The sequence below is a fragment of the Podarcis cretensis genome (assembly GCF_951804945.1).
Source record: "Podarcis cretensis genome assembly, chromosome: Z".
Lineage (NCBI taxonomy): Eukaryota > Metazoa > Chordata > Lepidosauria > Squamata > Lacertidae > Podarcis > Podarcis cretensis.
In genome coordinates this window covers 48,515,254-48,637,149 of record NC_137184.1, presented here as the reverse complement: position 1 = coordinate 48,637,149, position 121,896 = coordinate 48,515,254, and the positions used below count along the sequence as shown (strand labels likewise).

Genomic DNA, 121,896 nt, shown 5'->3' with positions numbered 1-121,896 from the left:
ATGTAAAGGAGATATAGAGCTGAGTGTCATCAGCATATTGCTGCCAACGCACTCCGAACCTCCAGATAACCCCATTTCATGTAGTGGTTTCATGTAGATGTTAATAGGAAAGACCAGAAAAAAAGAAAAGCTTATTTGTGTTAGTGTGGAGTTGAGTTTGCCTGTCTCAAACTGGACCTGATACATTACTTTTACAATAAATAGTCGAGCATCGACGTCTTAACGGTGGCGTCGAGATTCGAACTCGGAGTCCGCTGCTCTCCCTCTAAATTCCCCCTCACGCTTCCCTCCCTTCCAGCGTCGCGCAAGCGCAGCGCCGCCATCTTGGTGACGCAGGAGGGCGTGGCTTCAGGCACGGAGGGGGCGTGGCTCCCGATTCCGGACTCGGGAGGACTTTCGAAAAGCTCCCGCAGCCGCCGAGGGGGAAGGAGGAGGCGGATCAGGTGCGGCGGATCGGGCCCCGGTCGCTCTCCTCCACCGCCCCCCCTCGGGACCCCGGGCCCTTTAGTGACTTGGCGGCAGCAGGTGGCGGCAGCCGCGGGTGAGGCGACGGCGCGGGGGGGGGGCGAGCGGGAGGCCGCTCTCTGTGAGGGACGCGGAGGGGGAGGGCCGCGGGGGCGGCGGCGGCGGCGGCGGCGCCGGTTTTGTGTCCCTCTGCGCCATTGGCTGGAGCAGGGAGGCAGCGTGGAAAGGACGGCGACGCTAATTGGCTGAGCGCGCTCCGGGGAGCGGGGAAGGAAGGAGGGCGATACGATTGGCTGGGCGGTCGGTCCACCTCCCTCTCTCCGTCCGGAGGGGAGGGGCGAAGGGAGGAGGGCTGGCCCCTACCCCATACACTAGCTCATGGGGGGGGGAGTCCACTTCCCCTCAAATCCAAATAATAAAAATAATATAGCGAGGGGCTGAATCTTAGAATGCTCACTCCATTTGCAAAGGCTGAATGGGGGGGTTTGGGTTTTTTTGGGGGGAGGAGGAATAGCTTGGAATTGGATCCTTCCCCTTTGATCTTCATCAGAGGCGTACCTAAGATCAAGTGCACTCTTTGCGAGAAGCTGTACAGTATCTCCAACCCCCAGCCATAAAAAGAAAATGTTACCCAAGTACTCTTAAGTGCATCCAGAGTGAATTGTAGTCCAAAACGTCTGGAGGGCATTAGGTTGGCGAGTGCTGTTTTAAGGTACGGAGGTAGGATCATCAGATGCAGAAAGGAGCTTCAGCAGAAATTTGTAATTATTTTCGAAGGACATCAGGTGTTTAGGATGGCTGTTTTGGAGAGACCAGCTGCCCTTCTGGGTTTTGTTGTTGTTGAGTCGTTTAGTCATGTCCGCCTCTTCGTGACCCCCTGGACCAGAGCACGTCAGGCACTCCTGTCTTCCTTCCTCCCGCAGCTTGGTCAGACTCATGTTTGTAGCTTCGAGAACACTGTCCAACCATCTTGTCCTCTGTCGTCCCCTTCTTCTTGTGCCCTCAGTCTTTCCCAACATCAGGGTCTTTTCCAGGGAGTCTGAGCACTTCTTCTCTCCATTATTGTCATCTGCACTTAATCTCAGGGAAATAGGAGCTATGCAGGAGGGAGGAGGTGTCACTTTGCATGCGCTAGGTGTGGGTTACTCTTCTTTTTAAAAGTCAAACTGTGGGACCCTGGTTGAAATTAGCTTTCAGTAACCCAGGACCTCCATACACCCTGCTCAGCCTTGTGCTCCACAGAGGAGGCACTCTCCATTGTCTCTCAATACAGATGGATGCCCTCCACACTATAGTCCCATCGGAGTTAACAGCAGCTTACATCTGAGTATACACGAACAGGATTGCTCTGCATTCATTTCCCAAGCACACCATTGCTCAGGACAGTTTGGCTAAAATACGTATTAAAAATAATAATTGGTGTGCAATAATTGAAAACAACAGCAACCACACTATGCTGTGCTACCCAGAATCTAAAGGCCTAAGGAATACTGTACTTGCATAGGACAGCCTGAGTTTTTCTGATATCCCATGAAGGCTGCCAGCAGCCAGTTAGAGGCCACAGGAAGTTGGAGGATGCAGTGAGGTGGTAATTCATGTTTTTTCTTGTCAACCAGTCTCTAGTTATTGAGCTGTTGTGTGTTTGGTCACAAAGAGAGCCACTTGAGTGTAGCGGTTAGAGAGCTGGTAAAACCTGGGAGACTAGAGTTCAATAAGTAGATCCCAGTAAGTTCATTGTAACTTACTTCCTTACTACAGCAAAATCCATAGCATATCTACTGAGAGGTAAGTCTCATTAAATTTAATGGGATTTATTCCCAGGTTAGGCTGCAATCCTAACTCCGCTTACTTGGGAGTAAGTCCCACTGAATTCAGTGAGATTTACTTTAGAATAGATTTGGTTAGGATTACACTGTTAGTATGGCTAGGATTGTGCTGCAGGTTTATAAGTAACCCCATAAGTGACCCCAATGTGAATTCAATTGGACATGCTAATATATACTTTTAGGTTTGCTGATTTAATCTGGTCTAGAATAGTAACAAGGACGCGGGTGGTGCTGTGGTCTAAACCACAGAGTCTAGGACTTGCCGATCTGCGGTTCGAATCCCCGTGACGGGGTGAGCTCCCGTTCCTCTGTCCCTGATCCTGCCCACCCAGCAGTTCAAAAGCATGTCAAGTGCAAGTAGATAAATAGGTACCGCTCCGGCGGGAAGGTAAACGGCGTTTCTGTGCACTGCTCTGGTTCACCAGAAGCGGCTTAGTCATGCTCGCCACATGACCTGGAAGCTGTCTGCAGACAAACACCAGCTCCCTCAGCCTATAGAGCGAGATGAGCGTGCAACCCTAGAGTCATTCGCGGCTGGACCTAACAGTCAGGGGTACCTTTACCTTTAGAATAGTAAAAAAACTAAATGGAATCTAATTAATTGTTTAGTATTCATACGAAAACCAATAATAATTGTGAAGCAGAGAACCTTCTGAACCTAGACAAGGCACTTAAACATTATAGTTTGGTTAATTCTTAGAATTTAAGTGTACACTGTTTTCTTTACAAAAGTGGAGGGTAGGGAAAGCATCAGAATAACAAGCACAAACTTGATAAATGTCCACTTTATGAAATCATGCTTCTTTTCCCAACTTATGAGAATTGGCAGGAATTGGATTTGTGGCTTCTTTAGCCCATATCCACCTCACAGTCTCTTCTCTTTCTGACTTTTCCTTTAGTGCTGCAAACCAAATTGTGGGAAATCCTGAACCAGAGCCGTTAAGGTCTACTGCACATAGACATGCAGACAATATAGTCTCACACAATTACCCAGAGCTAGACTAAAACACTTTGCTGCCCTAGGTGCATGGTAGCCAAGGCTTGCCACTTTCTTCTAGCACATGAAGCAGAAAATCCAACAAGCTATGGTACTTTCTTGCTCTTTGTCCATAAAAAATACATTAAAACCATTAACAGCTTGCTGCCCTTTTTATGTCACCCAAAATCAGCTGCCTGAGGCAGCTATCCTACTCTGATGGTCATGCACAGATGTTGCTCCTCACCTTCATTTACTTTTCCATGGAAACTAAAACATATCTCCCCTCCTTCAGTTTCTGCTGCACAGCTGTTTAAAGTGCTGCTGTCCCTTTAAAAACATCAACCAGCCTTGCTATTCCTTCTGCAACATCCCACATACCTATCTTCCCCCTTTAAGAGCAGCCTCTCCCCCTGCCCCACCTGCCATGACCCCTCTTGTCTTTATTAGGGCTGAATAATGGGAATTTGACCCTTTCCCTTCCTTTCTTCACAAAGGGTGTTTGGCTCCATGGCTGAAGTGTGGAGGATGTTGTTTTTTGCAAAATTGTCAGTGATGTTTTTGTAGAGTTTCTGCAAATCTTGCTGTGGCAAATTATGGGAGGTTAACAGTACAGTTGTGTCAGTAATTATGTGGTGTTTCATGCAGTTAATGGACACAGAAGACAAGCTTAGGGAGCTTGCAGTTGAAACTTGCAGTTCAGGGAATAGGAGGGAATGAAGAGGCATGGGTAATGAGGGAAAGCTCGATTGGTTTTTTTTGTCCTGACCATTTTGATTTTAAAGTTTAAAGCTATTGCAGTATGAACAAAGCGGTATAAAGTGTGTGTGGTTTAAACAAGCAGGGGAGAAAAGTATAGATGCATTAGGCTATGTTACAGTGTAATATATGTGTGGTCCCTGTTCCACATTGGGCGAGGATATGGCTGAGAGAGAAAGGCCTGTAAAAAACACTTAGCTGAGTATAAAGATCCCACCTCATATTCTCTTCAGGTTGATCTCTGCTGTGCTGGGGGCAGGAGGAGGGGGGAGGACAGGTGGGGGGGGGACAGGAAGTGGGCTGGGGATGATAATATTTTCTACCCCACTCCATTTTCAATTCTCACCAGAAGTTGTGAGTAAAACAAAGTTATATGAATCAATATTATGCTGTATTTCCATTAAAGCAATTAGTCTTAAGTAATGAATAGACTCCAGACCCTTTAAAAATGTTTTCTAACTTCACACAGCAGCATTTTTTTCCAAGAAAAGTGGGTAGGGGTGCAGTGATGATGAATAGGACAGAGAAGTCTTCCTCTATCCCGTCCAGTGTATACTGGGGAATGAAAACGTATGTCATGAACATGGTTCCATTCCAGCACTCTTGGTATCCCTGTTCACCCATCTGCAGAGAAAGTCCTCCTGTGGCAAAATAGATTCCAGAATATTGAAAATGAGAATGCCTTGTGTTCTGGGATTCTGGTGTGAATGCTTCTTAGCTACTCAAGATGTATTTACTTGCACTGTAGGAAAGATGAGGCTTCATTTTACTTGCAGCTGCTTAGCATATGCTTTTGAAGCTGGATTTTAGGTTGCATTCATAGGTTTTATGATGGATTCTCAAGGGGCTCATTTAGAATATGCCTGCTCTGTGTGCTTGGCCCTGTAAGTAGTGTCTGAATTGCTGTAGTCTGTATAGTTCTGGACTTTCGTAGTGTCTCATAACAGAAGCCTGCTTCAGGTATTCTGACTTTCCACCAGAGTTTGCAGAGGAACAAATGTGTTGTTAGTAAGGCTTTCTATACTGTGGTGTGTAAGAATAATCTTTAAATGTAGCTTTTTTTAAATGTTGGTGTCCTTGCAAATGCCAGTGAACTTAGCTGTGTTACATACACGCCTTTGCTTCAGGAATAATAGAATGATAGAGTTAGAAGGGCACCCTGAACGTCAGTATAGGAATCCTGTACACACCCTTCTCTGGGTGGGCCATTTACTGACATCCATATCCCCACTTGTTCTTGGAAGCTCAGGTTTTCTAATATAAAAAGGGTGAAGAATATAGAAAAATGCATACAGTACAGATAGCCATAGATACTCAATCAGAAGCTCCCAAATAGATTAACTCCCAAATTCCAATTGCCAGCCTACATAGAAGTGTGTTGGGTAGTATCTTTAAATTCCACATGCTCCTATTCTTATAGACCTTCTGAAGAAGACAGTGATTGGTTATATAGCAGCAGCTCCAGGAGTGCTCTGATGGTGTTTCCTGCTTGGCAGGGGGTTGGACTCGATGGCCCTTGTGGTCTCTTCCAACTCTATGATTCTGTGATTCTATTCTAAGTAATAGCTGTAACTTAACATTGAATTATCACCCATAATGTGCTAAGCGCTCTACAGAGAAGAACACCTCTCTGTGTGTTCTGAGGAAATTGTGCTGTTAAGAGGTGCATTTGATTGGTGGCTGCTGTACCATGGAAAACTGGGTGCTTCTTAGTGATGTTTGCATGTGAAGCTTCAGTTTAAGAATTATTACTTGTTCCTAGAATTAGCAGTTGGCTCCAGGGGTCGCAGATACTTCTTATTTTCTTGCAGAATGTGAAGAGTGTCTGAGGTTGCAGCATTTCACAGGGTGGCTTCATTTCCGCCCAAAATCTGAGCTGCGTGATCAGCTGTGGCATGTCTTGTGACAATATGAATGTAGCATGAAGTAGAGCACGAATGAGGAACCTGAGGTCTTGTTGCTGCACTACAACTCACATAATCTCTGACTATGGGGCAGGTTGGCTGGGGCTGATGAAAAGGGGAGATCATAGAATCATGGAATTGTAGCGTTGAAAGGGAGGGTCATCTAGTGGGGCTCAAACCCTGAGATTAAGAGTCTCATGCTCTACCAACTGAGCTATCCCAGCAACAACTGAAGGGCCACAGGTTCCCCATCCTTGGAGTTGAGGCTGGAGATGGAAGAGTATTGTGTTGGAGGAACAAGAATGAATGCTGAAGGCTGGAGTGGTGGGGAGGAAGAAGTTTGAGAGAGGCCCTTCATCTTTACGTGACATCTCGTGACATCTCGTTGCCTTGCACGATACATCTGACAAGGCCTGGCATTGTGTTAACTGTTCTGCACAGACAGCCTTTCATAAAGGTGGTGGAGGGGAGTGCTGACATTTCCTCACACAGACTGGCCACCTGCAGAGTCTGCTTCAAACAGGGTTAAAAAAGAGTTCACTGCTTCCTTACGGTTGCTCCAGGCAGTTTCTTGCCAGAGGAAAGGACTTGGCTAATTTTCTGTCCTGTTTGCGTCACTGTTTTGTACTTGCCTTTGCTGCCTGTGTTAAGGGCATTCTTTTGATAGTGAAACCTTCTGTAAGGGGATATCTTTAATTCATAAATCTCTAATACACAGTAGCACCTCCAGAAAGAAACATAACTTGCCTTAAGTGTGTGTCATAGCCAAAGTCTTAATCTCCATCTAGCGCCCACCAGGGTGCCCTAGGTGGTGATCTGCATCTATCCCTGGTTGCCCAAAGTTTGCTTGCAAATGCTGCAGTTCTTGTGTGCTCTTACCTGAGAGATCTCTGTTCTGTTATATTGCCTGACCTTTGCATTACAGGGTAATAGGGTGTGGCGTTGGCATGCCTGAGACAGGTTTTTTGGGCTGGAGGGGGGAGTGGACAGAGCTGCATTGGAAGGATATATACATATACATAGCACAAATATATACATTTTTCACTGCTAATGTGCACCCTTTTTGCAAAACCAGTCATATGGTTTTACGTAGTATTTAATGTGTGGGGCAATATGAATGAGATAAGATAGGGGAGATCTGCAATAATTCCTTAATTGCTCCTGGCCAGGACTAAGTTTTCCTCTATTGCAAGTGGATTTGTTGCTTATATAATGGCAAGGGTCAGTATTCAACTCCACTGACAGTATTGTGCCCTGGAGTTTCTTAAATGGCAGCACAAAGGCCTCTTTGCCAATATATATATATATTTTTCCCTTTCCCAAGTTGTGTTCAGTGTATTGGCAATAAGCTGAGCTTCTGGGAATGGTAAAGTATTGTCTGCTGCAGCAAGCCTATAATAATCCTCTGCTGCCATGACAATAGCTGAGAAGCTGTGGTCTAAACACTCTGACAGTGTTGCATGCAAATGTGAATTACTTGGTTCTTTGCTTGTGAGCGATTATTATGCCTGCTTTCTCCTATGGTTCGCTTTTTAGTAGTGCCTGTATATGGTAGCGATCAGTCTGAAAAATGTTTTTGAGTGCATGGGAATTGAGAGTGACCCAAAGCCCCATGGTAGGAAAGCACTTGCCTCCTGGTTAGATTATTAAATATTTATTCCTTTATGGCTGTGGTTTTCCTACAATGTTCTGGGGCTCTAGTGGTGCCTCAGAAGAAGCATGTTTGAGAGGCTTTCAACAGAAAGAGCAGTGATGGTCAAATAGCTCCCTTGAATAGATGCTTTGCTCACTGTTACCAATCTCCCCCGACACTGCACAGTTTCAGGAGGGTGTTGGGCATGTTTTAGGGGTGACTCTCTTGGTTCAAGTGTGACAACATGCCTGGCTAGTGCTCTATTTGAGCAAAGTGCGCACCTTAGGGCAGAGGTTTTCAATATTTTTGGGTCCACTGCTCCCTTGACCAACTACATTCTTTCTGTGGCTCCCCTGTGGGGCTCAGGAGATCAGTTATGTCCCCTCCTCCCCTTGCATGCAGAGCTGGCAGTCCCTCACCCTTTTTCAAACACCATCCCTGGTGGAGTGCTCCCTCAGCCTCCTCTCCCCTCCCCTTGGGAGTCCTCTGGGCAACTGCTTCCACCCCCACCCCCACAAAGAGAGGTGCCTCCTCACCCCCCCGGGGGGGGGGCTGGGAAGAAGATGTCCCCAGCCTTAGCAGCCTGACAAACACTGGCAAAGGTGAATGTGACGCCAGCACTTTACTCACCTTGGGAGGCAGCAGTGGCAGCTGCAGGCGCCACCAGGTCTGCATGGTGGAAAGTCTCTCCTTTGGCTCCAGGCACCCAGCTCCCAGGCAGGCCTTGCACACAGCAAGTAGAAGAAAGACCAGTGTGTCGCTTACCTGCCAGACCTCTCACTTGTCACTTGTTTGGGAATAGTCCCAAAAGCAGGGGCTGGTGGACTGGCTGTCTGGGCTCCCTCACCCACTTGCTTGCTTGCTTACTCTGAGGCCCCTCAGCTCCTGGCAACCAGCACCCCATGGCCAGTCCCAGAGACACCATTTGCCTGGGGAGCTTGTAACCAGGGCTTCAACAAACAGCAAGTCTTTGGGAATCAGACACGAGATGGCATCAGAGGAGGGAGGGAAGGAAAGAGGGACCGAGGCCAGGGTTGCCTGTGACACCCCTCACCATCATTCAAGGCACCGCAGGGTGCCACGACACAGGTTGAATACCACTGCCTTAGGGCATGTCTAAGAACTTGCTGCAAAATTCTGTGATCCTATGGCAGATGTGCAAGAGACTCTCAGCAAGGGTCAGTAAGTGGAAAGTGTTCCCTGAATATTAAAGAGGCTGAATTAATGGGCTCAAATTAACAGGTAGATCCAGGGAATGCTTTATGCACTGCTGGTCAAGCAGACCTCATTTTGTGAGGTCCACAACCTGGCTACCTCTGACATACAGCCACATTCAAACTTCATGAAATCTAATTTCTGTGCTCCTGTACTGTATGTTTCCCTTATAGTAGTAAGATAAATTAAAGACTGAGTACAAGGGCTGAGACTGGGGGGGCACCTGGGGTGAGTAGAAATCACCAAGAGGCCACCACTGACAGGAAGTGATGCATGTTGCCAACTCTTCCATGGTTCCTGCTTTGTGTTCCTTCCATTTATCAAAATTGCCTGCAGCTAACTTCTTTCAGGAAGAAGTGTTTGTGAAGTAATTAAAGCAGTTGGCTGGAATTTAAGTTAGTAAAATAAAACTGTTCCAACCCGTTTCTCTTTGCCTCCGCTGTTTGCTGTAGCAACATGTTGTGAGCGGAACTATTTGTTTCAGCCTCCTCAAGTCTGAGATGGTTGTGAGACTGGCGTCCTTGCCAGCAGGGCTCAGGTTGTGTGCGCACACGTCTGCTGCTTCACCCAGCCTTGCAATGAAGTTGGCCAAGGTTGCCGCTGCATATGCCCACAAGAGATCAAACTTTGTGAAAGGTCCCCCCCCCCCCCCGGTAACTGTAGGGTTGGGAGGGAATGACTGCTGACCCAGCTGGGGAATAGGCTAGGGATGGATGGAAAATGAGGGTAGGCTTATGCTCTTTACTTACTCTCTTTCCCCATAAAGCAAAGGCTTTTATGATTTCTGCCATGCCAGCCTCTTTCTCAAGCCTAAACTTGATAGCACAGTTTGGAAAGCCGAAAGCAGCAGGAAGCTTCTTTGCTCAACCCAGTACTTCAGTTATGACCATTTACATTCCTCCAGAATAGCAGGCAGGCAAGGAGTTGTTGAGGCTTTGCTAAGAACTGGAGATGGGGCTATATCTGTCCTGCTTGCTGAAGGGGGCGTGTTTTCCAGTGTTTTCCTTTCTATTCTAACACCTGTTGCTTTAGTGTGCATGTTCTTTAACTGATTCTCAAACATTTTTTTCAAACCCAGGTATCTCCCCTGTGCCATAATGGGTCTAGCTTTGTTTCTGGGCAAATATTTTAATTTGCAAACTTGCTGGTTTTTTGTTTTTCTTTAACAGCTGATGGGCCTTCTTAAGACCATAAGAATTAATGAGCTGGTAACTGATCAAAGAGAATCCTTATGTGTGCCTTGAATGCAAATGTGGATAACTGCTTGGAACATATTCTGGGGTGTTGTGTGACATACTGTGTAGATAAGTGGTTCTCAAATGTTTTTCTCTGGGCCACACTTTCAGAACAAAAAATTGCTCACTCCACATCATTTTTTAAAATTATTATTAATAAGTAAAGGTAAAGGTAAAGGTACCCCTGCCCGTACGGGCCAGTCTTGACAGACTCTGGGGTTGTGCGCCCATCTCACTTAAGAGGCCAGGGGCCAGCGCTGTCCGGAGACACTTCCGGGTCACGTGGCCAGCGTGACATCGCTGCTCTGGCAAGCCAGAGCCGCACACGGAAACGCCGTTTACCTTCCCGCTGGTAAGCGGTCCCTATTTATCTACTTGCACCTGGAGGTGCTTTCGAACTGCTAGGTTGGCAGGCGCTGGGACCGAGCAGCGGGAGCGCACCCCGCCGCAGGGATTCGAACCGCCGACCTTTCGATCGGCAAGCCCTAGGCACTGAGGCTTTAACCCACAGCGCCACCTGCGTCCCTTATTAATAAGTAGTACATTGCAAAATGAAAAGCAACAACTCCTAATAATGCTTAGTATATGACATAAAACACATAGGATATCCATAAAGTATAAAACAATGCAGCTACGTATGAACATAAATCATTCACAAGTTATAGTACTGATTGTCCTTGAATCTTCCTGCCACAGTTGCCATCCTCTTCTGCTGCACCAGTGCACTGTGCCACACCGTTTGAGAACCACAGTGCAGATGTTGCTCCAAAATCCTTTAGCCTACCTCCTTTCCCTTGAGAGAGTGATGAAGAACATCTGCACTAGTAGTCTGGAAGGAATGTAGGCTGGTTCTGGTATCGGACTCTTGATGTAGAGCTTGCTGTGCAAGGGTGCCTTCTTCCCCATGTCTGAGAGTTTCCATCTGTTTTTGTTCAACTTGCAGGTTTGCAAGGAGGGAAGAAGGGCATATGTTGGAGAGGATGTGGAGAGAAGTTTTGTGAGTATCTAAATATTTGTGTGTTATGTAAACTGGTAACTGGTGGTCCAACGCGCAGCCTGCAGGTTCTGTGTCAAAGTACTCCTGCCGCCCACTTAGTATGAAAAGTTGGGCCACCCAGACCTATCTCCCCCCCCCCCATGTCCTTCATAACCGTGTGAAAGCTAACTGCACAGCAAACTTTGATTTGGTTACAGAAATTGTGAATATCAGGTGTGGCTGGACCAATATCAAAGTAGCCCATTTTAAGACTGAGATGGCATAGAATCTGGGGATTGTGTGCAAGGGCAAAATTGCACAAACTCAGAGTGCTCCCCCCCCCAACTGCCCCCACTATCAAACATGTTGTGAGATCAGGGCTGTCCAAAATCTCACAGGAGCCTCCCAGAGCAGGAAAACCTCACATGGGAAACACTTTTAAGCCCTCTGCCTTGCTTATCAGGCTCTGGAGGCTCACGAAAGATCTCTTGGGGAGGTCTGAAGATACATTGGATGCCTGCAATTGGATCCATGTGAGGGCCTCCAGAACCTAGTAAGCAAGGGTCTCCTACCCCCTCTCTATTTATTTATGTTTATTTTTTGATGTTATGCCTAAAGCTATGAACACATAAGTATAAGTTGTGGTTCCACTGTAATTTCTGGAGCTTCTTTCTTACCCCAGCAAATTACCCAAAGCAGCTCATAGTATACAAAGATGACAGTACAATTTTACTAAAAAGCAGCACATTAATTCAGCATTTGAGTTCTAAAATATTTCAGTTGTAAGATCAATTTTCTCTATAGAGAGCATTTCATCTCTGAACATTAGCATGAGCTCTTGTATATGAATTTGGCAGGCCCTCCCATAATTTTCATTGTGCTTAAAGGCTGGGGGGGGGGGGGGGAAGGCAGTAGAACAGAACAGTCACAGGTTGATGGTCTTAAAAAGCTGGCTTTTATAGTTGTATCTTACCTTGCAGTCCACAGGATAAAAACCAACACACACTGTGAGGAAAATGAAAGACCTTTTAAATTTCTAACATCTCAAGCTTAAGTGTGTAAGTGAATTATCACCCAGAATGTGGAATTTCAATCTAGGTTAAGAATTTTGCCCTGTCCTTTTTACTTATTATCAGGTGAGTGTGTCTTCATAATCCTGCTTTAGTGTTTGATTATAAAGGCAACCGAAATATTTAGTTGGGTTTTTCCATGATGATTTCACATTGTAAGGTTTGTGATGGAGACATGCTTAAAAGCCTGGATTCTTTAGGGTACAGATGCCTGTGTACTTAGACAATGAAATAATCCAATTTTAGCTTGGTGCTGGAGAAGAGTGTCACGCCAGAGCAAATGCAAATTGCTGTGCAGCAGCTGGTTTTGTCAAGTGCAATTTTGAGCTTAGAGGGTTCCAAGTACAGAGGAAAAAGTGTCCCCCTTTCCCCTCTTTGTGCTTGTTAAAAGCTTCTGAATATTTGCTTTTGCCGGAAGCATAAGTTTGGTTTACGCTATGGCTGTTGGAGTTGCCATGAAATGTATATTTTGGATTATAGAATATAAAACACATTATTTTTCAAGAACTCAGCAGTATAGTAGAAAGTGAGGGACCTCTCTAGAGGGCTGAAGAGCTTTAATGTCTAATTTCAATTTTCTATCTTGGTTATAATACTAAGTACCTTCATTGCTTTTAATGGCAGGGGTTATTGACTGTCTCAAGTCTCTCATATTTTTTGTCTCATGGTATTTATTTTAAAGTTTAAAAAGGTTGTGCAGAGATTTCTCTGTTTCCTCCTAGACTAAAGCAGGTGTTGGAATTCATTTTGCATCAATTTTATATCTATTTTTGGAGAGTATTGCATGTGTGGAGTCAGATCACTTATTACATTGCAAAAGTTTTAACTTCTACCCAGCATATGTATTGTATATGTGGCTTCATTTTTTTTTAATATGTCTAGGCAAATAACATTATAATGTGTGGGGTTCTGGTCACTTGTTAAGGCTATTTTATGAGTTGTGGGCCAGATGGTTCATGGTGAAACAGTGCAGAGGTTTGGCATGTGCAGTTTTGAATGCTGAGCAGTCAGCCATTCTAACATTGCAGAACAGATATGTCAGGCTTGAGTTTATACACATGCAGGGGGGTGGTGTGAAGAGAACTTATTTTGAAGCTTGCATTTCAGTATCCTACTAGTGAACTTTTAAAGATGAAATCCCTTGAGAGTTTGCACATCTCTACATCTCAGTCACACAGCAAATGCAGATAGCCAACCTGATGCCCTCCGAAACATTGGACAGGTACTAGTCTGTTGAAATGGATCTGGTGTAGGGGAATAGAATATTTGACAAGGTATCAAGAGACCTAGAATATTTTAAAACCCCTACTCTGTGGCTTTCATTGTATCATCTTGGGCAGAGATAGCATTAATTGACCCAACCTGTTAATTAATACCAGAGTGGTATTGAGGAGAAAATAGGGGACACCAGGTGCACTGTCCTGAGCTCCATGAAAAAATCTTGAGGGTGAGGAGAGAGATTAAAATCCTGAGAGATATGCAGTATAACTCTATTCCATGCATAACAGGGATGAAACATCTTGTGTTTGGAACACAGGTACAGTAATGAGATTTCATAATGTGATAGGAGATGGTTTTGCCTGACCCTACTGCTTTCTCTCCGCTGCCCTTCACTAGCTTCCCAGCTCATGCAAATTGCACAACATAAAATGAGCTGCGCTTTATAATCATAAGCATGTGTTTACTTGCTTGTTTCCCCCCTTTGCATGGAGATCGAAGTCTTCTCCCTTGCACATGTGAATCAACTCATTGATCCTTGGTAGTGCGCCAGTGAAAGGCAGCTGATTATTGAGACAGCCTTTCTTGCTTGCATAGATCACCACAGAAGTAGCAAAGCAGTTTTGTCTCACATCCAGGGTGAGTTCTAACTTATTGATGGTAGGGAAACAAAAGCTTCCTGCTTGCTAAGATCTATGTCCTTTGATATGACTCTTGTTAGCAGAAATCGTATCCTGACGAGAAATACTAGTTTCTTACAATAGTTTTTGCAAATCATATAGATTGGATTGGGGTGGAGGAGTTTTTGTATGACTGTCTCCTTGTTGTAACTCCTTTTTCAAGCAGATGAGCAGGGAGGGGGAAAGGCGTAGACAGCAATCTCCTATGTTACCTCTGCTTTGAACTTCAGTTCCATCACTAGAGATTTTTATTTCCAGAATATTAGCAGCGGACATGAAAAACAGTTTCAGATGAGCACCAACTTATTCAGGCTTGCTTTGAAATATAACTGGTTTTGGTCTTTCTGGATTCTATATAAAATTCCATTCGCGGCAAAATGGAGAAGGTATGCATTGCTTATGGGAAGGAAGGTCTTAATAAGGACGTAGGTGATATTGTGAGTGTCGCTATAGGTCTGCATTGGCAGTAGAAAGGAAACCCGATCAAAGCTCCTTTAAGCTGCTTTAACATATGGATTTTCAGAAGAGGAAAGTGCAGCCCAGAGAGCTGTCTGACTCTTGAAGGATGACATTCTCTGATCCTGACTGTTGACTCTGCCTGACAGTTATTCTGCTAAATGCCCCCCCCTTTTATTCCACAAGGGGATTTTTGTTATTTGAATAATCTTAATGTGTCTCTTAAAGCAGATAGATGGGATGTTTGCTATTTTGCCAGATCTTCAGTTCTGGGCCCACTTGAGAGCCTTTTCGGCTCTTACAAGTATGTGTTTGAAGAAGAGAAATGGGCTTTACAATGTACTGCAATGAATGTGGTACAGCAAGAACAGTTGGAGCACAGCTCCCGGACTTTTATTTATTACATTTACATACCAGCTTTTTCTTCCAAGGAGCTCAAGTTGGTGTAGAATCATAGAATCATAGAGTTGGAAGAGACCACAAGGGCCATCGAGTCCAACCCCCTGCCAAGCAGGAAACACCATCAGAGCACTCCTGACATATGTACATGGTTCTCTTCTTCTCACCACAACCCTGTGATGTAGGGTAGGCTAAGAGATGGTGATTGGCCAAGGTCACCCAGGAAGCTTAATGGCTGAATGGGGATTCGAACCCTGCTCTTCCACACTGGCTTATTTTCAGACCAGGATTGATGATGCCATCTGAGAGTGCACCGGGGTATTTGACAGACTGTTAGCTGTGACAAGTGAATAAGATGATAACAAATCTTTTAAGTTGTATTACCATTTGACAGGTTAGCGCATAGAGGAAACTGGAGATGGAGGAAAATACTCAAGCAGAGCCTGGATACGGAGCGTTGTATCTAGTGCTTGTTCTACTTGGAGTTAGACCCATTGTCATTAATATGCACGACTAACTTAAGCCCATAAATTTCATTGTGTCTACTCTGAGTAGAACTTGGTTGGATACAGCCCTTATTTCCTTTGATGGGGTTCCTACTTCATGGTAGCCATTGTAATATTTCTATGCAAGTTTGTTTACATTTCTAATTGAATTTTAAAGGTTGTATTTCAGCTGGCTGAAGACCTTTTGCTAAAGCTCAGTGTTGGACCTAAGAAGTTGGAACACTGAGTTTAATAGGGCTATTCCCGAGGTAACTATGTTTCTGCCCCAAAGCTTATCAGAGATGTGAACCCCACCAGCTAAGTTCCAACATGCTAGCCACCCACCACCCTTCACTAGATCCCTACTCATCTCTGGAGGACAGTAAGCAGGTCCTAATACACTGGGCGTTATGCTATGTACTGCTATTAGTTTATTATATGTATAAAATGGATGGACGCAAACTGCCTGTATGTTTTGGATGTTGCTTGGGGGCTGTGGAGGCTGTCATGGAGAGCTCCTGTGCTTCAAAGTTTGCCAGGACACCACTGGTGAATAGCAAACCTATTGTTGAGAAACAAATGCTTCATTTTCACAACTAAACAATGGATGGTCTTGGCATTGTGACTGACTTCACTGGCAAATAATCCCCACTCCAGTGAGCTATGCTCACATGATTTATTAAGATGACATGGCGCATTAGGGTACTATGCTTCCTTTTTAAAAACCAGAGCATTTAAAGTCTTTATCTTGTTTTGTCAACAGGGGAGCTACCAATACTGACGGTATGGATCATTCTGTGCTCCGAAGGGAGGTGCATCATGAGAGGTATGAGTTTTGGTGCAAAATGAATCATGTTTAATACATTAACACTGCTCAGTGCTTGTTTGTTCTCTCAAGACAAATAAGGTTTTTTTCCTGGAGTTTTGGATGTTCTGCCTTTTGTTTATCAACCTCTGGTGGGTGGTGCTATAGTTGTACAGAAGCTCATCACTCATGCACTGACAAACTTGTTTAGCATGTAGCCTATTGTGAGGATTCTGCCAAATCAATTACATTATGTACAATGTTTGTTAAAGCCTGTTTGGTCTTAAAACAGGATGTGAAACTTGATGAGCTGATGAGAGAATCATGGGTTTGGCAAAAGAATTGAGGCACATGCTTGTAATTTATGGATCAGAAGGGGCTGAATGTTACACTCCCATCACTTTTTAGCATATTTCTGTTGCCATATCCAAGTGTTGCCATAGTTTTTAATATCAGTAATTTTGGCAGTATCGTTGGGAAGGATTCCACCTTTCCTCTCAATTGTGTTTTGATTGTCTTTTGTTAGAGAGGCAGCTCTTATTTGCCAATTACTTCTAGTCAGAATGTCAGTGAGATTGCAGCTGTCTGCTGTTTATAAAATGGTTAAAACCCTCCCAATAGCCTTGTTTCTTTTAATCGTACCCTTCGCTGGCACGTAGCCCTTCCCCTTTCTTCTTGCTCTTTACTCAGCCAACACTTAATTCTCATTGTTTTGTATTTTCTGCTTGAAATCAGCTTGCTATGAAGCTGTTTCTGCCTCACAAAGAATATCCATGTGCATTTGGAATTCAGAGGCTTTTGAGGTATATGGAGAGTTATTACTACCATTTTCCTAACAGGGAAGGAAACTGTTTCTTCTGAAAACATGACACAGGAATGAGACAACTAGCTGAGGAGCTCCTTTGAATATTCTTGCTCTATGAAAATGCATTCTGTGCATTATTTGCATAAACAGCAGATGCAGGATCCTAGTTTGAACCCTTGTGGTATTGTTCCTTGGCCACAGGTGCAATTTTGAGGTGGCAGGAGAGCTTCATTTGTTGGTTGCACCTTTTTTGAGACATCACCTACTTAAAAAAACTGCTTTTGTGATGGTGGTTATTACATTTTGTTTAAACACACTGGGCAATTTTTAACAGAAAGGTTGGTTATGAATATTCCTTCATCATATATTTAAAATGCACACATTGAAAACACAGGAACATTTTTTCTCTCTTCATTTTCTGTTGCATGAGATTTTTCAACTGTACTTATGTTCTTTAAATGTTGATTTCAAATCTGAAATCGATTTTCGTGTACGTGCTATAGTTATCTTTCAATTTCCGACTTTTGCCGATATGTCATATTTACACTGGGGATAAGTGGACACTGACACGTTGATCTACCCTAACCACATGGTAATTATTGTTTTGCAAACTTAATTTTTCTTTATTTTTATAGTTTTGTAACCTAAATATTTGTATTTTTGAGATTGGACCATGGCTTCTTCAAGTAGGCAAAAATGTGTAAACAAGCCTGATGCCTTTTGTTATGCTATTTTTGTCTGGTCAATACAAAGAGTATCGGCAAGAAAAACTGACATTCTGTCACCCTATCCCAGTATTCCTTCAGCAATTACACCTATCCTGCACTCTGAGGAATTCCCAATTCCAGTTTTTAAGGGGTTTGTCTCTTCTGAAGATGAAGGAAGTGAACATGGTGAAGAGCACAACTGGATCATCTGTGTGGATCTCAAAATGGTCAACTTCTTGCTTGGGCAACAGAAAGGCTTTACCAAGTACCTGAATAACAACAGCTTGTGGATACCACTAGGAAACAAAAATAGCAGTCATTTGTGTGATCCTTGGGTTCCCGCCAAACCACGGGAACCCCAAAAGGCATACTCTTCTGTTTTCCTTTTGTCCAGTCTCTAAGCATTTCCTCACAATTCTGACAAACAATATGCGGAGCCCATTTCTTACCTTGGTTGCCCAGAGGAATTTCAAAATAGTTTTTATAGGCATGCCTCACAATCGCTGTTATATTGTGTCTTTGATGAGGAAGTGTATAGCAGCCACATACATAACAAAAGGCATCAGGTTTGTTTATACATTTTTGTCTACTTGAAGAAGCTATGGTCCGATCTGAAAAATACAAATATTTAGGTTACAAAACTATAAAAATAAAGAAAAATTAAGTTTGCAAAACAATAATTACCATGTGGTTAGGGTAGATCAACGTGTCAGTGTCCACTTATCCCCAGTGTAAATATGACATATCGGCAAAAGTCGGAAATTGAAAGATAACTATAGCACGTACACGAAAATCGATTTCAGATTTGAAATCAGCATTTAAAGAACATAAGAACAGTTGAAAAATCTCATGCAACAGAAAATGAATTCCCCCCCCCAGTATACTGTGTATCCCAAGGGAATACATTTTTTTGCATACCTCCAGCTACATAGATATACATGTCATTTTCAGTGCTATACATGTCACATTCAATTCTATTTAAGTCACTTACATTTATACTCATATTGTGCTACTTTGGGTATGTGTTTAATAAAATATTGAATTCTTGCATTGTGAAAAACAAAGATTATGGTGAAAAGTGAAAAACATGAATTGCAAAAAAAAAAAACAACAACAACAACCTAGAGCTTACAGAAGAAAACCAACTTCAGATATGAAATCAGCATGTCAAAATTAGGTTAGAACAACTGCAGGTGTCAGTGCAACAAAATTTTTGTTTCCCAGTGAAATTGACGGCAGATGAACATCTTGGAGAACAGAAGCTGAAGTTCACATCATGTCAAAATTGCATATATATTTATCTGTCTGAAAAGTTATTTGTTAGCATGTAAACCTTTCTTAACATTGGAAATCAGTTGATTTGATCTTTGATAGTAAGTTTTTTCAAGTGACATGACAAAGAGCGATAAGATTGTGCAGGATATTCTGATGTCCTATGTAGCTTTGGTATTAAACAGACAAACAGCTCTCTGATCTTAAAATAAATTGTCCCAATATGAGAAGGTTATCAGAGATAGATATACTTGTTTAAATTAGTGGTTCCCCAACTTTCCCCCCTGTGGTCCTCTTGAAAACTGCTAGAGGTCTTGGCGTACCACTACATCATTTTTCAGCCTGTTGTACCAATTGTAATGTGCTGGGCTAAGTACCATATGATTTTAAATTGTCTTTTTATTGCCGCTTTTATTTCTTACAGTTCCTAGAATTCAAATTTTAATATAATGAAAGACAATATAAGAAGTAAAAGAAGCAATAAAAATACAATTAAAAATATAAATATTTAATGTGAACCCACTGCAGACCACTTGAATGAAGCTTGTGGACCACTGGTGATCCTTGGACCACAGTTTGTAACTCTTTGCCTAAACTATATGATCCTAACATTATCTTGTCATGGCTTCTTTAGATTTTAGTCAGCACATGATGATTTGGGAGAGCACTACCAAAAAGTAGCCATCTGTCCTCTGTCAGACCTTCCAGTTGTCAGTATCCTTCTTTCTTAAATTGTGGTGTTCAGAATTGGATAAAGGACTCCAAGGTGATCAAGGCAGAATAGAGCAATACTATGACTTCCCTTGATCTGGATGTTCTACTTTTGTTGATGTAGTCTAGAATAGCAATAACTTTTTTTGCTACAGCATAACACTGTTGGCTTGTGTAAATTAAGCTTGTGGTCTACAAAGACCCCTACATTTTTTTCACATGTATTACTGGCAAGCCAGGTTTCCCCATCTTACATTTGTGCAGTTTGGTCTTTGTGCCTAAGTGTAGATTCTGAAATTTTCCCTATTGAAATTCATTTTGTTAGTTAGCTGCCATGTTCTCCTATCTGTTAAGGTTATCTTGAATTCTGATTCTGTATTCTGTGGCATCAGGTACCCCTTTCAGTTTGGTGTCCTCTGCAAATTTGACGAGCATCCCCTTCATTCTTTCATTCAACTCATTTATAAAGGTGTTGAACAACAAGGGGCCCAGGACAGAACCCTGCAGCTGCCCTCTTGTCCCTTCTCCCCAGGACGACGAGGAACCATTAGTGGGCAGTCTTTGGATTTGGTCAGTGAGATGAAGTTGACTGTACTGGGGATTCACTTGGCTTAGCAAGGATGGCAGTGCTAAAGGTTTCACAGAAATGGTGGGCTGTGAGAAGGGGGGTGGAGAGAAAGGTATAATCTATGCAGCCTTCCTCAAACAGGTTCTCTCCATATGTTTGACAGCAGCTCCCAACAGCTGAGAGAGTGCAACTGGAGAACACCAGGTTGCAATAGTTTGTGAAACTGAGTCTTAAAATCCTGTACTAGAAACCTTTGGTGCACTTTCATTAGCCATTTCATCAGACGTACAGCTTTCTGCAATCCTGGCTTGAAGAAACAAACTTCCAAAACTAGCCCCCCCAAATGACCCCACTGTGGAGCTCTAGTTAACACTCTGCATAGACTTGAATAGTTATGAATGCTGTTTAATTAGCCACCTACTCCTTAATTTTCTTGTCAAATTGATATTCAGCTCTTGAAGGATGCTGCTTCTCTGTCAGCTGGATAAGATCATGTAACCTAAAGCGTTTTCTGTGGGAGTAGCTGCTGTTTAGTTGCTTGTTCATGGCAAATTAATTGTTTTTGGGGAAAGAGAAATGAGGAAGGAGCGGTGGTTGGCTGTTAGATGCATTTCAGTTTTTAATAACTTTTAATTTTAGCTTTCAGCCTGTCATGCTTGCATATTTCTGAAGGGCACCCCCCTCCCCAAGTTAAATTTGTCTGAGGACATTGAGCCCCTTGAAGAAAGAGTGGGATCAAAATATGATCTGTGTAGAACTCTTTTGTTTCTCTTTAGTAACACAGTCCAGAACAGAAGGCCCAAGCTGCATTCAGAGCAGTTAAAATAGATTCTCACTGTTGGGAAAGACCCTTAGGACCTTTGCAGGTCCAGCCCTGCCCTTAAAGGCTTCGGTGGAAAAGATTTCTGTGCCGCTTTCAACAAATATTCAGTTATTGAAATTGTTCCTTCCCCCTTAAAATTTCACTGGAATTAGTTGCCCATGTGTTTGTGAGCTTGGTTCAAAGGGTTAGTGATTATCTTTCAAGTCCAGTGCAGTTTGGTACAATGGGACCATTCCTCCCCGTCAAGCATCTTTATTAAAGTTTCTCAGCAGAGGCCCTCTGCTTTTCACTAACATTTGAAGCACGTTTGATTGGGATTAGGGTGAGAGCTTTTTTCTAGGTGGAAGCTCCTTCCTGCAGAAAGGCTGCCCTGCCCTTTCTTTAATGGCACTTCTGCTGCATGACAGAAACCTTCCTCATTAGGAAGGCTTTGGTGCTATAAACAACATCAGCCACCAGGCCTGCATTGTTCTCCTGTCTTCCCAGTGCCACATGTTGCTACTACTTAACAAGGATCGGGTGGAAGGGCAAGACAGGGGGGGCTCTGTGTAGGTGTAGTGGTAGAGCCAAATCAGTGCTGCTCCCACTTCAGGCAATCAGAGACCTGAGGATGTCTAAGGCTTTGACTACCTGGCCTGAGACGTAGGGAGGGTCTAGGGTGAAGGAATCTGCTTAATGTGTTGTAGTGATCTCCTCTGTTGTTATGTGTGAGGTGTTTGCCAGATCTATCCTCCAAGCTTCCATCAGAAAGTTTGGTGTGTTCTTCCATTGCCTCTCCTTGCTGCCATTCCAGAGGTACAGATAGGTAGCCGTGTTGGTCTGCCATAGTCAAAACAAAATTAAAAAATTCCTTCCAGTAGCACCTTAAAGACCAACTAAGTTAGTTCTTGGTATGAGCTTTCGTGTGCATGCACACGAAAGCTCATACCAAGAACTAACTTAGTTGGTCTTTAAGGTGCTACTGGAAGGAATTTTTTAATTTTATTCCAGAGGTAGATCAGTTCCAAGAGTGTTGGGGAGTTCTGTTGGTTCTAGTCTCTTTGTTGTTGTGATCTGTGTTGATCCTCTTGGGATAAGATCGAAGGGGAAGCCCCAGCAATATTTAATTCCAGCTTTTTGCAGTTTAATTCTGTAAGCACATAAAACCTCCCGGCCCCCAGCCCCGTGTTTCGGAAGCCAGACCTTCATTACCATAACTGGACTGTTTTTATAAGGATATTAGGTTCCACAGCTTGTTCCACATTTCCTCTTTCTTCCTGTAACGGGCAGAGCAGACAATTATATCATGGAGGAAGTACCCTCAGTTTGGGTCTGAGTGCTTTTGTGTGCCTGTTCAAAACCAGCTGCAGAGATTATGAGGTCTGGAAGCATTGATTTAAGCCATGTGACAATAAAATGTGCAAGATCATTTCCTTCCATGCCCTCTTCAAAAGAACGAAAATGTAAAATTATTCTCCTATTTAAATATTCTGCATCTTCAGGCATGTTGCGTATATCTTTTTCTAATTATTTGATATTTTTGTAATGGATTTGGCTTAATTCTTTTGTTGTTTTCTGTTAAAGAGTCAAGCCTTGTGTTAAGTTCTGTCAGTTTTGATTCCATTGGAAGCATTAGTTCTTTTCAAGTGTTTTTAATAAGCTCCTTTATAGCATCATAGTTCTGCAAATTCTTCTCTAAGTTATTGCTTCCATGTTCTTTCTCAAACAAGGAAGAGGCCTCTTTTGCGGGTGGTGCCATCTTGGCTACTGTCTCCCTTATTGTCTTCTTCGCTGCCCTCTCTCAGGCAGAAAGAATTAAGAGACATCATCTTTTACTTTCAGCTTTTCTGGATGCCTTTGCATTCCCCTCTCCTTTCTTCAAGGTTTGGGTTTTTTTAGGCAGCAGGGACTTTTGTTCCAAGCTGTTTTTCTGGGCTTTGGAGGAGAGCTTAGAGCAGAGCTTTCCAAACTGTGTGTCGTGACATGTTAGCGTGTCGGCTGCAGTGTGTAGGTGTGTTGCATGAATGTTCCCCATGCTCCTCCCGGGGCTGGAAGGGGGTTAGTTTAACCTCTGGTTTGCTAGTACAGTAAAAGTGAATTACCATGTCGTGAAATGATGCATGTCTAAAAATGAAAAGTTTGGAAAGCTCTGAGTTTAACTGGCCATCTTATTTCCATTGTGGCCATCCCCCCGACTTGCTGAAGAATTGATGGTTTCTTCTCCCGCTGTCCTTAGTTTGAGGCAGTCCATGCTCTGTTCATCTGTACATTTTTTTCCTCAGGTAAGTGAACTTGTGTACACCAGGTCAGATGATTGAAGGAAAATAACTTGAATCCTGCTTCCACCTTTCCCTTGTACAGCTCAGTTGTCACTCAGCTGCTATGCTTTGTAGCTTGCCCATTAAAAGAATAGTCATGAACATCAGTTTAAATCAGGCATAGGCAAACTCTGGCCCTCCAGATATTTGGGACTATAATTCCCATCATCCCTAGCTAACAGGACCAGTTGTCAGGGATGATGGGAATTGTAGTCCCAAACATCTGGAGGGCCAGAGTTTGCCTATGCCTGGTTTAAATGCATGCTCTTAATCTGTTCACAAAATCACCAGAAGGTGGCATTACTGATTTTGAATAAACATCACCTCACTTTCTGGGTCTTAAACTTCATTGTGTAATAACTTTGCCCCTGGGTGCTGCAGAGTGTGACAGAAATTTGTGCAGCTAAGATTCTTCAATGTAGAGGGAGCTGCCATATTGATCTGTTTTTATCCTAAGCTGCCGTCTAATTCACTCCTGTCATATTGACAAAGCTTCACTCCCCCCTCCCCCAAATGTGAAGTTTATAGCAGGCTTACCTAGAGATTGGACCAAATCATAATTCTTTGGAAAGCAGGAATATACAGTGGTACCTCGGGTTACATACGCTTCGGGTTACATACGCTTCAGGTTGCAGACTCCGCTAACCCAGAAATAGTGCTTCAGGTTAAGAACCTTGCTTCAGTATGAGAACAGAAATCGCGCAGCAGCGGCGCTGCAGCAGTGGGAGGCCCCGTTAGCTAAAGTGGTGCTTCAGGTTAAGAACAGTTTCAGGATAAGAACGGGCCTCCAGAACGAATTAAGTACTTAACCCGAGGTACCACTGTAGCACCAAAATGATAGAGCATCATTGACAGTCTGATAATACATATGTTTACTTGGAAGTAAGCCCCCCCCCCCCCCCCCGATAAGACTTGCATCTTTTGTTTAAACACATAGATTACACAAAGTCAACCTGAGTAGTCACACACATTGTAACTAAGTTTGAACAGGTCTTTAATTTGAATTTTCTGTGACCCTGCAAGTGCTGAATTATATGAATGGGAAACTGATGCTGCCATTTTGTTCAGAATATCACTTTTAATAAGAAGGTACATCAATGCTGGCCTGAAGTACATAAAGGACAAGATGTTAATCATTTGTTCTAATTCACTGTGTTTGTATTCTCCTCTTAGATAAGGCCCCACTAGTGTTCATCCAGATTTCTGGCCAAATCCCCTGTCCTCTTAGTACCAGTGGTATAGAAGCATTAAGTACTCCTAAACCTTCCACTGGGTGCAGTATCCCTTCCAGAAGACCCTGTTGCACATTCTGAATTCCTTTAGCTTCATTTTGGTGCTATAAGCACAATGATGGGGGCACATCCTTCTGGAGCGGAGGAGCAGAGAAACCCTGGTCTACTGATAGTGCCCTGTTTTTGACCTCTTAAGGCTTTATTATTCAGAAACTGAAAACGACACTATACTTTTGGGTAAGTTCCTCTCTTGAGAAATGCCTGTGGACTATCACGTCTTCCGTAAAGTCTGCTTTTGCTAGAAATGTCTTATCTTCCAGAGGTGGATCTAACAGAAACATGGCTTTGGATTGTTTGTTACCAGCATGTCAGCCGAATACCCCCCCCCCACCTCCAGAAAACAATTTAAAAACAAAATTAAAAAGCAGTTTTAAAGAATGTAAACAGTATTCTCTGCTGGGTAGCAGCAGTCTATCAGGCACTGTCCTAGGCCTGGTGGAGAGAGGCAGGAGCAGGACCCTCAGACTCTCAGCAGGTGCTCTGTGTCTTCTGTGTGTGCGCACTTGCATTGCTCTGTCCCCAAACTGTAATGAACTTCTTAATGCTCCTGAGTCTCACACTTGCAGGCAACTTGACTAGGAGGAAATTAGTATGAGGGTATTTTTCCTATGATTTTTGGGCGGTGGGGGGGGGGAACAGGAAGGAGGATACAGTGTGAAGTTGAAGTTTTCCTCTAATCCTTGCTTTCATTACCTAGCTGAATAGAACAGAATTGTGTGTTTGTGTTATATTTAATGGTGTTTGGAAAGGACAAATGTACTGTGGAAAAACCTTTTAAGACCTCAAGCTGTCTAGATCTTACATGATTAAAAGGTCACAATTTGAGGCCAGCTTAACCTATAATTCCAACCCTGAATAGCAGTGACATGTCATCTGAGAAGCAAATAAATATGATCCCTGGTGTATAAGGATGCATTAATTCAACAGTTCTATTAATTAATTAATTAATTAATTAATTAATGTTTTATTGAGTAGATTCCATATTTAGTTATTGCTTAATTGGTAATTGTGTGATTTTCCTTTTCTTTTTTTTTTTTATAATAATTTTTATTAATTTTCCACACAAATAATAAAGAACAATATAAAACAGTATAACTTCAAGCTCATCGGTTCATGCCCTTTTTTCTTTGACTTCCCCGTACCTCCCCAACCCTGCATCCTTATTTAATAATTCTTTAGCAACCCTTAGGTCCATTGTCTTAATTCCCTTTCATCAAAAATTTCTTAAGTTTTTTATTTACTGCTGCAATTCTTTACTTCTTACCCCCTGACATCTTAACATTCCTCAATTTTACAATTATTTTTAAGATATATTTTGAATTTCTTCCAGTCCTCTTCCATTGTCTCTTTCCCCTGGTCCCGGATTCTGCCCGTCATCTCGGCCAGTCCCATAAAGTCGATCACCTTTGTTTGCCATTCTTCCAGAGTAGGTAGTTCTTGCGTCTTCCAATACTTTGCCAGTAGAATTCTTGCTGCTGTAGTGGCATACATAAAGAAAATCCTATCCTTCCTTGGCACCATTTGGCCCACCATGCCCAAGAGGAAAGCCTCTGGTTTCTTAGAAAAAGTCCACTTAAGGACCTTCTTAATTTCATTATAGATCATTTCCCAGAAAGCTTTAACCTTTGGGCAGGTCCACCAAAGGTGGTAGAAAGTGCCTTCAGTCTCATTACATTTCCAACACTTATTATTAGGCAAATGATATATTTTTGCAAGCTTGACTGGGGTCATGTACCATCGGTAGATCATTTTCATAATATTTTCTTTTAAGGCATTACATGCAGTAAATTTAATACCGGTGGTCCATAACTGTTCCCAGTCAGCAAACATAATATCATGACCGATATCTTGTGCCCATTTAATCATAGCTGATTTCACCATTTCATCCTGTGTATTCCATTTTAACAGCAAGTTATACATTTTTGATAAGTTCTTAGTATTGGGTTCCAACAATTCTGTTTCTAGTTTTGACTTCTCTTTCTGAAATCCTATTTTCCTGTCCTGTTTAAACGTCTCATTTATCTGATGGTAATGCAACCAGTCTCGAACCTTAGGCTTTAGTTTCTCATAACTCTGAAGTTTCACCCTTTCGCCATCGTATTCTAAAATCTCATGATATTTTGGCCATTTAGAATCCATATTAAGTTTTTTTACTTCCCTAGCTTCCATTGGTGACACCCACCTAGGGGTTTTACTTTCCAACAAATCTTTGTATCTAATCCAAACGTTATACAATGCTTTCCTTACAATATGGTTTTTAAAGCTTTTGTACACCTTTACCTTGTCGTACCATAAGTATGCATGCCAACCAAAACTATTGTCGTACCCTTCCAGATCCAAAATGTCAGTGTTCTCAAGAAGTAGCCAGTGTTTCAACCAGCAGAAAGCTGCTGATTCATAATAAAGTCTTAAGTCCGGCAGGGCAAACCCCCCTCTATCCTTTGCATCAGTTAAGATCTTAAATTTAATTCTGGGCTTTTTGCCCTGCCAGACAAATTTTGATATGTCTTTCTGCCACTTCTTGAAACAGTCCATCTTGTCCACAATCTGCAACGTCTGGAATAAGAACAGCATTCTAGGCAATACATTCATCTTAATAGTAGCAATTCGGCCTAACAAGGAAAGTTTCAACCTTGACCATATTTCCAGATCCTTTTTAACTTCTGACCAACATTTTTCATAATTATCCTTAAATAAGTTCACATTCTTGGATGTTAAATTTACCCCCAGGTATTTTACCCTTTTTGTTATTTCCAAGCCTGTTTCATTCTGAAAACTCTCTCTTTCTTCCATTGTTAAATTTTTTTCCAACACTTTCGTTTTTTGTCTATTCAATTTAAAACCTGCTACTCGACCAAATATATCAATTAATTCTAATACTCTTTTAGTACTAGTGTCTGGCTGTTGCAAAGTCAATACCAGATCGTCTGCAAATGCTCTTAATTTGTAATGTCTAACTCCGACCTGAACTCCTTTAACCAACTGGTCCTTTCTGATCATGTTTAACAAAACCTCCAGGACTGATATAAAAAGCAAAGGGGATATTGGGCAACCCTGTCGTGTACCTTTTTCTATAGGTATTTCTTCTGTTACCACGTTATTTACAATTAATTTAGCCTTTTGTTGAGAATATATTGCACCTATACCGTTTTCAAAACCTTGGCCTACCCCCATCCCTTGGAGATTCTTTTTCATAAAGGTCCAACAAATGTTGTCAAAGGCTTTCTCCGCGTCCACAAAAATCAAAACTGCTTTCCTGTTAATATCAACGTCCAGCAGCTCCAAAATGTCTATAATGTTTCTCACATTGTCTGACATATGTCTACCTGGGAGAAAGCCTGTTTGGTCCTTATGAATCTCTTCTGCTAACACTCTTTTCAATCTTTTTGCCAAAATGTCTGCAAATGTGTGATTTTCCTTTTCTGGCACGCTTTATATTGTCCTAGAGATGAAGGTGTTTTTGAAAGAGCGTGCAGTGCCTATGCATAGTTGCATTTATTGCCACATGGATATTGCAAGTTCTGGAAAGATGATGGATCTAGCTCTTTGGCTGCTAGTAGCAGTAGCTTAAAATATAGCAACTCCACCCATAAGCCCCCTTATATGAGAACTTTCTTTGATTCTATGAAGAGGTACTCCCTTGTGTTTTAATTTCCGCATGTTGTTGAGTTCCAAATGGAAAACAAAGTTTACATTTTAGTATAGTACTTGTGTTTGACCTAGAAATTGCAGATAGTGCAGAATGCTGCAGCAGGTTGCTGACAGGAGTGAGAGCTCTGATGAGACGTATACACTGGTTCATGTTCACTGTGTTACTATCGGTGTATATAAAGCCATTAGCAGCTTGAGACCAGTTTTCTTGTGCGACTGCCTTTCCCTGTATGTCATAGTTGGAAGGGACCCTAAGGGTCATCTAGCTCAACCCCCTGCAATGCAGGAATCTCAACTTGACCGCTTCATTCTCTGCAGCTAGCACTTTTACAGGTGCCGTGTAACACTCATTTGATAGTTCTAAGAAATGGATCTTTCATTGTAGTGGCACCCACAGTTTTCAACTTGCTGCTTGTTGAAATCAGGCAGGCGTCTTCACAGTACTCTTTTCAGCGCTTGCTTAAAATATTTTTGCTTAGGCACAAGCCTATGCAGGTATGCAGCTGTTGACGTGATGTCATCTCTTTTACTGTTGATTTCAATTATTTTTAAATGTGCTTAACTGTTTTTTATTCATCATTCTAATATTTCTTGTAAATTACTTACAAGCTTTATTACAATCAACTATCATATAAGTTTTGTTAAGTACAGTAAAAATAAAACACCAAGTGCTTACAGAAGGCGCAGCATTGCTGGGAGTTCTTTTAACCTCTCCCTTGACCACTTCTTGGAGGCTATGCCATGTGACCAAGCAAGGAAGACTGTAGACAGAGCATGGATACCCAGTGCACTGACCCTTGATGCTGTTTTCTTGGTTGGGGTCTCTCTTTGCCCCCTTCTATCATGAGCGCTGCTAAACTTACCCTCCTTCCATAGCCTTTGGCCTTTCACCTTTAAGATTTCAGCTACTGGCCACTGAAAAAAAAACGGTGCTTGGCATCCTAGTGACTTGCAATCTGCTATGAACATTTTGTTTCATCAGCAGCTGAAGCATGTCTTGGCCAGAGTTTGGTACTGCTATTTGCACGCCCAGTTTATTGTGCATGTGGTAGAAGAATGTACACCATGTAAAAAAATGCAGCCCACCATCTGCTCAGATTGCTTTCCGGAAGAAAGATGAGCCAGCAGCTGTCTCAGCTAATATATCCAAGGTTTTCATTGTGATTTAGCATTGCTGTGTTGAAAGGGACTGAAAAGTGTATCTAGTCTGTCCTCCTGACAGAAGACAGAGCCCTATTTTGAAATAACTCTTTATAGAGTGAGGATTTCAGATGGGGTTACTAAGTTGTAACTGTTTTGATGATATGATGCATCTGATCAGATATGTTAACTGAGTTGTGCAATACATGTTTTTATCAAGAAATATTGAGTGATATCCAGCTAAATCATGTTCAGAGTAGACCCATTGAAGTCAGTGGGCTTAAGTAACAAGTCCAAATAATTTCAGTGGGTCTTCCTGAAGTATGATGAAAGTATGATGCCCACCTCTAGGTGGCTCCAGCACCTACAGCTCTCCTCAGAAGGATAGATGCTCCTGGTTGTTTGGAGCAAGCTTCTCCAACCTGGTGTCTTCCTGATGTTTTCAACTACAGCTGCTGTCTTCCCTGACCATTGGCCATCCTGGCTGGGGCTGATGAGAGTTGTAGTCCACACAGCCTGGAGGGCCCCAGGTTGAAAAAGGCTTATCTAGAAAACTGAGCAGCTGAGATATGTGAGCTAAATCCCATGCCAAGATGAAGAGTGTTAATAATGGTCTCATCTGGGGGAAACATTGCCGCCCCTTCCCAATATATAGAACAGTTGAAACAACCCAATCACTTAGTCTCCCGAGTGGAGCATTTTCTTGAATTTCTGCAGTGTTGGTGATTATTTGGCTTGATTAACTCTGTTCCCACTGGAAGAAGTACTGGTAATTGTTCCAGAAGATTCCAAACCAATGTGTTGCCTTGAGGAAGGTGTGTTGCCTCTTTTCAGAGATCAGCTCTTTTTTTGGGAGGGGGGTTAGGGGTAGGTTCTGAAATGGTTTGCATTTTATCCTTTGCTTCAGTTGGCTGTACAGCTTTATTGTTCTTACACATTGGTAGTATGGGCTGAAGGCAAAGGTCTGTTTGGAGAGGAGCAGAATTGATGAGTTGCTGGAACTGTTAATACTAATACAGTGGCACCTCAGGTTAAGTACTTAATTCGTTCCGGAGGTCCGTTCTTAACCTGAAACTGTTCTTAACCTGAAGCACCACTTTAGCTAATGGGGCCTTCTGCTGTTGCCGGGCCGCCGGAGCACGATTTCTGTTCTCACCCTGAAGCAAAGTTCTTAACCAGAAGCACTATTTCTGGGTTAGTGGAGTCTGTAACCTGAAGCATATGTAACCTGAAGTGTATGTAACCCGAGGTACCACCGTATTGTATATAACCCAAGGTACCACGTATTGGTGAGCTCTGTGAAATAGCAATTGTTTGATTTACAGCAATGGAGGAGGACTAGGAGCCTCTAAGGGAAAACAAGGTAGACAAGCCATTTCCCTGATCAAATTGCATGGTGGCTTTCTGCCCTGCAGTGCCTCCAAGGGGTCAGTGCTGATGAGCAGTGAGGATCTTGGCCCCTGGTTGGCAATAGTGCCCTTGTAACTGCATAGCTCTTATGGCATCTTCTTGACCAGACTTGACCAGACTCCGGCACTGATGAAGATTGGAAAGCATCAATTTACCACCACCACCACCACCACCCCTTAGTGCACTGGCACATAGGCACATAGCAGAATTACCATATTCTGTTACTCCACAAGCAGCAGGTCTTCTGTCTTGCTTGCCACAACTAGGCAACGCTTGAGGTTGAACAGCAGTGACCTTGCTGCTCTTGTCTTCTGTAGGTGTCAGTAGATGAAAGGCACTCTTTTAGTACTGAACTTGATCATTAATCTTGCTTTTTAAAAAATAAATGTGTGAAACACACCAGTGATCTGGCAGAGAAGCAATGATTATGTAATGTGTACAGTGTTAAGTTTAGCCAATGGTGCTTGGCTGCATGATGCAAAGGATTCATGAGTGACGGCAGGGTCCAGTGTGGAGTGATCTATGCAAATGAGACCAGTTCATACACTGTTGGTAGTACACGCTTTGAAAAGTAGGCATCAGTCAGCATGTAAATGTGTGACTTTATCCAGTTCTGTGAATGCAGCCTTTGGCGTTGGCTGCATGCTTCAGTAAATCTGCTTTTATTGGCAATAAATCTGGCTGATCTTATCAGCAAAACCGATCTTTGGAGTGTCAAGTTTTCTTCCTTAGAATGAAAATCCAGAGCTGAATATGCTCACAGTGTCACATGTGGCATGTGCATCTGCCTTCTACCCCCACATCTTTGAACTCCCTATCTTGCTAATTTTCAGTAGCGTTTGTGATATTAACATGTCCTCCCCCTCCATTGCTTTAAGAAGGCTGCTTAAAAGATTGTTCTCCTTGGGTTAGGGCTATAGGCCCAGCAACATTCAGTTCAGCTCTCTGTGTTGGTATGTCATATGCCTCTGTACCTTAGATACCTGCCCATAGCTACAGTTCTCCTTGCAGCTTGGGACTTGAACACAAAAATCTTAGAGCCCTTTCTGCAAGTGCCTCCTTCCTGCAATGCAAATGAAGCTGAACAGAAATAGCATTATTAAATAAAAAGCATTATTGCTTTCATAGCCTTTTCTATTATACAGTATTTAGACTTTTCGCTGAGGAAACATTCAGGTCATGCATGCTATTGAACATAAATCTGCTCTAGTGGCTCCTCACCACAGAGAGATGAGAGAGAAGGAGACACATCAAGTCCATAAAAATCAATATTGGAGTCCACTTGTGACCCTTCTACAATAGTATGCAAATGGTTAGCACTTGTTCATGGGAATTGCTGTAGACACACCTAACGGGTCAGTCAAGCCACTGCTTGGTTTGGGGTGAAATTCCTTTCTGTTCTCCCCTACCCTTCCCCTAACAAGCTCTCTGTCAGAGATGCCTTCATAAAGCAGATAAATTTATGTGTGTGCTTTAAGTGCGCTTTTAAAAAATGCGCACGCGCTCCCACACATGGTAACTGCTTGCCCCTGGAGGTCACCACCAGACCACAGGGGCTGTGTTTGGGTATGTGTGACGGACACCTGCGTGTCCGGCTGCTTCGTCAGGACTTGAGGCAATTTGTGAGCTCTTGGGGGGGGGCTGCTCTATTTGATTGTTGATCGCGTTCCTGCAAGGACAGTTATTAGCGGCACATTGCTCTCCATTTGCTGCAGACAGAAGACGGAGAGCAATATTCATGTCACCTGAGCATATTGTAAAAATGCATGGGGTTTTTACTCATCTCACCTGGAAGCAGAGAATAGGGAAAATGACAGTGCCTTGAATCCGAAGCTGTGTGGAAGAACATGCAGGAATCTGCAGATATGTATCCTTGTCGTTCGGTCGCCCTGACTATGGATTAGGAAAGACTGGTTTTTTCTCTTCTCCTCCCCATTTATTTTCCTTTTTTTCTTAAACAAAAGCAAAAATATACTATTGTTATTATGCAATAGGCTTTTGCCACAATGGCATCCTTGCATTCTTTGGCTTGCACGGAAGCAAAACAGGCTGCTTTGTTTGGTCACTGATCTCTCTGTCGTTTGGCCCAGGGCTATGCTGAGATTTCTCTCCCACTTGTATTGTTGCAGCTCAAATGAAGAATGTTCAGAGGATGACAAGTGTGTACTGAGTCGGTATGTTGCTTCGTTTTCATTATGGATCCCATCTTTTTTTCCCCCTTCCCCTTTCCCACCCTGCTACTATTGGTCAGAAATCAGGTTAATAGGTACAGAAGGTAGTATGGTGCTGCAGTGTGACTGTGAAGGTAGAACAATAGCACTACAGGCTTGTTCTTGGGGTGGGGTGGGGGGGTGGAGAGGCATTCTTTTTATAGAAAAAAGCTGCATTGTGGTGACTTGTAAAGTGCAGCTCCTTTCTCTCTCTCTCTCTCTCTCTCTCTCTCTCTCTCTCTCTCTCTCCCCCTCTCTTTCTTTCTGTTGAACATATACTGCAGTCAACACTTCTCTAACGAGGTGGCACTATTCGAGTTGGAGTGATAGAATCGCCTTATTGCTTTAGGGGACAGCAGGGTTTAAAATGAGATGCCTCTCAACCCCTTTTTTCAGACTGGAAGCTTTGGTTTAAGCTCACTGGCAAGCTCGCTTGGCTTGTTCCGAGCTTCAGCAGCCACCGTTGTGCCAGTAGCGTGTGTCTGGAATGGAAGTCCAAGTTGGTAGTCTGTTATGGAAACGCTGTTTGCTGTTATTGTAGTATCGTGGTGACCAACATGCCATTGAAATGGAAAACGAGTTCTCCTGCTATGTGGAAATTCCCAGTTCCTGTGCTTAAAACATCCAGGTCGTCGCCACTTTCTCCAGCATACATGTAAGTGAGAGAACTGAGGCTATTTTAAGGTGGGGTTTCTTTTGTGAGATTACATCCCCCCCTCCCCGGGCTTTTGTTTTGTGAGACATAACCCCCTTCCTTTCCCCCCCTTTTCTTACGTGGTGCCCTGATGTGACATTGGTCTCAGAATTTTTATTTCTAACCTTGCATTTCTTTCATTAGAACCTCTAAAATTTAACACTCCTTTTGTTGTCAGTTTCCCATTTTTTCTCCCCTCCCCAAACGATGGATGTTGTGTTGAGTCGTTCCTTTGTTGAAAAAGCAGAGAAATGGTGCAGATTTGGCCACATTCATAATTCCTTTTCGGTGCCTATTGTCAAAGTTTGTGTGGTCATTTGTCCTTAAAGATCTTACGTGAGCAAGTCAGAATCATCAGTACCCAGATCTTCCTTTTTATAGCTAATTTTAAAAATGAATATGTATGTAATGCCTACCATTATGTCATTTCTGTATTGTGTGTGTGTGTGGCACTGTGAAATATTGGAATTGCTTCCTTTGACTGCAGTTTTTTACCCGTTCTTTAGCTGTTCCTTAGAAGTCAAAGCAGAAGTCAAAAATTAAATGTTGCCACTGCCAGATATGCCTTGATTGGGCTTAGGATTCATATTTTTAAAGGGCACTGTGGCATTTTAATAGACTGTGTTTTTCTGACTGACATTGAGCACCACACATGGCCTGCAAAAAATGAATGCAGTAAGGAGAAGTTAACTTGGTTCTGGTAGTGCTCATTAATAAATGAGCCATGGTGGGAACAGCTTCCATGGTTCATACTTACAAAACACAAAATATATGCTCAGTCAGCATTGAGGCAGTTCTCCTTGAGGGTTGCATGAATGAAATGTGGTAACTTAATGCTTTCAGCTTGTATACTTACCAACATCACAAAGGAGCAAATTGCTCATCAGTTTTGTTGGGCAAATATGATTAGCAGCATCATTTTGCTGAAATACCTTTTTTAAAAAAAGCTTTTTACTAACTTGGAGCATCTAAAAATTATAGTATCATAATTCTGAAGCTTGAAAGCAAATTGTTGAGTGTGACGCATCGGAAGGGGGAAATGGCTTTGTGCTAAGGGTTTTCAGGCATTTTCATATTTCAGAGAGAACGGCATTGCCTAGTGATCAGCACTGTTGTGGATTTAAAAAATATTGGAAAGAAAGGGAAACTCTGCTCTAGGCTAATTTCTGGTGTGCCTACCACTTACACAAAGGGAGTTTGCTGCCATTGTTTTCTGTAGAGGCAGCATATAAAAAATACAGTGTTGAACAGAACTGTGCGTGGTTGGTGCATTGTCCAGCTCTTATACAGCAATACATGAGGCATAAATGTTCAGGAGGCAGCTTCAACTGCAGATGAGAAGCCACAATTGTCTCTGTGAAAACTGGGTTTCCTTCATAGGTGTGTAAGCTTCAGCTTGTAGAAGGTTGCTTAAGTATTGTTTTAAAATAATATAAAAATTCTCTAGAGGTCCTTACGAACTGCTCTGTTGTAAATATTCCTGCAATAGGTGTTTATACTTTAGTTATAAGTAACTTTGTCTTCCATTCTGCATTCTATTTAGGGAGGGGGTTGGCATTGCTATACTGGTGACTAAAAACTTCTATTATGCCATGCATATGTTTATTGGCATACCCACGCTCATGCCAAACCACTGCTACCTGCCCTTAGCACTTGGTGTCTGGTGGGCTATAATTCAAAACGTATTAAATCAGGACTAAAAGGACCAACCACTTAATGTCAGAATACAGTGTATGAGGGCTACTGCAGACCTGAAATGTTTTTCAAGTTTTTGTTTGGTAGAATATGTTCTACAATAGGATTTCAGAATGCCCCAAGCTAAAAACCCTTTGAAATCTAAGGGTGACCAGAGTGATGATTACAAATATGGTGCAGTTTGCCATTAGGAATTGGTAGAATCACTTTGCTCATTATCAGTTTTAAACAGTAGTGCGTTATGATTCAGTGCCAAAGCTCTGATTGCCTTGGTTTTCTTAAAACATGTGCTTTAATTAAATGCCATTCCCTGTCATATTCATTGGTCTTTAATGTTGCAATTTTAGAAGTGAGGAAGAAGCCCTGTTTTTGCCACTCTTCTAGCAGCAATATTGTGTTAATGCATAGAATTTGCCTTCCAAATCAAGAACCATATGCCTAATTTATCTTGCTTCTTGTAAGAGCTTTATGCAGATGGGAAAGGGCCGCCCTTGATTAAGACTGACAAAAACTCTGTATGCTGCATGTAACCTGCTTTGCAACCAGGTCAGCTTCTTTCCAAAAAGACTCACTTCATTTTGGCAGACAGAAGGTTACCAAGGCTGAGGTTTTCCCCCTTAACATTATCTAGCTGTTCCTCATAGAGTAAATTGGGTGTGTTGTAGGAGATTGGGGTCTTTCATGTCCTTTAGAAAACTTTATACGCCTTTGGGAATAAAAGATTTACCTGTTCATACCCTCTGTTTGTGGGGTAGTATGAGCAAAGCTGTTTTTAGCTGGAACTCGCCAATTCAGCTTTCAGGTGGGAGCCGTTGCCATTCTAAGAGCACCGGGGAAGTGTTCATGGTGAGTTCTGGCACCTCTTTTTTTAAAAAAAATAGCACTGGGTATGAGGGATGCACTCGCAGAAGGAATACAGCTTGTGTGCAGTTACTCTTTGTGACTGTGGGGTGAATGTTTTCTGCTTGGAAATCCTATTGATAGGAAAGCATTCCTTTTTTCATAGGGCAGAAGGAATAAAAAAATGGGCAGCTCTCCTTATACCTGATCATTGTGATGTAGGTTTGTTCAGTGGATTGTGTGAGTGTCAATTCTCCATGAGTCTGTTCACCAAAGGTGAGAAGAACACACAGCTCTCTAATTCTTGTTTGTGAAACTCCTGTGTCTCAATTTGTCCACATCTCTTCTTTGTGTGCCAGAGGACTTGAGAGTGGAAAGTGGCAACAGCAAACAGTGGAAAGCAAGTAAGTTAAGAGAAAATATGAATTGTGGGTGGTTGTAAGTGCTGCCAACTCAGGTGGTCACAGACTGGGGGCAAATGAACAGGATCTGCAGTGCTAGTTAATCTAAACCTCACTAAAGCTATGAAGTCTTCTCCTTAGCCTCTTCCCTGCCCCAATAGAATGCAGTGTTTTTGTTTCTACATAGCTGCTGCAGCCAGAAATGACTGTCCCACCCCCCCCACCCCGCCCCATGGAAGAATACAGTGGATGAGAATGGATTTTGCACTTGGAGAAACCTTTTGAGATATCTGCCTAGTAGATATCCTGTGGGTTTTTTTTTTTTTTTTGCTATGTCCTCTCTGTGCAATGTAGATCAGTTAAAAACTACCCAATTATCAGAGTTAGAAAAGCTAAATACCATGATTACCAAGAAAACTTTCCCTATCTCTTATCCAACGTGCTAGTGTGGATTCAGTGAGGTCCAGAAATGGGTCTGGTAGAAATCTTTTAAAAAGGGCTATCCCTGCAGATCATGCCTTATCTGTGTCCAATATGGGAAAGGATACTTCTGTGGAATGCTAGTGGAATCACTGTAGTAAAACTCAGAGGTGAAATCCTCCTGCTTAACTATGACAGCCAAAACAGAGGACTGGTGAAATGTCCTTTTGAAGATGCCAGCACTTCCCTTCAGGTCCCTTTGCAGACATCCATTCCCTGCCACAGATGTAAAGGGAATCCAGAAAGCAACTGAGTGAACAAGGTTGACTGCCGCCTTACAACAGGGGAGCTTTCCTGTTGGGAAGTCTCCACATCAAACAGAAATCCAGACACAGCTTCTCAAAAATGGTCCAGGAGCTTTTTTGTCTTCTAGTTGTGGCTATGAGTAAGAGACTGTAGATCAATCATAGTCCTGGAGGCTATGAACATGAGTCCTGGCCTCAAGCTATTGATGGTGGAGTTCTCTGCCACTGTTGCTGCACAAAGTCAGGGGGATTATAGATGATTAAAGGTCGCATGCTTGGAAACCTTGGCAGCTGGATTCCAGTGTCATAGTCCCTGTACTACCGAGGCAGCAGACCAGAAGATGGAGCTGGGAGTACTTTAAGCCAGCCCTGTTGTTCTTGGGCTCTATCAGGCTCTCTAATTAAGTGTCTTTCTCCCGTCCCCCCCTCACACTAGCACATAGTTCGCATCTTGTGTAGTCCCTTGTGGGCAAATATTGTCCCTATCTTCCCAGTGTTACCTACTGCTTTGCACTATGTCAGTTGAAAATCTAATGCTGTCATTCAAGCTAAGATAAAAATTATTTTTCAGTAAATACGTGTTTTGGCATTGAGTGATGTACACTGAGTTTATTTTTATTTCTGGTTTTAGACATTTGTTCAGTCCCGTCCCCAAATACAAAGAGTGCTAGTCAGCTTGTTTACGGCCCCAGCACAATCTCATCTATATGCAGTCACTTCCCTCACCTAAGTTTCAGCAAATATGTTGCACCATGGCAAATCTTTGGAGTTAGAAGAGGATGAGCTGCTTCAGTACTGACTTTATTGCTGTGGTTTGAGATGTGCACGGTATAGTGCCATGAACTTTCTTGCTTCCCCTATTTAAGAGGTGCTGATGAGAAATAAGGCAGATTCTGTGACTTGAATAAAAATTACCGTATTTTTCGCTCTATAACACGCACCCGACCATAACACGCACGTAGTTTTTAGAGGAGGAAAATCCGTAGGCATGCCACCCGTAGGCATTCCCTCCATAACACGCACAGACATTTTCCCTTACTTTCTAGGAGGAAAAAAGTGAGTGTTATGGTGCAAAAAATACGGTAAGTGTCTCAGATGCCCCTGTTGAATAGAACAGCAAAGTATGTTAGGGTGATCAAAGGAAGAGTGGGTGCAAGATGACTAAAGGACTACTCTGTTGTGAACCTTTTTGAAGGCTGCTCTTCATGTCCCATCAGCGCTTGAGGTGTGATTGACAGGAATGCAGTGAGTCTTTTCTGTGACTGCATCTGGGTTATGGCACTTCCTACCCAGGAAAACTTTACTCTTGCCTCATCTCTGGTGGTTCTCCATCTCCTAGTTTAGATCTTCCCTTTTCAGCAAGTTTTTGGCTGGATTTTATACCTGTTCTTATCAGACCTGCACCTCATCTATAATTTTTGAGAGTACTAGATTCCAATCCAGTTATTTTCTTGAGATGGTTGAGTGCTTTTTAAATGGAAAGATTGAAAATTACCCAGTGCTGCTTCAGCAGGTTCACAGCAGAGGTGGTGGATATATACTGTATTGGCCCAAATATAAGCCGCACCCGAATATAAGCCACACCTTTAAAATTAAAAGGGGGGAAAGAAGAAAAGACAATACCTGAATATAAGCTGCTCCCTTAAAATTCAGCAAGCACTCACACCTATTCCATTTTACTGGATGTTTGTTTCAGCAGCGATATCGTAAAAGCCAATTTTTGTAACATTGTGACTTTAAGCTACACTTTAACTTTTCACAGTCAGAATTTGGAAAAAAAAAGTGAGGCTTACCATACTTTTCCGTGTATAAGACTAGGTTTTTGTTTTTTTTACTAAAAGATAATGTTAAAAAGGGGGGTAGTCTTATATAGAGTGGCAATCTCCCCCCATTTTTTTAATTTTGAGTCCCCCAAAATAGGGGGCATCTTATACACAGGGGTGTCTTATACACAGAAACATACGGTATATTCAGGCCAATACGGTAGCTGACGTGTGGATCTGGGTTTTTGAACTTCACATAACAACCAAAGGGAAAACTTGTACATAATCCTGATACAAAATGTGTAGAGCACCAGACACAGTCCTACCTCACCCATTCCTTTCCGAGGAGATGTGTAGATGTGCTGCCAGTTGGAGTATCCACTACTGAGCTAGGTTGCCATATAGTCTGCCTAGTATAAGGCAGTTTCCAATTCTGAAGGAAAATCATTTTTGCTCTGCCTTCCCCATCCCATTGCTTTGCGTATCTCTTCTACCTCAGTATCCATGTATTACTGAGACAAAGAAAAATGGTAGGAGAGTAAAGGGCAACAGGTGGGCATTCCCTGCATGTGGGGTTGAGCTGAAGTCGCATGAGGACTGCAGTATGCTAGGCAGAGCTAGGGTTGCCATAAGTCTAGGATTTCCTGGACATTGCCAGGATTTCAAGGGCAGAAGTGATGTCTGGGGGAATTTCTGGAAGGTGGCAGTTTATCTTGGATCTTCAGCAAGTAAACCAAAACATTGCGTTCAATTCGCGTTTTTGTTCATTTGGCTCAACAACTTTGGGGTTTGTCTAAAAAAAGTTCAATAACTTTCAGGGTGTCCTGGTTTTTACTTTTTGAGATATGACAACTGTATCAGAGCAGAGCACACTTAAATTCTACACCTTCTCTTTCTGTAGCATTCCATCTTGAGTTATGTGTCCACATTTTTCATCTGCGTGTTGAATTTTTCTGTGCCTGCAGTCACCTGATCTAAATTGCATTTTGGGAGCCTAGATTCATGTTTGCCATCCTTAGGAATGAATGGGATATGTTGGAAGTAAAGTTTATGCATAAGCTGAAGGAAGTTGGTTGCTCACAGCAAAAACTTGCTTATGGCTGCTGTGCCGTAAAAGCCTTGAACTTACCTGCACATGTACCGACTCAGTTTACAGCTTGCGTGGTGTTTGTTCTCCATCTTTTTAGGTTGACCTGTTTCTCTTTCATTCCTCCCACTGGAAACTGTTGTTGCTGCTGGTCTCTTCGATTTTAGCACATGAACATGAGCATTCTGGAGGCAGAGAGATTGTGACCCAAGAGGCAATAAGGAGGAGGTGTGCTGGCCAGCCAAATAGCTGTCCCCAGTCTGCCTGTGACAAGGTTAAAAGAACAGAGTTCTGATCAGTTAGCTCTGCAGGCAAGTGCTTTGCTGTAATTGTTCTTGGGTTTAACGCAAGCACTATTTCCTGGCTGGGACTGTGAGTCATCCTCATTTTTCAGGGAGAGAAGTGCAGCAAATGCCCAATTAAGAAAGTGGCTTAGGAAATGCTGATATGAACTTTTCCCCAGTGTAGTCTTGTTGGCCTCTCTCCTATCTTATCAAGGCACTTGAAAGAAGCATTGACTTTTGTCAGTTATTTTAAAAAGAGCCTTTATTTTAATTTGTCATAGTTGAAATGCAATAATCAATCACTAGTAGAATTGCATTCTCTCCTGTTCAGAGTTATTTTTCTATAGTAAACCATTATTATTATTCGGTTTTGGGAAGGATTAACTGTAGCTTGTGTGTGTGTGTGTGTGTGTGTGTGTGTGTGTGTATCTGTCTGTGTCTGCTTGTTCCTTATAGGGTTTCTGCCTACTTTGGTCACACAGTGTGAAGCTAAAAATCACATCAGCCTTTTTGTCTTAATTAAGTTACTTGCAGCCTGACCCTCCAACTTACTTCACCAGCAAACAAATGTTTACGGTGCACCAAATGCTGTATTTTAGATTCAGTGTTTGAGTTGTAGACAGATGTTCTTGTAGGCTTGAGGGAGGCGGAGCTATTTGAAAGCACAGTTCATAGACCGAAGAAGCCGCCTTTCAAAAAAATCCAACTAAGTTACTGCCCAATCTGCCAATGCATCTAGTCATTTATGCCCTAAAATGGGGAGGATTCAACATCTCATTTTGTAAAGATTCTCTACTCTGCTACCTTGAGATAATTCAAACATGCCACATGTAACCTCTCTAGTAGCAGTTTGCAAACAAAACAAAAACAAAAACAAAAACAAAAACAAAAACAAAAACAAAAACAAAAACAAAAACAGTAGCCAATGCGGCACTCTCCAGATCCCATCAACCCCAGGCAGTAGAGGGTGGTGGTCACATGACTACTAACGCAAGAAGGGTATTGTGCCATAGCATACCTGGCAATGTGGAAGAGCTCAGTGTCCATCTACTATCCCAGATGTGTGATAGATGCACCTGTCCTTCCTCCAGCAACCGATCCAATCCAGACAACAGCATGTCACAAGCAAAACAGACATAAAGTTCTGTCTGTCAATTGCCCACACTTTTGAAAAGGATTAACATGCCATCATTCTACCTCCTCTGCCTCATTCAGAAATGTACTTTCCCTTTTGCATCTACAGTATATGAATTTCTTGATTCTAGGTTGGTTTTGAATTTTGCAGCTAGAATTGCTGGTTGTGTGCTTTTACTAAATAGCTGTTGTTGATGGATTTCCTTATAAAACAATTGACTGAAATTCACTGGTCTTTACAGATCAAGTGGGATTTTTTGCTGCCCATGTATAAGGAGCACTGTCAATGAAATTCCTTAAATGAGACTACTTTTATTTTCCTGAGGTGAGGAAGGGGGTCTGTAAGTTCACAGTAGCGATTCTTGCACAATGCCTCCTGGTGCACTTGTGTGCCCACAGTTTACCCTTTTCTCTTTCTACTTGGCCTTTGCCAGCCTGCTACCCTCTAGATCAGAGGTTTCCAAGCTCTGTGTTGCGACACGTTAGTGTGTTGGCGTGTTGTGCGAATGTTGCCATCGCTTTTCCCGGGGCTGGAAAGGGGTTAGTTTAACTTCTGGTTTGCTAGTAAAACTGAATTACTGTGTCACAAAACGATTCATGTCTAAAAAGGGTGTCACCAACATGAATAGTTATGAAAGTTCTGCTCTAGGAGCTTTGGACTACAAAAATCAGCCCCAGCTAGAACAGCTGTGCTAGTCTAGGGCTGATGCTGTTCTACATAGATAGCTATAGACTTGTGATAAGATGAATGTGTTTAGTCTGCTGCACCCATAATTACTGTAAGGCTTGACTACATTGCAGTAGCTTGTGATCATAAAAGTTGTTCTAATAATACTTGAAATTTGATTCTTCAACCTGCTTCCTAATTGGTTTTACAAAAATGAGGGAGCTGTTCGGCATGCTAGTCTCTCTGCCCCCACAGCTTCTGGATCTGCTGTAGAAGAGGCATTCATGGGCAGATAATCTTGTTACGCATCACTGACTCCAGAACAAGTTTTGTACAACAAAGCAAATAAATGTCCAAATGCTTAATTTGTGCATGTTTTCAGAATTCACTAAAAAACAGAAAGTATTAGTGAAGTTTGCCCAGGCATAACAAGAGAATCCATGGCATAGAAACATGTGAGTTAGAACATCTTGGTGGCTTTGCAGCTAGAAATTGTTTATTATTTGTTTCTGGGCCCAGTTCAAGGAACCCACATTAGTGTTTAAAGCACTAAATTACTTGGGCTCCAAATATCTGAAATACCACCTCCTCCTCTACAGGCCCTCTTACGTGATGAAATAAACAGAGGGAACCCTCTTGGAAATTCTACAACCCTCAGAAGTTTGTGTATGTGTGTGATAGCTTGGGAGAGGTCATTCACTATGGCAACCCCTAATTTTGTGGAATTCCCTCTGCACAAAGGTGTGTCTGGCCCCTTCATTACACAGCTTTCATTGTAAGCTGAAGAGATGCCTCGAAGCTCAACATCAAAAAAACGAAGATCATGGCTACTGGTCCCATCACCTCCTGGCAAATAGAAGGGGAAGAAATGGAGGCAGTGAGAGATTTTACTTTCTTGGGCTCCATGATCACTGCAGATGGTGACAGCAGCCACGAAATTAAAAGACGCCTGCTTCTTGGGAGAAGGGCAATGACAGGCCTAGACAGCATCTTGAGAAGTAGAGACATCACCTTGCCAACAAAGGTCCGTATAGTTAAAGCTATGGTTTTCCCAGTAGTGATGTATGGAAGTGAGAGCTGGACCATAAAGAAGGCTGATCGCCGAAGAATTGATGCTTTTGAATTATGGTGCTGGAGGAGACTCTTGAGAGTCCCATGGACTGCAAGAAGATCAAACCTCTCCATTCTGAAGGAAATCAGCCCTGAGTGCTCACTGGAAGGACAGATTGTGAAGCTGAGGCTCCAGTACTTTGGCCACCTCATGAGAAGAGAAGACTCCCTGGAGAAGACCCTGATGTTGGGAAAGATGGAGGGCACAAGGAGAAGGGGGCGACAGAGGACGAGATGGTTGGATAGTGTTTTCGAGGTTACCAGCATGAGTCTGACCAAGCTGCGGGGGGCAGTGGAGGACAGGAGTGCCTGGCATTCTCTGGTCCATGGGGTCACGAAGAGTCGGACACGACTAAACGACTAAACAACAACAACAACGGTGTCAGAGATCTTTATTTTAGGACCTACCCTATTCTCTTAATTGCAATCTGTTTTAATTGTTTTTGGGATTGTATTCTTGTAACCCACCCTGGATCCTCATTGTGAAAGTGGGTAAGAAATGGAAGAATAAAATATGATGATGATAGAACAGAACAAACAAACAAACAAACCTCTAAGATGAGTGGTGATTCAAACTAGAAGGTACAAATCACAGATTTTAAAGATTATTTTGATATGAAATTATTTGGGTCAGACAAGGTTGATGTTCTTTTTTTTTTTTTTTACATTCATACCTCGTGTTACGTTTGCTTCACGTTGCGGCTTTTCAGGTTACGAATGCGGCAAACCTGGAAGTGTTTGCTTCTGGGTTCACTGCACACGCAGAAGTGATCTGCATGCTTCGCGCACACACAGTAGCAGCGCTCCACTTACGGACTTTTCGGGGTGCGAACGGTACCCTGAAATGGATTGTGTTCGTAAGTAGTGGTACCACTGTATTGCCTTGTTGAATTAAAATAGCTCCTCTCCTCTCCTACTTCATCAAGCAGCAGTACAAGCACCATTGGTTTTTAATTTTAAATGGCGATTTGACACTTCTCTCTCCCAAACCATTAGCACGAGTCTTCATGGCATGTGATAGTGGGGGCTGTAGTCCGTGATCGTATGTACCATAATACATTTAATAGATTTTAAGGTGCCCAGTAATTTTGCTTTGCTTCAAAAGGCTTACAGTGTTCCTACTCTGGACATTTAAATTCTGTCACTTTTTTATTTCACCTCACAACTAAGTCAACCATCAACCATTCAGAAGGTACTGAGCTTGAGTGTCTTGGAGGGTGAGGTGTGCATCAACTAGGAGTTTTGCAGGAATCCAGTCTTTGCGAACTCTTACACAAAACAACCTGATCTGAATCAGGCTGATCTAGGCATCAGAAGACAGCTCTGCGCTACTTTCAGTGCTGCAGCATAATTCTCAGCCGTTTAAATATACCAAGCATGCATTAAATACTACCTCTGAAAGAGAATACATCTTTTAAATGTGTATTAAAATATTTATTTGAGGAGGATTTTTCTCTTTAAAATGCACAGATTATTCTGCCATGCGGCCTCTGTACTCCTTGTCCAAAAGTGTAAGTGGCATGTTTCTTTTTCGTCCTTTTTGCATAGCTGAGACATTCATCCTCAAATTTAGGCACCGAACCCGTTTGCCTAATTTGCATTTTAGACTGACCCGCCCAAGTCCTACTTAGCTCTCTGTTCAAGGCTCATGGTTTTACTATCAAAGATTGTGGGGGGGACGGAGGGGGACTTTTAAATAGGTATATAACTTGTATAATTCTATTAAAAGTATTTTCTTTCCTTTTGTCACTCTGTGTTACCACAAACTGAACTCCAGTCTTCTCTGCTTATTGTTTGAGCTTTTCATCTTCATGAAATATGGAAAAGCTAGGGCTGTATAGGAATGGTGTTCAATAGGGAACCACCTCTACTTTAAACCCTAACAGGATAAGAGGTTATCAAATGTTAAAAGCTATGATTGCCCAATGAGATAGAGAGAAAAAAGGTGTGCCTACACTTCCATATGACCAAGGGGGGGCCTTAAACCTTGCCTTCTTGCCAACAGTCTTCCATGCATGTGATGTATCAAAAGTAGCTGGTGATATGGCGTGTTCAGGGTATGAATGTGTGTTGGGGGGGGTATTTTGTTTTTTAAAAAATACAGACCGAGGTGCATGCATTCCCTGCCCAACTAGACTGTTGGGGCCCAGCAGACTTCTTCCCAACTCATTACATATTGTTCATCTGCAGCTGTTGTGAATTGTCCTAGCTACACATCTTTATATTACCTTTGCATTTTGCAGACTTTTATGTTGATTAAAAATCCAACTGGCTGCTCTCCCCACCCCCCCACATTTTAATGTAATGACATCTATTGATCAGAGCAGTAGAATTAATTAGAAAGTGAATGAGCGCCCCTCTTTTTTGGAATTCCTAGTTCTGATATAATATGCACACTAGGAAACACTGATAAATATTTTTACATTCTTCATTTACCTAATGAATTGTAATATTTGTCATGTCAGCATTAATGAGCAGAAATAAAATGCATTTGTTAACAGTACCTAATTTGCACCTCAGAAAACATGCTAATAAACCCACAGAAAGTGCATGCAAAGTTGACCTAATTGGATAGCCTAGGTGGAGGGAAATGGCTTTTTTTAAAAAAAGAATTCTAATTCTTTGATTTGTGGCCATTGAGGTATGAGTTGCTGGTAACTGATCACCTGCTGCTTAGTTTTATTTGTCCTGATAACTTGCAGCTGATGATAAAGTGAAGGATGTGTTTCAGTTTTGGAATGTAAAAAATAAAATCTGAATGCCTAGCTCGCAGTTGGAACCACATTTTACTGATGATGTTAAATTCTTATGAAGAGAGAAAATTCTCTACCACTGGCTTTGGTCTAAGATTTTGGAGGCACTGCTCCAAGGGAAGAAAGCATATGTCTATATCCTAACAGCCAATATTTTTACACACAGAGAAAGGCAATGAGGTTATTTCCATCACATAAGGTTCACAGCCTTATGTAAGGATGTTCCCAGTGCCCTGCAAGAGAGATTTCTTCCTCTGCTCCATGCACTTCTGTTGATGTTCTGATGTTGCTCTCCTCCTACCTCCTTTTCTGTGCCGTGTACGAAGCATGCTTCATCCACAGCTTGATAAATTGGAGGTGGTTCTGATATGCTAAGCTTGATTTGGCACATTGAAGCCTCTTCACCGCTGCAGAGAGAGAAGTTCCACACATGGGTAGACTCAGAATGTGAGGGTTGGCTCCTCTTGGCAAGTAGAATTTGTCTCAGTGGCTTCCTGGCATCTTTATCCATGCCATTAAAATCCCTCTTTCTTTTCCACTGTTCGAAATTGTGTTGTCGGAATGACTGCAATGGGGCAGGGGGGGTTGCTTTACTCTAAAGCTGCCTTTTAAGTCCAAGGTATAATTTTGGATTAGTGGGCCTGCCAACTATCCACAATTTTTCAAGGCTAGTTCAGGTTCTGAGGGCTTCCGTGTTTTAGGTTCCTCCTGGCAGATCTGGCAATTCAGTGTCAGAAAAACTTTATTTTGAAGGTGCTCCCACACATCAGGGATGCCCTGCACACAGGAAGTTAGGATCATGAGGAGAAGGTTAGTACTACAGCTTCCTTTTTCCAGACCATACTAGTCTTGCAGTTGTGTGGGGTGGTAACTTTCCCCCAGTGTTTTTATTTTCCTTTGGGCGGCGGGAGGGGGAGTCCCCATTTAATTAGTAACGTGAATAGATGGCAATTGCAACAACATTAGGCAAACATGGCACAGGTTTCAAAGTTTTTATTTTTGATTACCAAATACATGTAAAATAGACAAATTGCTCTCGAGGGCATCAGAAATATTTCCAGAGCGAACTGGAAAAAAATCCAGTGCATATTACTTTTAATTTGCTGAGGAATTTTCTTGCAGGATTTCTAGAATCAGTGTTCTAGAAATTGAACAACGCTGCTGAAAGGCTGCAGTTCAACCAAAGATGCATCACATGTGACTGCTGGTTGAGTGTTCAGCACCTAATTGAGTCACTGCTGGGGTCTTCTATCAAAGACATGCTTCTGTCTATGAATCATTACCTATGAAGTTATTTTGTTGAGACCGTGTTAAATTTAGCAAGTTAAGCTAGTTGCTCCCATTCTTCCCCCACCTCCAGTCTTAAGTTCTTGTGCAAACAGTTTTTAATATGGATATAACTTTTTCTGTCTGATATTGTCTACTTGCTGCTTCTATGAAAGGCAAAACTGGAGTAGCTTAATAATGTACAGGGAGGTTATGGACTTTGAAGATATTTTTAATAGGAATTGTTCTCCGCCAGTATGTTAATGCCTGCTTTCTTATACTTGTCACACTTATTTCCTGGCATGGAATACAGGGAAGGAGGCAAATCCTTAGATTAGGGTTGTGTAAATGTTTTATGCAATTAATCAAAATGTGACTAGAGATTTTCCACCCAGGTTGCTTCTGAATTGTTAATTGCAATTAACAGAATTGTGTGCTAAAAGAAGCACCACTTTCCACCTGTCCCCATGTACAGATAAATGATGGGCTTGCTAAATACGGTCTGTATTTCTATAGTGTGCGTTCTATGTATTTCACACCCATGTTTCGAACCTGTGTTCACTGTTTGGTCCAAGTTACTTGTTTAGTATTTCTTAAGGTTGATCCCTCTCTGAACTATCCATGGTTTTGACTAACCCCTGAAAAATTCTCATGTTTCAGAAATGGCTTTAAATAGATGTGGTCTCCCTGACTCAAAGCAAGAAATGAATGTTCACAAGAATTCCGTAAAAATGTTAATATACAAATTGATATATGAATTGGAATTATTCAGTGCAGGTACAAAAAGGATTAGTTTAAAATCCACTTGCATCTTTGGGCAGTTAAAGTAATTTCTGAAACTTATTTGGAGGCCAGTGTTTTTATCTGCATATTGACAATCTTCAGATAACTTCTCAGTAAGAATGGCAGTTGTGCTTCAGACATGTTATGAAACTGCCCTATATAAGGGGGTGCCAACTTGCATGGTTTTCCACTTGGGCATTAATGGTTATATAGGTTATGGAGAGCTTTCTTCCTCCTAAAGCTTCATGGTCTACCTTCCAACAGTAAATAAACTTTCTTTAGACACCTCCTAAGTACACAAAGGGGACGCGGGTGGCGCTGTGGGTTAAACCACAGAGCCTAGGACTTGCCGATCAGAAGGTCGGCGGTTCAAATCCCTGTGACGGGGTGAGCTCCTGTTGCTCGGTCCCTGCTCCTGCCAACCTAGCAGTTCAAAAGCACGTCAGTGCAAGTAGATAAATAAGTACCGCTCCAGCGGGAAGGTAAATGGCGTTTCTGGCTCGCTGTTCTGGTTCGCCAGAAGTGGCTTAGTCATGCTGGCCACGTGACCCGTAAGCTGTACGCTGGCTCCCTCAGCCAATAAAGCGAGATGAGCGCCACAATCCCAGAGTTGGACATGACTGGACCTAATGGTCAGGGGTCCCTTTACCTTTACAAGTACACAAAGGGTGTATTTTTGTTAAAGAAAGGTTGCCAGAGCTTGATGCAGTTACAGCTTTTAATGTCTTGGCAGTGATTCAGTAATTTTAGACTCTGGACTTAATGGTTTTACGAGGTTCTTCCCCAGCATTTTAGATGGCAGTATGTAATCTCTTACTTCAGGATTGGTAAGCCAACTGTGCTGCGTTTGAAGGCTCTCCTACTCATTCTGCTGAGCATGGTCCTGGACTTGTACCCCACGAATCCTACTCTGCCAGCACCACCACAGCCGGCAGCAAAACCTAGCGTGAAAATTAAAAAAAAAGTCATGACACATTTGAATACTTAACATTTGTCTAGCAGGAATCTGATCCAGTTCTCATTTTAGATCCTCCCACAAGTCTCTGGCTTGACATGCCATTCATGTGGCAGAATGAAAAGCAGGCTTTGGATTAAGGTTGCTTCCTTCTGCTCTGCATTTTAGATCTCTGGTTGAAGAGGAAGACCCTCACATGAAAGTATCCATTGGGAGCAGCGATATGGGTGTGTCTGCCCATCTACAATCATCAAAGGCAGGAACCACAAGATTTTTCACCAGCAACACTCATAGTTCTGTAGTACTCCAGGTAAGTTGACACCATGATCTGAACAGCCATATCATCCTTTTGAGAGTTCCTTTTATTTCACGGGTGCTTCTCTGACAAGTTCTCATTGAGGTTGAATGCCTTATCTCTCTGTTGGTGTGCTTTGCCAGTGCCATTGCAGCCATTTATAATTAAGTACAGTACAGTCATACCTTGGGTTGAAGTTGCTTCAGGTTGAGCGCTTTCAGGTTGCGCTCTGCGGTGACCCGGAAATAACAGAACACATTACTTCAGGGTTTCGCCGCTCACACATGCACAGACGGTCAAAACGATGTCACGCGCATGCACGGAAGCGGCCAGTCGCGACCCATGCACGTGCAGACGCGGGTTGCGTTCGCTTCAGGATGCGAACGGGGCTCTGGAACGGATCCCGTTCGTATCCAGAAGTACCACTGTACATAGTTGTACATTTGTTGCATTTATGTAACCCTAATAAAAATTATTATTATTATTATACCCAAGGTGATACTTAAAAGTAGTAAAAACAAACAAATGGTATTAAATACGAAAGAAGTGAGTTCCTCACCAACCCATGGTCTGCTTGGGAGCTTGAAGGTATGTGCTCCTAACCAGGGCTTCTCCTCTTCTGCCTTCCTACAGGGCATACAAATCTTAAGTAGCCGCATGGAAGCAGGGAGGTGCCAACTCCTGCCCCAACGGTTCACTCAGACTAGTGGTGGTCTCTACAGTAGCTGATGATATATGCTTCTCCTCTTCTGCCTTCCTTAGGGCACATGGGTACCTGTTACTTGTTAGCTTCTGAAATTTCTTCTCTCCCTCTTCTGCCAATTAAACATTCTGATCAGATTAGCAGAAGCAACAGGAAACCTGACCTTTTGCTAGAATTAAAGGAGACAACAGTGTGTGTTTGACATTGTGCGAGCAGAGAGAGCCATTTCCCCAAGAATCACACATGGATGCCTTCCAGGGAATCTGCCAGGGGAAGCGGTCTCTCAGTGTTAATATTTCGCTCCTACTACCTTTTTGTTCCCTTGGCTCAGAGCATGTTTCGACGGGCAATTCAATTTCATTATCCACCAGTGCACTGTGCTGGAGTCCAGACACATCCTGTGACCATGGTTATAGTAACCATCTGCTGCTGTTACTGTGTGGTCTTTGACTTGCATTTCAAATAACTGTGAAATGAGGCTAAATCCCACACCTTGTATAGGTCGCATTGCTCTCTCATTGATTTAATGGAGGAAGAGAGTTAGTATTGGGATGGAAATATGCCTGTGTTCTGGGAACTTGCTCCAGCTGAATGTTCGCATTGTGCTCTGCTGATTTTGTATTAGAAATGGAATGTTGCAGGTATAGCCAAAAGCTTTTGTGAGGCATGTGTGGTTCTCAGACAGCCTAAAACAGAATGAAAAGAATTTATTTATTTTATTGAATTGGTATACCACTGTTCATCCGAAGATTGTATTTGCTTGTTTTTGTAAAAATACAAATGAGAATGCAGAATACATAATAAAACAAAAAACAAAACAATAACCCCTCCTACCACAAGAATCCCTTAATGTGCATGCATACTAGATTGGGGCTGAATAAGACTCTTCTACCTTTCTCCACTCCCTCACATAGAGGCCCTAGAGGAAATGATGATGGTTTGGGGCAGTTCAAGGAAGTAAGTTGCAGAAGGAGCTCCTAGTGTGTAGGAGAAATTGGCAGGTATGGGGGAGAGAAAGAGAATGGAATAGCAGTGCCAGCATCTATCATTTATATAGCACTTTTGTTGTTGTTTAGTCATTTAGTCGTGTCCGACTCTTCGTGACCCCATGGACCAGAGCACGCCAGGCACTCCTGTCTTTCACTGCCTCCCGCAGTTTTTAGCACCTTAGAGCGCTCAAAATACTTCACGTGCATCTCTCAGTAATTGTTAATGGCAGCCTAGTGGGTGGGTTTGCATTATTATTTCCCTCACATTGAAGATAGGTAAGATGAGGCTAAGAGAGAATGGCCTGCTTAAGTCTTTTCTAGTGAGTTCATGGTGAAAGTGGGTTTTAGACCAGGGGTTTTCTGTTCATAGCTTGGATTTGTAACACACATACCACCAGAGCTAGAAGATGTCTCTCTTGTCCAACCTTGGATTATCATAAGTTGTGGACCTGTAGAGTGGACTTGGAAAGTGCTGTTGGGCTCACATTCTGCTAGGGACCAAAATAAGTCTTCCTAATTATATGAAGAAATTGAGTTTGTGCCCTGTGTAAGCATGTCTGCATTCTGGCAACTTGTTCCAACCTGAATCCTTTTCTTAGCGGGGGAACAATTCTGCAGCATCTTCAATTTTACTTTGCAACTAGCGAAACCATCCCCCACCCTAGTCTCCTTCAAATCAACAGCTTTTGAGTGATTATTTTGGTTATACTGAGTAAAAGCTAATTCTAAGGGACTGAGTACCAGGGACATTCCTTCGGGTTGCAGTGATTATCAAATAGTGTGGGGCAAGTGAGACTTCTGGAGGAAATATAGCTAACTAGTGATTGATTGGCAGAAATAATTATGTGGTGATTGGTGATAGCCAAGACATAAATCTTGGTTGTCATGCCTTCTCTTTCGAGAGAGGAAAATAAGGAATTAAGTGCACATTTACTGAAGAAAGCTGTTCGTCACAGTGGAGACAAGAGGTTTTAGGATATGGGGAATGTCTTAGAGCATGGGTAGACAAACTAAGGTCCGGGGGCCGAATCCGTCCCAATCGCCTTCTAAATCTGGTCCGTGGACGGTCCGGGAATCAGCATGTTTTTACATGAGTAGAATGTGTCCTTTTATTTAAAATGCATCTCTGGGTTATTTGTGGGGCATAGGAATTCGTTCATTTTTTTTCCAAAATATAGTCCAGCCCCCCACAGGGTCTGAGGGACAGTGGACTGGCCCCCTGCTGAAAAAGTTTGCTGGCTCCTGTCTTAGAGTGAGGAACTGCCAGACACCACATAATAGCCCTCAAGTCTAGCCCTCAGGGCATCAAGTCAGCGAAACCTCACTTTCAACTACTTCTGAGATTGGGATGAATTACCCAAATTGTAATCTGTCTGCCTGTTAATTTTCACCTGGAACATGAATTGAATGTTGGCATTAGAAGAGACATTAATTAACATTAACAAACAGACTGAAAAAATAATACAAAAAGTATATCTATTTGAGATTAAGAAAGTTAAACGGATAAGGTTGCTCTGCTGGTTAAGAATTGTTACCTTATATTACTTTTAACTCTGTCATTTCTGTGGGGTGCTGGTGGCAGAAGACAAACTACATTCCTGAGCATGGGAAAGCATTTTTCTCTTAAAGAGAGAAGCTTTTCAAGGCCCAGACTGTTAAGGTGGAAACTAACAGAACCCAATACGGCAAAGATTGTTGGTGTGATTTGGCAATTATTGAATGAGCAACTGAAAGAGCTCAGAGCTGAGATGCATAAAATGGTGAATGGAAATGGATCAGAGAAAGATCAGACCAAAGAAAACACAGGATCTTTGGAAAAAATACTGATTAAGATCTGCTGGGACATGAGAGTGGAATGGTAGTAGATGATGGAATGGAGAAGACCTCCACACAGTTGCTTGGAGGAGTGAAACAGGCAAAAGACAGAGTTGTAATGCTGGGGAGCAGAACGAAACCATGGACAGAAACATTAAGAAACATCCTGATATGGCAGAGATAGAGCTGAGAGAGAAAGGATCCTGTGTGCAAGTTGGAGTGAATTCAGAGGAAAATGGCATCTGGTGATCCTTATGGAAAAAGAGTGGAAGAAGCAGAAATGGAAGGAACTTTATTTCCAAATTAGGGTGGGAAATCATGGCCAGCAGGAAATGGGATTGGAAGATATGGAACTGGGTACTATTTAATGAATATACAACAAGTAAATAACTATGGATTATTATTCTAATAATGGATAATAGAATTTATTGGAGATATAACTGTTATATGGGGCTGGGGGAAGGCTGTTCTTGACATTTAGCGATAGTAACAATTGAAGAGCTCCTTTTGGACGACTTGTGTGGAAAGGAAAATGAATGGACTTGAGATGCCTGGGGTTGAAGATTAGGAAAAGGCCACCTAGCAGATTGAGGAACAGCTGGATATTATCCTGGATATCATCCTATGTGTGCGCGCACGCAGACACACACACACACACATTTGACAGACTGAGAACTGGAAGTTCTATTTATTTCTTTATCTGTTCTCTCTCTCTCTCTCTCTTATGATCTTTATTTCTTGTGCTTTCTTTTTCTCCTATCCACCTTACATTGGCTTATGCTTGGCTTTCCTTTTTGAGGTCCTCTACTCTGGGTATTGCACAGGAAGGTAATGGATAGAAGGTGAAAGACCCTGTGTGAGAGTCAGGGAAGTGAAGGTCTCCCAGGGTGGGAGGCTGGGAGAAGAAAGGAAACCATCTAGGTGAGAACTGGGGAGGGTTCATCCCCTTTTCATGTGAGACAGGGGTAAGGATCTACCCCAATAGAGGACTTTGCATTTTTCTCTCTCTTTTTTGTTGATTTTATAAATATTTAGATTAAAAAAATAAAATAGATTAAACTAAAAAAGAAAATAGTGTGGGACTTATTTGAACCACTGTAGAGAGGTTTTTCTATTTTGCAGCCCAGAGAGCTCGTTCTTGCAGCTGGGTGGAGCTGTTGATGCCATATTTTCTCTTGTAGGGTTTTGACCAGCTGCGAATAGAAGGTTTGCTTTGTGATGTGACACTTGTGCCAGGCGATGGTGACGAAGTGTTTCCTGTTCATAGGGCAATGATGGCATCTGCTAGTGATTACTTCAAGGCCATGTTCACAGGTACAGTGGATAGCAGTGATAAGGTGCATTCTGCATTTTAAAAAAAGTTCTGCCACGTAAGAGTGTGTTTGGCATGAATTATTCTTGTGGTGTGTGTTTATCCTGTCCAGCTAATGGTTATGTGTGAAGTGACTTTGTCTCTGGAACAAGAAATTTTATAGGGGAAGTTCTTTCAAGCTTTAACTATATCTTATCTAAATTTTGTTCTCAGGTGGGATGAAAGAACAAGACTTAATGTGCATTAAGCTCCATGGCGTGAACAAAATAGGTTTAAAGAAGATCATTGATTTTATTTATACTGCAAAACTTTCTCTCAACATGGACAATCTTCAGGATACTCTAGAAGCTGCCAGCTTTTTACAGATATTGCCTGTGTTGGACTTCTGTAAAGTTTTTCTTATATCTGGGGTAAGATATCTTAGGTTATTGCTCGGTTTGCCTCTTTCTTATTTTCTCTGTTAAAATCACAGTAAGTTTGTCAGCCTGAAAGATTGATACAGTTGGGACCAACGCAGGAAATTCAGTAGTTCTGTAGCACTCCTGATATGTGGCCTTGATTTAAAAACTTACAGCAAATGAGAGTTCACCACCTTTCAAGCTCTTGAGGAACAAAAACCTATAACCTGCCCCTTAAAGGTAAAAAGGTAAAGGTACCCCTGCCCGTACGGGCCAGTCTTGACAGACTCTGGGGTTGTGCGCCCATCTCACTTAAGAGGCCAGGGGCCAGCGCTGTCCGGAGATACTTCCGGGTCACGTGGCCAGCGTGACATTGCTGCTCTGGCGAGCCAGAGCCGCACACGGAAACGCCGTTTACCTTCCCGCTGGTAAGCGGTCCCTATTTATCTACTTGCACCCAGAGGTGCTTTCGAACTGCTAGGTTGGCAGGTGCTGGGACCGAGCAGCGGGAGCGCACCCCGCCGCAGGGATTCGAACCGCCGACCTTTCGATCGGCAAGTCCTAGGCGCTGAGGCTTTAACCCACAGCGCCACCTGCGTCCCTAACCTGCCCCTTAAATTAAAGCACAATTCCATCAGGTAATGATTTGCCTTTCATAGAGAGATGGATGAGAGCAGGTTTTCCCCGAGTATCGTGTGAAACGTATTGATGCCCAGTAATTTGCCTCATGCTTTTATCATTCAGGATTCCAACCCTTGGGGCTTTGCTGTATTGTTGGGACGGCTGAATGTTTAAGGCATTTGTCAGGATTTCACCTGAGAGAGATCTGAAAGTCCAGGTTGTGAAATGTCCTCTTGTGCCAAGACAGGCATTTTCTATGTCTGGAACAGATGGGGTTTGTCACATTGAGAGGTGCTATGCAGGTTTTGTGTCTCCTGTTGTTTGGGTGAGAGCATCTTGCACTTACATTAGGTCCTTTATCTCTGATTTAGTTGCACATGGGCCTAGAGTCCTCATTACTATTAAATGAGTTGTGCTTAAAAAGCCAGTGACTTCTGTGCCATTTTGCATATTGCTTGCAAAGTGCCCTGGGTGATGGGGTGTGTGTGGAATGACATTGACTTAATGTGCAACTATTAAAAAATGGCACTCATGGATTTTTAAGACATGCGTCTTAGAATCAATGTGAGAGAAAGCAGGCTGTTTCAAATGGCCCCAAAGCTGTATAAGGAGAAAAAGGATTGTGAAGCACTTTTCGTGCTGAGGGTTATATGGTCTTCTGTTAAGAGTTATGTAATCCTAGATCCTGCATTGTATCCAGTGCTAGTTCTACTCAGAGTAGACTTACTCAATCTAATGGACACAACTAACTTAGGTTACCTATACTAACTGAGTGGAACTTAATGTATTTAAGTCCTCAAATTTCCCATTAGAGGTCAGTCACTTAGGATTCCAATTCTGAAGGCAGTCTGAAATCTCAGATGAAGAAAACGAAATATTAATTCTGGTCGCCTGGACAGTGGGGTCCAGAGGATAGCCAAGAGGTAAAGAACAAACCACACATTTTATCCCTGGGTTTAGCAGTGAGGATACAGGATTATCTGTGTGTTGGTTACGCTTGCAAGCCCATTAACTGGTGGCATCTCTTCCTTTTTCATTTCTGTTACTGCCACTTCAATTTCTTTCTCAAAATTTCCCAACTGCAGCTCTGTTTATATGGGACTGCTGTCATTAGTTATCCTATCTCTCTAGCTTTTCATTTTAGCTGCAGTTGCTGTATCTGACGCTCTTTGCCACCCTTCCCTGTGCGTCTAAGCTCTGCAGCAGAGAGGATTCTGCCACGTTACAGGAAAAACTATATTCAGTTTTCCTTTCCCCCTCTTTGCTAGTTCTCTCAGAATGAAGGCCCTAAATTTGCAAAAGGTTGCAGCCCCCTCCCAAACAGTATTTGGACCCATGGGTGGGGGAGTTCTGTGATCACCCTCTCTCTGGCCTTCTAGGTTTCTTGGCAATAGGGATGGGAGGACGTTGCTTCTTTCCTTGGACTCAAAGCACATGCTGGAGTTTTCACCCATTTTTCACCTTTGCTGGCTAGCCTGCCTGCATCTGTAGAAATCTCCAGGAGAGTGAAAGCTTTGTGTCTTCTGGCTGGCAGACTTGACAGTAGTAGTAGCAGTAGTAGTAGTAGTAAAGCTTTGGGAAGAAGAGTAAGGGGTGCAGAGACATGGGTGGAGGACGTAGGATGCAGCAACCTGTAGCAGAGCAAAGAGTGCAGAGATGCCTATGGGTAGAAGTAGCCTGGGGTGCAGAAAAGAGAGCTCTGTGTTTGAAGAGAAGAGATGCTCAGAAGGAGAGCTAACAAAGATGGAGGCACAGCTGTGCAATAGTGTTCAGTGGGGTGCAGAGAGAGGGGAAAGTTAATGGAGAATAAGTTAAACAGGAGGAGTTAACATGCCACACTTAGTGGCTTACTTGCCCACCTGAGTGACCCAGAATGGCTTTCAGTGATTTGGGTGGTGCCCTCCTGTCCTTTGCTGGGTTTTTGTTTGGGGTGTTGTGATCAGTTCTAGCAGTGCTGAACTGCTCCATCATCCTCTCATGGAATAATTACTTATCCGTTCAGCTCATGTTTTTCCGTATAAAGCAGTGGTGTGAAACATCATTTCACCAACTCTTGGGATGTTAAAATCCCTTTAAAAATGATTGTCCTCCAAACAGTTAATCATGAAAGGTTGCTCATCCTCTTCTTAGTTTTAAAAGCAGGCTGCTGAGGTTGAGTGCCTTCCCCCAGCCCCACATGCAGCCACCTAGTGTGTGTTGTTGAATTCTGCAAATATAATTTTGCCCGAAGTGCTGGACATAAACTGGATTCTGAGATGTTGGTTATATTCATGTCCAGCATTCTAATGCCTTGCTTGGTGTTCTTGTTAAAACTTTAAAGTGTACTCTGATAATTTGATGGTATTTCTCAAGCTGCACTATATTATTGCTGTTTCGCCTTCCGTCCAGTGCATAGTTAGACTATTACAGCTGCATAAGTAATTACTTGTAATAAAGTTGTATGGAAATTGAAGACTTCTTAAGCATGCATGTTTCAGATTTTTGCTCAGTCTCAAGAGCTTCCTAGAAGAAACATGAAGCCATGTAGCAAGCTAATCTAATAAGATAATTCAAATAATTAAGGAGAACCCAATCAGTTATACTCTTCTGTTCTGTGGGCCTCGTGAGCAATGGCCAATAGTAATTTGGTAATTTACTGGGAATCTGTCAGTTGGGAATGAGAAAGCTAATAGCATGCTGCAATGCAGGAATACAGTGGTACCTCGGGTTACATACGCCTCAGGTTACATATGCTTCAGGTTACAGACTCCACTAACCCAGAAATAGTGCTTCAGGTTAAGAACTTTGCTTCAGGATGAGAACAGAAATTGTGCTCCGGCAGCGCGGTGGCAGCAGGAGGCCCCTTTAGCTAAAGTGGTGATTCAGGTTAAGAACAGTTTCAGGTTAGGTACGGACCTCCGGAACGAATTAAGTACTTAACCCGAGGTACCACTGTATAGTTGAATAAAATCCACCATAACATACTTCCTTGGGCTCAGAGAAGTGGTTCCTAAAGCATATTGGATTTTAAGAAAGAACAAAATTAAATCTCTTGCACTCAAGAGAGTTGCAACTCATAAAAGCAGGGGCTGGAGGGAGAAAAAATTGGAGGAGAGCCAGTTCTTCAATGCAAGTAAAAAGTGCCAGTTATAGGTTTTATAGGGGTAGCTGAGCCATCAGTCCCAGAACCAGAAGGACCCCTGATCCCAACAGCTGAAGAGCTGCCAGGTAGGGTGGCGTCCTGCAGCAGGAAGGAGTAAGTGTGAGGTGTGAGCTGTGGAGGATGTTTGGCCTTTAATGACTTGCTTTATTTATAAAACTGTTTATAGCTCACCCTCTCATATAAAACATCAAAGCAGTGTATAGCAAAAGTACAATAGAACTTAAATGCATTAAAAAAAATTACAAAGCAATAAGAAATGACTAGCTCATCTTGAAGGCTCTTAAGACTGTCATGGTCGCAGCCCCAGGAACCAAATGCAGGACTTTGTCCTGGGAGGGCAGAAGAGGAATCACAGAACTGTAGAGTTGGAAGGGACCCTGAGGGTCATCTATTTCTACCCCGTTCAATACAGAAATCCTGCCCACATCTGTCCCTGGCTGGGCTTGAACCACTAACCTTCTCATTCTGCCAGACACGCTGACCCATTGTGCCACAAGGTGCTCCTGACAGAGGAAGATCTTTGGTTCAACCCCTGGCATCTCCAGGTACAGCAAGAAAAGACTTGTTTCTGAAACCCTGGAGAGCTGCTGTTAGTGTCGACAGCAGTGAATTGGATAGGCTAATGGTGTGGCTTGGCATAAGGCAACCTCCCATCTTCCCACAATAATGTCTATTTATACTTTATGTGGACAGTCTCTTTGCACATCTCTCCACAGTCTAGCTGGGTCCACACTTGCACACACCAATCCAAGAAATGTACAGTTTGTGTAAAAGACACTGAGTGTGGTGGTATGTCTACATTAGCAACCCTTGTGTTACTGTAATGTGCAGGTGAACATAAAGCCAGAGCTTAAAATGGAGGAAGTGACTTTTCTCTTCCTATCATAGGTTTCCTTAGAGAACTGTGTCGAAGTGGGGCGGATTGCCAACACGTACAACCTCACAGAAGTGGATAAATATGTGAACAACTTCATCCTCAAGAACTTCCCAGCACTGTTAAGTACTGGTGAGTTTGTGAAACTCCCCTTTGAGCGCCTTGCCTTTGTCCTTTCAAGTAATAGCCTTAAGCATTGCACGGAGCTGGAGCTTTTCAAGGCTGCCTGCCGCTGGCTGCGGTACGAGGAGCCACGGATGGAATGCGCAGCAAAACTCATGAAAAACATCCGGTTCCCTCTGATGACTCCGCAGGATCTTATCAACTACGTCCAAACTGTGGATTTCATGAGGACTGACAACACTTGCGTCAACTTGCTCTTGGAAGCCAGCAATTACCAAATGATGCCCTACATGCAGCCAGTGATGCAGTCGGAAAGGACGGCCATCCGTTCGGACAGCACTCACCTGGTCACACTAGGGGGAGTGCTCCGGCAGCAGCTGGTTGTCAGCAAGGAGCTGCGGATGTACGATGAAAAAGCACACGAGTGGAGGTCTCTGGCACCTATGGACGCTCCCCGCTACCAGCATGGCATCGCTGTTATTGGGAACTTTCTCTATGTTGTTGGCGGACAGAGCAATTATGACACGAAAGGAAAGACAGCGGTTGACACAGTGTTTAGGTTTGACCCTCGGTATAATAAGTGGATGCAGGTGGCTTCTTTGAACGAAAAGAGAACCTTCTTCCACCTAAGTGCCCTCAAAGGACATCTGTATGCTGTTGGTGGTCGAAACGCAGCTGGTGAGTTAGGTAAGTCTTCACCTTGGTCCAAAAAATCCCCCTTTCCTGACTTGTACAGCAATAATTATTTACTGTTGTATGCAAATAAGAACTAATTCGTTACTTACTTACTTACTTACTTATTTTCTGTATTTGTATCCCACTCTTTTTCTCCAAGCAGCTTAAGATGGCAAACATGGTTGTCCCATTCCTTATCCCCCCCCCCAACAATAACCCTGTGAGCTAGGTTAGGTTGAGAAGCAGTGACTGGTACAAGATCGCCCAATGAATTTCATGGCTCAGTGGGAGATTTGAACTCCAGTCTCCCTGGTCCAAGTCTGGCCCTCTACCAGTATAACACACTGGCACCTTGTTTTTATTTTTTAATGTTTTTGGTTGTAATGTGTTAAGAAGTGTGTATCAGGAGATTATTATTGAATTACCAAATCCACCATGCCAAAATATAACCCATGTGTTCACCTCTACATTCGCCATCTGATTTGTAAGGACAATGAGGTGACATTGTGAAATTCTGCTTGTGGAATTGTGTTGGTTTCTGTGAGACAGTGGAAGTAATTGTGCAAATTGCACAATCCTGTGGATGTCTACCCAGAAGTGAGTCCTAGTGAGTTCAGTGGCCCTTACTCCCAGATGTATGAGTAAAAGATTGTAGCCCAATATTCCTGTTTCTGCTCACTTGGCATCTCCTTGATAAGTGCAGAATGCAGACAGCTATGTATATAATGAAATTGTGCAGGTGAAACCACCCACATATTCTATATCACTTGATGATGTTCCTCATTTAATTTATTCTTACTTGATATGTCCTGACACGGAGTTCTTGTCGTAAACAGTTACCTTGGATGTTCTATGGATTGCCAAGTAACCGTACCGATTTTCTGTAAGGAGCCAGATCCATTTGTATGAAAATCAGTGTTTGGCTGACTGTGCTTTTGATTTTGTGGCTGAAATGCTCCCTCTTCTCATTTAATTGCATCACAAGTTATTTTTCACTTTTATTGCTTCTTTCATATATATTTGCTGCAAAAGGGTGAAGAATTGGCATGATCTTTCTCTTGCTGTCATAAAAGAAATAAGCAGAAGGGACAGGGGTACATTTTCATTACATTACATGGCAGGAGAACAATGGATTTGGAGTTCACTTTTTTGGTGCAAAAGCATAGCAAGTAAACACATGTGGGACTGACCTCGACCTACAAGAGTGCAACTTTGAACTAATCCTATTTTATCACTTTTCATCAGTGAAAGATAATATGCTCATTGTCAGTGCTGACCTTCGGGGTTTTCACAGCTTCGAAGTCTTGAGTCCTCTTTCCAACAGAAGCTGTTCAGATGGACCCCACTTTGGATGGGAGGAGCCTTCCCCAGTTGGATACCCTCCAGATATTTTGGACTACAATTAGCATAAGAATATAAGAAGAGCCCTGCTGGATCAGGCCTGTGGTCCATCTAGTCTAGCATCCTGTTCTCACAGTGGCCAACCAGATGCTCATGGGGAACCAGCAAATAGGATTCAAGCAGAAGAAAACTTTCTTTTCTTATGGTTTCCATAAGCTGGTATTCAGAAGTATTAATACCTCCATATACAGAGGCCGAGCCGAGCCACCACGACTAATAGCCAGTTATTGCCATCTGCCCTGGCCATGCTGACTGGTGCTGTTGAGAGTTATAGTCCATAACATCTGGAGGGCACCAAGCTGTAGAAAGCTGGTTTTGAACACATTCTTGGAAAATAAATATATTTGGGTTCAGCCACGAGTATAATCTAGGATGGTTAGATGATTTGAGGGCTATGTTGTCACATGAGGAGTGAGTCCCCTGACTGTGGGCATGCCTTGTCCAGCTAAACTAAGCCGGGGGGTTTCAGGCAAGATGTGTTAAGGGCAGCAGGTGTGTGTACCTGGAATCCCAGGAACACTGCAGAGCATTCGTCTGTGCTGGTCGGTTGCAACATAGCTGGAACCAGTTTATTTATATATCATGTTTTCCAGAGATACCTTTGTGCTCAGAATGGTTTGCAGAAAATAATCAGTCTAGATAAAAAAAGTCATAATAAATAAAAGGTATAATCTCACTATAGTGAATTGCAGCTCTTTATTGCGTAGCCAAAGGCCATCACTAGTCATACATAGAATAACGCCGTGGAAAGTGGAAAACCTTTCAAAATATGATTACAACAAGCTAACTGCATTGTCTGCTGTAATATTCGACACACATCCAATATTTTTAGCTCTGTAACACACAATTCAACCATTAACAAATCATTTTAAATATAGAAAATATCAGTGAACATAAATAGGTTAGTTAACAATATCCAGTCCTCTTGCACCCCAAAGCTGGTAGCCTTAGTGCCTAGTAGCTCCCCTCATAAACTTTTATACCTGGACCCAAACAGCCTGAAAACATTTTTGTTTTTTTTTTATAATAATTTTTATTCGTTTTTCAAACAGATAACAAAAGTACCACAAAACAACATAATTTCCAACTGATCGATTCATACCCTTCTTTCTTTTGACTTCCCCATACCTCCCCATCCCTGCATCCTTGTTTAGTGATTCTGTAGCAACCCTTAGGTCCATTATCTTAATTCCCTTTCATAAAAGTTCCTTTAGTTTTTTTTGATTACTGCTGCAATTCTTTACCTCTTACCCCCTGACATCTTAACATTCGTCAATTTTACAATTGTTCTTGAGATATATTTTAAATTTCTTCCAGTCCTCTTCCACTGTCTCTTTCCCCTGGTCACGGATTCTGCCCGTCATCTCAGCCAGTCCCATAAAGTCAATCACCTTTGTTTGCCATTCTTCCAGAGTAGGTAGTTCTTGCGTCTTCCAATACTTTGCCAGTAGAATTCTTGCTGCTGTAGTGGCGTACATAAAAAAAATCCTATCCTTCCTTAACACCACTTGGCCAACCATGCCTGAAAACATTTTTGAAGGCCCCTAAGGCTGAAGAACTGGGATGCAGGTGGCGCTGTGGGTTAAACCACAGAGCCTAGGACTTGCCGATCAGAAGGTTGGTGGTTCGAATCCCCGCGACGGGGTGAGCTCCCGTTGCTCAGTCCCTGCTCCTGCCAACCTAGCAGTTCGAAAGCATGTCAAAGCGCAAGTAGATAAATAGGTACCGTTCCAGCGGGAAGGTAAACGGCGTTTCTGTGCGCTGCTCTGGTTCGCCAGAAGCGGCTTAGTCATGCTGGCCACATGACCCGGAAGCTGTACACCAGCTCCCTCGGCCAATAAAGTGAGATGAGCGCCGCAACCCCAGAGTCGGTCACGACTGGACCTAATGGTCAGGGGTTCCTTTACCTTTAAGGCTGAAGAGTGTGGCAAAGCTTGTAGAAACAACCAGCCTCTGATAGTGAGTGCATGGTGTTTCTCTCTTCAACAGGGTGATCAAAGAACTGGTTCATTCACTTGCCACCTTTATGACATGGAAGAACAGACCCAGGTTCTTGTCTTAGACCATGCACAGACTTGATGGTTCTGCATTGTGGCCCAATATCTGCAGTTATTTAAACACACACACACACACACACACACACACACATTGATAGTGGGAAGATTATGTGAACTGGGTTGATACATGCATGGGATTTGCATGCAGAGTCCCTTTCTTACATGCTGAGATTTGTACATAGTGGGTGGGAGGATAGTGCCAGCTCCCTCATATTAAAAAGGAATTGCCAGCTTGGTAAGGGTGTGAATTGGGGCAGTTAAATCTACTGACTCCCTAAAAGACTAGCTAACTGCAGAATAGGTTTTTGTGCACATGCTTATTTCATCACATATGTAAAGCAGCTTACAGAATGTTCAGAATGTTACTGTGGGAATGTTACAAAGTGACCTTAAAAGTTAAAGAATGTGTCTTAGCAAACGGGAATTGTGTAAAATTGACTTGCTCATCGCTGTCAAAAGGCATCTTTCCACAAGTGCAATTGTTATTAGTTTTAATGGATAAACCACCCTTAGTTCTTATTCAAATGAAGAACTAAGTGTCGCCATGTTGTGAAAACGGCAGTCTTATGCAGCCTTAAGGGATAACATGATGCTGTAGTATAGTCCACGAAAGTTTATGCCATAATTTTCTCAGCTACCCCTCTGCAAATGTGTTGTCAACTTCAATTCTGCATTCTGTCTGTCCACTAAAGGTGTTTTGCAGAAGCATGGTGAATGCACATACACTGGGTTCTCTGTGTTACTTCTATATTTTAGGCGTCTCCCAGCCAAGAAAGTGATCAAATTTTCACTAGCTGTTGATCACTAGCTCACTTACTTGCCTATAAGATTTTGTGCTTTTACATTTTTTCTTGTTCTATTATAATTCACACCGCTTTCTTGTGCTAGCTGAAAAGAGATACATAATCCCTTAAATAAATAAAAAATAAATAAATAGATGTTTCAAGTTAGAGGGTCAGGTTTTCCCAAAGCCTGCATGAAGAGACGGTGTTCTTTAGGCTGTAGATCACTAACCTCTGCAGAGACCCCATGGTCTCTGCACTAGGTGTTCTGATTGCATTTCTTCTGAGCTGCTATCATAGTTGGAGCCATCCCTCTGTATTGGTATAGTATTGTCAGTCTGCTCTTTTTCTTTTTGGAAGCTGGCTTAGCGCCAAGAGTTCCTGTGATAAATCCTTTGGCTGTGTATTCCTATCTGAGGGCTTAGAGCAAATTTGTATTGTAAGCATTGGCTGCACATGGTGGGTTGTGTGAAGTCACAGAAAATGGGGATGGGTGGTAAGTGGGTTTCCTGCGCAAGGGGTGTGTGTGTTTAAAACAGTCCTTGCAGAGCTACACCATCTGTGTCCTTGCAGAAAATGCACCAGCTGTGTGAACTGATCTAGGGTTTGGGTTGGAATGGAGTTGAAATTATTGTGGTCTGGTAGACCTGTGAGCACCAGATGTGGAGACGTATTCCAAGTGACTAGCAACTATTTTACCTTTTGAAAACAAAGTGGGACCGATAGAGAGAATGAGATATTTCAGATAAATGTAATCTTAGCTCCCTGGTATTTTTCCAGGGCACTGTCAGTGTAGGTTGCCCTCCTCCAAATTGTTCATTAAGTGTAGATATCAAATTGCTATAATATAGAGAGTCGACACACAGAGATTATAATGCCTGTGTATTCTACAAAAGGAGAGAGAACCAAAGGAGGCACAAAATGAGCTATCTTGAAATCCTTAAAAAATGAAAACCAAACCAGGACCACTAATTGCTCCACTGCTACCTATTAACAGAGGGAAGCCAGAGGAGGCTTGCTGGGTTTGGTTTTTGAACATCAAAATCTATTTGGCATTCACAGTTGTGAAATAGAAGTGATCTCTGAGGTACACGACAAGGTTGTCCTATATCCCCTTTGCTATTTATATCGGTCCTGGAAGTGCTCTTAAACATGATTAGAGGAGACCGGTTGGTGGAAGGTATTCAGGTCGGAGCGAAAGAGTATAAACTTAAAGCATTTGCAGATGACCTAGTATTGACCTTACAGGAGCCAGAGCCTAGTACCAAAAGGGTTCTGCAGCTGATTTATGAGTTTGGTCGAGTGGCGGGATTTAAACTTAATAAGCAAAAAACTAAGGTTCTAGAAAAAAACTTGACTTCTTTAGAATCAGAAAGGTTTCAGAAAGAGACAGATTTAAATGTGGTCAAAAAAGTAAGATATCTAGGGGTAAACATAACAGCGAAAGAATAGGAACTTATATAAAGATAATTATGAAAAATGTTGGTCTGAAATCAAAAGGGATCTAGATGTTTGGTCAAGATTGAAACTTTCCTTGTCAGGACGTATTGCTGCTGTTAAGATGAATGTATTGCCAAAAATGCTGTTTTTGTTTCAAACTTTGCAGATTGTGGATAAAATGGAGTGTTTTGGGAGGTGGCGGAGAGATATTTCTAAATTTGTCTGGCAGGGCAAAAAGCCCAGAATCAAGTTTAAGATATTAACCGATGCTAAAGAAAGAGGGGGCTTTGCCCTGCCAGACTTAAAGTTGTACTATGAATCAGCAGCTTTCTGCTGGTTGAAGGATTGGCTACTTCTTGAAAACACTGATGTTTTGGATTTGGAAGGATTTAACAACGCTTTTGGTTGGCATGCATATTTGTGGTATGACAAGGTTAAAATACATAAGGCTTTCAAGAATCATGTTGTCAGAAAAGCAGTGTTTAATGTCTGGTCGAAATATAAAGATTTATTGGAAAACAAGACCCCAAGGTGGTTATCACCAATGGAGGCTAAAGCCCCGAAAAGACTCAATATGGAGGCCAAATGGCCGAAATATTGGGAAATAATAGAAAAAGATGGAGACAATTGGAGGTTGCAGAGTATGGAGAAAATAAAGGATAAAGTGCGAGATTGGTTACATTATGCTCAGATTAAAGAAGTTTTTAAGTTGGACAAAAAGATAGGATTCCAGGTGGAAAAATCAAAGTTAGAAACAGAACTGTTAGAACCCAGCTCTAAGATACTTTCAAGAATGTATAACCTGCTGTTAAAATGGAATACACAGGATGAAACGGTCAAATCAGCGATGATAAATGGGCACAGGACATAGGGTATAACATTATGTTTGCTGACTGGGAAAAGTTATGGACCACAGGTTTGAGATTTACGGCATGTAATGCCTTGAAAGAAAATATTATGAAAATGATATATAGGTGGTACATGACTCCAGTCAAGCTTGCAAAGATATACCATTTATCTGACAATAAATGTTGGAAGTGTAAAGAAGCTGAAGGAACTTTCTTTCACCTCTGGTGGACTTGCCCTAGGGTGAAGGTTTTCTGGGAAATGATATATAATGAGTTGAAAAAGGTATTTAAGTATACCTTCCCTAAGAAACCAGAGGCCTTTCTCTTGGGCATTGTCGGCCAGAGTGTGCAAAAGAAGGATCGAACTTTTTTTATGTATGCTACGACAGCAGCAAGGATACTTATCGCTAAATGCTGGAAAACCCAAGATTTGCCCACACTGGAAGAATGGCAGATGCAACTGATGGACTATATGGAACTGGCGGAGATGACAGGCAGAATTCGAGACCTGGGAGAAGAACTGGTGGAGGAGGACTGGAAGAAATTTAAGGACTATCTACAAAAATATTGTAAATTGTATGAATGTTAAGAAAGATGTAAGATTAGTAATAATATGGCTTCAACAAATTAGTTATAAAGAATACAAATTTAAGTGTAATAGGAAGAAAAAATAAATTTTGGTTAAATAGTATTTTATAATTAAATCTCTAAAAGAGTGATTTTAAATTCCAAAATTTGAGATTTAATCTTGGGAAATTATATTATATGAATGGAATCATCTTAATAATTTGCCAGCAAAATTTATGAGTTTAGAATGCAGGAACAAGAGGTGTGAGGAAGTCCTAGGATGAGAATGAAATGTGGATATTGGAAAATACTATGTTATAATGTATGCTTTTTATTGTTTTAAATTTTTTTAATAAATATTATAAAAAAAAGAAAGAAATAGAAGTGATCTCTGGCCAAGGGTGCTAAATATGTGATCCAGCAGGGAGGGGGATATGAAAAATAAAGTTTTTATGTCCAAGCTAGAGTCTGAGAATAGGTCTTTGCTTAAAAGGAAAAGTGGGAATTTCTGTTTGAATATATTATCTGCCTTTACACATGGCTCCTAGCAAAATATCATATTTTGTCTTATTTTTCCAGATAGCCTAGCTGAAACAAAGCTTTTAGCAGGCACTTAAAACTCTGGAAGAAAAGTGTCTCCGTAATATTAATAATTAAGCACTAAACATATGTTTCTCACAGACGTGGAGCAAACATGTGTTCTGTGGAGCATTTTATGATGCAAGCCACATAACGTGAAGTTGTTGTCCTTTGGATGACAGTGCACATTCCCTTCTTTGCTCCTCTTGCAGGTTTGGTGAAGTGCATGTGTGAGTCTATATTCCTCTGTGTCTCCCTCCATAGAAATTTGTGAGGTGAGGAGTCACAGTGAATGACTGTGGATGATGCTTCAAATGAGCTGTAGAATATGGTTTGGATTGTATCGTTTTAAATTACAGGTATGTGGTTGAAAGGCCACGACCTTTTTCTTCTTTTTAAAGAAATTCTCAGCATTTAGAATAGTAGCATATAAGGAAAAAGGCTTGTCTAGAACCTTGTCTGCACTTTTTCTGAGTGCAGGATTTATTTATTTTTTTCGTTTTACCAGTGGGTAGCATCTGACGCCATAGAATTCTGATGCTTTCTGCTATGATATCCCATGAGACGTATTTATATTTGAATGCCCTAGCCCTCACAGTGGTGTATGCAAAGGCCAATGTGATTGCACGTGACTTGCTTTTGCAGTTTTGATTTTGGCCCTCTGTCAAGCGGATACAACTGTGTTGAAGCTAAGGAGGTCACACACTAGGCGTGTGTTCATTAGTCAGAAGCAAACATAAAAGGAAGGTTTCTGTATGTCTGCATTCATGTCAGTAGCAGAAAGAATTAGAAGTATAAAATAATGGTGGTTCTGAAAGGCCGTGAGTGGTTGCATTTCCCATATTGAAATACCATTCAGCAGTTTGAAATAGAAACACCAAATCACAGGGTCACTTAATGCTCCTTGTTGTGTGGAGGGCTGAGTCGTTCTTCCCTGAGCAAGACAAAATGGCTGGTGCTGAAGAACTGCTTCTTAGTTATCTATCACCTGCGTAACCATCTGCCTTGTTCTGTACAGGATGTTCCTTATTGCTAAAAGAAAACAAACAACAACAAAAAACACCCTACTCTGTTAAAGCCTCATATTAGATCTCTTCGTTTTCTCCTCCCCCCACTAAAAACCTGGACAAGATTGTGCTTTTGGTAAAGCTACTAGTGATTTTTTTTGTCAGCTGCTAATTGGAATTATTTTTTGAGCATATTTTTGCAAAATTGTGGTGCCTATTTGTGCTTTCCGCCTCCTCTTCCCAGATCCTCAGTATGTAATGTAATGTAGCTCCGTTATCCTCTGATGAAAGGTGATATAGAAATTTAATAAATAACGACAACAATAATAAAATGCATTCTCTAGATTAAAAATTCAAGAATACAATCAATTTCAGTACCAAGACCCAAACCCAGCCTAAAAGGAAGACTAATACTGGCCACCAGCAATAGATAATTTAGCACATGAAAAGAGTTGACAGATATTAATGTTTAATATCAGAAGGCCTGGAATAATAGAAAGGTCTGCTTCTGGAGCTAAAAAGACTGAAGTAGGTGTTAGGGGAACACCTCTTAAAAATGCGTCACACGTAATATTTTATTTAAAGTGCTTACATGCTATCTTTCAAGGCAAAGCCCTAGCAAGATGCCTTACAAAAGATAATTAGATGCTTATACATAGCAGGAACCTTGTGTTTCCAAACATTGTTATGGTACGGTCCAACTGCAATGGTTCTTGCCTAAGCCCCCAGTGACCTTCCTTTTAGTCATCCACTTGTGATCCGTACTGTTGACAACCAGCATTATTCCCCCTCCCCCAATACCTTCCCCCTGCTCTGGTTCCACCTCCCACCTGGGTTGGTCTGATGCATAGGTCTGTGAAACATTTGTTCCAATGATAATGATTTCAGGATTCGAACAGCACTCCCCTTCCAGGTATGATTAGAGTTTAGACTGCCTTCATGCTAGATCTAAGTAGAGTGGAGGGTAATCTGTGGGGAAAGAAAGGGAGAAATCATAACTCAGTGGGTTTTGTTTTGCTTTTAAAATGTCTCACTCTGCTCATTTGTTGTTGCTTCTACATAGCCACAGTGGAGTGCTACAACCCAAGGATGAACGAATGGAGTTACGTAGCAAAAATGAACGAGCCTCACTATGGCCATGCCGGAACAGTGTATGGGGGGCTGATGTATATTTCAGGTAAGCCTTCCTATTTTCTTCTTCTTCTTCTTCTTCTTCTTCTTCTTCTTCTTCTTCTTCTTCTTCTTCTTCTAAATTTGTATACTGCCCATCATCCAACGATCTCAGAGTGGTTCACAGCATAAAAATACAAGATAAAACACATAATAAAAAGAAGAACAAAAGAAACGAAACCAATAATCCCTCCCTCCCACAAAACATTTTAAAGCATATAGGATGTAAATCAGCCAAAGGCTTTGTTGAAAAGCAATGTTTTTGCCTGTCATGTAATGGTGCATAATGAAAGTGCCAGGCAAGATTCCATGGGGAGAACACTGCACAAATGGCCTGATATTGTGCTGGCACCCTCTGGACCTCTCGTGGAGAAAGCACACAATCGCTTTGAGGTCCTCTCCCCTAGCATGGAAGACGAAGAGCAGACTCCATTTGAGGATCTCTCCCTCATTACAGTCGATCAGGTATATGAAGACGAGCAGCAAAATCAATCCTCAGGGAATGTGCAGGCGACCTTGGAATGGACAGCTCACGGAAGAACCCCGACCAAACCTAAGAGGAGGCGTGTAGTGGTGATAGGGGATTCCCTACTGAGGGGAACAGAAGCAGTGATCTGTGGGCCTGACAAGATGTCTCGGGAAGTGTGCTGTCTCCCCGGGGCTAAGATCCAAGATGTAACTGAACGACTACAAGGAATCATAAAACCCACTGACAAATACCCCTTCCTCTTGGTTCAAGTGGGAACCAATTACACTGCAAGCAATAGCCTCCAGAAGATCAAAAGAGACTACGAGGCTCTGGGCAGGAAATTGAAGCAATTAAATGCACAAATTGTCATCTCATCTGTCCTCCCAGTTGAACGACGTGGCCCAGGGAGAGAGGGAAAAATAGTGGAAGTGAACAGCTGGCTTTGCAAATGGTGTAAACAGGAACGGTTTGGATTCTTAGATCACGGACAGCAGTTTCTTGAAGATGGACTTCTGGCAAGCAATGGGCTGCACCTCACAACGGTAGGGAGGAATGTTTTTGCCAAAAATCTCAGAAACCTTATCAGGAGGGCTTTAAACTGACTAATGTGGGGGAGGGAGACAGTGCTCCTGAAGGTAGGAGTCTATCAATTGATGAAGATGATCATCCAAATGTCATAGACCAAATGGAGCAAACAGCACGCAGACCTAGTGGTGGGAGGAAAAAACCCTTAAATAAGAGACACGGGGGAATGATTAATGGACTTCAATGTCTGTACACTAATGCGCAAAGCATGGGAAATAAACAAGATGAGCTTGAGCTCTTGGTACAGCAAACTAAATATGACATAATAGGCATCACTGAAACCTGGTGGGATAAGTCCCACGACTGGAATGTAATAATGGAGGGATACAATCTATTTCAGAGAAACAGACCAGACAAGAAAGGAGGAGGAGTGGCGTTATATGTCAGGGATGTATATACCTGTGAAGAGATCCAAGATTTAGAACCTCAAAGCCAAAGTGAGAGCATTTGGGTCAAAATTAAGGGAGAGAAGAATAACAGGGACCTCATTGTGGGAGTTTACTATAGATCCCCAAGCCAAACGGAGGACATAGATGATGCCTTCCTGGAACAGATGGCCAAGCATGCAAAAGGAAGGGAGATAGTAGTAATGGGGGACTTCAATTTCCCGGATATTTGCTGGATGTCAAACTCAGCCAAGAGCATAAGGTCAAACAGATTCCTCACTGGCCTTGCAGACAACTTCATTGTCCAGAAAGTGGGAGAAGCAACAAGAGGAACAGCCATTTTAGATCTGGTCCTAACCAATGTTGATGACCTGGTTAGTGGGGTAGAAGTGGAAGGATCATTAGGCGTGAGTGATCATGCTCTTCTGAAGTTTACTATACAGCGGAAAGGAGCAGCCAAGCATACTAGGACTCAATTTCTTGACTTTAAGAAAGCCGACTTCATAAAACTTAGGGAAGTGCTGGGTGAGATCCCATGGACAGTAATACTAAAAGGAAAGGGAGTTCATGATGGCTGGGAGTTTGTTAAGAGGGAGATAGTAAAAGCACAACTTCAGGCAATACCAATGAGACGGAAACATGGAAGGTGCCTAAAGAAGCCAGGGTGGCTATCTAAAGAACTTTTAACTGAGTTAAGATTAAAAAAGGATGTGTACAAAAAATGGAAAAGGGGGGAAACCACCAAAGAGGAATTCAAACAAATAGCCAGCACGTGTAGACACAAAGTCAGAAAAGCCAAAGCACAGAATGAACTCAGGCTTGCTAGAGACGTTAAAAGCAACAAAAAAGGCTTTTATGGGTATGTTCGTAGCAAAAGGAAGAACAAAGAAACAGTGGGGTCACTCAGAGGAGAAGATGGTGAAATGCAAACAGGGGACACAGAAAGGGCTGAACTCCTCAATGCCTTCTTTGCCTCAGTCTTCTCCGATAAAGAAAACAATGCCCGACCTGAAGAATTTGGAGCAAATGATTCAGCAGAGGAAACACAGCCCAGAATAACTAAGGAGATAGTACAAGAATACTTGGCTAGTTTAGATGTATTCAAGTCTCCAGGGCCAGATGAACTGCATCCAAGAGTATTAAAAGAACTGGCAGATGTGATCTCAGAGCCACTGGCAGTCATCTTTGAGAATTCCTGGAGAACAGGCGAAGTCCCGGCAGACTGGAGGAGGGCACATGTTGTCCCTATTTTCAAAAAGGGGGAAAGAGAGGACCCAAATAATTACCAAAATAATTATTCTGGAGCAGATCATTAAGCAAACAGTCTGTGAGCACCTAGAAAGGAATGCTGTGATCACCAATAGTCAGCATGGATTTCTGAAAAATAAGTCGTGTCAGACTAACCTGATCTCGTTTTTTGACAGAATTACAAGCCTGGTAGATGAAGGGAATGCAGTGGATGTAGCCTACCTTGATTTCAGCAAGGCATTTGACAAGGTGCCTCATGATATTCTTGTAAAGAAGCTGGTAAAATGCGGTCTTGACTATGCTACCACTCAGTGGATTTGTAACTGGCTGACTGACCGAACCCAAAGGGTGCTCATCAATGGTTCCTCTTCATCCTGGAGAAGAGTGACTAGTGGGGTGCCACAGGGTTCTGTCTTGGGCCCGTCTTATTCAACATCTTTATCAACAACTTGGATGATGGACTCAAGGGCATCCTGATCAAATTTGCAGATGACACCCAACTGGGAGGGGTGGCTAACACCCCAGAGGACAGGATCACACTTCAAAACGACCTTGACAGATTAGAGAACTGGGCCAAAACAAACAAGATGAATTTTAACAGGGAGAAATGTAAAGTATTGCACTTGGGCAAAAAAATGAGAGGCACAAAGACAAGATGGGTGACACCTGGCTTGAGAGCAGTACATGTGAAAAGGATCTAGGAGTCTTGGTTGACCACAAACTTGACATGAGCCAACAGTGTGACGCGGCAGCTAAAAAAGCCAATGCAGTTCTGGGCTGCATCAATAGGAGTATAGCATCTAGATCAAGGGAAGTAATAGTGCCACTGTATTCTGCTCTGGTCAGACCTCACCTGGAGTACTGTGTCCAGGTCTGGGCACCACAGTTCAAGAAGGACACTGACAAACTGGAACGTGTCCAGAGGAGGGCAACCAAAATGGTCAAAGGCCTGGAAACGATGCCTTATGAGGAACGGCTAAGGGAGCTGGGCATGTTTAGCCTGGAGAAGAGGAGGTTAAGGGGTGATATGATAGCCATGTTCAAATATATAAAAGGATGTCACATAGAGGAGGGAGAAAGGTTGTTTTCTGCTGCTCCAGAGAAGCGGACACGGAGCAATGGTTCCAAACTACAAGAAAGAAGATTCCACCTAAACATTAGGAAGAACTTCCTGACAGTAAGAGCTGTTTGACAGTGGAATTTGCTGCCAAGGAGTGTGGTGGAGTCTCCTTCTTTGGAGGTCTTTAAGCAGAGGCTTGACAACCATATGTCAGGAGTGCTCTGATGGTGTTTCCTGCTTGGCAGGGGGTTGGACTCGATGGCCCTTGTGGTCTCTTCCAACTCTATGATTCTAATCTAACCTAGAGGTTACCGGAGCATAGACAACAGTTGTTAGGCTATCCCTGTCCTGATAGGGGCGTAGCTGGGACGCCAGCTGAAACTGATGGAAGGCACTCTGCTGAGGCCAGCTGAACCTGAAGCAACAGTAATGGATCCAGGAGTGCCCCTGAGCTATGTGCCTGCTCCTTCAGAGGGAGTGTAACCCCATCAAGAGCAGGCTACCTCCCACTAACAGTGCCTCAGTGTTATCTAAATTGAACTTCAATTTGTTGGCACTCTTCCAGTCCATTACTAAGACAAGACAACGGTCCAGCACATCCACTGCCTCACCTGCAGATGTAAAGGAGAAATAGAGTTTTGTGTCATCAGCATATTGCTTACAATGTACAGTGGTACCTCGGGTTACATACGCTTCAGGTTACAGACTCCGCTAACCCAGAAATCGTGCTTCAGGTTAATAAATTTGCTTCAGGATGAGAACAGAAATCGTGCTTTGGCGGCGCGGCGGCAGCGGGAGGCCCCATTAGCTAAAATGGTGCTTCAGGTTAAGAACAGTTTCAGGTTAAGAAGATACCTCCAGAACGAATTAAGTACTTAACCCGAGGTACCACTGTACTCCAAAACTCTGGAGTGCTCTGGACATCTCTTGAGATTCATCTGCTACAACAGCAGAGTTAAGATACTGGTGGATGAAGCAGATCTTACTCCAAGCCAACCTAGCATTCGGCAACAGCATCCACAGACCCATGGTCTGGCAACCATAATTCCCCAGGTTGGAGGAGGGGCTAGCGCACGGCACAGTCACCAACAGCCTGTGCCCTGTGCCCCTTACCTGGCCTGCCCCGCCTCCCACACCTTCCCTCCCCCTGCCCTGAATCATGGCAAGTAGAGCCTTCCCTGCTCTTCCCAACTCTTCTCTTTGCAAGCACATCCTATGCCTCAACAAAAAACCCAAATTAAGAAACCCATAAGTTAAAAACCGTTCAAAAACATTTTATTATAAAACTTATTACTTCTGAGTGAGATTGCTCCCCACTACTCCCATAGTTTTAAAAAAATGTAATTCCAGTAACCTGTATCAAGATCGTTTGCTCTTTCCAAGCAGTGGTTTCTAATGCCCCCCACAAATCCTAATTTCCTTCAAAACTGTTCCAAACAGGACATGCTATGACATCTTCAGATTTCATTTTAGACACAGTTATCTCAGCTGGCAGGTGATTATTTTCTGAAACAACCTCCTTAATAACTTATTTGTGTTTCTTCTTCTTAAACCTTCAAAAAGGGTTTATTAGGAAATCACAAACTCAGCCACTATGCTGTCTCTAATCCTACAGGTGTCTCTATTGTAAGAACTGACTCATTTTGACTGGGATAAGTTGTACCTCAGGGAGGCCTAGCAAATCCAATGCATGTTAAGATAAATACTGCATCTTTGGGGTAAACATCAAGAACTTTGAAGTCTAGCCAGCATATGTAAATCATTGCATACTTCAAACATGTCATCAGAGGGAGAAAGCAGCCTACAGAGTCTGTTTTGCCTGATTCACATCAAAACGCTGTGATTTTAAAAACCTATTTTAGTTGGCAGCAGTGCAGCAGTTAGCTTATTCTCTCTGTGTTATCAATTCTCTGAACAATTGTCTCCCCCAGAGAGGGCTGGAAGCCAGAGGAGCATATGCCTCCCGTCTGCCACATGCACCTGTATCAGAGTGGAATGCCCAGGGTGGGGCCCCCAAATCCTTTCAGCTGCCTTGTTCTTGGATCAGTTTTTGCATGAAAGAAATGTCTCCCTCCCATAGCAGGCTGCAATCATGAGTACTGTACTGCTTCCAAGCGGGGTCGAGTTGATGGCACACGTACTTTGCATTCAGAAAGCCCTTGCTTCAGTCCTTGGCATCTCAAAGCTAAAAGACATGGGTGGCAGGTGCAGAGAGACCCCCCTTCCCAGCCTTAGACCCTGGAGGGCAGCTGCCAATCAACTCTGGGCTGATCCTATAGGAGTCTGTGTTGTTTCAAATGAGTTTGTATCTACCTCTGGTTCTAGCAACCTACTCTGGCTGTGGGTGTTTTTGAACAGAATTAGGAATCCTGCTCTTTTGTTTTTAGCAGCATCTTCTACAGAGAATGCCATAACAGCATAAAATGTGCCACAGAACCCTTTATAACTATGGCGGCGAATGGTGCTCACAGCACTCAAGGTCTATGCAAAGCCCTTTTCATCTGGTATAAAATATTAATTTCACATATATGCTCCTAGGGTCAGAACTGGCAGTGTCTGACCATAAATGAGAGCTTGGGGTCATAGTGGATAGCATGATGGAGATGTCAACCAGGTGTGTGGCAGCTGTTAAAAAGGCAAATTCCATGTTAGGGAAAAGAACTGAAGAGAAAACTACTAATATCGTAATGATATAATACAAATTGATTGTGTGACCACATTTGGAATACTGTGTACGGTTCTGGTGGCCTCACCTCAAAAAGGATATTGTGGAGTTGGAAAAGGGCAACAGCATGATAAAGGGAATATGAGGAAAGGTTGCTGCATTTTGGGGAATGAGGAAAAGTGAGTAAGACATAACATAGTAAGTTTGTAAAATAATGCACAGTATGGACAGAGAAAAGTTTTTCTCCCTCTCACTTGACACCTAGAACTCATGGGCATCCAACTTGGATGGCTTTAAAAGAGGATTGGACCAAATTCACGAAGGATGAAGTTGTCAGTGGCTGCTAGCCAGGATGGCCATGTGCTGCCTCCGTGGTTGGAGACAGCAGTGCTTCTGAATACCAGTTTCTGGAAACCACAGGAGGAGGAAGTGCTGTTATACTCAAATCCTGCTTCTTGGTTTCCCACAGGAATCTGGGTGACCACCGTTAGAACAAGATGATGGCTAGACAGGCCTCATCCAGCATCATCTTATGTTTTTAGCCTTGCACTTCATTGTAGGGAGTTGACAACAGGTTGACAGAGGCATGTTTTTAGCACTTGTGCCATCTTCAAGTGTGTCTGCATTATTTTGTGTGTGTGTTTTGATAGGTAGTTATTTAATGCATTTATTGCTATTTGCGTATTTATTAGAAACTTTTATATGTAGCCCTTCATCCTGTTTGTATTTTAGAGTGGTGTACAACCAGTTTATATCACAGTACAAATAAGCAGTAATAAAAGTAGACAAACAAAACTTAAGATATACTGAAAGCTCAAAATGACTGGGTGAATGAAAATAGTTTTGCCTTAATGCTGGAAAAATTGCAGTGTGTTTAAAGCTGCTTACAATGTTGATGTATAATAGATCATCAAATACTTTTTTGTGTACAAAACAAACTAATCAACAAAGTGTTAGGAGCAGAACCCAGCAAACAATTTTTTTAAAAGGAAAGAACCTATTCAAGGACGAAATGGTAAACATTTTTAAAGCACGCAGAAATAAATAGAGTTGGCATCCGTTTCATGGGGGGTTCTGTTCCTGGCCCCTCTTTGCATCAGCAAAGCATACATAAACGCATCCCTGCCCTGTTCTGCTGTTTTAGTGATGTGTTAAATGACATTTTGGTCACTTCCGGGTTCAGTGATGTGCGCATATGCGTGATCACACATCATTCAGTCATGCATTAATCGGTCATTGCCTGTAAATAAAACTCTGGCAAATGCCTGAAGGTTAAAGTAGAAGGGGCCCAGCAGATCTCCATGAGGAGGACATTCCAAATCACTGCCTTTAGTGTCCATATGTCTGATCTCACCTGTTCAAACATGCCCCTCCCTGGTCCTGAATGGGGTAACTGTGCCCCTGAAGGAGCAGGTGTGCAGCCTGGGAGTCATTCTGGACTCACAGCTGTCCATGGAGGCACAGGTCAATTCTGTATCCAGGGCAGCTGTCTACCAGCTCCATCTGGTATGCAGGATGAGACCCTACCTGCTCGCAGACTGTCTTGCCAGAGTGGTGCATGCTCTAGTTATCTCTCGCTTGGACTACTGCTCTATGTGGGGGTACTTTTGAAGGTGTCTCAGAAACTACAACTAATCCAGGATGCGGCAGCTAGACTAGTGACTGGGGGCGGCCGTCGAGACCATATAACACCGGTTATGAAAGATCTGCATTGGCTCCTAGTACGTTTCCAAGCACAATTCAAAGTGTTGGTGTTGACCTTTAAAGCCCTAAACGGCCCTGGCCCAGTAGACCTGAAGGAGCGTCTCCACCTCTATCGTTCTGCCCGGGCACTGAGATTGAGCACCGAGGGCCTTCTGGTGGTTCCCTCCCTGCAAGAAGTGAGGTTACAGGGAACCAGGCAGAGGGCCTTCTTGGTATTGGTGCCTGCCCTGTGGAACCAGATGTCAAAGAGAAAAACAACTATCTGACTTTTAGAAGACATCTGAAGGCAGCCCTGTTTAGGGAAGTTTTTAATGTTTAATGCTGTATTGTGTTTTTAATATTCGGTTAGAAGCCGCCCAGAGTGGCTGGGGAAACCCAGCCAGATGGGCGGGATTTTATTTATTTATTTATTTTCCCCTGAAAGACTGGGAATAGCTGCTACCAGTCAGTGTGGACAATATTGAGCAAGATGGACCAGTTGTCTGACTCTGTAAGGCAGTTTTCTGTTCTTCTAACTGTTGATCTCATTAGCATTCCTCTTACATGAGGTGTTTGCTTTTTCTCCCCTGTCCTAGGAGGCATCACCCATGACACTTTCCAGAAGGAACTAATGTGCTTTGACCCTGACACAGACAAATGGATTCAGAAGGCTCCGATGACCACAGTTAGGGGCCTTCACTGCATGTGTACTGTCGGTGACAAGCTTTACGTCATTGGTGGAAACCATTTTAGAGGAACCAGTGATTACGATGATGTTCTAAGCTGTGAATATTACTCGCCAAGCCTAGACCAGTGGACACCAATTGCTGCTATGCTGCGCGGTCAGAGTGATGTCGGGGTGGCTGTGTTCGAAAATAAAATATACGTTGTGGGAGGATATTCGTGGAATAACCGTTGTATGGTGGAAATAGTCCAGAAGTATGACCCAGAAAAGGATGAGTGGCACAAAGTCTTTGACCTCCCAGAATCCCTTGGGGGCATCCGTGCTTGCACTCTGACAGTCTTCCCTCCCGAGGATAATACAGGCTCACCGTCTAGAGAATCACCTCTTTCGGCCCCTTGAGACCTGGCATCGCTGGACTTACCATGTTGTCGCTCCAATACCACTGCACTGCATCAGGGATTCGCCTATTTGTCTTCAGTAGTATCTTACAAGGCTTACCCTGAAGCAGCTGGCACAGTAACACAGTTGGGGGTGGGATGTAACAAGAAGATGGGCGTCACTTGTGGTGTTTGGTCTAGAAAGTTTTATCGAGTGGACAGCCAAGTGCCAAGCAAAGTGAGGTTTTATTGTTTCATTTTGTTTTTTGAGCCAAACGCTTAAAAAATGAGGTATTGTCTTAGGAAAAGAAAAACCTTTGCATCAGGCGCATAGATGTTCTGTACTGGGTGCACAGGTCACATAGATCAAGAAGCCGTGTAAGTTGAGCCAGTGGGGGGCGGGGTGTGTGTGCAATGAATGGGGAACCTTGTTGCTGGAGGACCATCTTTCCTCGCTGCACCTCTGGAGAGAGGGGGAGCTCCTGATGCACACAACTTTTAGCAGCTATCTGGCCTCAGCTACCTCCCTCTTCTAATGGAGTATTTCAGACCTGTTTACTGACCTGACACTGGAGGTGCTTTTCAGAGGATATGGCAAACAAGAGAAACACAGCCTTTTTGAGACCATTAATAGATATACAATAAGCAGACCCTGAATCTATAAACCAGGGTTGTTGTTTTTCTAAATAACATATTAAGGGGTTTTCTTTTTCTTTTCCTTTCTGAACCTCCACATGCAAAGTGAAATGTGCTGGAGATTTGTAATTGTGTTTTTACTTTCTGTTCTCTTTCTCCTTTCCTTTCCTCTGCCCCGAAATAAAAGCTCTGATTCATCATGGGAGCCTGAGCAATTCATACATTGGAGGGAGGGGGTTTGGTTCAATTGCGCAACCCAGTGGGGTGCCTGTACTAGATTTTGGGGTAAACAAGGGCTAGAATCTCTTAATTTGAAGCCACTAAAATTTTGAGCAAATGGTTCCCTACTTTCCCCTCCTCCTTCCTCCTTCCTCCTCCCTCCACAACCCCCCTCCAAATACCTTTTTTTTGGTTAAGAGAACTTGCTTCTTACACCTCTGTATAAAATCTCAGTTAATATACGGTTGTTTAGCACAAAATGCAGCTTTTACAGAGAGCTGCTTTTGCTCAGAGAATTCAGACTACCCTGTTTCTTTTGTTCAATAAAATCTTTAACGGCAATTAGTTGGGTGTTTTTTTAATTTTTAATTGTTTTAAAGGGCTCATTAACCTTCTCTCCCTTCTCCCACTTCCCTGTTGCCAGGAAACGTCTGTATGTATCTTTGTGTGTGGGTAGCACAACCTGCTGGGAAGCCAGTTTTGTAAGAGCTTCCAAATTTGGGGGGGGGGGGGAGAGCAATGCTTGACCTACTTTTCCAGCAGCTCCCCTGGGAAGCCCAGGCTGAGCCCATTGTGAATTCTGTGTCTGCAAGGGGGTGGGGTGGGCACTGGGGCTGAAAAGTTATTCGCAGAAAGCCGGTTTGGCTGAGCTTAATAAACCACCCCACAAGGTGGAGCAGAATCTCTGGGGCATGCTTGGAAGAGGTTTGTCAGCTGTGGCTTTGAGGCACACACAGGGCTCTCAAGTGGAAAGGCTAGAGTTCAGTGGCGGGGGGCACCTCCAGGTTGTGGGCTAGGAGGGAGCCCCGTCTCCAACACTGGAGAGCCACTGCCAGCCAGTGCGGTCAAAACAGCTAGATGGATCCTGTTGGAAGGGACCCCAAGGGTCATCTCTCCCAACCCTCTACAATACAGGTATAACGCCTAAAACATCCATGACAGGTGGCCATCCAACCTCTGCTTTAAAACCTCCGAAGATGAAGAGTCCTCCACCTTTCCATCCCACAGTCGAACAGCTCTTAAAGTCCTTTTCTGATGTTTAGTTGGGATCTCCCTCCTTGTAACTTGAAGCCACTGGTTCATGTCCTACTCTCTGGAGCAGGAGAAAAGAAGCTTGCTCCATCCTCCATGGGACAGCCCTTGAGATATTTGGCTGGTACATGGCAGCTTCCTGAGTTCCTATGGGCAGTGTAGTGAAGGAATGTGGTTTGCAGAGTTGGACAAGGCAGACTTGGGTTTAGATCTGATGCAGCATGTAGCTCTCTAGGGGACCTTGGGCCAATCTCTAGGCTCATCAAGAGGCAGCCAGTGGGATGCTCTCCAGAGGCTGTTGTTGGGCTACCAACACCAATCAGCCCCAGCCAGCAGAGTTAATTGTCATGATTGATGGGTATAGTAGTCCAATAATACCTGAGGGGGTATTACCTGCCTGACCCCAGCCTACCTCACAGGGTTGTGAGGATAAAAGGTTTGAGGGGATCCTGGTCTTGGAGGAAAGGTGAGACAAGAAGTAATAAAATTAAAATTAACAAATTAATAGACTTCTGCAGCAGCAGAGAAAAAGCACTGCTATTGAAAAAGCATTGGTTACATAACTCAGCTTTCTGAGAACCTTTTTTCGTTAAATAAAGTGGTTCGTATGGGTGCAAATATGTGTTTGAAAGCCTGCTCTCTTCTGAGGGATGAGAGGGGTGATTTAAGTTTTTTCAAAGATTGGAAATCTATGTCTACCAGATTAAGCATCAGCAATGCCCATTTTCTCACTGCATAATGTTTGCAGGTTGCAGGAATGCAGCATTTCTGAGCACTGGGTTTGGATTGCTCTCAAGGTTCAGAGGCAGGGTGGATTTCTCAGAAGTGAGGCATTGGCAGGATTCTGCAGAGAAGGCCAAAAAGTCTGCAGAAAGCAAATAGATCTACTTCGTAAGCAGTTCTCTGGGAGAGCCCAGCACAAGCGTATCTGCAGGGGCAGCCAAAACTCTTTTTGCTAGGGTTGCAGTGTTCCCAGAACATTCAATGTCATCCTGAATGGCTCTTCTCAAAAAGAAAAGAGCCATGCTTCATCAAGAGGTGGCGAGTTAAAACTATGGAAATCACTCCCACAAGAGGCAGCGGTAGCCACAGACTTTGCTGGCTTTAAAATGACCAGACAAAAGCATGGGGGATAAAATTGGCCACTAACCCTGATAGACATGTTCTGCCTCCACCGTTAAGAGGCAGTATGCTTCTGAATGCCAGTTGTTGGAGAGGAGAGTGTTGCTTCACTCAGATCCTGCTTGTGGGTTTTCCATCTGGTGGGCCACTATGGGAACAGGATTCTGGGCCAGATGGACCCAGTGGCCTGGTCCCGCAGGCTCTTCTGTCCTCTAAACCCCTTGGCACTCCTGCTTTTGACATCTGGGATAGTGGAGACCCGTTCCCTGCTGTCCATTCATGACAAGTTGCCTGAAGGCACTTTGCACTGCAGATACTCCCTCGCCCATTGAGGTAGGTGCTTCTTCCTGCATTTTATAAGGGCAATGCCAAAATGGATTTGCTGGAGCTTTAATTCTCAATGGTGGTCCCAGGAAACACGAATAGCACTGCTGGCAATGATATAAGCATTAAATAAAGTATGTGAATCCGAAGTTCTGTGTCTGCTTGTGTAACTGCTCTAGGTTTATCAGTGAGGAGGCAGACCAAGAACAATGACAAGACAAAGCATAGCCATCCTCTGTGTTTACAGCCCCCTACTCTAAAAGTTTGTCTCTGTGTTTCTACGTTCTTTTTTTTTTTAAAGTGTGGTTCAACTGGCAGAATTCTGAAGGCTTGAAGGCAGGCCAGGGCTGCTTTGTGTATTGCATTTCCCCCCATTTTATTGTTTGCTACAGATATTTTAATCCTGCTGTTCCCCAAAATTTCCCAAGGTGGCTTACAGATGGAAAGCAATTGCAGAGAGTGCAATTCAAATTGTCATAATAATCATGAGAATTAAAAGGCAAGGTGATCTTGAAAGTCAGTTAACGATCAGTCGCAGAAATTAGATCTGAATTATTTGCGGTGAGGATTCAGTAGCAATATCTGCTTTATGGATTTACTGGTATTTTTGTATATATGTGTGGTTTATAAGGCTTCTTGATATGACAGTAACAGAACCAAAATTAGATCTAAAAAGCCTGGAGAAACCGTAGGGAGGGTCATCGCCTGGCTGAAGAAATGTCAAACTGGATTCCAGGAGAACCTTTTGTAGTGGAGACCAGTGTCAAAGGCTGCCTTGTTATCTCATTGGCAAATGCAAGACTTCAGTGATCATTTATTGGTTGTGCATTTTTTAATCCTTTGTAAGGGAGCTGTGTGGTGGGTTTCTGGCTTCCTTAGAAATTTCCATTGTATGTATATGTATGCTAAATTTAAAAGCAAGAGTATGCATAATTGGGATCTCAGACAGCAGAGCTGGCAGCCATTTGGTGATGTTGTTAGGCTGTTATCTTCCCTCATCTCCAGCCAGGTTATTCTAGTCTAGCAGCCTTTCTAAGAACCTCAGTGAACAGGAGGTGGCCCACTGGACACATGCATTGTCCACCAGTGGACTGCTCCCTGTCTTGACCCTAACCCCTTTAAGCTATGTGCTCACAAAAGGTAGGCTAGAACATCTTTCTCCTGCACTTGGCAAGGTTATCACAGGCTTCAGGACTTCAGCCGTTGCTCTGCTCTGTTGTTCCAATTTAAACTTGAATGCTGTCCCCTCTCTCTCCCCTGCCAACTCACACAATCATTTCTTGCATACCCAGCTGTTTGGAAGCGTGCTCTACTGGGGAGGGGGCTTCTCTGACCCTGTACACGCAATGTTTAAAGTTGCAGCTGTTTCATGCGTGGTGCTGAGTGCAGCTGCAGGAAGCAGCTTGAGCAGCTGTTGACACCGGATCTTCTGGAGCTGATGAAGGATGAAGTAGAGGGAAAGAGAATTTTCCAAATTATTACAAATCAAATCAAACCAAACCAATTTAATTTAATTTAATTTAATTTCTTAAAATCAGGTTTCCCGCTCCTGTTCCAAACATATGATCATCATTTCCTTGCATAGTCGCATCATTTCTTATTTAGAGTCCAGTTGACACCCTTCACTTGCCGTTAAACCATTCTTCCATCTGGCCTCTTTTTTCACCTTGCAAACAGCACCTCCGTTACATCTTATAAATAAACAATCTTTTTCACGGGTATAGTCCTTCATACACAGTGGTACCTCTGGATGCGAACGGGATCTGTTCCGGAGCCCCGTTTGCATCCAGAGCAGAACACAACCCGTGTCTGTGCGGGTCACGATTTGCCACTTCTGCGCATGTGCGTGACATCATTTTGAGCGTCTGCACATGCGCGAGTGGTGAAACCCGGAAGTAACGCGTTCCATTACTTCCCGGTCACCGCAGAGCGTAATCTGAAAACGCTCAACCTGAAGTGACTTTAACCCAGGGTATGACTGTACTACATTATTGCGGACCTGGTGTGCTGAGAGAGTTAACACTTTTGCAGTGTTTATCTGGATGGTGTAAGGTCACATTCCATTCCTTCTGCTGTTTACAGACTAGCGTATGAGCTGCAGCCATAAATAGCTCAGAGTGCATATCCAAACTCCGCCATTTATATTCTACTGTGGATTTCTTCCTCAGCACACAGTTAAAAGCAATATCTTTTCTCAAATTCAGCCTCTTCACCACATGTGCCTGGCAGCAGTTCATTCTCTCCCCCCCCCCCACTGCATTCCTCCAATGGCAGTCCAGGAATAATTTTAAATAAAGTCCATTCAGCCTCAGTCGAGGGGGGAGGGCATAGTAAAACCTTGTTAAATTCCTTGCTGAGCATAACTTAAAAGCTTCCCGCCTTTTTTCCAAAGTAACAAACAAAATAACATAGCAGCAGCTACACAAGTCTTTTTCATTATGCAGGGGAGGACAGGGGGAAAGGATACCATGTGAAAACCATAAAGCACATAAACCATAAACTATAAACCACAAAGCACGTTGCCCTCCCTCTTCCTTTCCCAGTTGTTGTAAGGATTCTCAAGCTTCAAAGAAAACATTCAGATACCTTCAAAGAGCCAAGTCCAGTCCTTTCGGCATCTGACTGATTGCAGCCCATTAGCATATGTTGGTCTAGGAGTGCCTCTTGATTAATGCCAATTGTCCGAATTAGAATTTGCTCTTCCTCTGGTATGCCCGCCTACTTTCTGTTTAGGTTTGCAGATCTCATTCTTGGCAGCAGCCATTAGGTTGCTCTTGCCCTGCTGTGTGCAATGGTGCCCCCTTTCTCAGCTCCCTGCTCCCAATCCTTCATGGGATTGTAGCTAAGGATATTGGAAGAGCCTGATAGATCAAACCAGTGGTGCTTCTAGTCCATCATCTGTCCTCATAGTGGCTACCCAAATTCTCTCCTTGTATTGCGGCATGCACCACCCCACACATTAGGGGCGAGGAAGCTGTGGCTTTCCAGGGGTCCCTAGATCCCAACTCCCATCAGCCGTGCAGTCAGTGGTCAAGATAGCGGGAGCAGTGAGTCTACAGCAGGCTTCCTCAGCCTCGGCCCTCCAGATGTTTTTGGCCTACAACTCCCATGATCCCAAGCTAGCAGGACCAGTGGTCAGGGATGATGGGAATTGTAGTCTCAAAACACCTGGAGGACCGAGGTTGAGGAAGCCTGGTCTACAGCAACTGGAGTGCCACAGCTACTCCATTGGGGACAACAACCACAAGATTCAGTTCAGATCCCAAGTTGATGCCTGGAGAAAGCAGCCCACTCTGGAGGCTCTGATTCAGCTTGTGGGGTGTGTGGCTCTGAAGCTGTATCCCACTTGTGAAAAACTAGGCTTTATTCCTCCCCTGTTTTCTATCATTTATAAATTGTTTCCTGTGAAATTCCCCCAAAGCGATTTGTAGAATAATAACATATATAAAATGTGCAACTGTTTTTTTAAAATAAATGATACAGTTCTGCAAATCACTTAGGGATGTTTCACGAGAAGCAATTCATAAATGAGACAGATAGTGGGAAGAATGAAGCTTAGGTTTTTTAAAAAATGTTTTGAGAAATGCAGTGGTTCTAACAGCAAAGGCACGACATATATCAGACCATATGTGTGTGTGTGTGTGTGGGATCATATTCCACAATCAGGCCATGGCTGAAAAAGTCCCGGCATGTGTGCCTGATGGGCATCTCAACAGACAGAGATTGGCTTGCACAGTTGAAGGTGACTTTTAAAAACCATTTTGGGTTTAAAGGGTAACCACTTGAAATTGGGTCTGGAAGTAGACGGGCAACCACTGGAACTCATACAATATAGAATATTGGTGTAATATGCTCAGCTATCCTTATTCCAGCCAGGAGCCAAGTGGCTGCATTTTGCAAACTGTCTTTAAAGCACATTTCAGTAGTCTAATCTGGATTTCACTATTATAGGGAAATAAGAAACAATGCTGTGTCATGTATGAAGCTAAATAAAAAAGAATAAAATTACCATGCAGGGCTACAGGTTCTGCCCCCCCCCCCCACTTGTAGACAAGCGGCGGCAAAACATTTGGTGTGGTGGGCCCTCAAACAGGCTGAAAAGTTTGCTAATACTTCTCCAAGCTAAGTAGATCAGCCAAGATGGAGAATGCATAGCCTATGAGCCATAACATCACCCATGTCACTTGTATCCTTGGCTACACCTTTATTCACCTGGCTCTAGAACCCTTGGGAATGCTAAGGAGCACCACCTGAATGCAGATCCAGGGGCGATTGCTCTGCAACTCTTTCTCTTCCCACTTATTTGTAGAAGCATAAGCAGAGGTAGTTAACTAATTAATTTGCAAATGAAAACATTATTTTGACTAAGTATTGGTTTGCCTTGGTGCAGAACAAAGAGTTTGTTCTTCAATTTTATTTTTTTGAAAACATTTTTATCCTGGTTATGAATCTTGATTTGCAGTGGCAGAGGCCCTGCTTTGCAGCCAGAAGGTCCCATGTTCAATCCTTGCCATCTCTGGTTGGGGCCAGGAGACAACCTTCCATGAAACCCCAGAGAGCAACTCCCAGGCAGCAGAAGGTCAGCACTGAGCCAGGTGCACCAATGAGCTGACTTGGTATAAAGCAGCTGCCTTCTGTGTTTCTATGTCAGATGGTACCACAAGGTGCACGCTTCCCTTTCATATGCTGAAAGATCAAATGAGCCTATTAAGAGAAAGATGCATAGCATCCTCTGGAGCCGCAATATCAGGTTCCCCACCTATTCCTCAAAAGCATGTGTGGAATATCCACCACCCCCACCCCCACCCCCACCCCGTTAGCGATTGTTTCTTTCTTGGAAAAGTCTTTGACAAGTGAAATCTGATTTAACGCTGCAATAAATAAACAACATTTGGCTTATTGTTCAGATTGCCCTTGATGTCTGTATCCATAACAACCCCAGCTGATGGCTTCTCTACTGATGCATGCTTTTGACGAGAATAGTCTCTTGAAACATACTGGAAGCCTCTGTGGGTGGGTGCACAGCTCATCTTCCAGTTTTATTATCTGGGCTGCCATCCAAGAAGCACTGTTCTGTGATGATGACGCTGCTTGATCTTTAGTGCTTTCCAAGCCCCTTTCTACTTTTCTGAGCAAGAAAATATTTTAGAATATTTAGAATATTTAGAATATTTTAGAATTCTGAGCAGGTTATGCAAATAAATGAATTTTGGGTGTATTGAGCTACTAGGCCATACTTCCATTTTGGAGCTTTTGGAACAACTGGGGAGTGTTTGCTCCAAGTTCTGACAAATGCCATTCGTTTTTTTTAAAGGGGTAATTCAAGGCATGGTGAACATCCAAACGAGGGCTGTTTGTGACAGGCTGGTCTGGCCCAGGGTCAGGGATGAAGGGAGCTGGGATCCAGCAACTTCTGGTGGTCAGCCCAGGCTTCTGATGTTTGTGTGAATGCTTCTGTCTAAGTAGCAATAGCACAGGATCCAGCTTCCTGAGAATTTCAGCTTCCACCTTTTAAAACAGCAAAAAGGGATTCTTGAAAGCATTTGGACTATGTAAGCGGAGTGGATTTCCTTCAAGATTCCTAAGATTTGCACAATTCATTCTGGTTTTGCTAGGCGTGGGGGAGGGGATGCAAATGCCCATGGCCTTCAGTCTTGCTCAGCCCCCCCCCCCCCGGTTTATGAGATGGTAATTTAAAGTTAAAGGTTCCCCTGCCCGACAGGGCCAGTTGTGACTGACTCTGGGGTTGCGTGCCCATCTCACTTAAGAGGCCGGGGGCCAGCGCTGTCTGGAGACACTTCCGGGTCACGTGGCCAGCGTGACGAAGCTGCTCTGGCGAGCCTACACCAGCGCAGCACACGGAAACGCCGTTTACCTTCCCGCTATAAAGCGGTACCTATTTATCTACTTGCACTTAAGGGTGCTTGCGAACTGCTTAGGTGGGCAGGAGCTGGGACCGAACGATGGGAGCTCACCCCGCCGCGGGGATTCGAACCGCTGACCATACGATCGGCAAGTCCTAGGCGCTGAGGTTTTACCCACAGTGCCACCTGGGTCCCAGTATGAGATGGTAGCAAGCATAATTTAGGCAGGGTCACCAATTTAACTTCCCTCGGTGTGCAATTGGACTGCCAAATTTTAAAATGCTGCACACCTCCATAGATCTGGCCCTGTAGGCATGTGCCGACTTCCTCTAAATGACCTCAACTTGTGGCGCACAAAGGGATAGCCTGGGGACTTCTGGGTTGGTGCCTCCGGTAATGGCAGAATTCCTCTGATCGGGAGGAATTTGCCCCGTGGGAATTTGGGTCTGGCCGTCATGGCGAAGGCGGAGACCCACAAAAAATCACAGGCGGGAGAAGCCTGTGAGCATGGGATTTGGCAGGCACCTTTTGCGCCTCCCCTACTCGCGGGGAAACCCGGTTTCGGGGGTCTGGAGTGACGGGTGAGCAGCGCGGTGCTTCGAATCGTCTGCTTCTTCCACGGAGCGAAGCCGCATAGTTGTTGCCGGAGAGCACTGACTTTTTCCTGTGGACAATTTGATTTTAAAGTAATTACCCGTGAGTAGAGCTGAAGCGGGAGAATTGGATTTCTAAAAGTTTAATTTGGTATCGTAACGGGGAGGTTCAATACAGGAAGTCCGCCTTCCCCTTTTGTAAATAGACTGAAGCATTGAGGCTGCAAGCTGAAGCCTTGGAAAGCCTATTGGAAAGGACTAAATTTCCATCGGTAAAGAACATTAAAACCCTCCTTGGAGGCAGGAGAAGAGGGGGGGGAGTTGTGAACTGAATATGCCTGCGGGAGAGAGCGAAGAGAGTTAAAATACCGCCGCTCAGACCCTGGAAACAGGCTGCTAGCAGGACTGACGTTCTTTGGAAGGCTCACTGACAGCGATTAGAACGTTCGTTGACAGCTAGCTAATAAGAGAAATACATTGTTTCTACTGTCTCCGTCTGCTTTTAAAAAGGAGTAAAAGTAACTGAAAATTGAAACTAACTTCATTGTTTGAGCTGTGTTTAAAAGAGGACATTATTGACTAATATAAACAGAAACTGTTTCCCCCTAGAGGAAGCTTTTGAAACTGTTACAAGAGCTGGGCTGGGGAATTTCCAGCTGCAAGATAAAAAGTTGTGAGACTCTGGGACTGACCTTGAATCGGTTAAGTGTTATGGCAAATGGAAAGGAAAAAACGGACTAGTCAATTCCTTAAAAAACATCAAGGTCTGGGAGGACTTGGCAGCAATCTAGGAGAGCCTCAATATCAGGCCCCCTTGCTTCTTCCGCTATTGCTTTTGTAACAGTATATTCAAATCAAGAGGAATGTCGACAGAAGAGGCCTTAGCGGTTGTGTTGAGTAAGATAATTGATTCCCTGGAACAGCTTAACAAGAAAATAGATGTGACAAATGCGAGAGTGGACGCTGCAACTATTAAAATTGACTTAAATACAGAAAGTATAAATAATCTGGGACAAAAGGTGAATATCAATACAGAAACAATCCAGAAATTGATACAGGAATCTACTTTGATACGGCAGACTGCGGAGGAAGCTAGGGAGAAAGCTGTTGCTGCTGAATGTAAAGTAACACAATTGGTGAGAGAGAGAGTCCCAGCCTTACAGAGGCAACTTGACCATAAGTCGACGCTTGCTATGATTGAATTTAAAGAAAAACAGACGAATTTGAGGATCAGAGCCTTACAGAGAAGGAAAGTTTGGTAGACTTCTTCACACAGGAATTTTCTGATTTTTGGGACTTGGATCTGGGTCAAGAAGAGTTTAAAACTGTGAGGGCCTTCAGATTTGGAAGAGGAGGGGAAAAAGAGAAGAACAGAATAAGAGACTGTTGGCACTACCAGAAGAACCTAGAAGTACAACAGCCAAGAGTGGAAATTTTTAAAGACGTCCCGAAATACCTTTTGGATCTTAGGTCTAACTACGGAGATTTAGTTGCCCTGCTGAGAAGGAATAAAATCATCTTTAGGTGGGAGTTTCCCCAAGGTCTATTCTTCAGCTTTAAAGGAAGGAAAATAAAAATAAGATCAGTAGAAAACAAAGTAAAGTTTTTGTATAAATACGAAGAAGATCTGCAGAAGGGACTTGGAAAAGAGCTAAGAGCATTGGACAGAAGATCACCAGGTTGATGGACTATATGGAATTGGCGGAAATGACTGGCAGAATCCGAGACCAGGGAGAAGAGTCGGTGGAAGAAGATTGGAAAAAAGTTTAAAGACTATTTATAGAAATATTGTAAAATTAATGAATGTTAGAAAAATGTTGGAATGAAGTTATATGGCTTTAGTAGAAATGTTATAAGGAATTAGGTATAAATAGATTATTAGAGTATTAAAGGAAAAATAAGGTTAGAATATGTTAAGATAATTATAGGACAGAAAATAGAGGAAGATGGAAAGGAATTGCTGAAACAATTAATAGAAGTGGAATACAAAAAGGGAGGTGTGAGGAGGTCGTTGAAACAAGTGAATGAAAGATAAGGTACTGAAATTGTAGGATGTGTGCTAAACTGTTTTTGTTTTGTTTTGTTTTGTTTATTGCGTTAGTGTTGTGTAATCTTTTTATATTGTGTTGTATTGTCTTTTTTGTCTTTTTTCTTTACTTTTTTGTAGTGTTTAAAAGTAATAAATATTATTAAAAAACAAAAACAAAGGGATAGCCTGGGACAGGGGCTTCCTGCTTATTTCGCTGGATGGAGCCCTCAACCTTTGCCCTTAGCTGGGATTCTAGACTGCATACATTTAAAGAACATTTAAAGCATCTCTCTCCACCTCCCAAAAAAGAATCCAGAGCTGCATTTCCCTCCACCTTTAAACTGCAGTTCCCCAGATTCTTTTTTTTTTGGGGGGGGGGGATGTGCTTTAAATACATGCTGTGGATGCAGCCCTATTGTGGCTTGTAAGTGGCACCATATTTGAGAGGTATTCTTCAGGGGTGGGGAAGATGTGGCTTTAGATGTTGCTGGGCTCCTCCTCCCATCAGCACTGAGCTTTGGGCCTGCAGCCTGCGACTGATGGAATGTGGAGTCAAACAACTTTTGGAGGACCAAAGGAAAGAGCAGAAGAAGAGGCCACTGGCCCATCTAAGTCTAGCATCCCGTTCTCAGAGTGGCCTACCAGATGTTCGTGAGAAACCTGGAAGCAGGATTCAAGTGCAATACTTGCAGCCTCTCCTTCTGTGGTTCCCAGCAACTGGCACTGAGAAGCATTGCTACCTTTGACTGTGGAGGCAAAGCATGGCTGGCTGCTACATTGATTGGTACCCACCCCTGGTATGCTGCAGCCGCTGCTGATTTCCCACTCCCAGCTTGTCATGTCCCCAAAGAAACAGGAAGCGCTTTATTCCACCGAGCAAGGCAAAGCTGAATTTCCACTTTTCTCCCTCCCTCTCCCCTTGGGAACAGCCTTCCTCCCACAAAAAGGAAGCAACCGCTTGCTGCCAAGGAGAAAGAAACACCACAGTATTGTATTCCCCAGCTAAAGAACTGCCTGGTTGTACCAGGAAGCTGCAGGTCAATGCAGCAAGCACATTAAGCACATTAAGCCTTGGTGCCAAGGCAGATCCTGACAGCAGAGGATACCCGACCTCAAGTAAATGTTCTGGTGTCTGAGAGGGGGATGCATTGAGAACCTAAGAAGAGTGCTGCTAGATCAAGCCAGTGACCCACCTAGTCCAGCATTGTGTTCTCACATGGGTCAGCCAGAAGCCTGTGGGAGACCTGCAAACAGGATCTGAGCACCAGAGCAACATTCTCCTTCCATGGCTCCAGCAACTGCTGTTTGGAAGCATTTGCTGTGTGGCTAATAGCCATTGAGAGCTTTATCTTCCATGCCCTTGCCCAAGCTTGTCTTCAAGCAATCCAAGTTGGTGGCCGTCACAACTTCCTGTGGGAGTCTATACACTGTGTCTTCCTCCCTTCTGCTGGCTAGTGTTTGCCTTCCAAATTGGCCAAGAGACACAACTTTGCTGCTAGTGCTTTGATTTTTTCCTTTTTTAAAAAACCAGCTGCTCACCACCATGTCCTGGGGCTGTTTGCAGCCATCGAAAATTTACGAATGTGGCATTAAAAACAGTTTGCAATAAATGACAGGTTTTAACAGGGAGACCCTAGTTGTGGCAGCAGCTAAGGCAACGTGGGTAATCACTGCTTGTGCGTAGGCTGCTCTGATTTACCTCAAAAGAAGAAGAAGCATCAGCACCTCCCTGTTGAGCAACTGTTGACCAGAAGCCAGTTGCTGTTTCTGGCATGATGAAAACAGAAGGGTGAAGTTAGCACCACACTCCAGCCCTTGTCTCCTCACCAGCCTGCACATGTGTTGAGATGGTGATTCAGCTCCCACACTCAATGGAGCCTGCCCCCACTCCAGCCCCTCTCTCAGTGGTTCTGCCAGGGCAGGACTCAGGGCCGTGTCCAGGACTCCACTCTGCAGGAAGGATCTGAATGTGGCAGGACTGGCTTATCACATTCTGAACTAATGAAAGCAATGCACAAGACTTCTTACAAAAGCTGGGTGCCTGCCCCTCTCTGCCAAGTGGTGGCAATAGCCCCTTGGGTCCCAGGAACACACAAAGGGCCTGTGTCCCTTTGGAGAACAGAAGACACGGCAGAAACTGTCGTGCTTTAAGACATAGGGTTTATTCACCTATTTACACCTTCAGTCTGCATGGGAAGGAGTCCAGATCCTACAGCATGACCCAAAGCATTGCAGGGAACCTTTTGTCTCCCTCTCTAAGATGGATTACTGCCCTTCCTTCTCCTTTTATCTCCCAGAAACCCCTTGCTTGAAAAACACACCCCATCTCCTTGGCAACCCTTCAAACCCCTTTCTCTCTTCACACCTCAGGGCAGGGGAAAGTTCTCTTGCATTGCCTCAATGGCCTTCTGTTGTTCTCTTAAGGGTTTGCTTGGCCAGGCTGGTTTGCATAAGCCAGCCCAGGAACACTCTTTCTGGCACAGCTCTGCAGTTTGTGGAAGACCAGGGAGAGGCACAGTCTGTGGTGTGCTCCAAAGGTAAATAGAGAGGCCTGGGGCAGCACATTTGGCCTCTGGGCTGTGGTTCCTTATCTAGAATAACTTAGATGAAGGGATAGCTCAGTCGGTAGAGCATAGAATCATAGAATTGTAGAGTTGGAAGGGACCACAAGAATCATCTAGTCCAACCCCCTGCAAGGCAGGAATCTCAGCCAGTAGTGAAGGAAGGCTCTCCGGCACCTGGTGCTGGGTGTCGAGGGGCGGGGCATGCGTGGTGCCGATACGGACAGCACTTGAGTGGTACCCATACAGATGGTGCTCGAGTGGCACCTATAACAATGGTGCGCATGTGCCCTTGGCCGCCCTACAATGAGTGTAGCCCTCAGCCAGCCACCATTTTGTCACCCCCCACCCCCTTCCTATGCCCCTGATCTCAGCTAAAGCATCCATGACGGAAGGGAATCCAACCTCTGCTTAAAAACCTCCAAGGAAGTAGAGTCCAGAACCTCCCGAGAGAGTCGGTTCCACTGTCTTAAAAGCTCTTGCTGTCAGGAAGTTCTTCCTGATGTTTGGCTGCACTGCAGGGGATTGGAATGTGTGACCTCCATGGTCCCCTTCCACCCTTACAATTCTATGGTTCTATAATTTGCACTGCTGTTCAGTGTCTCATATCCTGCTCTTATTAACTGCAAAGGTTTTCTGCCGCATGGTGTCAGATCAGATTCCAAATGGAACAGAAGAAGCAATCCCTCTATCATTTGTTCAATGTTCTGAAGTCAAAAGCACATTAAGCAGGAATACAGAAAGTTCAAGTCTGATTTTAAACTTGGTCAGGGATTCCTACCTGGCTGCAGAACAGGTAGAGATCACTGCTCACTTCAAAGAGGAAGCAGCACAGCTTTTGAGAGCGTTCTGGCTTACAAAGGAAGTTTGTAAGTTTTGGAATTTCATACAGGCCTAACATAGATATCTTTTTATCTTCAGGATGGCTATAGCAGTGCGGTGCAAAGTGGGCATCCCTGCTTCTGAAGAGCTGCTTGTTGCTCATTGGAGAGGTCTGGGCCAGAGGAAGTTGCCTTATACCAGGGGTAGGCAACCTAAGGCCCACGGGCCGGATGTGGCCCAATCACCTTCTCAGTCCGGCCCACGGACGGTCCGGGAATCAGTGTGTTTTTACACAAGTAGAATGTGTCCTTTTATTTATAATGCATCTCTGGGTTATTTGTGGGGCATAGGAATTCGTTCATTCCCCCCCCCCCAATATAGTCCAGCCCCTCACATGGTCTGAGGGACAGTGGGCCAGCTCATGGCTGAAAAAGGTTGCTGACCCCTGCCTTATACAGAGATCCATCAAGCCTAGTATTGTCTGCACTGACTGGCAGTGGCTCACCAGGGTTTCAGGGAGGGGACATCTCCAGCCCTACCTGGTGCTGCTGTGGATTGAACCTGGGCCCTGCTTTGAGCAGAGCAGATGCTCAGCCACTGAACCGTCTGCTGCTCTGTTGTTGCCACATCATTAATCCTAAAAAGAGAACAGAGGTGAGCTCTTAATTCTGCAAGCTAATTTAAAAAACGCCTTCATTTCAAATTCTGATTCTCCCCCTGCCTGTCCCTTTTAATGTTTAAACCAGTTACAAATTATAAGAAATCTAGGATGCTGTTGTCGGCATCTGTCTGTTTCAAGAGGCAATGGAGTGGCTCTGAAGGTGAAGCCAGACTTGTTGCTTTAGCAGCACCAAACTGACCTCCCTTGGGCACTAGCTGGGCACTGGGTCTGGAGGTCCTGGGCTGTCCAGATGTCAAGACTCGCTCTCGCTGAGGTGGTCCAAAGAAAAGCAGAGCAATTTGTTTGGCACCTGCTTGGCTGCAGGAGTTGCCAGAAGGAGGCGTACCAGGCACCACCCAACCATCTTAGGGACTCCACTCTGGATTTGTGTAGGGTTCACTCCTTAGGCTTCTCTTCTCCTGAATATATCATGCAAGGCAGCAGAGGTTTACGGTCAGAGTCTTCCTTCTCCTAGATGGGGTGCCTTCCCAGGTTGACCAGGCCCATCGGCCCCTCATTTTCCTCTACAGCACATGCAGAAACCACCTTCCTGACTGGGGCCCACCTGTAGTCTCGTCTGCTCAGTCTGACACAGCCTGTCTTTTAGAAGTCTCTAACTCATTGAGGGTGTGAGACCCATTGGCTACACTCACCTGCTTCAGCTGGCCAGTCAAAGCTGTTCCCAGGATTGTGACTACTGTCAATGCTGACGGCTTCTAGGAGCTGCAGGTAAGAGCTGAGTGGGGACCAAAGGTGGACAAACTACCTCAGAAGGAGCACACCATGTCCCTCACCAGAGGTACCATCCCTCTCCTAACGCCCCCCACACCTCAGGAGAGCATACACCACTCTGATCTGTCCTGTCCATGTCCTTCTGGCTGCTGACTATCTTGCCCTGTCCTAGGCAGCCACCTGGTTGATAACCTGATTACACACCATCTGCAACTCTGTGTTCCAGTCTTTGGAGTGGTGCAAGTATCTCTGAAGACACAGTTCTCTTGTTAATTATGGCCTCATAGGCCAGAGTCCAAATTTCAATCCAGTGTGGAACTGGGTAATCGCTTGTCGCTGGGCAGAGAAACTTGATCTGGGCAGTCAGAGCTTGTTGAACAAAGCCATCTCCACAGCTGCACTTGGCAGAAGCTGATTCTGGCTCTCTCATTTTCAGCAAGGTAGAGGTTTGTTGGCAGTTCTGAGCTGCATCACCTCCAGCCACTCACCAGCTAGCAAACTGGAACTGCAGCAGCTCCAGGTGTGTGTGTTTGTTGTGCTAGGCCTGTTTTTCTTCACATGGCCATTTCTTAATGCCTGGCTTTGCTGATGGATGGCATCAAGCCCTGCTTCTCTGTCTGCCCCTAGAGGGAGCAATTGAATCCAGGTTGCATTTAAAGGCATAGCTATGAAACCCACACTTTCTGAAATGATGCACAAACTAAAACACAGCCCTCCTTTGAAACTCTGTACATATCTGGATTTTCCAGCGCCGTTCTCTAGCCCAAGTAATCTGTATGCTATTCATGTTTTTATTTTTACTTGACTGATTTATATGCCACCTAACTGCAATCATCTCTAAGTGGCATACAATAAATGCAATACAGAATATGGGGGGGGGGCACCCGTTAAAAGAACAACTTTTGAAAAATATCCAGGATCTGGAAGTTCAGGATAAAACACTCAGGATCTCAAGAAACCAAAGATTAATAAATAATAGGAGGCAGTCAGAGGTTTTAGAAACCCACTAAGATCTGTTAACAGAAAATAAACTGAAGATACCACAGGTGGCATCAAACACCAGTACAACTTGCCAATATGTATAAAAACAGGTCATCCATATGCTGGAGATGCAATAAGGAAAATGGGTCTTATTTACACATGTGGTGGAACTGTGTGGAAATTCAAGAATTTTGGAGTAATGTATATGAAGAATTAAAAAAAAATTTAAAATAACATTTGAAAAAAGACCAGAAATATTTCTTTTAAGTATATTGCCAACTGAAACAGGAAAATTGAAAAGACCATTGTTCATGTATGGGGTAATGGTGGCCAGAATTTTAGTGGCAAGAAATTGAAAAAATGCTAAAACACCTAATATAGCAGACTGGCCAACATTAATGATAGAATATTTGCAGCTAGCAAAGGTGACGGGAAGTGCTAGAGGCACTTAAAAAAATAAAAACAGATGTCAATTAAAATGACTGCTGGAGCAAAAAAATCTTCAGTGGGCACCATGATCCACAAGACTGGGCCTACAGTACTAAATGTATGTTGGCTGTTGGATACGAGCTGTGCATCCAAGCCATGGAAAACCACTAATAGTCAGCCCCCTAAAAACCTCAGTGATTGGACAGAGATACAGGGGATAAGGTGGCCCCTGACGTATCCTGGACCCAAGTTGTAAAGGGCCTTGTAAATTAATACAAGAACCTTGAACCTGGCCTGCTATGGCTGAGCAATGGGCACCACCAACTGCACTTCATGCTCCTCCTTTGCAGTTGCCATAGGTAAGGCACTTGTGACCCACATTAGTTGGATGAGGGCTGGATTTTTCAGAGCGTGACCAGAAGCTCTTCTCCCTTTTGTTTGCAGTGCTTGCCTATTAAACAAACTGTTAGCTCAGTCCTGGAACTTAGTGGCATTGCTGCTTCCAACCTTGATCCTCTCATTCACAAAAAGAGAGGTTCAGTGTGTTACCAACAAAATAGGTGGAAAATCCAACAGGTGCAGATTTTGCATGACAGTGAAAGAAAACTTATGTAGTTGCTTAAAACCAAGACAAGGCAGTACTATAAGCACTGGTTGCTTAAAGATGACAATCTGATCATGTACCAATGGCTTTCTTCTGTATTGTATAGCAGAGATGGGGGCTGCAGGGTTCTCAAGGTGGTTGGACTGCTGTTTCCATCATCCCCCAACCCACTGGTCAGGCTGGCTGGTGGGGCTGAGGGGTGTTGGAGCCCAGAAAAATCCGGAGGCTGATAGATGTTCTCCATCCATCATTGGGAAGCACACCTGGCCCCACACAGATGGGCTCAGAGTTGAAGTAGAATAGAAAGTGCAGCTGAATGGCAGATTTTCATCCTCAGAAATTTAACTGCCTTACAAAAAGGAAACTGCATGCTTCTTTTCCATACAAAAGAAAAATGGGAGGTTGTTTGGGGGGCGGGGCTGAAAACTGAATTAGTTGCAAGCTCTAACTAGGAATGCTGAGCAGCTGTGAACTACTTTTGGCCAGATGTTCCCCTCCTGTGTTATCTTTGCAGTTATAAAACTTATTCCCCAGCTCTGGCTTAAAGGTACTGCAGTAATTGGCCCCAAACAAGGAAGCATGGGACTAAATTAATCCTTGTACAGCCCTCTCTCCTTCTCCAATCATGCCCAGTGCAGAGGAAGGTTAGTCCTCATTGTTGATTATCAGTTTCTTTTTTGAAGTATTACTAGATTGCTTTTTTAAAAAAAAAGACCCTTGAGACTCTATTTCACTTCCAGCGTCTTCTGTCTTTAACCCCCTCCTTCCAGCAGCCGTTTAACTGCAACCTGATTTTATAGGTTTATCCAATTTCTTATCCTCATTGTATTATGTTCGTTGTATACCACTCAAGAGATAGTTGCAATTTAGTGGTCTATATATTGTCTGAATATTTTTTTTAAAAAATCATCCCTCTCTAGCCCATGCAGAACCCAGCTGTTCTCTTTTTGGCAAACACCCTCACCCCCCAACAACTACCCACACACTGTGTTTCATGGCCTACATGTTGCCAGTCTGGTTCTTGGAAAAGACACACTTTGCAAATAACCAATCTCAAGTCTCACTCTCCTTTGCTCTGGAAAAGTGCAGGCTCTCTGCACTGCTGAATTTAACAAAGCTGGCTGAATCCTGTTCTGTAATCATAATTAATACTTACTGTCCACTTATCCAGGGAACTGCCCAAGTACAATTAGCTCCCTCCCTCCCTTTCTCTCTGCCAGCCACTCATAACCCCACATGTCTTCTGCTGGTGCATGGGAAGCTTCTTCTGCAGTGGAACCAATAAAGACAGCATGCTAATTAAGATCTTAGCTGTTTCTCTGGGGACTTTTCTCCAAAGGTAAGAAAGGTTGGCGTGTAGGTTTTAATCTGAGTGCTGCAACCTCCTTTGCTGCTGTGTTTGTTTCTCAGCTGCAGTGACTCCATCTTTAATAACTGTGACTCTCTTCCAACAAGAGGTTTGGCAGTCTGTGGAGTCCAAGAACATAAGGAAAGCCAGTGGTCATCTAAGTACTGGTCTCACAGTGGCCCACAAGATGCCTGTGGGAAACAAGGGAGCAGAACAGGAGCAAAAGAGCCCTCTTCTCCCTCCCATGGTTTCCACAAACTGGTATCTGGAAGCATTTCCACCCCCATCTGTGGAGGCAGAGAGCAACCCTCATGGTTAGTAGTCATCAATAGCCCTCTCCTCCTCCATGAATTTGTCCAATCCTCTTTTAAAGCCATCCAAGATGGTGGCCATGCCTGCCTCCTGAGGGAGTAAGTTCTACAGTGAAGAAGTCCTTTTTCTGTCCAGAATCTTCTAGCCTCATTAGATGCTCACGAGTTCTAGTGTTATAAGAGAAGGAGAAAAACCTTTCTCTACCCACTTTCTGCATGCCACATTCAATTTTATGAACTTCTTTTCTGTCACCTTTTACTCAGTTTTTCTCCAAACTGAAATGACCCAAACACTGCAAGGTTTGCTCCTAGGAAAGTTTCTCCAACTCCTTGGTCGTTTTAGTTGTCCTTCTCTGAACCTTCTCCAACTCCACAATATCCTTTTTGTGGTGAGCCAACCAGAACTGTGCATAGGGCTCCGAATGTGGCACACATATAAATTTATATAATGGCATTATTGTGGAGTGTGAAACACAGAGCAGTCAGATATAACATTCCTAGAGTGGACATGTTTAGACATGAAGAGGGATGTTTTTCCAGCCAGTAGATAAACTCCCTGTTTTCTCCTGGGCTGGGACAAACTTCCTCTACATTTGACCATAGGTGGGTGTGACTTTACCTGCACAGGTAACAAAAGCACAGGGCTGGCCACCACAACTCTCTCTCTTCTCCATTTTGCTTTCATCAAAGAAGCATCAGCCTGAGATGCTCTCTTGGCTTCCAGCCAAAAGTGGACAAAGGGACTATCTCCTTATGGGATAGATTCCAAGTGTATATATTTTGTAACTTAAGTCTGCCTTCCGGGATCCATCTGTGAACAAAATGTGTGAGTAAACTATTTTATACTTTTATACAAGACTGTGTCGTGTCTATTCGTTTTAGGAGGGAATAAAGGGGAATTACCAGGAAATTTATTTTAGAGGCTTAAGCAAGCCTGGCAAACCTATCCACTGTGTAAGTTTAAAAGGGGAATGTTACTCTGCTAAATTATAGAACTTGTTAACGTAAGTTGGAAAGGATATAATTAAATAATATATCCTCTCCTGCCTCCCTGAACATTCCCACAATTATGACTGGGCTGTTTCGTTTTCAGTTCCTTTCCTGATGATCTCTCACATGGAATTTGCCTTTTTCATGACTTCCACACACACTGAAGAAGTAGCTGCCTGCTCCCTCAAGCTGTTCTTCTGTTTTGTATATTTACATTTTGATAAAATGCCAGAAAAAAAATATCTGCAATATCACCACAATGGGATCTTGGAAAGCATCATGTGAAAATAATAAATAAAGGCATAAATTCAAATATCCTGCACTCCAGATTAATTTTCATAGCTGGTTTTTGTTTGTTTGCAGTGGATGTATTTCACTTTTACTGTGCACTGCAATCTTATCTTTGCCTACTTAGAAGTAATCCCTGTTGAGTCCAGTGGGACTCAGCTTTCACATATGGAGGGAGGACTGCAGCCTTCCTATGTATGCTTTCCTCAGAGCAAGTCCCATTGAACTCAGTCTGGTTTACTTCTGTCATTTAGGATTGCACTGCAACTTTTTTTGCACTCAGTATCCTAAAGAAGTCTTTTCATTGTCAAATAACAGTAGCTCTCCATCATTGTAGCCCAACAACATCCCATTTTCTGTTACCTTTACTCCTCCTGCAGTACCTTTTGTAGAGGTGAGTAATAAATTTGTTCAGTTTGCATTAATGTGAACCAACCTAATTCATAGTAAAGGGTGGGAAGGGTTCAGAGGACTTCCCTCTGTGTGGTTCCCTTTTGGAAATGTGTTGCTTATTGGCATTTAGTAATCCAACTTTTAAAAAAACCACAATTTCTATAACAATATATTTAAAATATATCTAAGTGGTATACAAAACAGAAGCAACAACTTAAACAAAATATTACAAAAATACACAGTTCCATATAAAATGTTACATTAATACAAAGTTACCAATATATAAAAATCAGTATTACAGTAGAACTTTGGTTCCTGAATGGCTTAGTTGCAGAACAATTCTGCTCTCGAACACCTCAAACCCAGGAATGTTCTGAACATTTTTTTAAAAAAATAATATTTATTGGAGTTTCAAAAAGGTTACAGAAATATAAAAGAAAAAAAGAAAAAAGAGCAAAAAATACAAAGTACACACAAAAAGAAATACAAATAGTATAAAAACAATTTAAAAAAGCAACACGTCATCCTTTTCATATCTTAACTTTCATTCACTTGTTTCCCTGACCTCCTCACACCTCCCTTTTTTGTATTCTAGTTCAATTAGTAATTTCAGCAAATCCTTTCCATTTTTCCTTTTATCTTGATAATTCATCTTAATATATTTTAACTTTGCATTTTCACCTAATAACATTCAATTTTCAATTAAATAATTTATCTTAAAAAACCTAACCTGTTAATTAAGTCAACAAATCCTTCCATCATTCACTACTATATTCTGTCATTCAATTTGCCTTAATTTATTTTAACCTTATCTTACCATAAAATACCTTAAAGCTTTAGACTTAATACTTATTTGTACATAACTCCTTATATTATTTCTACTAAAGCCAAATAATTTCCTTCCAACTTTTTTCCCAATATTCATTAATTTTACACTAATTTCCAAAATAAAACTTTAAAAAATTTCTTCCAATCTTCATCCAGCGTCTCTTTTTCCTGGTCTCGGGTTATGTCAGTCCTTTGTCCTATTCTTCTGGTCCATCAACTTGGTAATCTTATGTCTGAGGCTCTTAAGTCTCTTCCATGTCCCTTCTGCAGATCTTCTTCTTGTTTATACTTGCACTTTACTTTATCTTTTGTTGATCTCTTTCTTAGTTTCTTTCCTTTCTCATTGAAGAGTAGATCTCGGGGATGTTACAACTCGAAAATGTCTCCATCTTTCCTCAAAAAATCAGCCCATTCCTCATAGTTCCATTCCCCACAGTCAACAGCGTAGTCCAAAGGGTATTTAAAGACATGCTTCAAGGACCCTCTAAACTTAAGGGCCCCCACAACTCCAGATCCCCCCTGGCCCGCTCCAGGTTCAACCTTCAACAACAACAGCTTATGCTCCTGTGGGGCCTCAGGCTTCGCCATTTGTATTGCTTGAAGTTCAACAACAACTTCCTCCCCTGTCTTCTGCATTTGCACTTGCTCCATCAAATCAGGTTCTTGAACTGGCTCCTGAGTAATTCCTGTATAAATATTCACTGTTTGTCCAAAATTTTTAACTGCAACAGTCATCAAATCCATCTTCTCATGCAACTGTTCTAACAGGGCGCTCGTCTTGCAAAGAGCAAGCACCAAAGTTTCTTCCAGACACATTTTTGTTCAAGGTCACAGTCTGTTCCCAGGAACCTAATCGCCGCAGCTGGGAAAACCCCATATCCACTCCAGCAACAATTTTACAAACTCCCTCTAGAGGAGGCAGTTTCTATTTGTATCCATCTTAAAAGCAAATCCAACAAAAGAAAGTTACTTTCACTTTTCGAATTTTTAGTTCCTTTTAAATGCAAAGGGCAACATTGAAGATAATTTGTATCTCTTCTTTAGCTGTCTGTCAAGAGATGTTTCTTTCACGGTCAATGAACTTCACCAAAAGTCACTGTCTCTGACACCCCGTTCCCAGGTTTGAGACGGTGGAAATTTATCTTTCTTTACTCTCTCTCCTGCAGGTATAAACAGTCAAATTTCCCCTCTTTACTCCTACTTCAAAAGGGGTTTGGATGGTTAAAACAGGAGGAATTTTAGATCCTTATGAACAGCTTTTCAGGCTTTAGCTTGCACAATTTTTGCTTCGGATTATTTACAAAAACGGAAGGCGGACTTCCTGTTTAGAACCTTCCCGCTGGAGTGCCAAATAAAAATGTTTCTTAGCCCAATTTTCCGTTCTACTCACGGGTACTTGTTTTAGAGTCCAATTGTCCACAGGAAAAAGTCAGCGCTCTCCGGCAACGGCTGTGCGGCTTCACTCCGTAAAAATGGCGGTCAATTCAAGACACCACGCCACTCAACCCGACGTCGCTTGGGACCCCCCAAAAAGGGGTCTCCTTGTGTGTAGGGGGGCGCTCCTGGTGTCAGCCGAATCCCACGTTCCCAGGCTTCCTCCGCCTGGGATTTTTAAGGGGTCTCCGCCTTCGCCGCGGCGGCAAGACCCGATTTTCGCGGAGCGGGTTCCTCTGGATCAGAGGAATTCCGCCATTGCCAATGGCTATAACCGGGAAGTCGTTCTGAACATTTTTTGGAAGCTAAACGTCCGGCGCAGTTTCCAATTGAGTGCAGGAAGCTCCTGCAACCAATTGGAAGCCGCACCTTGGTTTCTGAAGGGTTCCAGGAGTCGAACAGACTCCTGGGACAGATTACGTTCGAGAACCAAGGTACCATTGTAATTCATTTTCTGACACACCCTCCCTCTTAGCCTCCAGGTTCTCACCCAGGGTCCAAACAAACTGTGTCTATATCTGTGAGTGAAAGATGTTCTCCAAATAGGAAAGGTTAACTTCGGTCATCCAGAGTTTTGGAGCTCATTGTCAGAATAGGAGCCAACTCGGGGGGGGGGGCAAGGTCCATTTGGCCCTCCCAATAAAAGTCCCCCCCCCCCGCAAAAAAAATTGAGTGGCATTGTCATGCAAATTGTGTGCATGTGCCATGTCTTGTGACTGGTTATTACTGTGGGGCTTACCTGGCCCCCTCCCAGTATTTTATTCAAGTTGGCACCCCTGGTTGTCAGCAATATGCTGGTGACACACAACTCTGCTTCTCCCTTACGTCTGCAGTTGTAGTTTCACAAGGAGAATTCCTGGTAACAGTGAACAGTGGACATCTCTCTCTCTCTCTCTCTCTCTCTCTCTCTCTCTCTCTCTCTCTCTCTGCTTTATATGGGCAGGCCAAAGGTGGATGACATTCCTCAGGCTGCCCAAAGCTGCACTATTTTAACTTCATGGGCAAAACAATCTGCCTTAAGATGATTTAAAAAAAATCCATCTGACCCTAATTCCGCAGTTGTTTCTTCTTCTTCATCATCATCGTCATCATCTTCATCTTCTAAATCAACAGTAAACAAAACTTCTTTGTGCATTGCCATCAAACCTTATTCATCCTCAATATTCTGTGGGGGTTAAGCCTGGTGCCTTCAGACCTTAGCTACCTTCAATGATTGCGGGGCTCTTTCTTCTTGCCAGCAACAGAAATTTGCGTTGTCTGCCTGCAGCCCCCTCCACGGCAGAAGCCAGGTTCGTTAAGCGAGCCCACGTGCCAAGACAGAGGTAGCTCATATGTAATTTGAACACAGCAGGGGGAGAAAAATATATCAAGGGAGCAAGTGTTCATTTCTTTCAAATGTCACTCTAATTTTCTGCTTCATGGGAGCAGGCAATCGGTTCCTATGAAAAACAGCTTTCTTCCCACCCCACCCTGCATTAAATGTAGCAAAACCTTCCTCTTCAGGCTGCCGCTCAAGCTCTCAAGTTATGGGCCAGCAGAACTGCGAGTCGCTTTGCAAAAATATTGTTGATGCCCGGGGGTGGGGTGGGGGCAAACTTAAGCAACACTTCCTGCTATGTGGGCTGTCTGGGGTTGGCTTGGAAGGTGGGGCACTCTTGAATTCATATAGGTCAAAAGTAAGCGTGCTTTGCATGAATTGAGGTCTGATCTACCTGTCATTGGGTAACATGGCCCCCTGAGCGAGCCCCAGATTTGGTGCCCCCAAATAGATCTTCTCAATTATAGATCTTCTCAGTTTTGTGCCCCCTTGGCTTGGCATCCTCTGCAGGGGAGCTGAGTGTACTGCCTGAAATCCAGTGCTGCTGGACATGCAAGCATTCACAGTTGAACAGGACTGTCAGCGGCTACGTGGGCAGTGTTTTCATGGCAGCATAGTGACACACAGCTTGGCTATGTGTCCCTGTTAGGTTAATGCTATGGGCGACCCAGTGTGACTCAGACATCTTCTGTATTGTGCATGGAATTCGACTTGATAAGGGTTTTTTGGGGTGAGGAATGGGAGCTGTGAACGCCTGACATCTTGTGTAAATTGTATACCCCAGAACAACACCCACCCCTATTATCCTCCACAGTGGACAAAAGGTGCCTTGGGAGACCACTTGCAATCTTTCAGATGTGGCATCTTCTATATCAGCTGTGGGGGACCTTCTGGTCTTCCAGGTGCTGTTGAACTAAAACTCCCATCATGCATGGCCAATGGTCAGGGATGATGGGAGTTGTAGTTCAGCAACATCTGGGTGGGGGGATTCCCCTTCCTGCTTAATATGGACTTCGCTTCTCAGGGAGGATGAGATTTAGCCAAAGTTTACATCTCTGTTTTTAAACAGCTCATGGAAATTACCCTGTTCTTTGTTGTGGGAAGAGAAGAGGGTTGTCCTAGAGGCTGTGGCTGGAGAGTAAAGGGTTAAGCCCCCCTCAGCTGCTGAGACCAAAGGGGCAAGCATGGCTTCTTTGTTTCTCCAAACAGTTGGTTACCTAGGACTATAGAACTCTTTCCTATCAAGATTGTACTTCACATAATAAACACTTCATATTTTATATGAAGACTCAGTCTGAAAGCCTCCAGTCAATGGGGCGCTCCAAGCAAGGATCCATTGTGCTGAAGGTAACTCCTACTGTTGCATATAAATTCTAACAAAGCAGGTGCCAATGGTGCCCAGGTGCAACAATTCCTGGATCAATCACAGCAGCACAGAATCCAAACAGTGTTTTTTTGGGGGTGTCTTTCTCTCATATTGCTCATGGCTGCTTCCTTAGTGCCCCTAAGGCAGGGGTAGACAACCCAAGGCTCATGGGCCGAATCCGGCCCAATCGCCTTCTCAATCCGGCCCGCGGACGGTCTGGGAATCAGTGTGTTTTACATGAGTAGAATGTGTCCTTTTATTTAAAATGCATCTCTGGGTTATTTGTGGGGCATAGGAATTCATTCATCCCCCCCCAATATAGTGTGGCCCACCATATGGTGGACTGGCCCACGGCTGAAAAAGGTTGGTTACCCCTGCCTTAAGGCAACTACTTGCACTCAGTGAGGGCTTACCCACAATCTTTTGCCCCATGCTTTCTAGGTACAGGTCTGCACTTTCCAGGTCTGAATCTGACCGTCTGTCCCCCCTCCCCCCCAAATTTCCCCAGGAGAACTCAATCTTTACCACAGAATCGGAGCAATCAGAGCAAACAGCAATTCAGGTTTTCTGCAGATTGCTGTTTGCTCTGATTCAGTAATAAAAAGTGGGTTTTCACAAAGAAAGCAGAAGGGGTGGGGGCTCAGTCACGGACCCGGAAAGCACGTTTCTGTGCCTAGAAATGCAGAGCAAAGCTAAGTCCTGACTAACGAGAGGTGGCTGCACAGTTGGGCCGACCATAGCTGGCACTGTAAGGGGCCCAAGCACTGCCAGGTGAGAGAATAAACAAAAGTTCATTTTGTGCCAGTAGCTACCAGCTGCTGACTCCCTGCCAGTCCTCAAGTACCAAAGCACCAAGGCAATTTTCCTGCTTGAGCCACACTAAGTACAGTTTTTGCTCGAACAGGAGGTGATTACAAATTCCAGAAAATATTCAGGTCGTAAATCCAACTTGATTATGTAGCCACTTAGCTGCGCTAAAACAGCCAAGCCTTTCATGGAAAAAGGAAATGACTCTTGATCGCTGTGCATGGATTAGGTGCTTCAACATTAACGGTTTCAGCAGCGCTCAGAAATGCGGGCAATTTATTTTCTAAGCTCCCAAAGATCATCTTCTGGACCCCGTGGATGGATGGAGATGAGCAGGATGAGCTGCTTTCTGCATATCCTGGCAAAATACGTCAAAAGATACTGCAACATACTGCGACATTCTCCACTCCTTTGGAATAATGATTGATACGGCTGGAGTGGAACCCATAAAGGAAATGTTTTTAAAAGTCAATTCAATTTTCTTTCAAGCCTGGAGACAAGCAATAGGGAGTTGGTGGAGAGATACTATTCAGGTGAATCTCATTGGAACAGTAGTAGGAGCAAAAGGCCTTCTGAATTTCAATAAATTCTTGGCTAAAGAGATTAAGGAGATGTATGAATTTCAGTTCTGATATTTCATGCTGCAGCAACAATGTAAAGGTTGGAAGAAAACAACAACAACAATAAACTGCTTTGGAATACCATATAAACCTTTCTTACAAGCCATGCTAGAACGTTAAAAGATGCAAATAAAACAACAAACAATTTAGTACAAAAATGTCTGGAGTACATAATGAGTCTGGCTAACTATGCTTTGTACAGACACAGAATAAAAAGGTGTACAATAGTTCCAAATACATTTCAACCTTATGGTGGCCTTAAGATAAGCTGCTGTGGTGCAGGATAAGACTGTTGAAGCTTCCAGTCATCTAAAGTCAGCCTTGTATATTTCTCTGCATCTAACGAAGATATGTCATGCAGGGCAGTGTGGAAGAAACCCCATAGCTCATCAAATCAAAGGAAATATGACACAAAATGCATCTTTGCATTCAGTGCTCTTAAAAAAAAAAGCAAACAGCAACCACTGGTGCATACATGCATGTGTATTCCCCCCCCATGCAAATAACAGTGTCAGGGGGGCAGTTTTTGCCAGTAGCTCAGCGAGTGAGAGAAGGGTTAACTGCCCTCCATCACAAATTGCCATCTCATAATAAACACCCCCAGCAGCTGCTCATTGCATTGTTGCTGTTTGCTTATAAAACATTTACAGTGGATGCAAAGAGGACTTTTTAATGTTGTTTTCTAGGCTGGGTCTTAATTCTGACATATGGAAGGCTTATCACCAATAAATAGGATTGATTAAATAATAAAGATATATTTGAGAACAAACATATTTAAAACATTCAAAAACAATCACGTATTCTCATAGCCAATAATTTCAAGGCTGGCAGGAGCTAGTACCCCTTAACCATCAAATGCTTGGATAAACAGGAATGTTTTCAGATTCCTCCTGAGAGTTAACAATAAGGGGGACAAATACACCTTGCTGGAAACTGCAGGGGAGGACTTGCTCTTGCTCTTTCCTGTGGGCATCTTCCCATTTGGGCAACTGGTCGGCCAGTGTGAGAACAGGAAGCTGGACTGGGTGGACCATTGGCCCGATTCATCAGGCTTTTGTTACATACCCAGGAGCAGTGCCACCAACAGCGTGAGCTAGGGCTCTGGGTGGTATGGATTCATGTACAGTGGTACAACTAGATAATTTTAGACCCTGGTCTTGGTGGTCTTATTGAACCTTTTTTGTATGTTGCCTCCCAGATCTGAGCTTGGCTGGAGCCATGCAGAGATGGAGCTTCCTGGTCCATTGGAGTCCTTGTCAGAGGCATCCTGTTGTTGTTGTTATTTAGTCGTTTATTCATATCTGACTCTTCGTGACCCCCTGGACCAGAGCACACCAGGCACCCCTGTCCTCCACTGCCTCCTGCAGCTTGGTCAAACTCATGCTATCCGAATCCAAATATAGACACTGAGATTTCACTCTGCCTTCAATCTTATTTGGGTCTATTGTTGTTTACCATAGGAATAGGAAACTCAGATTCCCACACCCCACCCCGGTCTTATTTGGGAACAGCTGATCCACTTGTTTATGGGTTAATTGCCCACCTCCACCCCCAGCCTCACCTGGAGTAATAGTTTTGTCTTTCTCAGGAACAATAACTAAGAATGTTGGGTAGTTGTTGTTTCAGAGGTCTGTGACTATACTTTCCGTAATTAATTTATGCATAAAATAAGGGTGGGCTGTTAAAACACACACACACACACACACACACACATCTTTGAAGTTTTCATAATGGTGTCTCAACACCAGAATAATATGGAAATGTACTTTCACTTTGATCTTCTGGAAGCTCTGGTCTAATTAAGGCATGAGGAAAGATTCTTAGTCACTGTCTGTCTGTCTGTCTTCTCCCCATTGCCTCTTTCAAGTAAAATGAGCAATCAGAAATGTCCAATGAGAATCCACATCACAAAATAAGTCAGTGCTCGTTGCAAATCACTGCTAACCCATCTGCCCAGTGCATTCCTCTTGGGTGAACATAGCCTGTTTCATGCAGGGATGGAGTATCTGCAAGTAGAGGCCATTTTTAACCACAGGAGAAAAACTTTCAGGTGATCCTGCAGCTAAGGGTGGGGGAGCACTCAGGCATCACCCCAAAAAGGGGGGACTCGGGTTTGCCTGAAATTTGCATATGCTAATTTGTGTGTTTAGGTGCAAATAACTACTGTCAGAATGAGAGTTTCTTATTTAAAGCCACTCCCTGATGCTTTTACTAGCCAGTGGGAATTAAAAGTACAGTGGTACCTCGGGTTACATACGCTTCAGGTTACATACACTTCCGTTTACAGGCTCTGCTAACCCAGAAATAGTGCTTCAGGTTAAGAACTTTGCTTCAGGATGAGAATGGAAATCGTGCTCCGGCGCTGCGGTGGCAGCAGGAGACCCCATTAGCTAAAGTGGTGCTTCAGGTTAAGAACAGTTTCAGGTTAAGAACGGACCTCCAGAACGAATTAAGTACTTAACCCGAGGTACCACTGTATAGAATCCTAGATCCCAGGGTCAACCCAAGTGCTCACATAACCTTCTCCCCTGGCTCCCATGAGAAAGTGGCATGGGGGACTCCTCCCCCAGCAGGCTTAAGGACCAGCACTTTGGGAAATTGGACTTTTTCATAGCAGTGATATTTCATTTAGAATAAAAAAAGACAAAAGAGGATACTAAGACCCAATGCAATATAAGCTGACACGGGGGGTGGGGTGGTGGATTTAAAGCAGCAGTTTAAAAACAGTTGCGGTACAGATGCAGCACACACTAAAATAAAGTACAATCTTGTCTAACTTTGCTGTAAAAATTCTCACCAGCCTTGACCCCCCCCCCCCAGGCAAAACAGCAGCGCTGCAACCTGCGTTGCAAGAATAGGCTACAGCAAGAGGGACCGCAGAAAGAAAGGAAGCATGAGGTAAAGTGTTTTACACCCATTTTCTCTCAGCAGAGACAGCACGTACTGAGCAGGAATGAGGGATTGGTCTTAACCAGCACACCTGCCCTGACCAGGTGCACCCCAGCTGTGAACTGTTGCACTAATAGAGTTGTGGGATGTAAGAAAAAGATGCAGGTGCTGTGCACGAGATACGAAGTCTGAGCAGTCAGGCCACAACTTAGATGAAAGAATAACATTCCTACAGGGGGCGGCTTCTGTTTCCAGAACACTTAATTTTCCAGATAACAACCAGCAAGACACAGGGCACCACAAAGGGCTTATTCCCAGCTCCTCTTACTCCACTGTTTCCCTCCCACCCCCACTCCTCTTTAGCGCTCAATGGGGCAAACGGCAAAAGGCCTTTTTTGCAGATTGCTGTTTGTTCCAATTTAAAGAGAGGGTTTTATCTGCAAAAGGAAGATGCAAGGGGAAAACTTGGATGAGTGGAGGAGCCCAAAGTCTCTGCTCAATCAGCCTCATGAATATGTGATCCCAAAATTCTGATCCCCTCCCCCAAACTGATGGCCAAGTTTTGTGCTATTTTGTGCTGTGAACCCCGCATTTTGTGCTGCCCCCCAAACAGAGTAATTGACAAAGCAAATCAGGATCACAAGTTAATGCCAAAAAAATATTCCAACCTTGCCCCGAGTGACTCCAAACTGGTGCAAAGTTTTGTGCTGGTTTTGTGCTGCAAACCCCACGTTTTGTGCTGTCCCACAGACTAAGGAATTGGCATCGTACCAGGGTCACATGTAAAGGGCCCAAATCCCAACCCCAAAACCCATCTACATGTCTGCTCTCTATTAATTAGCAGGACAACACAAGAGCTCCCTAAATCCTTGACCGCTAGAACCAGGGGAGTCTGCTATCTAGGTTCTGACTGTTGATGAACGACTCCAAGACTCCTTCCGTAGGGTTCGTCATCTTCTAAACAAACCAGGGTCCCTTCAAAGGGATGGCTGTGCTGTAAAGAGGGGTACGTTGCCCCTTTCCCTGCAACCCGTGAATTCCAATGAAAGCATGGACTGCAGCAGCCCCCCCCCCCATGACCGTTATTCAGCTTTCAGATAATTGCTCACTCTTTGTCTGTGGGCTTCTAGGCATATTTAATACACATCTTATAGATATATAACCTGTGACTATTTTGCAATGTTCTAATTGGGAAGGTGCCATCACTCAGTGACTGAGCACAAGCTCTGCAAGCTGACGGCCTTGCTACCCCCCCCCCCCCAGCTATATGATCACAAGCAGCTGGGCTGGACTCATGAAAAGCCAATCTTCCCTACTGCCCAGTCCCCCAAATTCCTCATTTCTGCCCACCAGCTCTCCTCAGCCATAATTTCCTAAGTGAGCCAACTAATGGCAACTTCTGCCCCGAATCTTCCAATATGAAGCTTCGTTGGACATTTGGCTTCTAGCATTAGGAGATAGGGAGAAATCCATCCCCTGTCCACTTCCCCCAAGCCCTGAATGGTTTTATAAGCTTCTGTCATGTCACCTTGTTTCTCTAAACTAAAAAGTCCCAGTTGCTGTGACCTTCCCCCATAGGGGAGTCCCTCTTCTTAGAAACTTTTCTGGCTTTGGCTGTGCTGTATCCCAGCTGGGGCCTGATCCTGATTGACCTGACCGAAGGCAGAGCAGGCTGTAACCCACTCTCTCTCTTCTTGGGCGAATGCCAGTGTGAGCTCATACTTCCAAGGAAAAATCAATGTGGAAGAGCCATTTGAGTAATAATCCTCAGTACCTCAAGCCTTTATTTATGCTGTGAAGGGGTTAGGTTCTGGATGCTGCTGCCAAGTGAAGCTGTTCATTTATTTGCATGGTGATTTATGCCAGAATTATTATTAAAAGCCTGGAACAGTTAGTGATTAAAGTTTAGCCTGGACAATGGGATAATCCAACACTTAATGGAGACTTGTTTCCAAAAATGCTGGCTTCCAGCAGCAAGTGTGCAAATGTGGCATTTGGATCTCAACAGCCTGCACCCTGCAAGAGATTAAATGCCTGCAGGGTGTCGTGAATAAGCCGAAATAAGCTTGATGTGAATGGACTAGCTCAGGAAAAGTGGTTTTTTGTGTGGGGGGAGTGAAAGTTTTCCATAGGAGGGGACACACATGCTATTACCTCTGAGCAAGAGTGAGGACCTGATTGAAAGCTGCTGTTTGTGCCACAGCCCCTGCTGAATAAGGAAGCTTGCAGAATATTTTAGCAAATATAGTATTTTAGAAAACCAGTTTAAAATGTGCCAAGTATTTCATCTCAGGCATGTGAAGCTACTTCACATGGCCGTCTCTGTCTTACCATGTGGAGTTCACATCTGCCTTGTGTGAAGCAGCTGTTCCCTGGAGCTGGAGGCCTGTCCAATATATTGTTTTTTTTTTAATATTTATTAAGAATTTTTCATTTACAGTAAAAAAAAAATGAACGTAACATTGCATATCACATATTTTCTTATCACTTCTGGACTTCCTCGCATCTCCCGCTCCTACGTTCTAGTTTAATACACTTAAAACAACAAATTATTCCCTTATTCGAATATATTTCAAATTTTAGATACGTTTATTCCAATCCTTACAAAAGAAAATTTAATTTAGCCTAATAATTATCTAAAAAAAAAAATAGGTTTTTCATCTTATATTTAAATTATCTTCATGATTTACTTCATCTATTTTGATGGTGCCAATTTGTCTAAAATCAAGCATCCTGCTTAACATTCATACAGTTTACAATATTTTTGCAGATAAAGCTTAAATTTTTTCCAATCCTCTTCAACGATTTCTTCTCCCAGGTCTTGGATTCTGCCAGTCATCTCAGCCAGTTCCATGTAGTTCATCAGTTGCATCTGCCATTCTTCCAGTGTGGGTAGATCTTGGGTTTTCCAGTGTTTAGCAATAAGTATCCTTGCTGCTGTTGTTGCATACATGAAAAAAGTTCGGTCTTTCTTTAACACCCCTTGGCCGACAATACCCAAAAGGAAGGCCTCTGGTTTCTTAAGGAAGGTATACTTAAATACCTTTTTCAGCTCATTATATATCATTTCCCAGAAGACCTTCACCTTAGGACAGGTCCACCAAAGGTGAAAGAACGTTCCTTCATTTTCCTTACATTTCCAACACTTATTATCAGACAAGTGGTATATTTTTTGCAAGCTTGACTGGGGTCATGTACCATCTATATATCATTTTCATTACATTTTCTTTCAAAGCATTACATGCAGTGAAATTCAACCCAGTAGTCCACAACTTTTCCCAGTCCTCAAACATAATATTATACCCTATGTCCTGTGCCCACTTTATCATAGCCGATTTAACCGTTTCATCTTGTGTGTTCCATTTTAACAGCAAGTTGTACATTCTTGAAAGTACCTTAGTCTTAGGCTCTAGCAATTCCGTTTCTAATTTCGATTTTTCCACCTGGAATCCTAATTTTTTATCAAGTTTAAAAACTTCTTTAATCTGGGCGTAGTGTAACCAATCTCGCACTTTGTCTTTCATTTTCTCCTGACTCTGCAATTTCCAATTGTCTCCTTCTTTTTCTAATATTTCCCAATACTTTGGCCATTTGGCCTCCATATTGAGTCTTTTTCGGGCCTTAGCTTCCAATGGTGAAAGCCACCTTGGAGTTTTATTTTCCAATAAGTCTTTATATTTTGTCCAGACATTAAACACTGCCTTTCTGACAATATGGTTCTTAAAAGCCTTATGAATCTTAGCCTTATCGTACCATAGATATGCATGCCAACCAAACGCATTGTTGAAACCTTCCAAATCCAATACATCAGTGTCCTCCAGAAGTAGCCAGTCTTTTAGCCAGCAGAAAGCTGCTGCTTCATAATACAGCCTTAAGTCTGGCAGGGCAAAGCCCCCTCTTTCTTTCACATCAGTTAGTATCTTAAGCTTGATTCTGGGCTTTTTGCCCTGCCAGACAAATTAGGAAATATCTCTCTGCCACTTCTGGAAGCATTCTGTTTTATCCACAATCTGTAATGTTTGAAACAAAAACAACATTTTTGGCAATACATTCATCTTTACAGTGGCGATTCGGCCTAACAAAGAAAGTTTCAATCTTGTCCAACTTTCTAGATCTCTCTTAATTTCTGACCAGCATTTCTCATAATTATCCTTAAACAGATTTAGATTTTTTGATGTTATATTTACCCCTAGGTATTTCACTTTTTTAACCACATTTAACTCTGTCTCTTTCTGAAACCATTCTGACTCTGTATCTGTCAAGTTCTTTCCCAATACTTTAGTTTTCTGTTTGTTTAATTTAAATCCCGCCACCCGGCCAAATTCTTGGATCAATTGTAATGCTTTTTTCGTACTTGGCTCTGGCTCCTGTAGGGTCAAAACTAGGTCATCTGCAAACGCTTTCAATTTGTATTGTTTCTCTCCGACCTGAATTCCTTCAACCATCCGGTCCCCCCTAATCATGTTCAAGAGCACCTCCAAGACCGAAATGAATAACAATGGGGAGATAGGGCAGCCTTGTCGTGTTCCCTTTTCAATTTTAAACTCTTCCGTAATCACATTGTTAACTATCAGTTTAGCCTTTTGTTCTGAATAGATTGCCTCTATCGCATTTTCAAAGCCCCGTCCCACTCCCATTCCTTCCAGATTTTTCTTCATAAATTTCCAAGAAATGTTATCAAAGGCCTTCTCCGCATCTATAAAAATTAAAACTGCTTTTGTATTAATATTTGTTTGTAAAAGTTCCAAAATGTCAATAATATTCCTTGTATTAGCAAACAAATGTCTGCCAGGGAGAAAGCCTGCTTGGTCCTTATGAATTACTTCCTTTAACACTTTCTTAAATCTAGTTGCTAATATGTCTGCAAATATTTTGTAATCCACATTTAAAAGGGAGATGGGGCGGTAGTTTTTAAGTTGTGTCTTTTCGGTTTCTGATTTTGGTATCAATGTGATAAAAGCTTCTTTCCACGTTTCCGGCGCCTTCTTCCCCTCCATAATTTCATTGCTGACCTCCATCAGTGGTTGTATCAAGTAATCTTTCAATGTCTTATAGTACTTGGAGGTCAGCCCATCTGGCCCTGGAGATTTGCCCAGTTGCATGTTCTGAATGGCTTGTTCCATCTCTTGTCGTGTTATTCTGCTATTCAGGATTGATCTATTTTCTTGTGACACTTTGGCAGCCCATTCTTTATCAGAAATTGTTCTATCTGTGCCTCATCTTGCGGACCTTGAGTATATAGTTGTTTAAAATACCTCTGAAAGCACTTTCTGATCTCCATGGGGTTCTGAACATTTTTCCCTTCAATCTCTAAATTGGTAACTGTATTCATTTTCTGTCTCCTTTTCAACTGCCATGCTAGCAGTTTCCCACATTTATTTGCCGATTCAAATGTTTTTTGTTTCATTAATTTAATTCTCCATTCTATTTCCTGGTTCATCAATTTAGAATATTGTGCTTGGTATAATTTAATTTCTCTCAGAATCGGCTGTGACTTCGGGTTTGATCTTAATTTCTTCTCCAGTTCTTTAATTTTCTCCAAAATCTTGTCTTTTTTCTCATTTTGTGCCCTTTTCTTTACAGCATTCTGTTGTATCAAGAACCCCCTCATCACCGCTTTACTTGCGTCCCAGATAGTTGTTTTTTCCACTGAAGTGTTCAAATTTATCTCAAAATAGTCCTTCAAAACTTTTTGGGCTTTTTTAACAATCTCCTGATCTCTGAACAAATTGTCATTCATCTTCCACCTAAAGGAGCCGGATGGTAGTAGTGTCATATCCATCTTTACAGCATTGTGGTCGGAGCAGGTTTTTGGGCAGATTTCCACCTTTCTGGTCTTCGGTGCCAGGCCTCTAGATATCCATATTTGGTCTATTCTTGTCCATGTCAGCTGGGCTTCAGAAAAGAATGTTGCTTCTCTTCCCAAGGGGTTTTTTGTCCTCCAAATGTCAATCAAGTCCATATTGTCAGTCAGTTCAAAAAAAGTCTTAGGTAGTCTGCCATCTTTTGATATATTTTGATTTTGTGACTTATCCATGTTGGTTGATACCACTCCATTCATATCTCCCATCATGATGATGTTATCATAGTCCAGATAGTCCAGGACGCTCTCATGCAACTTCTTGTAAAATTCTGATTTCCCCTCGTTCGGTGCATAAATTCCTAATATCAAAAATTTCTCTCCTTGATGTTGTATCTCAATTGCCACAATTCTTCCTTGTTCATCTTTGAATAAGAGTTTAGGTGCCAGGCTCTCCTTTGCATAAATCACCACTCCTCTCTTCTTTACTTTGTCCGAAGAAATAAATTCTTGGCCTAGTCTTTTGTTAATTAACACTTTCCTATGGAGCCTGGTCACATGTGTTTCTTGCAAACAGATAATGTCCAATTGTTCCTTTTTTAATATATGAAATATCTTCCTCCTTTTTTCCGGGGAGTTACAACCATGAATGTTCCAGCTCAAAAGTTGCAGAGACATCCTGGATAAATCTGTTATGGTTCTGGTGGTGGTGTCTTTTTTTCTGGACAATATATTGGTTTTTTGGTTTAGTTTTGTACTTCTAGCAAGTGAAAAAGGTTTGCAGTGTGAATCCTACATCAAGGACTAGACACATGAGTGGTGGCCAAAGCCTGAGGAGGGTCCCTTTTATGTACAAACACCCATAAAGGTGGCTTCCTGTGGGTGAAATCACAAATGCATGATGGTTAGACAGTCACAAACAGGGGCAAAGCCTAGGATTTGCTGATCAGAAGGTCGGCGTTTCGAATCCCCGCGACGGGGTGAGCTCCCATTGCTCGGTCCCTGCTCCTGCCAACCTAGTAGTTCAAAAGCACATCAAAGTGCAAGTAGATAAATAGGTAGTGCTCCAGCGGGAAGGTAAACGGCATTTCCATGCGCTGCTCTGGTTCACCAGAAGCGGCTTAGTCATGCTGGCCACATGACCCGGAAGCTGTACGCCGGCTCCCTTGGCCAATAAAGCGAGATGAGCGCCGCAACCCCAGAGTCGGTCACGACTGGACCTAATGGTCAGGGATCCCTTTACCTTTTAAGGTTATGCAACCTTGTCCCAATAGGTTCTATAGATAAGCTGAGTGCAGATAGAGATTTTTAACTGTTGAAATAGGTATTTGCATTCTCTTGCAAGGTGGTCCCTTTGTCTACTCAGTTTGGGGGCAGCTGAGAAACGCCCGCTATTGGTGGGGCTTGGACACTATTAAGGATGCCTCTGGCATCTGAGGTGAGGCGGGCAAATATTATTAACAGGGTCAGGTTTATGGTGCAAAACTTGACAGAGGAGAGGTGATGGGGGATCTTGTGGCCCTGCAAGTTTTCTTGAACTCCCAGCTCCCATCACCCCAGACCACGACCCTGCCAGAGATCCACACAATTTCTGGAGGTCCATGCAGGTTCCTCATTCCTGCCTTAGAGGGAAGTGAGAATGATGGCTATGAAGGTGGTGAACCAAGGAGGAATGTATTTTTTCTTCCGTGAATCTATGATAAAGGGCGACAACCCTGGCTTTTTCCCCTGTGAAAATTGAGTTTTTCATCTTTCTCTGCCTTTCCTCCCCCCACCCCCCAGTTCTGCTCCCCCAGCAACTACTAAAATTCAGAGATGTCATTCAGATCAAAGAGGGAGAGAGGGATGTTCACACTCTGCAGATTAGAATGCCAAATTGTTACAGGGTCACAACTTAATAGGATCAAAAATCTCAGCGTAATTCCTCATCAAGTCACAATAAAGGTTGCAATCTTCCATTTTAAAAATGTCAGCTTTATGACTCCAGCTGTGTTTGTTGATGGGTGCAAGAAAAAGAAAGTGGTTTGTGGGAGTTGGGGGTGACTTACAGCCAACTTGTGGATTGTGAGGAAAGGGCAACCTTTTCAATAATGGCTTTGTTGGGATTTGCTTACGTCTGCTTTGCATAATTAATAAAAGAACCCCATTTTGATGGGAATTGTGCGTCGTCATCGCTGCAGCACCACACACAGGGGGCTTTGTCTGGGCTGGCCAGCCTTGTCAGGCCGAGGGTGTTTTTTTCCAAGAGATGCAGTGGGCGGGGGATGCAGTTCAGGCGGATGTCTTGGATTGATGGCGATATGGATTGAGGCAACTGCCAAGAGCAATCTCTCTGCTGGAATGAAAACTGACTCCATCCTTGACATTGCTTCAGCATGGTCACCATGGAAGCACAACTGTCTGCTCTTCCTATGTACTGATAAAAGCAGATAAAGGAGAATGATTCACACAGAAAGACAAGGCAGTCCCATCTCGTTCAGAGTGTGCAGACTGAACCCCAAGGTGCCTCGCTCAGGGGCTTATCCATAATTCCTCTTGTTCCACTGCTCCTTCCCGGGGGAAACCACTCTTTAGCATTCTGTTGGAACAAAGCAGTTTGGGTTTCCTCCGCATTGATGTTTGCTTTGATCTAGCAGCTTTGCCTGGAATGGGGCAAGGGGAAAACAACTTGGACCCATGCTCTCTAGGTACTGGATGAATGGAAGTGTGAAAGAACCCTGCAACTGCTGTCGTGGACACGGTTGTGGTCTGCACAAAACAAGCCATGTTGTGGTTCTTTATTATGTAAGCCCAGCATTATCGCAAACCTTTTATGGCAGTTAATCACCAAAAATCCACTTTGAGCTGCTGGCATAATTTTTGTGTGGCGGCTAAATGAACGTGAGTAGCATAATGGGAGTTTTAGTGCAACAACAGCTGGGGACCCACCTCTGAGAAACACAGCCTCAGGCTCAGGAATCCTTGTGCAGTTTGGCAGTGATATCTCAAGAGGCATTCAAACTGCTGCAGGTTGGAACCATTGTGCCAAACTGGGGGATGACAGCCAGATTCTTTCAGATTAGCACAGGTTGTACCGTCACACAAATGTGGCTGAAAACTGAAGACCTGCTCCAAGCACCTCCCTGCTTGGAAGGTTTGTTAGGGGACCTTCCAACACCCTACACGGAGTCCTGTGGTTTGTCACAGTGCTACAATTCCCAGCACCCTTAACAGCCTGGAGTTTCCAGGGTTATTTGGGGGAAGCCATGACTGTGAAGGTGTCTACATGGTTTCTTTTTCTTTTCAGCATCAGAAATTTTGGGGTTTTCCCCCCCCAATATTCCCTTGGCATTTCTAAACCCTGTCCAACATCTAGCTGCAGGCTGGCCTCCCCCTTTTTGGATCCTTGACCCTTCTACTTCCACCACTGTTCAGCTCTTCAAAGTGGGGGGGGGGAGAGGAAAAATGTGTTTTGTTTTTGTTTTAAAAGGGGGGAAGGGGGGGAGTTAAGACTTAAAAAATAAAAATATGAGTAAAAGATGGCTGTAGTGGTGGTGTCCCCCCAGAAAAAGAAAATATTGAAAAAAGGAAAAAGGAAAAATGGGGGGAGGAAAAAATGTGTTTTTAAGAAATAATATTTATTTATTTATTTAAAAAGAGGGGGAGGGAATTAAAATTTAAAAAGTAAAAATACAAGTGAAGGGTGGCTGTAGTGAAAGTGTCCCCCTTAAAAAAAGAAAGTATTTAAGAAAGAAAAAATGGGAGGAGGAAAAAACAACGTATTTTTAATAAATACTTTTTATTTGTTTATTTGTTTATTTTTTAAAGGGAGGGGGAAGGAATTTAGATTTAAAAAGTAAAAATACGGGTGAGAGGTGGTTGTAGCGGCTGTGGCCCCTTAAAGAAGAAGATATTTTTAAAAAGGAAAAAGTGTGGGTGGCGGGGAGGAAAAAAAGTGTTTTGTTTTGTTTTTATTCTTCAAATTGGCAAAAAAGAGAGTAGAAAATACTGGGAATAAAAAATAAAAAGAGGATCATCTGTCACGCTGCTTCTCTCTGGGTCCTGGCCTGCTCTAGGCACGCTAGCTGCCAGGGAGATAGGCTTGGGTGGAGCTAGGGGCCAGCCACCTGGCCCCCGGTGCTCTCCTGCCTCTGTTCTCCTTTTGTGCTGGCAACAGCGGTGGCGACGGAAAGCTGGGGAGATCAGGGCTCCCTTTTCTTCCCTTTCTTCCTCTTATTTTTTCGCTGGCTCCCCAGCCTCCAGGCCTTGGAGGTCCTCCGGATTGTTGGCCCTGGATCAGTGAGGAGCACTGGGGGAGTGTTTGGCGGCTCCCCCAGTTGACCCACTGGGTGCCCCCGGTTTGGCTCCGGTAAAACTTTTTAAAGTTTTATTTAAGCTTATTTACAAACAAACAAACAAACAAACAAGCTACACACACTTAGCCCAAAAAACCAAAGAGGGGAAAGGTTAAGAAAGAAAAAAGGATGATGTACCACACCCATTTGACTCCCGTCCACCAGCACTCGTCATCTTTGAGTCATTTAAGTTCTTATTTAAATTGCATATCATTTATCGCTGTAATTACTTTTTATAGTACTATTATGGTATAACATCAAGTCCCCTTACAAGCTTAGTCTAAACATATCAGCATGTTATCTTTAGAGCAGTGTTTGTTCATCTCTTATTCGAACCATAACCATTGTGCCTTTAATTTCTGGTGTATTTGATATCTTATTACAGTGGTACCTCAGGTTACATACACTTCAGGTTACAGACTCCGCTAACCCAGAAATAGTGCTTCAGGTTAAGAACTTTGCTTCAGAATGAGAACAGAAATTGTGCAGCGGCAGCAGGAGTCCCCATTAGCTAAAGTGGTGCTTCAGGTTAAGAACAGTTTCAGGTTAAGAATGGACCTCCGGAACGAATTAAGTACGTAACCAGAGGTACCACTTTAATGCAGTTAATTTTGCCAGTTCTATAAACTCAGTTAATTTAATTAAGAATCCTCTTTTGTAGGTATGTTATTTCCTTTCCAGTTCTTTGCAAGGAGTATTCTGGCTGCTGCGATTGCATATAAGAATAGTTTTTTCCTTTCCAACTATGCTCAGCAAGAATATCTTGGGGGTTTTTTCCTATAGATATTCTGAGCATCTTTTTTAATTCTTCATGGATGCAGCTCCATTTTTTTTTTTTTTTTTTTTTTACTTTTTCACATTGCCACCGTAAGTGCATCACAGTACCCTCAACTTCCTTGCACTTCCAGCAAAGGTTGGGTTTGGTCTTACAGATTTTGGCAATCTTCGATGGTGCCATGTGCCATCTATAAAACATCTTCATCATGTTCTCTTTTATAGAATAACAGAATTAAGTCAATTTTCAATAGTCTTTCCCACTGGTCTTATTCTATTGCATGTCCGATATCTTGGGTCCATTTGAAGTGCTTCTTTTATTTGTTCTTCTTTTTTGTTACTTCCTAATAATACGTTTTGTAATTTTGATTTTTCTTTTTCAAAGCCTGATTTTTAATCCAAGGTAAAAACATTATTTAGTTGATGATATTGGAGCCAGCCCATGAAATGGTACCTAATTTCTTCAAATGTTTTCAATTTTAGCTGGCCCTGCTCTTGTCTTACTAGCTGGTTATACGTTGCCCAATTCCCTGACATATTTATTTCAATTATCAAAGGCCTTCTCTGCATCAACTAACACTGTCTGTGGATTCTTGTCATTGTCTTGTTGGGCTGTATATGTGATGAAGGCATCGTCTTCTTTTTGTCCCCATGTCAGTTTCAGTTTATTGGTTAGCTTTTCTAGA

The 121,896-nt window shown here is 43.1% G+C and overlaps 1 protein-coding gene across 7 annotated transcripts; it reads left to right on the top strand.

The window, feature by feature from the left end:
* The first annotated feature begins 344 nt into the window (after nucleotides 1–344).
* Nucleotides 345–80,298, top strand: LOC307208211 (kelch-like protein 13). Of its 7 annotated transcripts, none has more exons than XM_079962779.1 (9): nucleotides 345–541; nucleotides 10,957–11,010; nucleotides 16,061–16,123; nucleotides 32,908–32,952; nucleotides 33,530–33,643; nucleotides 49,314–49,455; nucleotides 59,309–60,104; nucleotides 69,837–69,950; nucleotides 78,636–80,298. In XM_079962779.1, the coding sequence occupies exons 2-9, from the start codon at nucleotides 10,982–10,984 to the stop codon at nucleotides 79,121–79,123; spliced, it is 1,791 nt and encodes a 596-aa protein (XP_079818905.1). In that variant the 5' UTR covers nucleotides 345–541; nucleotides 10,957–10,981; the 3' UTR covers nucleotides 79,124–80,298. The 7 variants fall into 7 exon arrangements, with proteins under 7 accessions (XP_079818905.1, XP_079818901.1, XP_079818902.1 ...); XM_079962775.1 differs by lacking the exons at nucleotides 32,908–32,952; nucleotides 33,530–33,643 and adding exons at nucleotides 54,129–54,261; nucleotides 54,473–54,669 and having other exon boundaries at nucleotides 346–541; XM_079962776.1 differs by lacking the exons at nucleotides 32,908–32,952; nucleotides 33,530–33,643 and adding exons at nucleotides 54,129–54,261; nucleotides 54,473–54,669 and having other exon boundaries at nucleotides 356–443.
* The last annotated feature ends 41,598 nt before the right edge of the window (nucleotides 80,299–121,896 follow it).

Coding starts and splice junctions, on each gene's coding strand:
- LOC307208211 (XM_079962773.1), top strand. CDS start 33,546: ATGCCATTGAAATGGAAAACGAGTTCTCCTGCTATGTGGAAATTCCCA. Junction 60,105..69,836: donor AAACGCAGCTGGTGAGTTAG/GTAAGTCTTCAC, acceptor GCTTCTACATAG/CCACAGTGGAGTGCTACAAC. Junction 69,951..78,635: donor GGGGCTGATGTATATTTCAG/GTAAGCCTTCCT, acceptor CCCCTGTCCTAG/GAGGCATCACCCATGACACT.